This window comes from Ziziphus jujuba, chromosome 3 (assembly GCF_031755915.1).
Source record: "Ziziphus jujuba cultivar Dongzao chromosome 3, ASM3175591v1".
Lineage (NCBI taxonomy): Eukaryota > Viridiplantae > Streptophyta > Magnoliopsida > Rosales > Rhamnaceae > Ziziphus > Ziziphus jujuba.
In genome coordinates, this window is record NC_083381.1 from 1,936,094 (window position 1) to 2,080,272 (window position 144,179).

A 144,179-nucleotide genomic window follows, 5' to 3' on the forward strand; every position below is an offset into this window, starting at 1 on the left:
AATAATGAAAAAATAAACTAACCATCATATGTACAATGTAATCTCAAATACTTTTGAGATTTAATCTGTATTCTTTTCATTTTTGTTTCTTTCTTAGGCGGTATATCTATTATAAATCTTTAACTCAAAATAAATTTGACTGTTTTGACCAATGCAATTTCTAATTGGACCTTATGATAAGAAAAAAGGTATATGAAAAAACTAATTTACCTTAGAATAATTATCAAAATATCTAAAAAACCAAATAAGATAAATAATCAAATTTTTTTAAATAAACAAGTATTTTATCAGGTGAAAAATGAGTAAGAGAGAGTAAAAGCTATCTTCCCTGAAGAGGGTATATAAGTGAAAAGATGAAAGTGATTGGTTCTTAATTTTTGTGTGCATAGGTCAAACTCTACCCAAATTGTATGAGATTGAGAGCCAACTGATCTATATTAGCCAACTAAAGGCTTAGCTTTTTGACAGTTCTCTACGGTCATTTTCTTTGTCGTTAAATCCATTGACACTTAGCATTATATGTTGTAATTAAAGGTTTAAGAGAGTAAATTTCTATAGATGAGTAATAAATAAAAGGAAAAAAACTTTAAGTAGCTTTATTATTATTAACTCCAATTTAGTCATTTTTCGTAATGTAGTAGTAGTTTTTCAATTTTTTTAATTTTTTGTGAACCTTCTTTTTAAATAATAGACCATGTATAGAAAACAAAAAGTACCTATTCCATTCCTCTTCTAGCTTTTTGTTAACTAACAAGCCCAATAAAGAGAAAGTTTATTCTTCTATTATATTGGTTTAAAAATGAATCCTATTTCAGTTCATTCTTCTATTATATTGGTTTAAGAATAAGATCCTATTTCTCACTATTTTTTTTTTTTTTTGTCCTTTGCAACTTTTGTTTAATGACATTTTGTTTCAATGAAAAAATACACAGATCTATATCACTAAAATTGGTATAGAATTATATAATCAAGTTTTTTTTTTCCCCTTATCCTATTCGTTTCTCTATTCACTTAAACTCAAGGGCAGAACCAAGAAAAAACATTTGGTGGGCCAAATTAAATTTTTGCAATGATGCATTTTATATTCTAAATTTCATTATAATAATTTTTTTAAAAATAATATAATAACAATTGGTTATATATTATAATTAATGAACCAAACATTTATGTACTATTTTTATCAAACACAAATTGATTAAAAATAAAAGTGTGCCATTTATTACCTCCAAATAAATATGTAACACAAAAATATATAGAAAAAAAAGAAGCTAAAATAATTGTTGTTGAATGCTAATTTAATTACAAATTTCATGAAGCCTCAACAAAATTTAGCAAAACTGCTATTGTTAGTATTTTAACCACATCAAAAAATGTATGATAAAAAATAGAAAAATTGTTGCTTTTCATTTTTGTTTTATTTTAAAAATGATTGACCTTAGTTAAAAAATTTTGCAATCTAAAAATAAATAGTATCGGTATTTACAATGGATGGGGATCATGTGAGATGAAATCTAAGCAATATAAAAATAGAAATAAATAAATAAAATGGTTGCCTCATCCAAGCTAAGTTAAAACCTATATTTCTTGGTAATTTCTTCTAACTTTCTACCGTTTTAGGGTAGGTGTCGCATGCAAAAGGATATGTTTAGGTGTTTTAAACTCTAATCTTCTTAATAGTTTTCTTTATGCAAATGGGTAAAGAATAGAAGTTGATCTAAACCATTTTCTTCTTTACAGTTGGAGTGAATTTTTTTAATCAATGTAGAGCTTATTTGAATTTTTTTTTTTATGAATAAGAAAAATGAAGAGAAAGTTTTAACGTCCTAATTATTAAAGATGAAATAAATGAAATAAATAAATAAATATGGATATTCTCATAATAACCTATTATTAAGAAGAAGGAAGATGAAAATTCTCAATAGAAGATGAAAATTGAATGTCAATTATCTTTCAAGAATCTGCCTCATAAATTGAATATATATACATACTATTTTTTTTTTTTTTTACTATTCTCTCTTCCATGATGTGACAAAGTAGATACCTGTCCAATAAAACTATGCTGCAGCAAAATACAATATATTTTATTTAATGTATTTTATTTATGGTAATTATTATTTGTTAGTTTTTAAATTTAAATATTAATATTAATTAGGAAATCAGGAGATATTATCTTATTTATTTTAATTAATTATTGGTTAATGTAATAATGCAGTTAGAATATTAGAAAATTAGGAGGTTTTTTATTTTTTTTATTTTTGTTTAATTTATTTCTTTTATGTTTTGTGATTCTATAGATAAGTGTTTTTGGATTGTAAAAGGTACTTGATTATGCATAATAATATTTTGAGTTTTTCTCAATTCTATCAAATTTTTTTTTTATTTATATTTTACAGAATCAACTAGTCTTTAATTTTTAAATATAAATTTATTTATGGTTATATATATTTTACCTTGTAGGATAATTTATTATTTTACAATAAAAAAATACAGCAAAACAATAAAGATATTAATATATAGATTATACAAATAAGGAAATCAATCTCTGTATTAATTGCTTTACATAAAATATTATTATTTAACATTAAAATAAATATAACAAACCAATTAAGATATTAATATATTTAGATTACAAAATCTTCTTTTAAAGTTTTTATTCTAAATTTCTTTCTTTGTTTTTTTAGTCCTTACAAGTAAATAATTTTCCTATATTAAATCCTCATAATATAATTTAATTACATTTATTATTATTATTATTATTATTATTATTATTATTATTATTATTATTATTATTTACCCTATAAGATTTTTTTTTCTTGTAAAGTAATTTATTTATGGTTATATAAATTTTAAAGAAATAAATCTCATTATTGAAATCTATATATTATAATATTAAAATTCTATTTATTACATATCCATATACGAATATATATTAGTTTATGGTGTCTTTATGTGAAATATCTTTAATACTAAGAAGGAAAAAAAACATAATTGTTTCATGTAAGAATGGGTTATTTAGAATATTATTTAACCATATTAGTAGCGAGAAGAAGATTTTTTTTGTTTTTATGATGATTTTGATGACACATGACAATTTTATTTATTGATTATCTAAATTTTATATATTATATAAATTATTTATAAAGCCTCCAACATTATTCATTTATATCCATCATAACCAGCCAAGAACATAATAATGAAAAAAAAAAAAAAACAACAAATAAAAATCACTAAACTGCCATTACTAGTTAGGGTTCATTAGTAAGATATAAATTAAAATGTAATTAAAAATATATTAAACCATTTTATTCACAAAATTAACATAAATTGGTTGGTCCACTTATTTTTTCTCAGTTTAATTTGTGTGTGTGTGTGTGTGCGCACGCGCCCGCGCGTGTGCGCGCGTGCATATATACATATTTATCATAATTTTAAGATTATTTTTTATAAACAACTTTAAATATATATATATATATATGTATATATAAATACATTTTAAGCACTTTTGGAAACTATTAAAAAATGCATTTTACATTTTAAATTTTTTGATAAGGAGATCAATCTCATTATTAATTATCGTATATTAATTTTATTATTTTACAATAAAATTTTATTTATTATACATCCATATATGAATATGCATTAGTGTATAGAATTTTTGTGTATATTAATAATAAGAATATATTTTATTATATACACAGTTTTTTCCTTATTTTTTGAAAAATTCAAAAAGAATCCAAGTAAGAAGATAAATCTTATTATTAATTATCATATACAAAATCTTATTATTTTACAATATAATAAACCAACAAAGATATTAATATATAGATTATAAATATAATAAACTAATAAATATATACGTTTTTTTACTTTATCTTTTAAAAATTCAAAAAAAAAATCAAATAAGAAGATCAATTTCATTATTAATTATCATAAATGTATTTTTATTGTTTTACAATATAATCAATATAATAAACCATAAAAAGATATTAATATGTAGATTATAAAATCTTTCTTTAAATGTTTTTTACTTTAACTATCTTTTATTTTTATTTTTTACGAGTAATTACTTTTCCTGTAATAAATCCTCATAATATAATTTAATTATCTTTATTATTATTAATATTTACTTTATAAACATATTTTTACCTTATAAAGTAATTTATTTATGATTATATATATATATATATATATTGAACCTTATAAAGTAATTTATTATTTTAGGATAAAATAAATATAACAAAACAATAATGATATTAATATATAGATTGTACAAATAAGGAAATCAATTTCATTATTAAATACTTTATATAAAATCTTATTATTTAACATTAAAATAATATAATAAACCAATAAAGATATTAATATATAAATTATAAAATCTTTTTTTAAAGTTTTTTACTTTGACTATCTTTCTCTTTTTATTTTTATTTTTTACTAGTAATTAATTTTTCTATATTAAATTTTCATAATATAATTTAATTATATCTATTATTATTATTATTCACTCTATAAGTACATTTTTTCCTTAGAGTAATTTATTTATGGTTATATATATTTTAAGGAGATCAATCTCATTATTGAAATCTATATATTATAATATTAAAATTTTATTTATTATATATCCATATATAAATATGTATTAGTGTATGGAATTTTCGGATGAAATATCTTTAATAACAAGAAGGAAAAAAAAAATTTGTTTCATATACAAATGAGTTTTTTAAAATAGTATTTAACTTTATTAGTAGCCATAAATAATAAGGAGAATGATATATATATATATATATATATATATAGATTTTGATGATTTTAATGACACATGACAATTTTATTTATTGACTGTTTAACTTTTATATATTATATATAGATTATTTATAAAGCCTCACATTATACATTTATATCCATCATAACAAGCCTAGAACATAAATAATAATAAAATAAAAAACCAACAGATAAAAATCACTAAACTGCCATCTAATAATATAAGGTTCATAACTAAGATACATACTAAAATGTAATTGAAAATATATTAAATCATCTTATTTGCAAAATTAACATAAATTGGTTGGTCCAATCCACTAATTTTGCTCAGTTTACTATTACCAACTAGATTTGAAAAAATGCTTAAATCCTCCTCCACATGCGTTGTGCTGCAACCCCCGGCCCCTCTTCTGTCTTGGTAGAAATGCAATATATATATATTTTTTTCTCTTTGATTTTGTACAGATCTATATTTTTTTTTTGGGGGGTTTTGTGCTAAGTTTTTTTTTTTTTTTTTTTTTGGTTAATATATAACTCTAATTATATTCTATTGGGCCGATATCCCTAATGTAAGGTGGGCAACACGTGACCATCAAGCCAACTTTAGTAAGACAATCATATATTCTTCACTTAGGTATTGATGAAATGAGTTTGTTGCCAAGGATAAGCTGGACAAAATCATCCACTATCAACCACACATGCATCATCAAAATATACTTCATAAGTAATAATCAAAAAGATATTACTTAAATTAAGTGCTTTAACTGCAGAAATGGGAATGTTAGAAAGGAAAAACTGCCATGGTGTAAAAGGACTTTTTCTCAGCCACCAAAAAAAAAAAAAAAAAAAAGGTGTAAAAGGAGTTTTTGTTTGGTGGCGAGGCCATTGACATAAAACTTGATGAACATGCGTGGTTCACGCGATGCATATGCGTATCATAATAAAATAAAATCTTGATGAACATTGCTCTCTACTTGTTTTATTTTATTCTCTCTTCCACGATGTCACAAAGTAGATACCTGTCCAATGAAACTGATGTAGCAGCAAAATACAATATATTTGATTTAATGTATTTTATTTATAGTAATTATATTTGTTAGATTTTAAATTTAGATATTAATTTTAATTAGGAAACTAGGAAATATTATCTTTATTTTAATTAATTAATGGTTAATCTAATAATGAAGTTAGAATATTAGAAAATTAAGTGATATTTTCTTTATTTTATTATTTTTGTTTAATTTATTTCTTTTATGTTTTATGTTGCTATAGATAGATGGTTTTGGATTGTAAAAGCTAATTGATTATGAATAATAATATTTTGAGTTTTTTTCAATTGTCAGTTTTTTTGATATTTTGCTGAATCAACTACTCTTTAATTTTTAAATGTAAGTTATTCGTGATCAAATTAACATATTTAAATTATGAAGTATCTATTTACTTTAGTATTTTTCTCACGCTTCCACATTGCATCGAAAACCTAGCCATATCAATAATTTATGTAGAAAAAGGTCAAGCATAAACCACCACACCAAAATCCATGGAGAAGATACAAACCCGAAGTGGAAATGTTTATTTGGATTTTGGCCAAAAACTTTTTTATTAGGTATATATTCAATTTCATGACGCACGACTTTATTGTATACATTAAAAGTTTTCATTATAATAAAATCAGACCGGCTCAACCAATTTGGCGCCTAAGGCAAAAACTAAAATGGCAGGTGATAAAAAAAAATAATAATAATAATACATAAGTGTTCAAAATTTGTCTTGTTTTGTTTGTTTGTGTTTTTTTTATATTTTATATTTTTTAATTTGATAGAAAAAATTGCAAATAAGTAATAAGTAAGTAATAAGTAAATCTAGAAGATAACAATAGATGAAGGAAAGATAAATACAGCTGTTGTCGTGGAACGAACAAAGCGATAAGCTATGCATGAGGTAGATTGTTACTAGCTGCCTAGGCCTAGGGAAACGAATTTAAAACAATAAAACATGAGATAAAGAAATGTCAGTGAGTGGCATAGTATAATAGAAAAATAATAATTTATTTTTGAAAAATCTTTCTCTCAAGACCTCTCATTCCATTCTTTTGAATAGTTCCCCATTTAAAAATTATTTCACAAAATCCAAATTTGTACCCCAATTTAATATCACATAAACCGATGCTCAAAAGTATGAATGAACGATCATTGTAATATTATGAAATGTCTTAAATTAAGATATAAATATTTGAGCATAAAATATAATAAACACAGTTCCACCAAATAAATATGACAATGCAAAAATCACCAAAATATTTGTAAATCAACAATATATTCAAACGTATACAATGTACCATACGATATACCAATCTGTAAACCGTGAGATACACCCACCTCACGACCCTCAATATACAAACGGTGTCGTGGAAATAATAAATAACCGTCGGAACGTACCCAACCTCATGCTCTGTGACAATAATATCCTGTGGGTCAAGCCCAACCTCACGGTACCGGAGCAATAATAACCTGTGGGATAAACCCAACCTGACGGTCCGTGACAATAATATCCTATGGGCTGAGTCTAATCTCATGGAACCGTGGCAATAATAATAAACCATCGGATAAACCCAACCTCACAGTCCGTGGCAATAATATCCTGTGGGCTGAGCCAACCTCATGATACCGTGGTAAAAACCCAGTGCGCTGTAATATAATATAATATAATATTGATCCAAGATATTGGCATTACATGGTATATCAATTTAAAAATAACCGATACAGTATCCTTAAAACAATCTTGTAATGTCTCAAATACTTTTCCGAACAATATTGTATCATGAGTTCTTATTTAATTTCCAAATTTATCTACTTATTTGAATATTCCAAAAATTTCAAATCATCATTTGATATAAAACCAGAAATACGACAGTGAAACATATACACCATAAACCAATTTTAAGCATATAAAATTTTAAAATACTTGAACATGCTTAAAATCATATAATTTTCAATCTGATTTCTAAAATCAATTATTTTCCAAAGTGATTTAAAACCTCAATTTAAATACCAAAATATTTAAATACCACAAGTTCATTCATGACCTCATTAGAATTGCCAAATATTAAAAATATTGACAAAAGTCATATAAAATGATAACACATATATGTAAAAGCAGATCCTCATATATCCATAAAATGAACATTCAAATTAAACGATAGGTATAAGTAAAATACTCAAACCACATATATATTATACTATACACCCAAAATATTTTTAAAGCTATAACCACTCACAGTCCTGTAGATGCTCACGCTTGCTCCTCCACAGGATCATCTCCAAGCTTAATTCGAGTGCCTGTAATATAATAAAATATTTCTCAGGCTCCAAACAACTAAACCAGAGATACTTGTATAACCCAAATGTCTCAAAATAATTTATAGTACTACAAAATTGCATAAATTGGACACCGGACAGTCCAATTATACCGCGTGTCCTTAGGACCCAGTACCTAAAATTGGAGATTTTCACCCGAAGCCTAATATTTCAAAATTGAACCATCTAATGGGTCTTAATAATATCCAATTTCACTAATCCAACTCCATTTTTAACTAATTTGACCAATTTTGTCCAAACACAGTCCCAACTTATCCGAAAATTAACTAATTGACCCAAAAATGGAAAAATTATCAAACGACCTCCAAAATTCATAAACTTTATATTGACGGAAAGCCCAAGAGACAAGGAACCCATCAGTATGCTCACCTTATGCTCACCTTGGTCCAAAGTTTCCTCCGATGGCCGAAAAACTCAGTTGAAGCTTTGGCCGAACTTCCCGTCATCGGATCTCCTAAACGGTAAGGAATCTGGGCAAAATAACCATGGAAATGAGTTCAGAGGGGTTGAAAATAGTGTATGGATTGGCCTGAAAAAGGCCAAAAATTGAGAAAATCTGGCGACCCACCTCGCCGGCCGCTGTGGACTTCGCTAGCCCGATCTGGGTGCATTCGGCCTCCGATGGCCATGAAATTTCATGGCTGAGCTCGCCTTCAAGTGACCTTTCTACTTGGCTGGCATGTGTAAGTGGTGGTTGGTCGAAAATGGGCAGAACGGCGGTGACTCAGTTCGACAGTAAACGGGTCGAAATGACCCAGTTCAAACCCACGGGTCTGGGGGGAGAATATTTCAGGTTTTGGAGATCAAATGGGTATTTTGGGCTTTGCTTCCTATTTGGCGTGCTTACTGAGGATTATATAGAACCTAAGGTCACTAACAGACAAAAACCAAGGACTAGTTTGGATACTAATATAAAACTTATGCTTAAAACTTCTCAGAACCATAACTTTTTATCTGTAACTCGGAATTTGGTGTGCCACCAGTCTATGAACTCGTATCGACAAGATCTACACAATGGTATCTCATTCAAACAAAAAATATTGGCTATCAAAAAAAGTCAACTTGGACCCAGATATTGTTCACTTGGTCAAACTTAGTCAAGTTGGTTAAACTTGTTTAATTATGTATATTTTTGGTACGGGGTGTTACACCAGGAGTTTCACTTGGGAGTGGAAAAGGATACATTTTAGAGTAAATACAAAGTTGAGTTACACTGTTGAGTTTAGATTGATATGAGACTAATTTGATTTGATTGATTTGACACTAGTTTTTCACTTTTCCATAATTTAGTAATAAATAAATTAGCTATCCATTGTTGCATATATATATATATATTATATTAATTTTTTATCTTGTCATGGTTTTACACCATTCTTTTTAAATTTTTGTCTACTTTTTTAACTTGTTAAGTTTAATTTATTCTAATTTTTCAATTAAGTAGAAAATGTCAAATTCAAATTAACAATCTCAAGGAGATGGTAATGGGAAGAAAAAGACTAAAGCATATTAGAATGATTTTACTCTTGATTGATTTATCAAAATTTGTGTGAATGGACATTAGAGGGAAATCGACCAACAGGGCACTTTAATAAGACTGGATGGAAAAATGTCATTAGCAAATTCACTCAAGTAACTAGTAAGAATTAATATCTGATATAGGGTGGGATCCAGTGAAACAAACAATTTCTGCTAGAAACCAATGGTGGGAGAAAAAATTGAAGATAAGGTTTAAAAGTTTATTGTTTAGTTTTTAAATATGTTATAAGTTTAGGTTTAATTTATATCATGACATGTACATGATAATATTATTATAGGAAAATTCTGAAGCATCAAAATTCTGAACCAAAGGTTTGAAATTTGTTGACTAGTTGGATATATTGTTTAAAGATGTTGCTGCTACAGGAGAGGGAGCTTTGGCACCATGTTTAGGATATGTACCAAATGTTATTGATAAAGGATCATCTAGGGAAAGAGTAAATGATTTTGATAGAATTAATGGATCAGATGTGAACTTTACTGATGATCTAAATTTTACTCAAGGAATTAAGGATATCGGTTATGATTTTGACATATCAAATTCTATGTTTGGAGCTTCCACATGAGATAACGGAAAGAAAAGGAAAAAAAATAATGACATTAGAAGTGGAGTTGCAGCAAAATTGTCTAAACAATTAGATGACACATGTACTACAGTTGAGAATAGAAATAAAGATGATCTTGGTTATAGTATTCTTAAAGTAATTGACATGCTGCATAATATACTAGGAATTGAGAGAGGAAATAAACTTTTATGGCAGCCACAAAACTATTTCTTAGGAAAGAAAATAGGCAAATGTTTGTTGCCCTTAAGGATTTTGATCTTCAAATTGAAAGGTTTAAGCAAATGAAATGATGTTATGTCTTTATGTATTTTCTAAAAATTTATGTTATTTCCTTGATGTAATGTCTTTACTTTGGTTGCATATACATTTTAATTATTCTAGATTTACCTATTTAATTTTTATATTACTATCTTATAATGTTTTAAGTTTATAAATTCTAAATTTTTATCTTACATGTTTTAATATACTTGTTGATATAGATATGGCATCTTCTGGTAATGATTCTAATAATGATTCTAAATATAATAAGAAGTACTTTTGGATATGGTAGTTGCAAGAATAGCATTGACTATAGACTATTTTATTAAATATTATGCTAAAAAACCATGTAGGGCATCTCCTCATATGGGATGAAAGTTTGTGATGGAGATACTAAATGATCATGATGATACGTGTCACAAACAATTTAGAATGGAAAAACATGTATTTATGAAATTATGTAAATTTTTGAAACAGTGGAAAAAATATAAATTTAATAGAAACAGTAGCTATCTTTTAATAATTTTAGGCCATGGACTTGGTAATAGAATGCTTCAAGTTCATAAGACCTAGTGATCCACAATTTAGAGCAGTTTCAAAAAAAAACAAATTCAGGATGATAAAAGATATTGGCAATATTTTAAGAATTGTATTAGAGCAACTGAAGGGTGACACATACCAGTTGTGGTTCCTAGAGCAAAGCAAATACCATATATTGGAAGGAAAGGCACTCCTACACAAAATGTGATGGCCACGTGTGATTTTAATATGTGCTTTACATTTGCATGGGCTAGATGGAAGGACACTGCTCATTATAAACGTATTTGCTTGGAGGCTCTTCATACATTATATTTTCCTCATCCACCAAGAGGTTTTTGAATTAAAAAATTGTTATTTATATTTTGAATTATGTTTTCATATCTAATTTATTTATTTATTTATTATTATGTTTTGAAAAAATTATTTATTTTGATTGTTTTTCTTTAAGGTAGGTAAATATTATTTAGTAGATGTTGGATATCCTCATATGAATGGTTATTTAGGACCATATAAAGGTGAGCGATATTATCTTCCTGCTTTTAGACGTGCTGGTCTTTCAAGGGAAAAGAAAGAAGTATTTAATCATGCACATTCATTGTTAAGGTGCACGATTGAAAGAACTTTTGATGTTTGGAAAAATGGATGGAGAATATTGCATTAAATGCCAAGTTTTACTTTTGAAAAGCAAGTAAAAATTCTAATTGCTTTAGTGGTTCTACATAACTTTATAAGGATTCATTCTAGTAAAGATCATGAATTGAGCCTTTATGACAATGATGAGAAACTACTGCCTATAGGAGAATAAATGAATGGAGATGAAAAAGTTGTTGAAGCAAATAATTATAGTGTTCTATATGAACATAATATAAATGATGAGTGTGATCGTATAGCAAATTTTCTTATGTTTCGATATATATATATATATATATATATATATTCATTAGGTTGTATAACTTAAAGAATTTATGAAAAACTAATATGATACGCATTTATTTTGTTTCTCTTATTGCGCTCTTTAGATATGAAAGGGTCAAAATATGTTATATGATGATGAGTTAAAATATATTTTCAAAACCATATAAATAAAACCTAATCAATAAATTTAAAATAATACAAATCATAAACAACTCTTTTTACCAAATTAATTTTACCAATGTTAGGTTTTATAGATGATGCATTTTTCTAATATATATTGTTCACAAAAGAAAATTATGAGATTATTATAATAAAAAATAATGTTGTAAACTTTTAAGTCGAAAGCACTTTTAAGTTATGTTGCCAAACACTCAATTTAATATTCATAGCATTTTTTTAATTGTCAACCAAACAATTAACATCTTCTTCAAAAAAACTCTTTTTGAAAAAGATCTACTGATAAAAGCTTTACTTCAAAAGATCAATTCAAAACAGCTTTACCAAATAGACGCTGAAAATATCCTCTTAGTGTACTAACAAATGTTTATTATTTAGTTTCAGATAGATCTGGTAACCATAAGGAGTTTCTTTAGTGGTTTATGCTTTGAGTCAATCAAATCGCAATATTTATCTCGTTTTGATCTTATACCAACAATTTTTTCAAATCGTTTTTTCATTTTTACTTTTATTTTTTTTGCTAAACTATTTATCAAATCGTAAGTTTTGGGGTTTGCATCATTGATCTACCCATTTGACAAGTGAAAATTGGGTAGAAGTTTGAAATTCCTTGAAAAATTGGAATTTTATTGTGTTCGAATAATTTCAACAATATATAAATAGTGGGTCTCATATATATATATATATATATATATTGTTTTAATAGTAGGTGTCATATATATATATATATATATATTTAATCATTTGCAATAACTTCAACCATCAAGTGTCTCGAACTCATGATCTCCCAGTTATTGATGCCAGCAGCTTACCAATTAAGCTAAATTCACTTGATCATTGAAAATTAATTCTTATAATCTGTGAACGTATAGTGGAAAGTGATTTTCCCTATAATAATAAAAAAAAAACTGATTTTATTTATTTAAGATAATCTAACACCAAATTTTAAAACACAAATTAATTTAATTTGTCGTAAGTACTAATTTTCAATTAGTAACCAAACACTAAAAAAACATTGTTCTTGGTAGATGCAAATGAACATTAATGGTGATTAAATTGGAGGATTCATTTTGATTGGACATAAACCCATCTAATAGTGGGTAAATGGATGGTTAATGGGGATAGTAAAAGATTTTAACTGGTGAAATCAGTTACAAAAATGATAGGTAAATGAATAATTAATGGGTATGGTAAACGGTTTTCACGTTTTATGTAGTTTATTTTTAATATTTCTCTCTCAAAGTTTGGAACTATTGACTTCATGAGTTAATAACTTGATGTAATGTCATTATAGATACAATCGACACATATTTAAAGCATATAGCCCAATTTTAAAAAGTAAGGATCTCGACCTATAGTTGAGATTTATAGTTAAGATCTGAATCGTCTTTCACCTCCAAACATACTAGGTTTTCTAGATTTTCAATATTTTTCTTATTTAAACAATAGGGTTATTGGTATGGTTGCCCATCAACCTTTACCCTCATTTACATTTTGCCTCCCAACTTTTTTTGTTTTTTTGGCACTTTATCCTCTAACCTCTGATTCTGTTTGCACCATTGGGATAAAACCTATTTTTCATTCATAATCTATTAAAAATTCATGTGCATGTCACATGCAAGTCTTCTGAACCCTAATTTCATTGTCTTCAACCTTGTTTTCGCCTAAAAATTCCTTTTATATCATCTGCAATATAACTGGCCTTATGAATGGTTCCATATTATAGGAATTCAGTATACTTGGGTTCATATCTAGATCTTGACTTCATATTCATAAAAAAAGATCCAGAGACATAAGGAACAATAAAAGGAAATAACTTAAGTACAAGGTGGATGAAATTATGCAAAATTGCTTGGGTTTGGTGATCTTGGTGGACATCCTTGTTTGCTGTTGAAGAGTACTTAATTCATTCAAGCAGTGATGAAAATATTGATATCGATAAAAATATCAAGGGTATGATTTTACGGAAATGTCAATGGAAATGTCATGATTTTATGGAAATGTCAATGAGAATGTTGATATCAATGGAAATATCGATAAAATTACGGAAACTATAAATTTTTAATTTAGAATACAGATTTTGACGTATGAGATAATTAATATAGTAGTAAAATAATATAAAAATATAATAATTAGAATACAATAATAATAAAATAGTCCATAAATACTACAAATTATTATAAGTGAATAAAATATAATATTAGTTAGCACCAAAATATAGAATAATTTAACAGATAATACTAAGATACAAGAAATTCTCCAAATTCATAATATAGTATCGATACCAAAAAGAACTCCTTGGTTCTTTAAATTGATGATCATATCTTGATGTTTCGCGAGTATAACAATAGGCATTCCAACTGATTATATTAGAGAAATTTTCCATGTAATTGTGGATGTGCCAAGTATATCTCTCTCTATCAATTCCAATCAACTGTCCAAGTCGAGGATAATGTGGATTTACCCAATGAGGGATATAGCATTCATTTTGAGACATGGGATGATTAGAGATACCAACATCGTAATCATTGTGAGGATTATGTGATCTCATTTGACCAATTGGATATTGAGAACTAACATGTGTATTTAAAGTCATTTCATCCAAAGAGTTAGAAAGATAATCTTCATCAAGTTGATTCATCACAGAAGTTCCATAGTGCCTTATTGAACTAGTGCTTGCTATTCGATCCCCATGATCAAAATCCTGTGTTGCATGTGTATATTAATGTAACACCCCGTCCCGAACCATGTCGGAATTTTTGCACGTTGACCGAGGTTGACTGTTGACCGTTGACCGAAGGGGTCAAAAGTTGACTTTTTGATCCGGTTGGAATTCTAGGTTGACTGAGGTATTGTTACAAAGTACACGTTGGCACGAGTTCGTAGACTGGTAGCACGTTGAAAACGGAGCTACGGTTTGAAAGTTTTGAGTAAAACAAGTTGAGGTCCAAACTGTCCAAGGGGTGCCGGAGTTGACTTTTTATTCATGCAAGGTTGAGCATTGACTCATGCATGGTTGTGAAGTGCTCATCGATACGAGTCCGTAGACTAGCGGCACGTCCGATTTGGACATGTGGTTTGAAAGTTATGGACCTATAAAGTTTTTCAAATACCGTATTATTTTAATATTATTTTTGAACGTATAACGATGTGCCACGTGTGATTTACTGAAGGTGACCATGTGTCATCATGTTGAGAAGCCACATGTCAACCAGGTGTAAAAATCAAATTATTTTAATTATTATTTTAAATAATAATATTTTTATTTAATTATTTAATTATTTTTATTTTCTTTTTCTTTTTCTTTTTCTTTTTCTTTTCCTTTTTCTTTTTCTTTTTCTTTTCTTTTCCCCACGTGGGAAAACACCTTTTTCTTTCTTTTTTTTTTTCTTTTTTTCTTTCTTTTCCTTTCCTTCTTCTTCCCCGAGTCGAGAGACAAAAACAAGCAGGAATTTTTTTCTCTCTTTCTCTCTCCTTTGACTCTCTCCCAGCCAGCCGACGCCGGACACGCCCAAATCGGGCTGGCGAAGTCGCGGCGGCGAGGTGAAATTTTTCCGGCGATTCTCACCGTTTTCGACCAAACCAGCCCGTCCCATACCTCTATCCCACCATTTTCGACCCCTCTGAGTCCATTTCCGGGGTTAGTTTGCCCAAAATCCCCACCGTTTGAAAGATCCCTCAAGTTTAAAACCGGCCGAAGCTTCCCGACCAAATTCCGGCCACCTCCGGAGGAATTGGGGTCGATGGAGACCGGATTTGTGATCCTCGTTCCACGAGCTTCGATTCGGTATATAATTTGTCAATTTTGGTTAACGTTTGTGTTTGACCCCCCTGGTACCGGGTATTATTTACCCGATTAAAATATTAATTTATTTGACTGTCTGTGAATTTTGTTCTAGGAGCACCGGTGAGTCGTGAAATTGATCCTGTGGTGGATCGTAGGTTAATTGCGTGCTCCAGGTGAGTGACCCACCTTCAAAAATTATTTTGGGCAATTAATTATATTTAATTGGTATTTAATTTGGTATTTAAATTATGCTCATGTGGTGTGATTTAATTATGGTTTTATTGTGGTTTAATTTATTTATTATGCATGAGCAAAGTGTATTTCGGTGGTATTTGTACGTGGTTTTCAGTATTGATTTTCCGGACATAATTGGGTTAAATATTTTACGAAAATATTGGTTTAAATTTTATAAATTTTGCCCGCGGTATTTTTATGGTTGCATCTCGTACTTCGAGAAAGTTGTGGTTTGTTGTTATCGCTGTTTCGTACCGGTTTGGTTAAATAAAAATATGTGGGATGGTGTTTTGTGAAAATTTGATATACTTCCCACGGTAATTTTGGAAAACGGTACGGTTGGTTATTAATGTTTATTTTTAGACGCACTCATATAGTATTGGTGTTCTGGTGTATGGTGTATGGACACGTGGTAGTGCGCGGTTATTATGTGGTTTAGCACACGGTTATTACTTCACCCGTGAGTTGCCATTGGACCGTGGGCAGGCAATGTTATTGTTGTGCACAGCCGCCCCCCTCCTTGGCCGGGTGATGGTTTCAGCAGCGGTACTGTCGGGACGCCGAAGTACTGGTTGCAGGTTTCTCTCTTTAACCCCCCCGCCAGTCGGTGCTCAGGACGCTGGGTATCGGAGGGCATCACCGGTATATGATGTGGTGCGTCGGTGTAAATTGCAAATAATGTTTTAAACCCCAAAGGTGTTCTAAAATTATTTATTATAATTTATTGCAGTTTATTTATATTTGGGGTATTTATTTATTTATTTGTTGTTTGTTAAATTATTTGGTCCCTTGGTTTTCGGAAAGTACGAATATCGGGTTTTGTGAAAATGTTTTAAAAGGGGAACATTTCCAACGGAGTGAATAGTGAGGGTTTTGAGAGAAAGTATTACTTCAATTGTTTATTATTTATTTATTTAATTATTCGGTAGTGATTTATTAAATCCTTTTTTTTGATATATTATTATTATTAAAGGTGTATAGTAGATAGGGTCACTCACTGAGATGATTAGCATCTCACACTCTGAAATTCCGTTCCCCTAGGTCCAGATTGGAGACGTTGATTGTCCGGGGCGAGCCCAACGTCTCAGTTCGTTGCCGAAGGTTCAAGAAGTTTTCTTCCCTTTTTCCTCTCTCTCTTGTATTACTTCTTATCTGTCATTGTATAAATTTCACATGTTTCTGCTTAATGCTCTGTATACTGTTTTGGACGTGTAGTTGTTCTTTATTTATACACTGAGTTGCTGCTGTCGTTATTTGAAGTGCTAAAAATTTATGGTAAGTAAATCCCTTAGGGGAGGCTCTGCCGGATTTTCCGTTGGAGGGTCCGGTAGGGTTTCCCTGGGATCAGGGCTTGTCTAGGGTTCCGGGGAAGGAATTCTGTACAGGTCCTGACAATTAATCTTCACCAATAAATGTGTTTAATGGTTGTTGGCTTAGTTCTCAATAATATGTTCTACCCCCACCTCCACCTATATTATATTCTTCTCCTCCATTGCCACCATAACCATTACCTCCATCATCAGCATCATCATCATCATCAAGTTCATCGAAATCATCATCATCATCATTTTCGTCCTCATACTCATTTAGTTAAGCATAACCGCCACCACATATTTCTACATGAGGACCGATTCGCCTAGTTGAAAGCCTTGTCACTACTTCAAATGAATTATTTCCTCCACTATCACTGCTCATAACTTTTTCAGTAATAACATTGTCAACATTTATCCCTAATTGTGAAGCATGCATTGCAACCTCGAGGATCTGGATAGCCTTCATCATCATCTAAGTGTGAATTCTTAACCCATTGGATAATAAGATTATCTTCATCTTCACCAGGGTCAGCTCCAATTTTAAGAAGATCCAAATAAGCTGAATCTAATTGCAGTTGATTTGTTAATTTCATATCACGAATCCGCAATTTCATATTATAGTAGCAGAAAAATAGTTTCTAAAGTTTTTCATATGCAAGCCTGTTTCGTTGTTTTTTGTGTATTAAAGCAAATGGGGTCCAATTACGCTCGTATATAGATGATGGTCCAGTTTGTGACAAAATACACATTGCTAAGTTTCTAAGTGTTGGAGTGCTATTCCCATACATTATCCACCATTCAGCTGTATATTTCAATGTTATAAATCAAAATATATTAAATTTTAATAAATTTTTAAATATTAATAAAATTTTTAATATTTTGCACATGATTTTTTATAGTAATTAATTCAAATGCACATACCAGGTATCATTTCTGCTTGGATCGCAACTAATGCACGATCACTAAACCCTTTTCATGCATCTTTAAAGCATATTATCTATATATAATAATGAAAAAAAAATTAAGAAACTTTATTAATTTGTTAGTTTGAAAAAAAAAAACAAAATCTTACTTCATTTCCAGATTGAGATGTACAATCCGAGTTTGGATCTAATACTGTAAAAACATTATGAACAGCTTAGACAAGATCTGAATCAGTGTCAATTACTTCTTTATACTGAAATCGTGGATTCAGAAAGTATGCTACAAGATAATAATAAAAATTAAATCTAATATAGAAATTATAAGACAAAATAATAATTAATAATAAGTAATTGACATAAAATTACCAGCTATAAGGAGAGGATGAAAAAGTGTATTGTTCCATCGAGCATCTATAATGTCCATAACCCACTGAGTTCCTTTTTGGTTGTTGATTGCATATCTCATTTTTGAAAATAATCATACAATATTGGCATCATAGGTATGAACTCAGCATCAATAATTCGCAAAATATTATATATATTAACAACGTGAGAAATAGAATCCCAAAAATGATTATCAAGGATAAGTTTCTCTACTTCTTTACCTGCTTTTGTTTGACTCAATTGATGCTCACTCCATGCATCCCTAGTAAAGACTTGTTTTAGAGAAGTTTTCTTTTTAAGGAGACTATTTAAAGCAATATAGTTTGTTGCAAACCTTGTTGTTCCTAGTCAAACTATGTCTCCTTTACATATATCTCGCATTAAAGAAAGTAACCAATTATGACAATAAATATAATTGGTTATCATTCTTGCACGCTGAATAATCCTTGCAATACTTTCGTGCTTTTCTATATCCTTAAATATAAGATCAATACAGTGTGCAACACATGGTGTCCAGTACAAGTTATATTGTATCATCAATTTTTTACCAGCCTTTACGAATGCAGAGTCATTATCTATGACTACTTGCATAACATTGTTCTTGCCCACTTCATGGATAACATCCTCCAAAAGTTTATATATATATTTATGTTTTTTGATTTTACTGAAGCATCAACTGACTTAAGAAACATTGATGACCATTACAATAGACCATAAAATTCAATATGGATAGTTTAGTTGGTCATATCCATCCAACGCACATAATTGTACAATCATATATCTCTCAGTTTTCTTTGAACTTTTCAATATATTTTTGCATCTCTTTATAATCCATATCTAGAAAAAAATTTTAATTTCATATGAAGATGGAATATCAACTCCCATACCTGTCTGTTGAGTACAAACGATCATGTTTTTAAAATGATTTAATTTTGCCTTTGCAGGTGGAACATTATTATAAATAAAAATTTTGCTACTAGTCTTTTCAATGTTTCTTTAACAGCACCTTTTGTGAACACATCTTTTTTTATTTTTTTGTTTTGCACCGAATGACTTATATAATGAAGGTGTAGCTGGAAAAAATTGTTGAGATTGTTGTCTATGAATGAGCTTCCTTACACTTGTCACACGACGGAACTGAGTTTATGCACCAGTTACAAATAACATTTTTAGGAAATATATATAAGACTTGTCACATTTGACCAATGTTGAAAGCTTGTTGGGTTTCTTCCATAAAAGCCATATCATCCTTTCCAAATTGATTGATATTGGCTACATCAGCAAGGCCAAAACTTGAGAACTTATCATGGATTTTAAAATATTTTTTGGCATGTCAGTCGTATTGACGCCGCTACTATCTTGAGCAATTTCACTGACCGACTAACAGCAATCTGGATGCCATGATATAATTTATGTTACTATAGAAAAAAATCTAGTGGATCTGTTACTTGAAGAGGTATTCGACCAATATTATCTTTGACATCAGCTGCATGCGAATTATCGTGGACTTTATAGAAAAATAGTTTTGTACTCAATATCTTTAGTAAAAATTATTTGATAATTTAAGATCGATAAAAATATAAAATAGAAATATAATATATTAGTAATAAAAAAATAATGTTATATTTAGAAGTAGAAAACAAGCCAGGTTTAGAGAAGCACAACTAAAGACGCTATTTTAAATCCTTTATAGCCTTCCCTCGTGCAAGTTATGGCGGTCAACAAACACTTCAAGTTACGATCCCAAAACTCATAACCAAATCCATTCTGAACGCAATCACAGTTGCATAATAAACTAAGTCGCAATTACATGTTGTGTAAAGACTCAAGAAAACAAAACTAAAAAATCTGAAGGTAGAGATAATTTCGTAAAAATGGAATATTTTATGTATATTAGAATGCTAGAATATGTAGCCTTATATAGGCTTTCACATTTGTAACCTATGGTCATATATCAATTTGACAAATTAAACCAAAACAAAACCGGCCAATTAATATAATAATAAATTTTCAGTCATAAAATTTAAATTTAAATTTTAAAAATCTTTTAATTCCTACAATCTCCACAAAGAATTTTAAAATTAAAATGTATATATATATATATATATAAAATTTCGGACAATTTTCTACTATGCCATAGATGTAGATGCCTTCCGTGCTTGAACCTTCACTTAGTGATGATAGTCTTCATTTGAAGAACCTGAGTGAACTATGTCTTAAACTCAGTCCTTTTGATCAAACTTCTTACTATATTACATAGTATTAATATATAGGACTTGGTTTAGCCGGGTTAGCACAACTAATGGCCATTTGCTCATCTCTTGATTTTTCCATAAGAGTTTTAGATAACAACCCAATTCTCATGGTTGTGGCCTCATGATGGCTCTCACATAGGTGAATCTTCCAAGGGTATATGTGACTTATACCTAGCAAGAGTTTTCTTGCCTTGAGCTAATTCAAGGTTTATACATTTCTTTACATCATATTGTCAAAGCACTACCCACAGGGGTGAGTAGGATTATCACCTTTAGGATATCTCCTCAAAAGTAGTACTTAACAAGTGATGGAATCTTGATTATTCCTACACATTGAAACTTATTCATGGGATCTCCAATCACAGAGGTTGGGTTACTTTCCTAAGTTTCTTATAGGCTTAGGTTCATCCCCTTCGATAATTTAACAATTTTCCCTGTAGAAAGACCTTTGGTCAATTGATTTGCTGTATTCTCCTGAGATTTTACATATTCCAATGAGATAATGCTTCTACTCAAAAGACATTTCACTGATTTGTATTTTACTCTTATATATCTGTTCATTTTCTTATTAATATGAGATTGTCTAATTAAATCAATTATAAATTTGCAACCACAATGAATCGATATAGGAGGTATTAGTTTATCTACTTCTAATAAATTTGAAGATGCATTCTAGACACGGTAGATCTAGACGTCAACAGGAGTTAGTACAGGGTGTGGGTGAGGCCACCTTGGGGGTTGAGCATATTGAGCAATTGTATAAGGCTATGGTGATTGGTATGCATACCAACCCTTCGAGCCCTACAATTAAATAAGCTAGGGAGTTAGGTATGATAACAATATAGGGCACCACTGACTTTATAGTAGCTTTGTCTTGGTAAGTTGAGATTATGAAGAACCATAAGGAGGGTATGCGATGTCCTAATAAGGACAAGGTTAGGATTGATGGTTTTCTCTTAGAGGATAATGCTCGCACTTGGTGGATTGGTGAGCAAGAAGTGTGAGATTACATTTAGGAGTAGTTCAATGAGGCTTTTGATGTAAAGTTATGTCTTCTAGCCTATAGAAAGTCTAAGAGATTGTAGTTTGAGAAGTCAACTCTATTATTGCGTATGAGAAGAAATTCAGGGAGTTATCATAATTTGGCCATTTTATGATTCCAGATGACAAGCAAAGGTTTTTGAATGGGTTGAGTGAGCATATCATCACAGGTATTTTACGAGCTCATCATCTTACCTATCAGACTTTGTAAGAGACAGCCTTATAGTTTGAGGCACAAATGGATTTAAGTGGGCCCCAACGACGACCTCTAAAAGGTACATTTTCAAGCATCTTTCCCAGGGGTTGTTTAAGAAAGGCAGTTTCAACTCAGGGACATCAGGTAGTAGAGGATTCAAAAGAGGCAGCCATAGTCTCAAAGAAGGTACATCTTAGAAAGGTGGCCACACTTAAGGTTCTAGACAATAGAGAGTGGATAGTGGCACTGGTCATGATTAGAAAGGTGATGACACTCAGCACTCTGGACAGTAAACAATGGGCATTGGAGATGGTCATTACTACAAACCTTCAGGCCAAGAAAGTTTTCGTACCAACAGCAGACTTTGAGGTCAATATCATATTGGACATTGTCAATGAGATAGAGTATGCTTCCTTTGTACATAGTGGAGACACTTTAGGAGGATTGTCTCTATCTAGGACAAATTGAGGTAGGAGCCTCTTGACCTAATGCTTAGCTTCAACAGGTTAATGGTTACAAGGGACAAAATGCATAGGCAAATTAAATTATAGGAGGATCCAACACTAGATAACAATCGTCCAACAGGCAAAGGTGGAGTGTTTGTTATGATCCAATAAAAGGCTTGGGCCACCCCGATATTGTGACAAGTATATGCGAGTTTCAAAGATAAAATTTTTATATGGGGGTAGATTTTAACAACCCATCTTGGAGTATGGTCAAGAATTTTTGTTTGACAAGCAAACAATAGCATAAAGCTTGTCAATATAAGTTCATAGATTGGCGGTACGCCTAATTTTGAGTTGTGGTTAAAATGTAATGGTTCTAATAAGTTTTAAGTATTAGTATTATATCAGTGTCAAGATTACTTTTGATTTTTGTCTGTTGGTGGACCCAAAAAGCCTATGTATACCCAGGAGTTGATGCCTTACGAACCTAATATTTTAAAAAGATCTAAATTGTCTCTGGAAACTCTCAAGTGCTGCACACCAACCCCCCCCCCCCCCCCTATTGAACCTGGTTGACCCATTTCCAGCACTCCTTTTCTAATTTGATCTTTGCCGATTGACCTATTTTCAAGCAATTTGTTGCCAGACATACCCATATTGGGTTGGGAAGTTGGTGGCTGTGACCCATGGGTTTTCCAACTGGTTAGGCATTTTCTAGCCATTTCATGCTGACCCACACCCCTTCCTGCTTATTTGGATCCTTTGGCCTCAAATTTAACCTCCATTTGTCAAAAGTTTTCACCGTTTAAGAGATTAATCAACATCAAGTTTGGCAAAAAATTTCCTTACATTTTTCAGCCACCGTTAATGTTTTTGGACCAAGATGATCTTACCATCTTGTTACCCATTCCGCAAGCCTTCTATTGACATATAATTTGGACCAAGATGAATAGCTTTTTTATACCGATATGTATTATTATTTCATATAACCTTTGACAATATTCTAAATGATTTTAAATTTTAATGAGTTCATATTGTACTTGTATATCTTTATATTTAAATATCTTGATATTTGAATTGATATTTTAATATTTTTGGAAAATAATTTATTTTCCAGGAAGTGGATTGGAAATTATTTATTTTTAAGTATGTTTAAGTGCTTTATATTTTAAAGTTTTTAAAAATTATTTATGACGATATATATTTCACTGTTGATATTTATGTTTGGGTATGAAATGATGATGTGGAATCTTTGGCATATTTAAATAAATGGTTTAATTTCTTGGTATGGAAGTCCAACTCATAGTACAGTTTTGGTTTGAAAATGGAAAAGTATGTTTATGAATATACTGGTAATGGATACTGTACTGTTAGGTTTTGAGTAATAAACCATATAGTATCAATGGTTCTATTCTATGTTATTATTAGCAAATGTTTAATAATCATATATATAGTCGCGATACGAAAAAAAAATAATGATTAAGTTTTTGGTCATTCTCTTAAAGTGATAATTGGATTGTATGCCACTCTTTCGTGACCATAGGATGATATATTCTCACAATATAAGAGAGTAATGATTAGATATTATGCCATTCTTTTGGAATAGTGATTGGGCTGTGTCCCACTCCTTTGTATCGCTGGTTTCTTTGTACTCTTTATTGCCTGTGGTGTTTTGGGAGGCCATACACCATTTGACAACACTAGTATATCGTATAGTACATTGTCGATTTTCTAATGTATTTATGGTTTTACTACATTTTTCATAATTATTTTATAAATTTATATTGATATTATGTTATATCCAATAGTTCAAGCATATTAGTTTGAATTATTCTATATTATGACGTGTTGATTTATGATATTAATTTGGGGTACAATTTGAGTTTTATGAAATGACTTTAAAAATAGAAATTTTTCCAAAGAATAGAATGAGAGATCTCGAGAGATAGATTTACAGAAATAAACTATAATTCTTGCTATATTATACCTCTCACTGAAATATCTTTATCTCATGTTTTATTTGTTTTTAATTTATTGAGATATTCTTCAATTTAAATAAGAAACAAACCCAACTACTAAAAAACAAAAAAACAAACTCACATTATTAATTGTCAAGATTAATAAATAATTTTTTTATTATAAATAATCAAAAGAACACATTTAGATAAGAACTTAAGCTTCTGAAAAAATTGTTACTAGGAGATAATATATTGAGGATAACATGTACCAATTTCATCTCTATTTTAAGATGAATATGTTTTCATACTTTGCTGACTCTCACTGCTCATTTTGTTAGCAAAATTATATATGAAAAATAATGTATATATATATATATATAGATATATAAAGCAAGGATATGGTACATAAAAATAATACATAAATATAAATACAAAATAATAACAAGAAGCTTAATTTATAATAAACTTTTAAAAAATTACGCAAAAAGGTTTGAATGATATAATATGGAAAATAAATAACAAACATGAATATTAATATAGAAAATTGGTATCAACAATGAGACTTGGATGAAGGATTTAAAATTAAGGTTCAAGACTAGTGTTTTACATAGTGTCCTAAGATAGATTTTACCTCATTGTGGTTAGTGAAATCTCGAAATGTCTATCTTTAGGATACAACAGACTAACACAAGCTTCAAAATCTTACACATTCGAAGCTTCTCTTTGGTGAACTTGAAATTATCTTTCCTCTATCACACTAATACCTATAGCTTGCTAAGAGTATTCTGGATAGATGAGGAATAGAATTATCGATAGCTATTGTCGAAAAACCCACACTTGAAAATTAAGAATGGATGCCAATTTATACTCATCCATTTAGGAGTTTTCAACTGGTTAGTTAATTTTGTAATATCTCAATTAATTTCATAACGATCAATCAAATTAAAAGTTGTTACTCAATTAATTCTTCATAATGGTCAAATTAATCTGCCATTAATTCATAATGGTCAAATTAGTCTACCATTAATCTAATTTATTTAACCTTATATATGCTAACACCATTATTAATTTCATTCAGTGTTTGATATAGTATAAAAAAATACAATATTTTTCCAGCAATTTTCCCCATACGAATGAAATCGATATATTGACACAAAACAAAGCCACAAAAAGAAAGATTGACTTTTGTGATAGAGTTCTACGGGGTAGACCTACATAGGATAGGTATGTGTTACCTTTTAAATCATTCCTCACAAGAATATATTTACTTTATTGACTAAAAATTTGATGTGATGTCTTTAAACCTTTCTGTTATTTGTGTAAATGATGATATATCTCACACATGAATCTTTCTTATACATTTCAATTCTCACTATTATGTTCATTTTGGCGATGAACATCTATGTAATTCTACTAGAGTTTCTAAAGAATTAAGCCATTTACAATCTTCCTTTGAGGTGACCTTGCTTTTTTCTCACATAGGTGATTTCTTATTTAGGAATAACCCACATTACTCCATTTGAATTCCCTTGAAATATGAAAATCATTAAAATTCTAGGTTAACCTTTTCCAATGGGGATCACTATTTCATTATAGGAATTGTCAAGAGGATAACTGCCATAATGGATAACCGCCATAGTGATCTAACTCAATCTTTGTAATTTAGTTGTTCCATCGAATGTAGAATATGGGATCTGCAGTCAACTAGGTTGTGTATCCATTTTATCAAGTTTTTTTTCATGGGCTTTAGTCCATTCCCCTCGATGATATCCCAACTAAATCTCTATTCAACTTTTTGATTTGTAGATATGCAATATTATCTCTTGACTTTACACAATCAATAAAATAACTTGCTTGAGATTAGTTGTCCAATGATACTGTGTTTATGACATATATGTCTAAACTTACCATTCAACTTCTTTACCATAATGATCTATAACAATGAACTCATTGTAGATAGGTCTTATCATGCAAATACCTAAGTACTCTTAAGCTTCCTTTTCCATGATTATCATTGTGCAGTCTACATAGTTTGACTATGTCTAAACTTGTAGATCAGACTTCTAATCAACTGGAATATTTTATTTTAGATAGTTTCTCATATTTATCGTGTTTTTGTATATGTTTAGGATTTTATGTACATGTGGAAGAAACTAATAAATACTACTATTATATGCATATTCAATAAAGATGCAATTGATGGTTTCTGTACCTGTTTTCATCTTTTTGGAGTAGTTATGACCATTCAGGCAAGACATAACCACATTTTAAGAATTTCTAGGAAGACTCTTCTTTTCATAGTTTATATGAGGTTCTTTACCTTTTTTTTGGGGCACCTTAAATGGTAGCTTACTAATCAAATGGCTTTACCCCCACATCACATTTGCATCCATCATTTTTTCCATGTACTTGCTTTTAGCAAAAATACATAATAATAATCACCACAACAATTCTACAAATGAATTATTCAAAATCCAACAATTCTAAAACAATTGCAAGCATTATAAAATAATAAATAATATAGGCTATTATACTATCATACTTACCTTTCTTTAAGACAAACGCATAAAATAAAATTTATTTATCCACATTTGCCCCCCAAAATAGAATATTATACTTTTCAAGATATGGCATAACTTGCTACATGGTCCTAATATCAGGATCCACCTTCTCATTAAAATCCATGCTATTGCAAATACTTGTTTCCCTGACCATGGAACTTTGAAGCACTTTGTGCCCATTTCTCTTACATTCCTCAAATTCGGATGAATTAACAATGTTGTAATTCACCATACTCTCCCAATTATGTATTGTTATTCCTCCCGTTTGGTAAGGAATCCATAAAACCTTGAATTTTTTACCTTAAGGCACATTTGGTATGCAAAATCGATGTAGAAATAAATTAAGTATTTCATAGGATTAACTATTACTGTATTTGATATATTTTAAATTTGAAGAATATATATTTCATAGGAATACTTATTCGTTCCTTTCAAGGAATAATTATTCCTTTTAAAAAGCTCACAATTGTTATTCCTTCATTTGAAAGATAAATATTCTTACTATATTTAAAATATATACAAATCGAGATTGATTATTCTGAACTAAAAATACACAACTAATTGTAAATTTTGACTTTTAATTAATTTATACCAAATTTGATACTCATAGGGGAAAAAATTTGTAAAGACTAAACATTGAATTTAATTCAAGATAATAACCAAATATATAAATAAGAATATCTATTCCTTTTTTCCTTTTTTTCCTTTTTCAATTTTATGAATAGATATTCTTATTTAATTAGGAATCAATATTCCATATACCATATGTGACCTACTTTAATGTTAAAGGACATAACTCCAATATAAATTTGCACATTGTGCTTATTTTCCTCCTTATAATTCATATGCTTTGGAATAAGCACATCCAATATTCAATAATTGTTGCTTAATTAAAAATTGCAATAAAATAAAATACAAAATGGTGAATAAAATAAGTTCACCCTGATGATGCCATCATGCTAACATCAAATCATAACTTGGTCATGACCCATTTCAAAACGACATTGTTTCACATTTGCACCCAATAGCCTGAAGGTTCAAACCATTTACCTGTGAACCCAAAACTCAATCCATCTTAAAACAATGCTGTTCCAAGCTTCTTCAACCTCCAACTAGGTTGATTTTTACTTAGCTTTCTGCAAATGAGTTAGACTTTGCTAGCTGACCCGATCGAATCTCACGATTTCGGTGGCTATTTTTGATGGGATTGGTGTCAGGAACCGTATAAAATTCCTCACCGGAACCCTAGACAAGCCCTGATCCCAGGAAAACAGCATCGAACCTTTCAACAGAAAATCCGGCAGCATCTCCCCTAAGGGTAGGACTTACCACAAAATTCCCTGCACAAAAAATACACTCCAATAAACACCACCTTATTCCTCTCACCTTACTACAATTTATTTCCACAAATTTACAGCACTCCAAAATAATAACACGGAATCAGTAAGCAATTAAACAAATATCTGTCCAATTCGTATACAGAGCATTATACAAATAAATATGAAATTAATACAATGACAGATGAAGCAATACAAGATGGAGAGGAAAAAGGGAGGCAAAGCTTCTCTTGGACTTTCGGCAATGAACTGAGACGTCAGGCTCGTCCTGGATGATCAACGTCTACCAATCTAGGCCGAGGAGAATGGAATTTAAAAACATGAGATGCTAAGCATCTAAGTGAGTAACCCAATCTAATATACAATTATAATAGTAATAATAATTATAGTACACTTGATTAATTAAGAATAAATAAGTAAATAAATAATAATTAACTGAAAATAATATTTTCTCTCAAAATCCTCACCATTCATTCGATTGGAAAAGTTCCATTTTTAAAACATTTTCGCAAAACCCAATATTTTATGCCCCAAAAATCAAGGAATAATTAATTAGATAAATTATATATAAAATACATTAAATTAAAGATCTAGAATGTATAATAAGAAACAAGAATAATTTTAATAACAATTATTAAATTATACACAAAATGTCATAAATAAAATAAGCAAAATCACAATAAAATTTACATAAAAAAATAATCGAGGAAATATCAAATTAAACGGAATGCAATAATTTAGAATGCACATAAATAAAAATATTAATTTAGAACTCAATATATACATTGAAAATATTTTAAAAATCCAATAATTAAATTTAGAATAAACATCACTAGATAAAATAAATAAAATTGTTAATAAACTTGTATTAAAGAAATTTGGCATAAAACAAAAATAAACTCAGCATATAAATTATAAAATTTATTGTTTAAATCAATGAATTAATCAAAGGAACATTTTAATAGATTTTAAACCTCAATTTAAAATAGATAAAAGAATACAATAAAATTCATGTTAAAATCTCAAAATCTAAATAAATAATATCAATATGGTAAAATAAAATTCTAAAACATCAATTTAAAATAATTGATAAAAACATGAATAAATACATTTTAGAAAATATTAGTTTGAAATAAGCAATAAAACAAAATTAAATATGTTTAAATTTAAATACGATTTTAAAGCATCTTGGTTTGAAATTCGTATCGAGAAAATAACTTGACGTACTACACTATATACCAGTGATGCCTTATGATAACCAGCGTCCCGAGCACCATCTGGCGGGAGGTTAAAGAGCGAAACTTGCATACGGTCGCTTCGGCGTCCCGACAGAGCCGCTGCTTAAACCGTCAACCCGGCCATAGAGGGGGGCGGCTTATGGCCAATATCAAACTTGCCTGCCATCGGTCCGATGGCAACTCACGGAAGACATTATAACTTGCGCACTCATCCACATACACAATATAGAACACCAGTACTGTATGAGTGCATCTATAACAAATAACCATATTATTTTTAAAAAATAACCATTTTTCCAAAACTCACCGCGAGAATCATACCATTTTTCAAATTCATCATCCCACATTTTTTCTTTAGTCCTCATCATAAATCCATCACTTTAAAATCCATCAATTTCACCATAAAGAAATCAATTCCATAATATTTAAATGCATAAAAATATTTTTGAAGCATAATACTTTTAAAACAAATATTTTTCTTCAAATCCTTAAAATCAAGCTCGACCAAAAAAGATATTAAAAACTATATCAAATCCGAATGCAATTAAATTCATATAAATCACCATCATAATGCCAACATTAAACTTAACAATAATCTAAATCAAACTTTAAACCATGAATCTTAAGTCCCAAAATATATTTTTGCACCAAAACACATTAAAAAAATTATCATAAATTGGCAATATAATTCTATATAGAAATTCTTTTAATCGAATACATAAAACCTATTTCTCAAATATTTAATTATGAAATACTCCAACAATGAAATTTAATAATAATTAACAAAATCCCAAATGCATATAATCCTTAAAACCAAAATATTTTATAATGCACATATATTCAATTCCAGTCAATTTTGGCATCGAAATTCCAAATATAAATTTACTAAATATTCAACACATAAAACATATTCTTCAAATAACCAATTAACACAAAATATATATACTTTAACATCCCAAAATAATTTTGAAGGTGGGTCACTCACCTCGAGCACACAATCTAACCAAGATCCTCCATAGGATCAATTCTACGGCTCACACGTGCTTTTAAAATAACAATATTACACAGGGTCAAATAAATTAATATTTTATTTGGATAAATAATATATGGTATCCGGGGGGCCGAACACAAACAACAACCAAAATTTACGAGTAATATACCGAATTGAAGCTTGTGAAATGAGGATTATGAATCTGGTCTTACTTTCCGGAGATCGGACCCGAGGTGGCCGGAATCTCGCCGGAAAGCTCTCGGATTTTAGGCCTTCGATTCTCACAATCCGTTAAGAATTGAGGAAAGTGGACACTGGATTTGGGTTCAGGGAGTCAAAATTAGTGGGAAAGGATAGGTGGGGTGATCGGAAACTCACCGGAAACTCACCAGAATTGGATTTTCCGGTGAGCCGCCGTGGTCATCGGAATCCGCCACCGCCGGGGGCACGTCCGATGGCCACTGGCCATGAAACTTGATGAAGTGGTAGATCCGGTGATGGATAACTTAACGGGATTGTCAGTGAGGCAAACGGAGGTCGAAATAGGGAGAAATCTGGGTTTGAAGAAATCGATACTGCTACCGGAAAAAGTCTCGATCCAGGTACGTCGGCTGTCGGTTGGCCGTGATTTTTGGTTTGTCGGCCTGTTTATAAGTGGGCTTCAAGGTGGAGTGGTGCGTGTATGGAAAGGGTGGCCAGAAAATGGCAAATCGGTGGTGGCCGGTTGGGTTTCTCTCTCTAGCTCTCTCTCTCTCTCTTTCCTTCCTTCTTTCTCTCTCTTCCCCCCGGCTCACGTGTTTTGGCAAAAATAAAAGCCACCCATGGGTGACACTGTTCACTCACGGGATTGGTTTAAAATATGACACGTGGCACACACTGTTCACTCAAGTCAAAATATATTAAAATATTATGGTATTCGGAAAACTTTGCATTTCCATAACTTTCAAACCACATGTCCAAATTGGATATACCGCTAGTCTATGAACTCGTATCGACGAGTACTTCATAACCATGCATGAGTCAAAGCTCAACTTTGCATGAACAAAAAGTCAACTCCAGCATCCCTTGCACAGTTTTGACCTCAACTTGTTTTGCTCATAACTTTCAATCTGTAACTCCGTTTTCAACGTGCTACTAGTCTATGGACTCGTGACAACGAGTACTTTTTAACGGTACCTCGGTCAATGTGAAATTCCATCAGGAGCAAAAAGTCAACATTTGACACCTTCTCGATCAACGACTGTCAAACCCGATCAACCTTGGTCAAATTTTAGAAATTTCCGATGTACTTCGGGACGGGATATTATAATTGGTCTCTTGTCATGGGCGACCTGAAAATGAGCTCAATTTGACCGATAAACATAAAAAAATTCAACATCTAAATCCAAAAAGATTTGGCATGAGTTTGCCAAATTCGCCAAGTTCGTTGTCTTAAACTCCAGTGATCTCAATAGTGGTCATTTCTTCTTTGCATGGGTAACACCATAAAAATATCAATACCTACTTAACACTCTAGTCAAGTTCCAATTGAATCAAACCAACCAAATATGTGAACAATCTGTTTTAAAAAACTCATGCCCAAAAATTAGGCTAAAAGATCTTGGATTTCAACATGGTATTTGACCAAATTAAAAGACCAAAATTGTTCCAATCCATTTGATAAACCAAATACAAGTAAGTTGAAAACCAATTTAGACCAAAATCGAATTTCAAAAAGTAGTTGCACTATTTGGATTTCGTGGTTATACAACAAACCGAATGTCAAAGCTATGTCCAATCATTTGGCAATCCATGTATAACAAAGTTCAGGTTCTAAAAACAATCTTAAGATAAAATTTCCTCAAACAACCATTGATTTCAAACAAATAGCAAAGGACATAGATCAAAATATAAATTTCTAGGAAATAAAACTTTTATTAACCACCTATTCATTCTAAAATTGAGAAAAATATTGTTAAACAAAAATTAGAACTAGAAGATGAACAGAAGCACATATGTATATAAAGCCTAGAAAAATATTTTCCACGAAGGCCATCATACTAGATAACTTTTTTGAAAAATCATTGTAACAATAGATTTTCTTGTCTGTCCAGAAACTAATTCAAACTTTATCCAAAAAGCATTGTCCAAATAGAAAATATATAATTCCAAAACCACACCTAGCTTTCTATATCAAACACACAAGAAAATAAGGATACGTATGCAGTGTGTTCTCTAGCATCCGTACACCTTACTTAATAAGTCTGTCTTAAGATTGTTAGAAAATATATATATATATATATATACATATAAAATATAATATATATTTAAAGTAAAGATATGAGGCACAAAAATAATATATTAGTATAAGTACAAAATAATAACAAGAAGCTTAGTTTAAAATAAGCTTGTAAAAAATTACATATAAAAAGCTTAGAATAGTATAATCTGGAAAATATATAAAAATATTAATCTAGAAAATCTGGTACCAAGTATCATATTTGAACAAAATATTTGAAATTAAAGTCCGAGATTTTTGTTTCACACAGGTTCTTAAGATAGATTTACCCTTTATCGATGCTAGTAAATCTAAACACATTTGCCTCTTAAGATAAAATAGACTAACAAAAGCTTCAAAATCTCACACTTCAGAGCTTCTTTCTAGTGAATTTGAAATTGTCTTTCCTCTATCATACTAAAACCTATGACTTGTTAGAAGTATTTTGGATAGACGATCAATAGAGTTCCGATAGCTATTCTTGAAAAATCCACACTAGAAAATGGATGTCAATTTATACTCATCAATCTATGGGTATTCAACTAGCTAATTAATTCTATTAATTAATTTTGTAACGTCTCAATTAATTTTATAATGTTCCAATTCATTTCATAACAATTAATTAAATTAAAAAATCATTATGCAATTAATTTTTTATAATGTTTAAATTAATCTACCATTAATTCATAATGGTCAAATTAATATGTCAAATTTATTTGGCCTTATAGAAACCATCACCACTACAATTTCATTCGCCATTTAATATGGTATTAAAATACCATATTTTTCCAACAAATTCATCATCTTTTATTAGATATACAATTTGAAATTCCTAAAGTTGGTATTATAGGAAAATTTTAGGTCTTGGGGTTTCTCTTGAGTAAGAAAGGTTTATGATCTAAGTATTAAAGAAGGAAGAAAAAAAAAAAAGTTAAGAAAAACGCAGGAAAAATTAAACCCCATTAAAGCAGGCAAGATTTGATAGTCTTCAAAATCAAGATTAATCTATAAGCACCTATAATCCCTACTTAACACAAACATAATGTAACCATGCTTGATAATAACCATAATTTAACTAAATACAAGTAGACCCTTTAGCCCCTTTTCTCCGTCATTATTCAATAGCCCCTGCGCTCCCATTTCTCCCTCTCATATATATATATATATATATACAGTCCGTCTATGGTGCAGACGGTCCTCATGCTGACCACAGTATTGGTGATGGTTTTTCATAGTATTGGTGACGATTTTCTAAAAAACCGTCGTTAATACTATGAAAAACCGTCACTAATATTGCGGTTCTCATACGGACCCTTCTCACCATAGAATTTTCGTATATATATATATATATATTTGGCCTTTTTTAACCGGGACAAGGAAGGGATCCCTTAGCTAAGGGCGGGGCTAGGATTCCCCTTTTTCCCATTAAAAATAATAATAATAATAATAATAATAATAATATTTTTAAAATTATATTATATATTCATAAAATTTATTCACAATTATTAATATAATGTATAAAAAAATATAAAATATAAATATGAAAGTTATTTTTATTAATAATATATATATATATAATATAATCCCTGCTTCCACCCCTACCCTGATCCTGGGGTTTTTGCCCCATCCCTATCCTGATTTCCCATTTAATTGAGGATTCCCTGCCCTGTTAGGGATGGATCCCCTTGAATGTAGGGTAAATTGTCATCCTACTTTCGCTTTCTGGACGGATCCGAGTGGCTCTTTTGAAACTGGGATCCTTCGATGGAATAGTTCTTCGATGTTCTTGAAATTTGAGTGGTTTATCAAATAGTTCTAATAAAAGGAGACAGAGAAATACAGAGGATGATTTTTTTTTATTTTATTTTTTTATTTTGCGAAAAGCTTTCTTCAATGGAAGTCCATGGATTTCTTAATAGGGATTAAATTCAGATCGCAGGTACATATGAAATGTTGAAGAATCGACTTTTACATTGAGAGGGGAGTAGTAATGCGTAAATATACCCCCCTGGATTTTAGCTTCAGTCAACTACCAAATCTAGTAGGGAATTAACGGAAGAAAAAATAAATAAATAAATAAACAGACTAATGCTGTAACAATTATACAAATTCAAGGAGCAAAATGCCCCCCAAAATAAAAAATAAAAAATTGTTCAGGACCTAAATGCCAAATTTAGTATAATTCAAGAGGCGTTCATGCTAATTATCCGAGAAGTATTGATGGTTTACCGTTATATCAACAGGATATGGGTGAGTTTGACCAAAAAAGTTTTGCTACAGTGGACTTTTTATTGTAAGCTTCAAATGTTTATTCTTGTCATTTATCTCAGAAAAAAAAAAATGATATCTCTTTTATTTTTCTTTGCATTTTCTTTATTTTGCTTTAATATTTTTGTTCATCTTTCATTAAATAAAAAAAATCAATATTTAATATGAAAAAAAATATATACCGATCAATTCATAAACCAAAATCTATAAATTTTTAATGCTGAAGGTTGTTTTCATGTTGAATGAAAGATCAACATGAATATTAGCTTTAGATTAGAAAATACATATGGAAAAACACTAGAGAATTAATGTTTTTTATTTTTTATTTTTTGTGTTAAATAACAAGTGTTGCTCAGGATGGTCACCATGAGAAGCTCATTATAGTAAAATTCATATACTCTTTTCTTTTTGGTTTGTTGTCGTCGTTGTTGTTGTTGTTGTTGTTGTTGTGACGATCAATTAAACAAATTAACAAAGTATGAAAATGGGCTGAAAAAGAAAGGTTGAAGGGCTTTAGGCCGTAAACCTAAAGTACCTTGACAAACTCAAAGCCCAACACAAATCTCCAGAGGCAAATGGGTGAGATGTGGGGTCCAAATCCAGCCATGAAACGGACGTGGAAGGCAAACGCAAATCTGTATTGGACGGAGCCATACCCTGCAAAACCCTGCAAATCCTATCCACCAACAGGCAACAACACTTTGTTGAGCAAGCTTCCTTCGAAGCAAAACAACCCAACCCACCATCTTCTTCTTCGTTTTCTTCTCTCTCTCTCTCTCTCTCTGTGAAAACAGTTTGCAATGGAGTCTCTTTCTTCTTGTATGCTCAGAAATCAGCCTCTCATTCGACCAGTCAACTTTTCCTCTAGTGGGTCGGTCTCAGTTCTTGGGTTTTCTTCATCATCCCCCAAAGCTCCATTCTTTACGAGTTATGGTAGGAAACAGAATATTGGGTTTATAAGGGCCTCCGTAGCAGTTGAGCAACCGACCCAGAAGACCAAAGTTGATGCCTTAATCAAAATTGGTACCAGGGGAAGGTCGGATTTTGTATTTTGCAATGAGTTTTTCCTTCTGATTTTTGTGCTTCCTTTGCTAATGTAGCTTGAATTTCGCTCAATTACCTGATTCATTGGTGATGGTTGTGTCTGAATTGAAATGGGATTTTGCCAATTTCTTACGCATTTAGTCAGTGTAGTTTGGTTAGTGAAACAGGAAAAGAAAAGCCATGGTTTTAGTGAAGTAATTAGCATCTTTTTGAATTTTTAGCTTCTTTGGTTTTGTTTTTGTCCGAATTTCTTCAGTTGTTTATCGTATTGCTTGGATCCTTTATTTGGAATTTTGTTATTCTGCTGAGGAAAAAAAGTTTCATGTTGTTAGTTTTTCTTATGTATTTAATATTGGATTTTGTTGTCAATTCTTTCTTCGAGTAACATTCCAATTATGAATTTTTATTTTTATTTTTAAATATATCTTTATATGCGGTCAAATAAGTCTGCCATTGATACTTGTCTGCTGTAGACTTAGGTAGGTTCAGAAATTATTTTATTTCTGCGTTTGGTATGTGAGAAAACTGATCAAATAAGTCTGCCATTAATATATTTGTTGTATCCTGATTCCTGGTAGTTGTCCTTTGAAGATTTTCCTCAGTAAAAAAGTAAATAAAATCACCATAAAAACATTCTTCAGTTGTTTGATTGTACTGTTTGCACATCAATTTTGGTCCTTTTCAAAAATTTTTGAGCCAGATTTTTAAATTGTTCTTCCTTTGTCTCCTAGTTATATATATATATATATATATATGTATATATTATTTTGTGTGAATTATTCATACTGTTTCTGAATATAGGATAGCCCACTAGCACTTGCCCAAGCTTATGAAACTAGAGAAAAACTCATAGCAATACATCCAGAGCTTGCTGAAGAGGGGGCTATTCATATTGAGATAATAAAAACAACTGGAGATAAAATACTTAGTCAACCACTTGCAGATATAGGTGGGAAGGGCCTGTTCACTAAAGAAATAGATGAAGCACTGATAAATGGTGACATAGACATTGCTGTTCATTCAATGAAAGATGTTCCAACATACTTACCAGACAAGACAATACTGCCATGCAATCTTCAGCGTGAGGATGTCCGCGATGCATTTATATCCTTAAGTGCAGCTTCATTAGCAGATCTCCCAGCTGGGAGCGTTGTTGGTACTGCTTCGCTCAGAAGGAAGTCACAGATACTCCATAGATATCCATCACTCAAGGTAATCTACTGTTTAGGAACATATGTTGTGAACAATTTTTTGCTAGGACGATCACATTGTTGTTTAGCTTGAGAGAGACTGTCTTTATTTACAGTTACATAATTCATGTGTAGTTCCGGTATAATAATACTTTTAATATTGACTTTAAAGTTGAATTAACTATGTGAATTACAAATCATAAACCTTCTGAAATTATTCTGCATCTAAAAATACTTCATTTTGTTGCAACCTTGATAGATCAGTCCGTCAGTAGTAGGTTCAGCGAAGTTGAATACTACAGCTGCATTTGCAATTTGGTGAAAACTCTATCAGAGATGTTTGGATTTGATTTTTTGTACGTAAACTAGCATCTTCTTTCATTTCTGGTGTTGAAAAATAAATCCTTGTACTTCTCTTGAAAATTTGTTCAACTTTGAGAATCCATGAAATGATTCCAACAAAAGTTCTAGACCCTATGTTTAGTTTAAGTTTTTATTCTATGTTCTATAAACCTGTTCTGGTAGTCAGATTATAAGAGTATCAGATTATGTCCCTATGTTTGGTGAGATTATGAGGATTGTTGGCTTTGAGTAGGCTTCTGTTTTCAGAGTTCAAATGGTTTCTGACATGTTGATCCCCCCCTATAAAGATAGAACTGAAGAGATAATTATTATTTCTTTAGTTTCAGGTTTGTTACCTTATTAAATTTAAGAGCTCAAGAAAACAGAAAAGTTTACTCTGTTTCTGAAGGATGTCTTGAAGAATGATCTATTTTTCAAAAGAAATAATGCCTGGAAATTTTGTTATATCCTATAATTGTTGGTTAGAAAGATTATTATTGCAAGTCATCTGAATTCGATGTTGATTTTTGAAATGTCCCAGATTTTACTTTATGTTGGACATTCAATGTATTTTCCAACCTTGATGAATGTTACAAGTTGCTGGTTTGTTGATATCACACCATGTGCCTTATTTTTTTTTTTTTTTTTGGGGGTTCATCTCATATGCTGCTGGAGAGTCTAGCTGACTGAACTATAGTTAGCAGTTAATCAGGATATAGAATGGAAGGTCCTTTTTGTGTATAGTATAATATGGGTATATCTGAGGACATTCAAGGGAGACCCCAGTCAGACCTGGTTGAAATGATTCTCATGTTCCCTTTTTTTGTTGAGTAGTGTCATTGTCTAATGCAAATTTTTTAGGAATTAGCATAGAAGATGTTAAGGCCCAAAGGGAGTATATCCTTCAATTTGTCTTGGCAGATAAATAGTATAAATTGAAAACATGGTTGCTTTTCATTTTTCCCTAGATTCATAGAAGTGGAGACATGTTTAAATTCTGTTTTTTAATAACTTTCTTCTAGATTCCATCTTTGACGACTTTGACATGTTCTGTTGCTTCTTGTTTATGCTTTTGGTTAACATAATTTTGCAGGTGGAGGAGAATTTTCGGGGCAATGTCCAGACACGGTTGAGAAAACTTAATGAAGGTGTTGTCAAAGCAACTTTATTGGCATTAGCTGGACTCAAACGCTTAAGCATGACAGAAAATGTAACGTCAGTTCTCTCAATAGATGAAATGCTTCCAGCAGTTGCTCAAGGTGCAATTGGAATTGCCTGCCGCAGTGATGATGATAAAATGGTGCATTTTTAACTTTACCTCTCTCATCCTGGCAGTATCATGTTGAATTACTTTTTTCTTTGTACCTTGCTGATCTAGATGCTTATGTTAGATAGCAATGCTTATGTGTTTCTGTTTATACTATGTGTAATTTGTTTTGGTTGAAAATGTGTTGGTGATCAAAATTTACTGTTGGTTTTTGAGCTCTGAACCATGTTTCCTGAGAAGAGGTGAATATAGATGTCAAATTGACTTGTTGCCTAATGGGCATTTGTATGAGGTAACTATTCGTGGAAGTGACATCTTAGCACATACTTCTCAGTGTAGTGCTAAATGCATATGACCAAACTCTATGAATTTACCCATTTAATAGTGTTTGCTTCCAAGGGGATTATGGTTTTGGCACATATAAGAGATCTCTATGGATGATCTCAATGAACATGTAACTGCTATTGTTGTAGTTGGTGGTTTGATAGGTTGCTTTGCTCATAATATATATAAATAATTCCCCTGTGATTAGACTTCATATATCGAGGCTGTAGTTTGTTCACACCTAGATTCCTTTTTGCTTCATTGGGTTCAAGAGGTCCATGCAGCTGACATTAGCATTTCTCTTTTCTTGGGTGCAAAGCTAGCAAATGGTGATGATCAGTCTTAAGTTATTTTCTCTGGCATATTAGATACCTCAGACTTTAACAATGTTATTTATTTATTTTTTTTTTTTTTTCTCTTTCTAATTATAGTCTCAGGAGTAAAAGTTGTATGGATCAATTTTATCCAACATTCTATTTCTCCTGAAATAGTCATAATTTGTAAACAAAATTTGAATTTGCAGGAATTTCTAGTGAGAAATCTAATGAGTTTTATTCTTGTTATAGATGTAGATTTTCTCTAAACATTGAGTTTTTAACCATTTTCTCGAGAACATTGCAGCAGCAATTGTATGTAACTTTCGCCTCTTCAAACTTATTTTTGTCTTATTTGCTTTATTGGTTCTCTTCTTGCAGGCTAATTATCTTGCTTCATTGAATCATGAAGAAACAAGACTTGCAGTTGCATGTGAGAGAGCCTTTCTTGAGACATTAGATGGATCTTGCCGCACTCCTATAGCTGGATATGCTAGCAAAGACGAGGATGGTAATTGCATATTTAAAGGGTTGGTGGCTTCCCCTGACGGAACACGTGGTATGCTTCATCTTGAGAGAAGAAAGCTAACCGAGCTTCCTACTATACTGAAATATTTGGCATAACTATTTCTTCCTATGCAAATTAATTTGATTCTTCGTGTCATTTCAGTGCTTGAAACTTCAAGAAAAGGCCCATATCTGTTTGAAGACATGATCAAGATGGGAAAGGATGCTGGGAAGGAGCTTCTTTCACAGGCAGGTCCTGGCTTTTTCGATTATTAAGTAACTCGACAATAGAGGTAGAAGAGATCACTTATTTATGCATTTTTAGGTGATAGCCACGAATCAATTTCCTTGAGCTGTTTTCTTGTTGGAATTTGTAATAATGATGATGATAATTTGATTAATTGTAATTTAGATGAGAAATCAATTGTAGTAGGGTTAGGCTATTTTTTCCGTGAATTAGAATGTCAAATTTTTGTAATGCGGTTCTCTATGTTGCACCTTATTTTTTATTTTTTTTGTTTCTCCACCCCCCGGCAAAATGTGTGCCCATCTTTAGGAGTTTGGTCATTGTCAAGGTTTTACATTTTGTAGGTACGGCTGATGCAGTTTCTTGCTCTATGGGAAGAGTACTTCAAGTGTTTTCCTCTTCTAAATCTAGTTTGAAATTTGCTGATATGGTTTAGTAATGGTTTTGGGGTTTGGTTTAAAATTTGACCAGCATGTTCAGGTGCCTGTTTAATGGGGTCGATTGTTGAAAATTTAAGTGTTAATTGCAATTTTGTGTCATATAATTTTGGGAAACTTGCACTGTAAGCCCTCCAGTCCAGACTATTGTTATTTGGGTCTCAAAATTCAATTTATAGTATCGTTTCCACTCTAAAGCATAATCATTCAATAGTTCCTATTATAAAAACAAGATGCTTTAGTAAGTTTGTAAACAAAGCAATTTTTTTCCCCCCTATTATGTTCTTTGAAAAATTATTCTACAAATTTGAAAGATCAAACACCTTGATTACAGTTGAAAGAATAATAAAACCAAACAATTTGATTCGTGTTGAAATCAGTTCAAGAATCACTAGACTATCCTATTTATTGGCGAAACTAGGAAATCAGATAAAAAATTAAAAAAAAGTTCAAAATGGTTTAGATGGTAAATTCCTATTTGCCAAGAAATGCTCAATGAGCAAGAGAGCCTGCCTTGGTGCAAATACAGGAACTTCATGACCAGCCCCTCTGATTGTCACAAACACAAGTCCATCGTACACAACTATCCACCCTCCAACCTATGAACTCAAAACGCAACTTTTAGTCCTTTTCAATATAACTTCACAAAAAATGTTTAATAAAAGATAAGTAGCAAAAAATTCTTATTGATTTTTCAATAATGACACATCATGTTGCTAAAACATATCTTTGTTCATATATATATATATATATATATTTAGAAAAAAATATATATATTATATAGGGTGTGTCCAATGCATTATATAGTGCATATAAATTTCTTCATAAATATAATTTTAAAAATTAACTAGGTAGTTAAATATGAGAGTGCTTAACTAAATACTTCAGCACATCCACATTATACATAGTATTTTAAAAAATTAATTTTATTATTAAAAATTGGTGTGATTATAGCACTTTACAGTGCTAATATGTATAATTAGTCTTCTATCATATCAACGTCATAATGTTATAGTACAACTTTCTTTGAAAACCGAACCAACAAAAAAAAATATATATATATATTTTAAATTTAATTTTAAAGATAGGTGCACCATAATTAAACAAATTCAAAAAAATCCAACCATTATTTTAAGGGACATTGGTTTAATATTAATAAATCAATCTAGTAAAAATTATAGTTATATACGGATGGTCCTCATGCGGATCACAATATTAGTGACAGTTTTTTATAATATTGGTGATGATTTTCTAAAAAAACCGTCGTTAATACTATAAAAAACCGTCACTAATACTGCGGTTTTCATGCAGACCATCCTCACCATAGAATTTCTATATATATATATATATATATATATATTCACACCCCCTTCACAATTGAGCATCTCTCGATAGATAATATATTGTGGGACAAAAGCAACATATTGCTTGACAGAAGATACACACTTATGAAGGGGGCACATGCACTTTTTATATAGCAAAAGTCTATATTTGTATATATATATATATATATATATACATATTCAAAAGAATATGTACCTGTCTATAGTTGTACCAAGGCGTCCAGTCTTGAAGTATATTCAAGCCAAGCTTTTTGAGTGTGTATCTAGTTCCAGTAACTGGGATTCTTCCATCAGTATCTCCACTGTAACGGAAGAAGGAAAAATGGCAAAATGAACGTAATCACTAATTTAATTTGATCAAATTAACTCAAATATTAATTTATTGATAATTAGATTTGAAAACGAATATTTCTTTACCTATAAACCCATACTCGGAGACCGCCAGCTATAAGCTTTCTAAGAACAGGAAGCATAGATGATGGTGCATCTTTCCAGAATGTGATGTTATCGCTATAAAATTTGCAGTAAAATAAAGATCAATTTCCTTAATTTCAAAGAATTTCCTAACGGTGTTTTATTATATATAAAAATATATCTACATTTTAATGCATTTGAACGAGATTATGAGAGTGAAAATATTGTTATACTTGCAATGAGACCATCGATAGGGAATGTGGGTGACATTGGCATGCAATGCTTTCTGAACATGAGGCCTATTCAAATAGGTACTTGTATAATCTGATGCACAGGGATCATATCCTGCTGGTCTTCTGTGCCATCCCCGCTGCAAAAACAAATTCTTAATTTGTCCTTTTTTTTAACTTACTTAATGTTTGTGATATTAGATGGTTCATAATAGATGGTTCATAATGATGAAGATGATATATATGAACTTGGATTTGGACATCTTCTCCAATTGAAATATTCATTTTGGAGAAGATAGTGATGCAAAGATTTGATGAAAATAGGAGAATTTTTATTTTTATTTTATTTTTTCAAAGAAAGGTAATAGATGAAGGGGTAAAATTGAAGGGGAAAAAAAGAGAGAAATAGAGCAATAAATATTTCGTTTTGAATTTCAGCCGTGAAATTTCAATGAATCACAAAGAATGAAGTAGTAACGAAGAAAATTTGACGAAAAACCATTAATTGCTGTTCTTCCAGTTAATTATTGCCATGGTGAGTTTAAGCAGAAGAGATGAACATATTTGCAATAGCTTCTTTACTTTTGCTTATATGCAATATTACATATGAAAAAAGTAAGGCAATGTTTAGACCAATTTGAAATTCATAAGGAAAAAGGAAAAAAATAAATTATAAAGAATTTTGGAACGTGGATGCAAGATATCTATGAGGGGTTTTAATTTTTTTATTTTTTGTATCTTTATCTTCTTAAGAAAAACAAAAGGGGGAAATGCATAAAAATAAAAATGAAAATAAAAAATAAAACATTGGTCATGTAGGGACTCACAACATTGGGATTGCGACGAGTAAGAGGGAATAGCTGCCTTGTTCTACTAGAATTGGTTTCCACACACGTAGGAGTGTATAAACTGTACATGTCAATGATGTCGTAGACGTCAAAGTAATCATCAAGAAGCTCGTTGCATTCATGTGAAGGTTGAACTTCACTGAAGTTGCAATTCTTCTTGATCCCTTCGTACAACTTATCTGATATCACCGCATGATCCCATGCGTAATCAATCATGCCCTTCTGATCCGTTTCATCGTCTAACGCTGCATTCCCAACCTGCATTTTATAGCCATGTGAGGAAGGAGCATGTTAGCTATGCTAAATAAGCTTAGAATGAAAAATTGTGTAGAAATGCTCACCATCAAGCCTTTGAGATTTATATAGTCTTCCTTGGATGCTTCTTTGTTTTGGTCAAAGATGAGCTCGGATAGTTGTGGAACATAATGTCCTGAGAAAAAATTTATGATCATGTATGTACAATTATAGAGTTAGATTCATATCAAATAGATAATGGTCTATGACCGAGTGAACTATAAAAATTCATCGTATTATATATTAAAATTCATCGTGTGTTGTATATATATATATATATATACAGTCTGTCTATGGTGCAGACCACAGTATTGGTGACAGTTTTTTATAGTATTGGTGATGATTTTCTAAAAAACCGTCGTTAATACTATAAAAAATCATTACTAATACTGTGTTTCTCATGCGGACCGTCCTCACTATAGAATTTCCGTATATATATATATATATATATATAAAGCTTTACATATGTATGAAGTTAGTTATATTCTAACTTACCTGCATAGCTTTCTCCAGCAATGTAGAACTCATGGGACTTGTATTGTGGAAATCTTCGAAACCAGTTGATTAAGAAAGTGTGTGAATCCTTTGCTAACATATGCAAATTATGGCCAGTATAAGAAACTCCAAAATTTAGGCATGCATAATTAACACTATATATACATAGTTTTTATCCCATTTAGAAAAGTTATTATATGCATAGTTTTTCTCCCACTTAGAAAAGTTATCCGTTTCATGATTATTTAGGACAATGTGACGCAATATTATTGTATGATACAAAATTATCCACAACATGCTATGGTCCAAATAATTTCAAAATTCTCTCAAATGAAAGAATGATTATATATGCACACATGTACACAGATAAAATGACCTAAAACTTTTTAAATGAGGATTTCTTTTTCCTTTTTTCATAGTTTTTGGATCTTCTTTTAAAAAAAAGAAGAGTTCTAGTCAAATTTAGCAAATCCAAAACCATAAAATAATGACAAATTTGTCATTGGTTTAAAATCCTCAAGGTGTCCTAATATGACATTTATTATATATAATGGATTAGCATCCTCTGTTTTTGTTTTTTCCATCATAATTGCCTATACTTATTTTTAAATCCTTATTAGTGCCATTAATCCAATAGATGATATAAAACTATTTTATCAACAAAAGATTTTAAAAAATAATTAATTCAAATAAAAAAATGTACAAAAACAAGCAGACATAAAGACAGAAAAAAAGAAGAAAAACCAAGGAGTGTAAAAAAAAAAAAAAAATATATATATATATATATATAGATATTGAAGATTTGGAATTTAATTTATTAGGTACCTGTGATTGTGTCTCCTAGTTCCTTGATGTCTTGACTAGTATTGGTATAGGAAAATCCAACCCCAACAGGAGACTCCAAAAACAATAAATTGGCAGCTGAGAAACCAAGAAAACATCATAATATTAGTTTAAAGAAAAAAGATAAAATAGATAAAAGAAAAATTAAGGAAAAAAAAAATAAAAATATATATATATATATAATAAATGCAAATTTAATTAACCATGGTTCCATGTATAAGGATTGATCTTTAATAGTGGGTTGCTGCCCCTTTGAGGGGAGAAAGGGCCAAGCTCTTCTAATGCTCCAAACCCAATTGAGGAACATCCAGGACCTGCAGTTTTCAAGATTTTATTAAAAAAATTAAATTTATTTCGATACAATTATTTATATAAAATAAAGAAAATTAAACTAATCTAACAATTTTTTATATGCTGCAAGTTTTTAAAGATAGATACCTTTGTTTTTCAGAAATTATATATTATCCATTTTATAATTAATTTCTAGAATTTTCACATTTCAATATTAATTTTTTGAACATTACAAATTGAAATGGTCATATATATAGATTATATAAAATCTTCTTCGGACTTAATATACTCAAACAAATTTTCATCAGAATTTGAATATATGTATGTATATATATATATATATATATACTAATTACCATATATTTCGATTGAAGTTGTATTCCAGCTGGAGCCACGTTTGGATTGTTACCATACGATGTTATGTAGAAAACATAAATTAATTGCTTAGCAAAATGATAATTTCTTTCCCATCAGAATGATGAAAATTGAAGATAAAAGCTTTTGAAAATCACTTTTTTCTTTTCCACAAACACTTTTTGGAAAAATTGCTGCACGAATTATGATAGATAATAATAGTGCTCAAAGCTTTTAAGACTTCGAATAAAGGGAGAAAATAAGGATTATTAGGCTAAGTTTTGTTTTGCTTTTGTTTTGTTTATTTTTATTTTTATTTTTATTAAGTTTTAAAAATCATGTTCTGTTTCAAACAAATTGGGCCACGACGGGCTCATCAGGCCTAGTTAAGGTACAGCCCAAATAAAACAACATTTGAGATGAAATTAATAAAACAAAATTAAAGAACCTTGAGATTTGACCCTGAATAAAATTTAAAAAAGTAAAAACAAAATTTGTTTTAAAATAAAATTTCTACATTTTATTGTTACCTACAAGGATACTCGAAGACTTGAAGTAATTCTTACATGCATGCACTCGTCTTCCACAATATATTTTTAACATTTTAATTGTAAAATAAACTTCTAGAATTTTTTTTTTTTTGGTTCCACTTTACAATATATTTTAATTTTTTAATTGTAAAATAAAGATCTAGAAATTTTTTAATTCCACAAAAAAAAGGTTAAAAAAAATAAGGATGTCAATGCTAACTTTAAAATATGGGTAGCTTCAATTTCAATGCTAACTTTAAATTTCTCAAGAAACAACTAGGCACTGAATTGTGTTTGTAACAAAAATTTGTGGCAAAACCAATTGAAAAGCTTAGGATTCAACTTTTCCCTCACATTGAAAGTTTTGTAACATATTGGAGAGTAATATTTTAGATACAAAAAATAATATATATATATATATATATACATATAGTCTTTCAATAATGTGGATGTTCGTAAATATATCTGCACGTTGTGTATATATATATATATATATTATAACAAAATAAGGGATTAGGATAATTCAAAACAAAAAAAAAAAGGGGGATTAGGATTTTTTTATTTCATTTTTCAGTCCCCACTCATATATAATTTAAAAACGAAAATGGCAAAAAGAAAGACAAGAAAAAAAAATAAGCAGATATATATTAGATAAAGATGGCATTGAGTGAAGACACCAAAAAGGATAGAAGATCTCGATCCTAAAATAAATTTTATTTCAAAAGATATTTAATTAAATTAGTTTATATATATTTGACTTTTTTTAAAAAATAAATTAGCCAATTCAGACACCAAATAAAATATCAATAAGAAATAAAACGGAGTTAAAAATCAGCTACAATCATACAATCTTTAAATTTATTTACCATTGAATTACATCATTTTGGATTAGACGGTCAAATACGTTGATTAAAGATGTTGATATAGAACCCTTCTTCTCCTATAAATAAGTATATATATATATATATAATTGCATTATAGTTCTTATATATATATATATGTATGATAGTTCTTATAGTCATAAATTCTAATATTTGTTAATATTAATATTTATTTAGTTAGATAGCTTCAGGATATTAAACAAAAGGTTAGACAGACTTAAATGAAAAGATTAAAGATTATTGCAAATTATACCCAAAGACTAATGATTTGTTATTGCTTAATTTTAAAAAAAATTAAAAAATTAAACAATTAAATAAAAATGGAAAAAAACAAAATGATGGCAATAATTGCAAATTGGAAATGGTCCAATGATATTTTCAAAGATATCGTCACCATAGACTTTGACTAGGTTCTATTAGGGAAGTTACAACCACATATTCCATATATCCTTATAAACCATGCGATTTAATTATTTATATATTGTTAATATTAATTATTATAAAAAAGAGAAATGCTTAAACATTTTAAATGATTGGATACCAGAAGAAACAAAAATGTAGAATCAATAGAAGATGATGATGATAACAAAAAGAAATTAACAATATAGAAAATGCCAAAAGAATTTTTTAACAAAATATAGAGAGGCAGTTTACTAAGCCAAATAATTAAGAATTTGAATTCCTAAACTTTAATATCAGAAAAAGAAAATAAAAAAACAAAACAAAAAAGTTAGTTTATATATATATATGTAGATATAGAATTGATTGAGGCGCTAATTATTTAAATATTTGGTAATATATGTATATGTATAGAAGTGCTGGTAAATTTTTATCCATCTCGCTCTCGAATGAGCGTGATGTATTCAATTCGCATTTGTGTTCCCAATTTCATCTTTGCAATGAAGAAGAAAATAAAACACGAATGAAAAATGATGAATAGTAGACTTAATATATGTATAATATAATTTTCAAATATATCTATATACACACATATATATGATATGATAATGTAGATGTGGATGAACTTGGAAAAAACAAAAAATTAAATAAAATAAAAAGGAAAAGGAAAAAGGGAAGAAAATATACATAGAGAATTAAAGAAGTACCTCCATTGAGCCAAAGGATAAGAGGTTTATCTTGAGGTTGGTTAATGGCTTCAAAGAACCAATAGAAGAGTGCTCTTCCATGGGTTTGATTGACTGTCACATAGCCTGCATAGTGCTTGAAGTTCACAGGAGGCTGCCCTGGTAATCCAACCACTCTATCTGCTTCCTGTTCTGCTATTATTTGTTCTGCAATTTTTTCAGGGCTGAGTTGTGCAATTCCGAGACCCACCAGGCCCCATATTGTAATTATCAGAAGATATTGTAAACCAACATTCAACCAAGATGATGAAGAAGAAGAATGACTCATTTTCTCCAAATTTCTCTCTCTCTCTCTCTCTCTCTCTCTCTCTCTCTCTCGCTCTCTCTCTCTCTCTCTCTGTTTGGAAGAGAATGAATATCAATAATAAAATGTCTGACCAGCTAAGGCTGAAAACCGAGATAAGAACAATCCCTGTTTTTTCTGTTTATCGAAATTGTTGTTGAGAAAAAAACGAAATATGAATCAATGCACTTTGTGTATGAGGTTGGCATTTGATTTGCTACACTTGGCCAATCAAATAATGCCATGCTTACCATTAAATTACAACCCCTGCATAAATAAGCAATTGATGGAAATCTTGTCTCTTATTTTTATCGTCCGGTTAATAATAGAATTTCACCTTATCCAAAAAAATAATTACTCTTTATCCAATTTTTTTCCTATATTATTACCCTTTTAAATGATAATGTTATATCAATTGTAAAATAGATAAAAGAATAACAAAATAATAATAAGATATAAAATATGGATCTATTAAAAATTTTATTATTGAAAGAATTTTACTATTTACTATTATAGGTAATCATCATTAACAAATTTTTATTTGAGATATTTATTTTATTATTTTTTATATTAAAATTTTGAATCCGTAATAATTTAAATTACCATATACAATATAAAAATGGTGATCATTCACCAATAATAATCACCAATAATAATGAATAATATTTTTTGTATTGAAAATTTTAATCTCAATGTAATGTACCAAATGAGCTTCCACCTTCATATACAAGATGTAGTTATAACAATTTCTCCTAGAAAAGAAATCATTTTCCGTCTTTCTATTCTCTAATGTGTATACACACCTTTCCTTACGGAAATATGTTGTTTTAATTTTTTAATTTTTAATTTTTCTGTTGGTGAAACCCTTTTGGAAATATGCTTGAGAAAATAGGTGTGTGTATACATATATAGTAACGTACAATTGATTTTTTGGTATTTTTGTTTGCTTTGAAATGAGCCACGGTTGAGTTTGGACATTTCAAAAAGCCTCACCATGGAAAAGGTCATAACTTTTTTTAAAAGATTTCTGGCTGTATATGCCACTATATATAAGGAGCAGAATTGGACCTAATTGTATATCTTAAGTATATCAATTAATGACCCATTTTTGTAATAAATGGATACATGGAGTTAAGGGATCAGATTTGATGTCCAGTCAATTGCTTTAGATTGAAACCTTTGAAAATCTGCAAGGAGCTCAATGTGTAACTTGAATGTTGTGATTGAGTAATTTTAATCTCTCTCTCTCTCTCTCTCTCTATATATATATATATATATATATACACACACACATAAACAGATTCTTGTTAATAAATTAATTTAAACTGAATATGTAACAAAAATGTGCATGTGCATGAGGCATTTATTTCATAAAATAATTGTTTTCTTATAAGAAAAATAAATAAAATAATAATGACAATACATGTACATATATATATATATATATATGTATGTTTCTTAAATTTGAAAAATCCAGCTAAATTCTGGCTTGAAAAACTTAAAGATGAAAACATTTGTGGAAAGCATATCTAAGCATGAGTGAAAATCCCTTTTAGATGGTTTCAACCTAGAGAGAGAGAGAGAGAGAGAGAGAGAGAGAGAGTTCTTTATATGAGAGATTTCCATCTATACAAGGTCTACGTTATACGGGTAGAAAAAAAGTTTAAAATAGAAAAAACTTACTTTTAAAGACAAAAATTAATCTTTTATTTATTGTCTGGACTAGTAAATATAAATATAATATTAAGAACCAACTATGCATAAGTTATTTGTATAAATATGCAAGCAAAGGTTGCAGCCAATTGCCGAATCAATTAATAATTGAGCTTAATGCTCGGCTGTATGAATCTTCTCTTTATATTTTATTAATAATTCAAACAAAACATTTGCTACAAACTCAATTAGTTATTATACATATGTGTATATATATATATATATATTCCTTTATAAATTATAGTAGTAGATTGATTCTGTGAAAGGCAGGCTAGCTTGTCTATGGACCCAGTATATATAATATTGGGTAAAATTTCTTTGCAATCTTTTATCAGCTAAGAAAATATCATGAATTTTTATGCAATTTTTCTGTAAACTTAAACTAGGTAATGCTAATTTTGCCGCTCTCCATCTTCTAATGGCTTAATTTTGTTTCACAGTTTTCTATATGTTGCATGTTTTTGTCAGGCAGCTGTACATATGCGCATCCAGTTGTTCCACCAAAATTTGGGGTCCTCATTCTCCACGCATGCAATATGAGTTTGGTCCCCTCTACATCCAATTCTCTAAAGAAGGTACGCCAAATTCCTTTTATCCGTTATTGTTGTCCCCAATATTACACTATCTTTCATCATAAGCACATGAAAGTCCCAAAAGGAAAAATAACAAAATAAATAAAGGTTGAAAAATTATAAAATGTTCTTTATGGATGCATACCCAATATTCGTCCAAAACTTTACTTCCACTTTACAACTTTGATATACAAATATTCCTCCATAGTGGGATATTGGGTGAAGATGCTGAAGCAAACATTGCGAATCCACGGTTGAGTTTTTTTTTTTTTTTTTTTTTTGGGATTAATTACAATTTTAGTGGTTCTATTTAAGATAATTATATTAATTTGAACCGTCAAATTTAAAATGTTATAATTTAAAACCGATTTTATATTTTAAAAGAATCAGAAAGAATCAGTTGGAAACCGGTGTTTCAAAAGTGCTGTAGGTTTAAAATCAACAATAAAACGTTTAATAAATAATGATGTTTATTTTTTTAATTATATAAAATGAGTAAAAGGATATTGACTATTTCTTTTAGCATAAATATTGATTATTATTCTTATATTGTTAATAGTGTTATTATAATAATATTGTAAATTTTTTTCTTATTTTAACTACTATATTATTAAACATAATAATTTTTTATTCGCCACAATTATATAAAAGGGAAAAATATTTAATGTATCAAATCTCATTTATTATAAAATTAGAAATTGAAAAAATAAATATTAGCTTTATTAACAACGATTAAAATTTCTATTTTTCGCAATAGTTAGTAGGAGAAGCTAAAATCAGAAGCCACTCTCTCGCGGCTTCTCAAAATCATAAGATTCTAGAGCAATCCTGAACGCAACCTTAGACTTTGACATTTCAATTTAATTTGATTCAACCAAGTTTTTGGCAAATGATCAATGGAGCTAAGTTAGCAATACTATGCTTGATTTGATGTTGTTGTATATTATGAAAGATTTAGGAAAAGCATTATTGAAGAAGCAATCACTTTTTTTGTTAGTTTAATAAGCATTTGTTAAATTATCATTTGAAAATTACAAAAAATTATAAAATTAGAATATGAACATTTGGTAAATTCGACTTTATTTACTTTTATATTTGTACTTTTAATATTATTAAAATTTTGACTCTGCATCTAGCATAATTTCACTAGCTACCCCAATTGCTTCTCAAATTCTCGCTCATGGGATAAATTGATTATTGAAGTATTTAAAATTTATAAATTTACAAAACAATTTTTTTATTAAAAAAAAATTTCTTTTATTAACTATTTTAGTTGTCTAAAAGCAACCCTAGCATACATTATAATTCAAATATCTCAAATTAGAGGCTTTAAGTTGCATCAATAAAACTAAAATGTATAAATTCGATTGGTGACGGGGCCATTAAACATATATCATTAGTAAAATAAAAAAAAGTAAAAAAATCAATTGGATTAAAATGAAAAATCAAAATTTGAAGACCTAAATTGAAATTTTTTAAATCTAAGAATCCAAAATGCCACTTATCCCAAATTTTTTTCAAATAAAAAATAAAGCAAGCATTGGAATTAACACCTTTTTTTTGTTTTTTGTTCCTTTTTTTATTTTTTATTTTTGATATATCTTAACTTAAATGAGTAGAAAAAATTTTAATTAGGCGTGAACATAATCCAATCAAAATCTTTGGGAAAATCATAATTATATAAACCACTTATTTGAGGATGATAACTAAGTTAGTGTAGATAAAACCGAATAGAAGATACCCGTACATATATAAGACATTATACTTTTTCAAATTATAGTGCATAATGCTTGTATAGAACAGTAACTTTACCGTTCAACTATTAAAAGATTTTGGGTTGAAAACTATGTATTGATACACATCTGTATTTATGCATAAAGTCATAAATTTACTTCATTATATTTTTAAAAATTAGGCAAAATAAATTGTTGCATTCCTTTAGAGAATAGAAATTGTTAATTTTCACAATTTTTTTTTTTTAAAGAAAGTTTTTACAATATTATTTTTTATTTTTTTGGGCCCTATATAATAAGCTAAGTGGATATCAAAATGCGATAGTCGGCAGCTTCTTATTGCCAAGAAATGCTCAATGATTTGGAGCACATGTAGGAACTTGGTGGCCAGCGCTCACGGTTAGAAAAGTCAACTCTCCGATGTTACGGTCCAACGACCAACGATATTAATTAATTTAAGCAAAGTTATTATTCGTCATGGAAATTAAAAACAAAGCTGAATTTGATATTTTGGATTTAGAAGAATAATTATGAATTACATCAAATAGTTAGACAACTTCTTGTATAATTTCAATTTATTAACAAAACATGCAATTAAGTATATATGTATACGAAAATTCTATGGTGATGATGGTCCGCATGAGGACTACAGTATTAGTAACGATTTTTCATAGTATTAACGACGATTTTTTAGAAAATCGTCATCAATACTATAAAAAACCGTCACCAGTACTGTGGTCCGCATGAAAACCGTCCACACCATAAACGGATTGTATATGTATATACATATAAGAAGCTCTGGAATGAGATAAAAATGACGGCTTCTTAATGCCCAAGGTATGCTCAATCATTTTGAAGAGAACAATTTGGAGCATTATTATTACTACTACTATTATTGTTATTATTACATTTTTTTAATTTAAGGTAGGGATTCATTTTTGTTATTATGACTACTATTATTCATTTATGTACTGACATCGTTTGATGATAACCAAAAAGTTAATAAAGCAAATGGTGGTCTTATTCTTTCTAAAATCTCATTCCTCAAAAGACTTTATTTTGTTCTATAAGTATGTTATGATTACATGGAGAATAGTAATCCCCCATTATGGGCGAGTTTCTATTTCAATCATGAAAAAAAAAATCCATTTCAAAAATTTTGAAATATTTTTTCCAAATAAAAATTTTGAACTGAATTTAAAAGGTAATTTTAGCAGTTAATAAAATTGTCTATACCTCTCTAGTTATACCATGAAGTCCAATCTTTAGTAATCCTTAGCCCAAGCTTATTGAGTGAGTACCTTGTTGAGATCACTGAATCCTTGTATCTTTATCTCCACTAAATATGAAAATTACAAAATTACAACATTAATATTATGAATTATTTAGAAAAATATAATTTAACACACAAATCCTATTTTTTTTTAACATTATTTAATTAAGTGAATCTTTCACACATTGTGTGGATATGGTTTATTCCAATAATAAATCCCACTTTCGAGCTGAGGTAAATTGTCCACCTAATAAGCCTTTAGATGACGGGCTAAGACTGAGATAGATGTCTTGAGAAAAGTAAATGTCCAAGAAGAGAAGATATTGAGATGAGCTGTGAGAAGTGACCAAGAAGAGATGATATTGAGACGGGCCGGGATAGATTTCCAGGACCATCTTCATCATAGATCATCTGACAAAGATATTGGAGTACCATGGAGATCAACAAGCAGAATAGACCTGAGAAAGACCAGGTCCAAGTCAAGTCCAACCTGTGTTAGAAATAATTTTATCTTCCAAGCCTAAATGGTTTATTTCCTGCATCTATCCAAAGGCTTGGGTTCCACCCTAAAAGTTTAACCCAATAGAGTCACCCTCTCAAACTCAGGACCACCTACCTTTTTCTTTTTCTATTTTTTTATTTTATTTTCTTTCTTGGCCGACACCCCTCAAACCAACAACCCAATTTCATCTCTTCCTGTCAAAATATCTCCACATCTCTGGGCTCATCTGGCTCAACATGTGTCATGGTATGGCCTACATTTGTGGCAGCTAGCATAGATACCAAGACCTTCACAGAGCCCTGGATAGGAGAAAGCTCTCATAGGAAATTTTATAGAAAATCGCAACATAGCCTTAGGGATTAAACTTACCTCAAAATTCTTTGCATAGAAAATGCATTTCAAAATATACAACCGTTTTATTCTCTCTCTTTTACTACAAAATTTCTATAAAATTACAGTACTCTAAAAAAAATAAAGGAATGAAGCATAAAACAATAATTAATAAACACAAATAGCAATATATAGTCTAACAAATCTACAATCCAATACCAGAGCATTCCAAATAGCAATATATAGTCTAACAAATCTACAATCCAATACCAAAAAATTAAAGGAACAAAGCATAAAACAATAATTAATAAACACAAATAGTAATATATGGGCTAACAAATCTACAATTCAGTATCAGAGTATTCTAAGGTTATTTTAAGAAACACAAATATTACAAAAAGAGGAGATATGATAATAAAAATAATATAGAGAAATAGAAAGAGGGTTTCTCTTGAATGCAGCAATGGAAGCAGATAGTCAGAGGAACTTGCAGTCGGGCAGTCAATCCACTATTTACTTTGACCCAGAGAAAAAGGTTGGGGTGCTAATCATCCCAATGAATGATACCCATCTAATTTCTAATAGTAATACTAAATAAACACAAACAAAAATAATAAATAAATAATTAATTAAATAGGAAATTAAAAAATTAATAATGATAAAGGTAATTTAAGAAATTTAAGTAGATATTTATAAAAATGGTTTTCTCTCAAAATCATCACTAATTCACTCCACTTGAAAATTTTATTTATTTAAAATGATTTTTCACAAAAATTAATAATTTTGTCTTCCCAAATATTTAAATATTATTATGAAAAATAAAAAATAAAAAAGATAAAATGAAATAAAATAAAATTTGAATAAGATTAAAATGAAACAAAATATTATTTAGATAAATATTCCAAAAATATTCGTTTAAAATAAATAGGTAAAATTAAGGTGAAAATAGTATGATATAATAAATATTATATACAAACAATTAAATAATTTGAAAGTGATTAATTGAACAACTTAAAATAACTTCAATAGACCAATGAGCTAGTTTTGCTATCATTCAAGTTTTGCACAAAAGCTTTGCATCCTTTCAAAGCAGACACGCAGCCATCCTTCCTCCAAAGCTAGCAGAACCACTTTATTGATAGCACATGCTTTAGCAGCTTCGAAATATTCAATGGTGTCACGAGCCAGAGACTTTAAGCACAAAACCTCTATGATCTCTAGCAACTGCACTAAAAAAACTGACATTATTCTTGGTGGAAGCACCAATGTTGATCTTGATAGCTCCACGAGAAGGGCTTTATCAAAGGGAGACGAAAACCACAAGGCCCTCGCAACAGGGCTATAGAAGAACAGATGATCCTCACTCTCCAGCTCAATACAACCATGCAAACACTTAAGATTCAAAACAGGGAGCTGTCGATCTATAAGAGTGGATTTAATAGGGAGGCTTAGGTTTAGAGTTTTACACGAAAGGAATTTCAACCTCTTATGGATAGTGCTTTTCCATATAATCTTGTACTAAGAAGACACAACAAAGCGACCATGATCAAAAGAATTAAAAATTAATTTGACACTAAAAGCTCCAAACTTACTCCCTAGTCAAATGGCCTTGTCCCTGTTACCCCTATTAAGCCAAAACATGTTTTTAATGCAACGCATAGTAAGATAATCAAGCAGAGCATTCAGTAACTCCCCTTACAACTACCGTCCAAATTCATGTAGGAATCAACCATACGAAACTAGTTATAGTCCACAACATGGTCTTGCAAATTTTTTCATCTTTTTGTAAAAGAAGAAAATAATGAGTATATATATATATATATATATGTTGTGTAATGCCAAAAAATGTTATAGCATGAGGACAAGAATTAACCATATCACAAAGCACTAAATTAAGACTATGGCAATCACATGGTGTATAAAAAGCTCTAGAATTTATATCTAAAAATCTCTTTTGTATGCCTTGTTTTTTACCTTTCATATCAGACCTATTATCATATACTTGTTCCCTTATATCAAATATATCAAGTTCAAAAATTTTTTTTTGTTATACTTGTAAGCATATCAAAAAAACCTTTCCCTCATGTATCATCTACTTTAAAAAATTATATAAAATACTCTTCTTTTTTAATTGGACCTGTTGATATATCTATACATCTTAATATAAAAGACATTTGTTCTTTATGGCTTACATTACAGTGACGTATGACTAAAAGGTACTTTTGCTTCTTTTATGTTTTTTAGTTATAGTACTTTTTATTTCTAATCTTAACATATTTATTAACTCATTTTGTATGTTATGGCTAAGATAATAAATATGAATTTTACCATGTTGAATATGTTTAAGGTGTTCTTACATGATCAAATTCTGCAATCATTTCAATTAAACCTAAAAAATTTCTGTTATTATCTTAATTAATCTTCTCATTTGTACCATAACTGCCAAATTATTTTTTGCAAGATTTTTAACTACGTCAATAATTTTTATTAATATGTTCCTTCAATGCTCTTTTTCCTTATATATATTTTATAGTAAATTTTGATCAATGGTTTTATTTTTAAGTAATTTCATTTCAACATCATATATTCATATTTATAATATGTTCACTGCTTGTTTCATGACAAGCTTCATGACTTTTGATTTTTTTAAGCTTGGCTTGTTTCATGACTTTTGATTTTTTTAAGCTTGGCTTATTTCATGACTTTTAAGCTTCACCCTAAGATTTTTCAAATCTCGACATCCTTGGTTTGTGAAATGAATTCTAATTGATTTTTGTCTAAATAATTTACAACAAAAGCAAAATACTTTATCTAATTCTTTTGAATATACTAGCTGTCTACTACCATGTTTTTCTCCTTTTGGTAATTTTCGAATGTAATGAACCATAGAAAGTGTTTAGAATTTTCATCATTTGGAGAAAAATAAATTGGTTTACCTAATTGGACATTTTTCAACTAATAAATCTATTAAATTTGTATTTATATTTTTCCTTTGTGCTGAATCATTTATATTTTTAACAATTGTTTAATCAATATATTATTAAAATTTTTATCTTCCTGATCAATTAATTCATCTTCTTCTAAATTATTATTATCTTCTTTGTTAATATTAATATTTGGTGAAGTAGATTTGGAATCATTAGAAAGTTCTCGACAAGTTTCTTTTTGTCCTAATAATGTATCATATTGTAGTGAAAATTCAATTGTTTTTCATTTAAATTTTCAATTAGTTTTTCTTTTGGTTTTTAGTACTTGTAACAAACCTATCAATTGTACCTTTTTGAGATTGAATAAATTCTTCTATTTTTCTTTTTTGCATATCCAAAATCATATTTTATAGTAGACATATTTATATTCAAAAAATAAAAAATACAGGTCACTAATATTTTACCAAAATAAAAATGCTTAGAAATAAAAATAATAATAAAACCTAATTTATGGCTTGTACTTTTAATTTGATGATACTTTAAAGTTTGACATTATTACCTGCATGAAAATAATAAAATAACAAACAAATATTAACTCAGATTAATTAGAATAAGCATCTAGAAGAATAATTGGCCCAGATTACAAAACCATGTAAGGATTAAAATCTAATCAATTTAGTTGAATAAAAGATATAAAGAAAAAATGAAAACACAAACTAGAGAAACATGAAGTATATGTGTATATATATACATATATATTTTTATGAACAACAAAAATAATTAGCAAATAACTACAGAATTCATATAAAATAATATGTATATATATATATATATTAGGAGAATGAATATAAATTTATTAAAATAAATAACAATTGACAAGTTTACTTTTTATTTTAGAGTCCTGAATTAGAATTGCAAATTGTATAGGATGAGTATCAAAGATTAAACAAATATGAAAAATAAATGAATGAGAAGAGAAAAAAAAAAAAAGTGAGCAAGAGAAAAAACACATAAATTGATGAATAAAGAAGAGTATTTAACATGAGTTTTCTCTTTTTCTACCGTTAAAATCTAGTTGATTTTAGAAATAGAATAAAAAAAGTTTTACTTAAGACTTGATTGGTGTTTTTTTTTTTTTTTTTTTTCTAAAGATAAAAATAATTAAAGATAACTATGGTAATAAATGATCAATTAGAGATACTTCAGAATTATACCAAAGTCAACTAATCATGTTTCTAAAATCACTTAATAATTATATTATATTTAATAATTACACATGTATATATAATATAGAGGAAAAATATTTTGGGGGAGACCCCAATAAAATGGGGGCCTTAAGCCGGCCCTGTAGCCAGGAAGCGCTTTGATAAGATTGGCCTCTTGAAGTGCAACAACCTCAGGGTTGAGTTCTGATGGAGAGACACCTAAGGAGAGTGTCATAATACAGATGGAAAGGCACAAGGCAAAGTTCGAGAGGACCATCATGCATGGCATGTTACACAAAAATGTGTTCCATTTTATGTAGAGATAATTATTGTGACAAGAACGCCATTTCCATAATTCTTAGTTAGCTACTAGCTTTATATGTCTATTGGATCTCTCCTAAAAATACAAGTCAAGTTGCTTTTGAAAACCAAAATCCAAAATCACATAATACCTATCGATATAGTACATAAGCAACGCAAGACTCTACAATCTACCATGCTACACTAAAAAATATGGAAACGGTATAGGCGTAAAAGTGAGGAAGATCCTTCTCCTATTCCTTTTTTTTTTTTTTTTTTTTTTTGGTCCAACTGAAAAAGGGAGGATTGGACAAAATTCATGAAACATATAAAAGATCCAAGTGAATGGAAAGGTAAATTAGGAGAGAGAAAGAAGCAGAACTCCCTTCAAAGAAGAAAGGACGAAAAGTAAAAGAACAAATGGGAAATAATCAATTGCAAACGAAACAAGGAAGAGAATACAAAACAATAAAAACCAAGCCATTGATTTTCATAGAGAGCCATTATTGTTGATTATGATTGATTGTTGTCATACAACTCTTTAACATTTTTTATTTTTTTCTGACAGAGTAATGTACCCCATAGAATAGCAGCCAAGTTGGAACAAACATGTTTCATTGTCTTAAGTCTCGTCGTTTGGTGTTGATGTTCCAAAATCTGAGGCTAATTTGGATGATAAATGTGCGGCAGTTATTATAACTATCATGGATAATTTGCATCAAATTAATATACAATTTTCTGGTCTTTGCAAAGCTCGTTTCCTTGTGTCCTATTAACCCAATAAGCAATAGCCACCTGTAAGCTGTTTCTACCAATCACCTTTCACCAACAACTGTTAGTCAAGTTGCCCCAAGTGAAAAGGCAAAGCCGATAGGACAGGTGGACTAATTAGTGGAAACAGAATGTAAGGCTTTTGTTTAATTTTTTAAAATACAAAAGCTATAGCCGCAAAACTTCGCAAAGTAAAGGCATTTGTGTCATTTTCCCAAGTAACTACTACATAACTCAAGATTGCAAAACAAAAAATACAAAGTTTAACAAAATCAAACACCTTTGAAGTTGCTACCCCTTGGCAGAAAAACTGTGTGTGTATAAATTAGTGATTAGTATTCTTTATGGCTCTGGAAATATGTCCGGGTTAGAAGCCTTTTAGCGGTCAAAACAGGGAATATAAAAAAAATTAAAAAAAAAAAAAGAAGAAAGAAAAAGGTGCAAGGGCTTACCCTAACTGGAAAAATTCCCATGCAGAAAATGCTAGAAATGTAACAAAAACACCAGCCTTTCACATGTTTAGCTCCACCTCCTTTTATCCTCCTCCTCATCCACAGGAGTATACCATTCTGGCCGACGCTTCAGGTTGCTCAACCTGTAGTTCAGAAGCAATTCCTCATCACAAAGTTCTCTTGTAGCCACCAGAACAAGAGTCTTCAGAATAGGGACATCTGAGCCACCATTTCTTGAACTCCCAGATTTGAACCAAAAGCTGCCGAATCTCCTCATATTTGCATCTTCTGCTCTCCCAAAAATCACATTTGGAATATAAGCTCGCATGTCCTTTTCAGTTAATGGGAAGTCATACGGGCAAATCATAACATTTGGGGTCATGCCCTTTGCAGGGTGGTTGGCATAATGAGCCAAAGCTAATGGGTTTCTCCGTTCTAGTATGTTGCTACCATATCCCACTCGTGTCCCCTCCAATGGCTTACTGAGAAGTCTCCACAATCGGTCTGAACCTTTCTCATTACCTTGCACATTACGTTTCATCTCCGGCATAATGAAGCCATCCCACACTTCACGGGTTTCACCCCCAAAACCCCAAGGTTGGGCATTAATAACAGTTCCATCATACCTTGTGATCAAATATGGATTCTGTGCATCAACTCTTGGGTATCCAGGAATATAGCGGTAATAAGCTGGGGAATATATTATGCCAGGGTAAATGGCTACGACAGTGCCAATATCAGCATTACCATTTAAGAATAAACCTAGTCCTGCTTCCTTGTGGGGTATCTGAGAAGGTCTGGTATCAAGTGTGAAGCCGATAAGATCCTTTAATCTCTGAGAGAGCTCGGTCCGATTAAAAGGCCTTGTCTCAGGTACATCTGCACTGAAAAGACATTAATTGTTCAACCTCCACCCAGTAATCAGAAGAAGGAAAATAAATAAATAAATAATAAAATAAAATAAAAATAAAAGGTGCTTATCATGATCATGATGGTATTAATGCCCTATGGCACCTTTTCCTATGAGCTGCCGTATGGATCAAGTATGATGGCTTCAATATTTCAGCATATCACAATTTCAAATGAACATCAACTTATAATTTCAAAACAATTGCTTCATTATCCAATGCAAATTGTTAATATTGTTATTCACCGAAAAAAAAAAAAAAAATCATAATATTGTTAGAAAGGGGTCCATTCCAAATGAACTTGATGAATCCGTCATTACCCATTCAAGAGGTAAAGGGTGACATAGTGTAGATGTTGCTGCATCAGTCATACAACCAAATAAGTTGTACAACTGATGCAGTTAAAATAATTTGGTTGCTAAAATTATTCTGACTAGACAAGTAAACTTCTACTGACACCATAATTAAGTTAACATATTTAGGTTGATAACTCAAGAACCCATGGATAGGATTTCAAAATAACAAAGTTAGGTCATGTTTAAGTTACCATCAAGAGATGTAGAATAGGAACACAATTATTTTTTAGAACTGTTATCTAGCATAGGAGTTTGATAGTTTCCTAGTTGAACTAGTTTCCAGTTTACTTTAGGTATCCTTTTTCAAATGGTTGTTTTACTTTTATTAGAAATGGGACACTCCACTAGAACCTTATTAGATGCACTCATTGAGATTATGAATTCTCAAATAAAGTTATTTTGGGATTTCCCCTACTCTTCCCGGTTGTTGAATTTGCTCTCTAATCTGCCCACTCTGTCCATTTTCTCCCACTTTCTTCAAGTTTTCTCCCCTCTATTTCAAATTCTGTATTCTTCATCTCTCTTCAGTTCATCCTATATCAATTTCATAAATGCACTTTCATGTCCTTCATGACCAAGTCAACAAAACAAGCACTAAGACTCTTCCTCACATGTACTCTGTCCAACATAATGGGGTAGCAAGTGGGTCTTTACACATACAAAACACTACTACCAGAAACAGAGGTCAAAAGGATTCAAAGACGGGCACAGAAAGGAAATTAGTGCTGTGATACCATGTTAGTTACCATTCAGAACTTTACGTTATTAGAAAGTGAGCTTAGTTATGCACATCAAGTCAACAAAAAAGGGCTTAACATGTTAAATGCAGTAAAATTGGTAGATAGCATGACAGAATATTGTAGATGAGAATTCAAACTCACTAAAAAACAATACAAAGTTTTCTCAGAAAAATATCAAACAGAAACTCACCAGGATGGTTTGTAGGTGATCTATTTTTGCCAACAGCAAAACTAAGGCCACTTCGACGAGAACTGGCATTAGATTGTTCAGGTGATTCAATTGGCTCATTTTTTATCTTTGCATCAGGAAGAAGAATTTCATCCATAGATGTACAGAAGCTTTTAATTTGCAAATGGACATTTTCTTGGACCTGTTTCTCTTGATCAGCAACAGAGAATTTACTTGCCATGTCTATGATCTCCTCAGCATCTGCTTCCTCAGCATTCCTTCCCAAAAACTTATAGCTGGAGATCCAAATTTTAATTAGCGTAAACTGAAAACACCCTAAGGAACAAGAAGGGGTATTTCAAGAGCATGAAAGCTGATAAAAGGCAGAAGAAAATCTACATAAACCCAATTCCCATGGAATAGAAAACAAGAAGGCAATAGATTACACCTGCAAAAATAAACTAAAAGATGCCCTTACATTCACTTCTATTGGATTTATTAAGACCTTTCTATGAATTAGTGCAGTCATGATGCTAGCTTTTGAAGATCTAAGGATCCAATTGTATTGTCAATTAACATGCAATGTAAATTGCTTTTTAAGCCATCAAAATCGAATAAATTAAAATGGTCCACAATTTTGAGATGATCAACATAAGATGCTTAAGTGCCTCAATTATACTATTGGCTTGCTTGTATCCAGCGAAAACCATGTATGTCAAAACTACATAATAGTATGTATATTTAACCTGATAATACGACACATCAGTCACAATAGCTAGATCAAATGGAAAAAAATATTCTTTTGCAAAACTCAGGCAAGATATGTTTTATATTGGAAGCTATACTTTTAGTCCAGAAATTGTTTTCAAAGAATCCCTACAAATTTCTAACATAAATAGCAGAAATTCCATTTAACACCGTTTAATAAGAAAGAAATTAAAAAACCACAATTAATTTCATGGTAAAAATAATCTAATTATAAATTAGAACCTTTTTATGATAAGAAAACATTCAAATCACATCAAATTTCATGGTACAATCTATTTAAATATTTTATATTAGACTGCTAAAACAGAAAACTACTGGAACTAGAGGGCCCACAAGTATGTTTAATCCAACTTTCTATTTTTCAAAAAGTTAAGATGGTATTCATCCAATAAAACAATGCCAAGGATAGGATCGTAACAATATAATTAGTACTTTGAAAGAAAAACTTAATAAATGATGTTAAGTCATCAACAAACCCAAAAGTTTTAACTTAACAGTGGACCCAACGATAAATGTCAAATTAAAACATGTAGGCCTGAACAATCACCGGACACAACTTCATTTCTTTCCACATGCAAAAGGATAATTTACTAGAAATAGCAGTCAATATAAATCCAACATAAGACAAAGCAGATGGCAAGATATGATACCATACCATATCAAAGTTACCATCAAACCCAAAAACTTAAATTATTGGCCTACTAGGTAGTAGTCTCAACTCTGTGTTGACAAGATTGACAGACCATAAACTACAAATGTTTTAAGCACAAGTAAAGTTGAAACAACAACAGTTTTAAGTTACTGTACACAAATATAAAAAACTAGCATCCCCTCTCATTGACTCAAGTTAGAAATTTGAAGGGGAAACCATAAAAATAGGGTTTGATCGCATCAAGAAAAATAAAGGAAAATAATAAAAAGCGTATCCAATAGCATAAATTCGTAAAGATATTTTTATAGATATGTGAAATTATGGTTAAATGCTATAGAGATATTTAAATAAATGGACTTATTTACACTGTAACTAAGTTGAATGTCAAGGGATATAAAAAGCTGCCATCATAAGTATTACATAGGCTTAACCACATGCAAAAAGCAGTAAGAATTATTTTTGCATATGGTAATAGTAAAAGAAAAAACAAGACCTTCAAAGTGTTTCTATGTAACACTTCGCCTCCACTAGCAGACCTATCACTCTGTGATATTGTCCTCAATTTAACTATAATATGAAGCTTTTTTTTTTTTTCCAAAGCTTCCCATGAGATCACCCATCTTAAAATTGTTTTCGATTGAGCACACTTAACTTTGGAATTTTTTCAAATCCTAAAGCCAACTATTTTGAAAAAGCTACAACATTATAAGAGCAACTATTGTTACATTTGAATCATCTACTGATCTACATTAAAACATACCCCACACCCGCTCACATTGGTTGTTACAATCCACCCCCTTTGAAATCCAATAGCATCCTCACTAGCACATTTCTGACCGAACACAAGCTCTGATACCATTTGTAACGCCCCACCTCCACTGGCAAACCTGTCAATTGTTCCCAATTTAACCACCGCATTCAATATGGGTTTTTTTTCAGAGCTTCCTAGGAGATTACCCATTCTAAGATTGCTATCGCCTAAACACACTTAACTTCTGAGTTCTTTCGAACTCTAAAACCAACTACTCTAAAAAGACCTCGGCATTATAAAAGTGAATATTATTACATTTGAATTATCTCCCGATCTACACCCAAACAATATAGGATTGGACACCAAGTAGCCTACCAATGCCCTGAACCCACCCACACTGGTCATCAAATTCTAGGTCTTCGGGGATGTCAATTGGAAAGCTTAAATGCAATTCTAATCTCCCATTACTTACTCGCAGGCAAATTATGGTTCCCACATTGTGGCTCACATACATCATCATTTCTTTTACACAATTCCACTTGCTTCGCATTTTGAAATTGTTTCAATTAGTAAAGATAAAGTACAGTTCTTCCATTACAAAATGACCCTCCAATAGGATGGAATAGGACTGTGTACTGCCACTTGTTATATGTTTAAGAAGCTAAATATTGCATTACCGCTGCTGAACAATCGGTGAGGTACTAGGTGAAAGTGGCAGTATTTTTTCCAGCCAAGTATGCTTATGGCAACACAAAGGATAATTCATCATAGGAAAGGGTGGCCGAGAAAAAGGTATGGGTAAGAGGCTCTTAAACCATATGGATGACTTAGAAGAGCATGTACACTTCGGGTTCATATCTTTCAGACTGATAATTGTATTACTGAGATAAGTTTATATTGTTCAGGAAATCTTGGTTATGCACAGATTCCCTCACCACTTGCTATAAAGTTGACAAGAAATTTTGCTAAAAGATAAACATTTCAAAGAACAGCCTTGTAATGTACATTGTGGTTCCAATCATTGAAGAGGACACTAGGATGTTTAATAGCGTGGAACATTGTTAAATATCAATGTCAAATTCTTTTCAACTACTTTCTACTTGTATGTGAATTTCCCTCTTTGCTTCAGCTCTTAATCCCGTGGATCTTCCTTTATTGGGTTTGGTTTTCTTTAAAAGATTGCTCACAGAAAGCTCACGAGTTTGTTGGAAACCACTCGTATAGTAAGAGAAAAAAACCAAACTTCCCTTATTGGAAAAGAAAAATTGACCCAAAGAGTGAGACAAGTTGAGAATGCAAACTCGCCAAATAGTGAAAGTGAGAGCAAAAAATAAAAAAAAAAAAAACATTGCATTACAGTTTTGTATTTCTATTAGCTGCAATCATTTGGAAACCCTGTGCCAGATATCCAAAGGCTCTCAATTCTCTGGTCTCGATAGCTAAAGAAGAATGTGCTCCGAAAGTGATGGAAAAAAACCTAGCAGCAGATCAAAGGAATATATTCTTTATCTTTGTGATGTATCATTTGGTAAGGCGTTCATAGATAATACTGAATAGTTGTCAAATTTCTACGCACCCAAAGAAAGTGAATTCTCAACTACTCTTAACACCATTACACATGGCAAAGGGTAATAACAAAATGGTTTTTGAAACAAGAACATAATATTTAGATGACAGGTGTCAAATTTCTGTGCCAAAGTTCTGTTATGAAAGTTCAGTGGAGCAGTAACAAAGAAGTTCATGGCAATGTTTCTTTAGCGGAGAAGATGGTTGTTGCATACTGCTCTTAATTCAAATTGCTACTTGTAATTCTGTCGCTCGCTATTTTACTAACTGCTCTCATTTTATCGAATTTATTATAATTAGATATTGGAGTTTGTTATGCAAAACAGTACCTCATATATTTCCCTAAGCCTCGAAGAAAACCAGTCCAGTTTTTCATCATTCTTGAATTGTAATGCTTTTGAGCTTGTTCTCTAATTAATGGAAAACACCCCTAGGTTTCTCAGATCTGCTATCTGATTCTTCTAAAGAGTTTATTACTCTTTGAGAAACTATCTATGTTGATTATGGAGGAATACTACAACTGTAATGAGGCATACACGATATATTTTAAGTTTATATTACTTCATTGAAGAATTCCTCCCTCATGGATCACAAGAACAAGGTCAGCCATTTCCAACCCAATGAGCTCACCTTCTTTTACATGGCACATCTTATCAAATACATTAAATAATTTCCACCTTCATGACTAGAGTTCATGCATATTTACAGCATTACACTCTTATCCTCATTATAATGTCCACATAAGTACTCAAAAAGAAGTAGCTAGAACATAAGTTGGTCTTGATGCTTATAAAGTTTGGAAGTTATATAAGCAATACATTTTGGTTAAGTCACAGAATATGATTAATTAGGATACGGTTATAGTTAATTCATTTAGCTATGAAATATGAATACAAAAGTACTTACAGAATAGAATGTACAATGAAAATCAACCACGTATTAGCAAGGAAGTGTAGCATTTTCATGTATTAAATGGTGTTAGAAGAGAGAAGAAATAGACCTAAAGGGGTATTAATTGAAGCCACGAGAACAAACATGATGGCATGGCATATAATTCAATAGAAGATGGCGCTTTTGAATAATCATAATCACAAAACAAGAATCACATAGAAGTTCAGAAATGATTAGCATATAAACATTGTTGATACTATTAGATCTCTGGAAACGCTTGAGCACAATCATAAATTTAAACCCGGTGAAAGAAATCCATCAATAAAAGCATAGAAATTAGTCATAGAGCTCATCAACTAATTTGGTACTATGAACTGATATTTCGTCTATCAAGCTTACTGTACAACAACGAATTGCAGCATAATAACCATGGACAAGCAAATTCATCTTTAAAAGGGACAAGTTGTATCTTCAATGAAAAATAATGTTACACTGACCTTGTGTAAAGGAACAAGCGATTAATGTCTGCCTCATATTGCTGTTTCCTTGGATCCCTAGCAAACATGGGATTTTTTGCAAGAGTTTTCACAGCCTGAAAATCAAATGCTTAAAAATTACATTACCAAACATAAGAAGAGATAAGAATATTATAGCATAGTCTTACAATTTCATCAAGTTTTTTTAATGGACCCATTAAATACCAATATGCAAAATCATCTGAAACATTTTATGAAGAAACCTACAGCGAAGTAACACTTTTTTTGAAAAAAAACATTACATAAGATGATCAATGGTTACGGAAGTTTCACTAGACTTAGTTCTTCAACATGTGCATTATATAGTTCATTAGAATTATTTATAATTTTAAGTTTTACCATTTCAGCATAATTATTTTAACATTCTGCCTTAGCATGCCTAATATCATAAAGCATGAACTGATGATGCACTAACTATTTAACATTAGGGGGAAAAAAAAATTTGTTGAAAGAATAGCCAAAAAAGAAGTATCTGATCAAACATGCAAGAAAATGAAATGTAATGCTTTAGGCTTACTTCGTTTTTTTCTATTTTTTCTACCTAAAGGACCATTGGAATTCTGATCATTACGAACTTAGACACTAAGATTTACTTTATCCTTATCCTTTATATGATCCAGCATCTTGGCATCCTTAATTTATGCATGAACCCAATATATAAATCTTATCAAATAAACTAATTACTTCAATATAATACCCAAAACTCAAAGAAGTAGTCCAATTTTTTTCATAATATTTTGCGAAACCCATATATGCATTTTCTGTAGAAGTCATTAATCTCACTGAAATCCCCAGTACCCTCCTTACATTTTCCATTCAAAACGCCCACCCAAAAGATTAATTTTCCCAAAAAGGAAAACTTAAAAACAATACAAAGCACTCAACTTCAATGCGAAAACGAAATGATAAAAAAAATAAATAAAACAAACATTTGTCTAACCGTGACCTCTCTGTTTGACAGCTGAGAAAAATGGAAGGAAAAACAAAATAAACGAAACGAAATAAACAGAAAATGGAAAAGTGGTGGAGAAGGAGTGACAAACCTCTTGAAATTTTTGAAAAAGAAAAGCCATTAGGAAGAACCCAATCCAGTACAGGAGGAAGCTGCTAACTCAAAGCACAAAGCTGAAGCTCACCAAAATCCCCTCCAAACGCGTACAGTACGGCTTCTTTTATTTACCCTCCGTTTGGATCCGTCAGGCAAAAATAAATAAGTAAATAAATAAAGCATTAGGTAATTTCAATTTTGCTTTTTATTTATTTAGGTTAGAGCAAGATTATTTGAGAAAATAAAGATAAGGAAAAATAAAACTAGTCATCAATCTATAAGAGGAAGCCTGATCAAATTACTGGGATTTTACTTAAAACAAGGAAGAATATGGAGAGGAAAAGAAAAAAAAGAATATGGACTTCTCCAAAACCCATTTTTTAAGCTTCCCCTGTTTTTTTTTTTTTTTTTGGGGGGGGTGGGGGGGGAGGGGGTGAATAATAATATTAATGTTTTGCCTTTAAAGATGCTATAACTTTTTAGAGTATAAATATTATAACTTGGAATCACATATTTATTTTCCTAATAAATATTAAATGAGAAAATTACTTTATTAAAATACATTAATTTGAATTCATACATCACTCTTGATAAAAAAAAATAATAATTTTTTATTCTTAAAATATTATACCACTTTGAATGATTTTATTCTCACAATAATAACATATACATTAACCATAATATTCATAATCAACTTTTTTTTTTTGGGGTCATTTTGATAAAAATAAAATTTTGGAAAATAATTTATAGTGAAAATATAACTTTACAGATTTCTTATACACAGAGCACCATAAGTTGTAGAAAATTAAGTATTTGTTTGAGAGTGATTATAAAATGATTAGAATCACATTCAAAGAGATATATAAAAGAGCTTTTTATAATGTTAGCAATTATGCGATATCTTGGTTTTATGCCAAATCTCCATGTTAGCAGCAGCATAATCCATCCGATCAAAGAGACTCACAATCAAGTCTAACGAAGAAACACCCATAAACACCTCCACATAGGCAACTCTCTCATACATGGCCTTTATAATAGCGCACCAACTATAACCAAGCTCTCGTACCAAATGTCATAGGGGTTAATTTCAATTTTAAATTTATTGCAAGGTTTAAAAGATGCCTTCTTAGCCTCTCAAATGAGATCCATACAATAGAGAAACGAGTATCAAAAAGCAAATATAATCATAAATAGGGGTAGACATTCGATTGGTTTGTTCAATTTTTGATTAGTTTTTTATCGAACCAACCAGTTCAATTTGGATTAGATTTCAAATGAAACCAAATTGATTTAGCACTCTAATAGAATCCTATTTGAGCTTTTGAATTCATTGCTTAGTTTGAGAATTGAGATTTAAATACTAAGAAGATAATTAGATTTCAAGCAAAGTGCCAGATCAAAGCTGTTATGTGTCTGTTTGACAGAGATTTTTTTTGAGACCAAATACTCTATTTAAAGATCAAAAGTTGTTTTATTAAAAAATAACGGTGTTTCACAAGAGTCAACAAGGATTTATTGATTAAAAAAATATATATTTTTAGAAAAGTCCAAATTTTGTATTTCTCTATAAAAGTTCTTTTTTTTTAATTTATATGGAAATTCAATTAGTATTTAATGTATATTTTTTATTTACAATTAAATATTTATTAGTTTTTTAATAAAAATTCATTTTCAAAAAATCTATTATACAAAAATTTATAAATTAAAATTTTATTTATATCAACTATACAAAATAAAATGGATCCTAAATATATGGCAGGAGTGTTCATGTTGCATAGATATCTAGTGGTAAAGGGGCTGTCATCGTTGTTGGCAACAAAATTGGGTGGTGAGATTGAGCTTCCTTTTTTGTCTCCAAAGGTGACGAAATCTGAAGCCACCTCTTTTGTTACGTCAACATTAGTAGCCGGTATGGTAAGGGGCTGATGTTACTATTATGGGCTAGTGAAGATATATATGGTAAAACATTTATAAATAATCACGACAATTGAATCTATAAGATTATCAAAAAATATTTATTAATATAAAAATAAGTTTAAATTATTTTTGTGAAATAGTTTTACTAAATATCTATATAATATATGAAAAAATATATATATATATATACGCCATGTGTTAGTATATCTTTTTTTCAAATTCTTTCCAAAAATATTTTTTATTTTTATTTTATTTATATTACTTATTATTTAATATTCATTATCTTACTTTTTATGGATATAACCAAATATATATAAAATTAATTTTTGATATAAATATCCATAACTATCAAACAATTGATAAAATTACATATGATAATAATTTTGAAATAAATTGAAAATAAATAAAATATTTAATTTTATTATAACACAATTATACATATATATGACCTAATATATATACATATATTATAATGAAATTATATATATATATATATATATATATCTATGGCTTGATATTAGATGGCCTAATATATATATGGCCTAATATGTATTATAACGGAATTATAGCCTAAATATATACATCTATATAATATATAAAGTAAAGAGTCAGCAAAATTTTTTACTACGTATATTCTCATGCTCATTCTGTTCCCTCCAAAAATATTTAAAAAATTAAAATTCAAAAATAAAATTATCTTAAAAATTCTACAGTCTTAAAATCATTGTCATATATTTCCTTCCGAAGGCATTATAAATAATTAAAATCCAAAAATAAAATTCTTTAAAAAATTTCACAATCTTAATAAAACTTGAAAAGAATAATTTGATCTTGATTTTTTGAAAATTTCCATAATGTATGGGCATTATCAAGATTCGGCTATAAACCTTTGTAGTAATATGTACAATGGTTTTAGAATAATTTATATAAATAATATTTTTACAAATAATTTATATAAATAATATTTTCAAAAATAAAAATTATACGATCTTTGTAAAACTTGAATAAAAAATTTGATCTTAATTTTTAAAAATTTCCATAATATGTGGGTATGAAAATTTTATTTTTGGGGATAGAATAAAACTTGGCAAGAGAAATTTTTCTCTCTCCTTATTTGGTTATTTTTTGAATTTTTTGAAGATTAGATAAAATATATATATATATATAATAAAATATATTTTTATTATTAAATATATTTCACACAAAAACTCTATACATTAATACATATTTATATATAGATATACAATAAATGAAAATATATTATAAAATAATATTATTAATATATGGTAATTACTAATGAAATGACCTTTTTATCATAAATTTAAAATAGATAATGTACTTTTTTTTTCAATATTTTCCAAAAAAATGCTCAAAACATGCATATATATATATATATATATATATATATATGTACACATATGATAGGATTTAATTAATATGGATCAATATAAAATCAATTTTACATAAAGGTGGATTTTGTATTTAAAAGTATAACTGAATGCTTACAATGTAATGAAAATTATACAAGACTAATAACCATTAATTTGACTTGTGATTATAACTGAATTGATATTTGTGATCTTGTTCAATCTTGAATCTTAATTGCTATTCTGTGCTGTTTTTATTTTATTAACAAGAAAGATAATATTATTAAATAATTATTCTACTATTTACTTATTTTTTGCAATTATATTATTATGTTCTTGAATATAAAAAATGGATCAATTCGATCTGGAATGATAATTATTAAATTTAAATTTAAATTGAAAAATTAATAATTATTTATAATTTTAACATTTAATATTCAATATTAAATTATATAATATCTAAATTTAATATAAAACAAAATTAAAATTTTTTCAGAAATATGTCAAAGTATGATTTTTATTAATCATAAATATACATAATTGTACAGAGTTTGACTAATATTTTGCAAGATAAAATATTTTATATATGGTATAAATAATTGTAAATAGAAACAATGAGTTATAAAATTTAATAAAAATAATTATTTTATAAAAAAATAATATATATATATATATATATGAAAGGAAAGATCCCTTAAATTAATATATATATATACATATATATATATATATATATATATTAGATAATTGAAAGAGATATAGAGGATGCTATTATTTCATTTAAGTTGAATTCTTTTATCTAATCAAATTAAATATAAGGATTTAAATTAATTATTTAACATAGAAAAATTAATTATTTACAAAGAATCAAAAAATATATTTTAATTTTAATTTTAATCCTATAGATGGAAAATATTATATAAATACATTTGGATTTGAATTTTAATTTTATTGATGGAAAAAAAAAACTAAATAGGTAAATATTTTTTAATTGAATTCCATAAATAATTTATCTTATAAAGTAAAAATATATTTATAGGATAAATAAAAATTATAACGATGATAAATAATTAAATTACATTATAAATATTTAGTATATAGAAATGAATTATTTGCAAGAAACCAAAAAATACATTTAAATTGAAATTTGAATTCTATTGATGAAAAATATTATTTAAATACATTTAAATTTAAATTGAATTATATAAACATATTTGAATTTAAATTTAAATTCCATAGATGGAAAAATTAAACAGGAAAATTTTATAGATAAAAAAAATTATATAGGTAATTTATATAGGTAAATTTTGAATTTGAATTTCATAATTGAATAGTATTATATATAGAAGTTAAATTTATAATTTTTTAACAAACTTTTATAGTATAGATTGAAAAAAAATATATATCCAATATACTTATTAGCAATAAAAATTTTAAATAAATTTTCAAATATAATTAATTGTTATAGGTTATATTTAACATCATCTATTATGGTTATATATACCATGCATCATATGGGATGAATGCTAGTATAATATATATTAATAAAGAAAAAGATCAATCAAGTTTAATCAAATTTACAATCAAGAATTGATCACCATTCAATAAATAATTAAAAACTAATAATTAATATAGAGAATTTCACCATATAAAGAAGTATACTAAAAAAAGGAATATTATTGATAACTAATTGTTGACTCCACACTTACGGAAAATTGTGGATCAATTACTCAATTCTTATTTCCTTTTCTTACACATCTTGGAAAAAGCAAAAAACTTTAAATGCATATTTTAAAAATAAATAAATAAATAAATAAAACCTAAATTGAAAATAAAAAAGATATTAAGTAAAATTTTCTTATTATATATGATAAATGTTTGTATATATTATTTATTGTTACAAGTTTAATTAATTGTTAATTTATATATGCAATGGATCCTAAAGGATGTTTCAAAAAATTATTATCGTATACATTTATCAAACTTATTTATTTAGTACCCTATCGGAAAACTTTATGTATTTAGCAAGATTATTCATTCATCAAACATTATTTATCGAGGGTTTTACTGAAGTTTTTAATACTATTGATAGTGGCATGGTATGGTACGCCCCTGGATGAATGGTTGGGTGGTTTCAAGCTTGAATAGATAGGGCAAGGTTTTGGGTTTTATTTTAAAATTTCATAAAATTACATTTGAAAATTTAGGAGATATGGGAAATCACATGTTGATATGCCAAATATGGGGAACGATTGTATTTTTTTTTTTTTTTTAATGGTAAAGTTATAGAATGCGATAAAGATTACGATATTAGAGCATTCCAACCATTTATAAGCTTTCACGTACATATTATAATATATATATATATTTATATATATATAAATATATAATATATACAATAAAAATTATATAATATTTAGTTTGAGTTGAGTTCCAATTTGTAAAACAAACTAAATAAATATCCTTCCTTTTTTAATTATTAAATGTAACTAAATCAAATTGATGAGCTATAAAAACTAATGAAAATCGAACCCAATAGTTTGGTTCAATTGGGTTTGTTGTTGTGGTTTGGTTTTGCCCTCCTTACTCATAAGTCTAGACCTGGTAATTCGTGTTCATGGGTCGTGTTCGTGTTAATCCGTTTAATAATCGTGTTAAAAATACCTAATCTAAACACGATGCATTTATTAATCTTGTCAGGTACCTAAAACACTAACTCAACCTGTTTATAAACAGGTCAACACGACACGACCCATTTAACATGATTACTTTAACTGGTCATGTTGACCTATTAACCTGTTAATCTGAAATCGACTCGTTAATCTGAAAATTAACCTATTTATTTTTGTTTTATTAAAAATTTATTTTTTGTCTTTAAAAAATTAATAATAGAAAATTTTTTTTATAAAGTTTTTAATTTATAATATTTTTTAGTTATTAAATATTATATTATGGATAAAATTATAATTGAAAAATAAATTTAAATGGGTTGTAATACATATATAATCGTGTCGAGTTGAAATTGACATGTTTAATAAATGGGTCATAATGGGTCAATTTCGAATTAAATGAGTCAACCCGAAAATGACACGATTAATAATTGTATTAAACGAGTTGACCCTATTATGATCCGAATTCATTTATGATAAATCTAAATCTATTTATTCTATATCGTTTTCGAGTCATGTCATCGTGTCATGACCTAGATTGCCACCTCTACATAAGCCCGTAAAGCACACTAATATTTACAGGCACTCCCCCAACATTATTCTTTATTGACTCAAATATATATGCTAATATTACATTGTTAACAAAATTCTACTATATGGGTTGTAAAATATTAAATGATTAAATATTACACAACACATGTTCAATGAATATTGTTAAAAAACTCGTTTGACAACACTCTTTCTTGAATGTTGTTATCACATATTGTTAAATCATTTTTATTTTATTTTATTTTTTGTAGTCTGTGTACATATATATATATATATATATATATATATATGGGGTAAAGAGTACCAACTTTTCTACCACATAGTGGTTTTGCTGCCAGTTGGCTGTCTCCAAGGAGATTATTATCTAAGCGTTAAAATCTCACGCTAATAAAATATTGAATAAAGAGAGTAGACAACGATAAAAGATTTTTTATTAAAACATATTCAGTTAAGAAAACTAAATTATGAATAAAAGGAATTGATTATATTTCTTGACGATCACAAATTGATTATAGCCTTTGTATTTATTGAGTACATGACTAACAGAAAGATACAAAAGTAATACAAATAGATAAGTTAAATTCAAAATACAAAATTCAAGTTACAAAATAGAAATATTTCAAATAAGGATAAGATATTATGGCTAGTATCTTTATCTGTAACATCCCCACAAGCTAAAAAGGGATTCGAACACTGTGAGCTTGGAATGCAAAAACTTAAAACAAGGAGCTGAAAGAGGCTTTGTAAAAATATCTGCAACCTGATCCATAAATGGGACATACTGGACAACTAAGCACCGATGTGCTACTTTTTCTCGAATGAAGTGGATATCAATCTTAATATGTTTTGTTTTATTATGAAGAAGGGATTGTGTGCCAAAGCTACAGCATTTTAATTGTCACAACATAACAAAGGAACTTTAATAATTGGAACACCAAGCTCAAATATCATAGAACAAAGCCATAACCTTTTTGACATAGCATTAGCTAAGCTATGATACTCAAATTCAGTAGATGAATAAGAGATTGTATTTTGATTCTTAGCACTCCAAGTAACAATATTGCTTCCAAGATAAAGATAATATCCTATGGTAGAATGACGATCATCTGGACTAGAGGCCCAGTTAGCATCACAATAAGTAACAATATTTAAAATTCTTAAACCGCTTAAGATGAAGGCCAAATCATGAAGTGCCTTTTAAATATTTCAAAATTTTTTTTATAGCCTTCTAATAAGCATCAAGAGGATTTTGCACATATTGACATACTCGATTAACGAACAAAGATAATTCAGGACATGTAATTATGACATATTGTAAAGCATACCAATACTTTGATAGAGACAAGGATCAGAAAAAGAACCTCCAAATGAAGCTAAAAGTTGAAAACCACCCACCATAGGCATTGGGAATGGTTTGGCATGTTGCATGGCTACCTTAACAAGTAAATCATTAATATACTTCTGTTGTTACAAAAACATACCATCAACAATTGGAACTACCTTAATTCTAAGAAAAAAATTTAACGAACCTAGATCTTTGAGAGCAAACTTTTGATGAAGCTGATTAACCATAAATTGCAATTCATGCCCATTACTACCAATCAAGATAATATCATCAATATAAGCTAATAAATAAATAACCGAAGTCAAGGAACACCAAATGAAGAGAGAATGATCAGACAGTGATTGTTTAAACCCAAAAACTTTGAGTACAAAACCATGTTTCCCAAACCAGGCTCTTAGGGCATGCTTAAAGCTATACAACAACTGTTGAAGCTTATAGACAAGATTAGAATTAGAGGAGAAAATATACCCTAAAGGTTAAGTCATATATATTTTTTCTGTGAGATTGCCATTTAAAAAGGCGTTATTAAAATCTAGTTGTTGCATAGGCTAGTTGTGGGCAAAGGCTATAGTGAGTAAAAATCAAATAGTAATATGTTTAATCATAGGGCTGATGTAACAGCCCAGACCACCCGCATGTGATATTGTCCGCTTTGGGCCCAGCCTGCACGGTTTTGTCAAAACGCGTCGCAAGGGAAAGGTATCCATACCCTCTTTTAAGGCATGCTTCCTTCCCCTTTCCAACCGATGTGGGATCTCACAATCCTCCCCCTTTGGGGCCCAACATCCTCGTTGGCACATCGATCCGGGTACTGGCTCTGATACCATCTGTAACGGCCCAGACCATCTGCATGCGATATTGTCCGCTTTGGGTCTAGCCCGCACGGTTTTGTCAAAACGCATCGCAAGGGAAAGATATCTACACCCTCTTTTAAGGCATGCTTCGTTTCCCTTTCCAACCGATGTGGAATCTCACAGCTGAACATCTCTTTATAATCAAAACTGGAACCTGATGAAATCCTTTGGTAACAAGACGTGCCTTACGACATTGAACTATACCATCCAAATTTTTCCCATTTACAACTGATAACCTTTTTATTTGGTGGAGAGGGAACCACTGACCAAGTTTTATTAACTATGAGAGCTTCATACTATTCATCCATAGCTTTACACCACTGATGACTAGCAAAAGCATCCTTCCAAACTTTGGTTTAGATATTTCTGAATCAGCAAGGAAAACCTGTGGCTTTAAAGAGCCTATTTATGATCGAGTGACCATAGAATGCCATACTAGAGTAAAAGATGGAAGTGTTGTAGGAGTAGATAATTGCATTGCAGGATTTATAGATTAGGTAGATTCACCATACTGTAGTGGAATATTAGTAGGACTAGAAATTATAGGTAGTGGTGGAATTGAATGAAAAGTCTTTATCACTTGAAGATAAGGCACAAAAGTTGCAATCCTAGTGGGAACAAACTCTTGAGTAGATAGAGAAGAATCATTAAAAGTAAAAGGAGCCGTATCTTATCAAATATCACATTTCTAGCAATATAAATTATGCTGTTAGATGCCAAACATTTATATCCCTTATATATTATGATAACCAATAAATGTGCAAGGTGTTGAACAAAACATCAATTTATGTTTATTATATGGATGAAGATTAGGAAAACAACAACATCCAAACACCTTGAGCATGGCATAATCAGGTCAGGTTCCATAAAACTGTTCCCATGATTTTATATTATGAAAAACAGGAAAAGGTAATTTATTAATTATATAAATAACAGCTAAAAAAGATTCACCCTAATATTTCAAAGAAAGTGATGCATGAGCAAGTAAAGTCAAACCTGTCTAAACAATATGACGATGCTTGCATTCCACAATGCATTTTGTTCATGAGTATGAGGACAAGAATGTCATAAGACAATTCCATAAGCTATTAAGCAAGAAACAAACAGTTTAAACTCACCGCCACCATCAGTTTGTACCATTTTAATATGCTTACTACTCTGTAACTCTACTTGTTTCTAAAAAAGAATGAATGCATTTAAAGCCTTAGATTTAGCTTTCAACAAAACAATCCGAGAAAATCTTGTACAATGATCAACAAAATTAATATAATATGTGAAACCGTTTGAGATAAACATGGTGCCGAAACCCATAAATCAATACTAATAAAGTGAAGAGATTCATCACAAACTGTCAAAGACATAGAAAAGGGTGAACGTTTGCTTTTGCCCAATTGACTGGTAGTGCAAATAAAACTTTTATTATTGGAAATAGAAACATTACAACTATTCATGACTGATTTGGTGACATCATAAGTGAGATAGCCCAAGTGGTCATGCCATAACTTAACTAATTCGTATCAGCAAGTAAAACTTAAGGACCAACAAGATTAGTCTGTTTATTGATTGAAAAGTTGAAGATGAAGAAGATCATTCTTTATTATAGCAGCTACTTGACCAAAAATTTTTCAAAATCCTTACATCAAACTTATAAAGACCATTCCTAAACATGTCGTACAAAAGTATTGTTCCCGGTAGCTCGATCCTTTACAAAACAAATTCAAAGGTGAAACTCAAAGTAAACACTATTATCATGTGTAAATTTGGAACACTCAATAAATTCTCAGTAAAATGAGGCGCATGCAAAATATTGTTGAGATGAAATGGACTTGAAGATAGATGTGATGAAATAGACGAAAAGCCAATGTGAGAAATTTTCAAACCTTCACCATTGCCTATGTAAATTTTCTCAAAACCATAATACTTTGTTTGTCGGTTAGATTGTTGATATCTGGACTACATTGATTCATTGCATCAGAATTAGGATACCGAATAGGATCAATCAGAGAATTTGGTAGTGTAGCGATAGTAATCATTAGATTGGTAGATTGGGAAGAAGGCATAAAAGGACTCTAATAACCTTGATCAAACATATGATAACATTGAAGAGCTATATCTCCAAACCTGCGACAAATTTGACATTATGGTTTACCATGAGAGGGAGGATTGAGAAAAACACCACAATTACCTTGACCATGTCATGAAGAAATGACCATTAGAGTTGGATCGACCATTTGCCATATTACGTGATGTATGGGTCGAAAAATTATTAGAATTTCGAGGATTAGTAGTCTTACTTGCTGAATTTACTTGCATGACATCATCACTAATGGAGTTGTGATAATCAATATGGCATTCATTAGCCAATAGCTAACACAAACATCTTGAAGTCTAGTTGGTTCAATTCTAGTGGCAATAGTGGTAACAAATGCATCATACACAGTGCCTAAGCCACTTAAGAAGTGAAGAATATGATCATCCTTAGAAACTATGTATCTTGTATAAGCCAAAGCATCAACAATGCTTTAATTTTAAGCAAACACTCAGCCATTGAAGAACCACCCTTTTTAATGGTTGGAAGTTATGGCTTATATTGCATGGTTCTTACCATAGATTTGGAAGAGAACAAATGTTCAACTATTTCCCATGCTTTAAAAGCCGTGTTATAGCAAAGCATCTGAGTTTGCACAAAATTGATCATGGATTTAAGAAGCCAATACATAAGAATTTGATCAAGTTAACACAACGTAATATATTCTTCATTAAATTTGCCTTCCTCTCTGTTTGCATCCATGAGAAATTCTTGAGGAGCAATTTTACTATGAACATAGGAAAGCATATCCTGTTTCTTTTAATCGCAACAAGAGCCTATTGATGCCATTGCAAATAATTAGTGGAATGAAGTTTTGTGGATAACGGATGAGAGAACATACTAGAAACTTGAACTCCTTAAGCAGGAACACAATGGAAGTGGACATCTTAAAGAAAAAATCATTAAGTGCTCTGATACCAAGTTAAGAAAACTAAATAATAAATAAAAGGAATTGATTATATTTTTTGACAATGTCAAGTTGATTACAGCCTCTATATTTATAGAGTACATGACTAATAGAAAGATACAAAAGTGATACAGATAGATAAGCTAAATTTAAAATAAAAAATTCAAGTTACAAAATAGAAATATTTGAAATAAGGATAAGATACTATGGTTAGTATCTTTATGGATAACATATTCAATTGTTGTTTGATTCATTAATGTTGGGCCCCAGATACTGGCTAGATTGGCTACTACTTGTGGCCTCCTTTGCTGAGTTGCTGCTATTAGACATCATATTTGATTTCATCATATCTGATTGATGAAGCTTGAAATTGCGATTAGATGCTGGAGGCATGTCATATTTACTACTACCATGTATAAAAAGTGGAGGATGCGAGGGTGGTGAGAGAGTGAGAGAGTGGCTGGTAAGCATCGCAACAACTGAATTCATGGTGAGTCTATCAACATGATTTTCTTGCACGCACAGTAATGCAATGTGGATGCATCTCATTATCTCGCTTGCTGAGCCATCTCTCAATGTAGGATCCACAATATTTAAAGTTGTGCCTTCCTTCCAATTCATCCATGCCTACATTAAAATACATGTAACTCTTTTGGTCATCTAGTTTTAATATGTTACAATTTAGGCCCTTTATAACAATAATAATAATAATAATAATAATAATAATAATAATAAAAATTGTATTTCAATACCTCAAACGGTCAACTGTCATTTGATAAAAATTCTAATTGGACCAAAGTATAATAAATTGAAACTTAATGGTCTAAACTAAAACAATTTAAATTTGAAATCTAAAAGTGTAACTTTTTCAAACTAAAAGATACTAAAGTGCAATTAACCATTTATTTTATACAAGAAAAATGTTTATAATTTAACCTCTTAAATTTATAATATTATACACAAATAAAAATGAATATTTAATTTAAGTTTAGAAATATTATATATATATAAGGAAAAAAATATTATATATGCACGAAATTGATATGATATAATATAATATTATATATAAATATATATTAAATGGAGACAAAAATGAAAATGTAAAATAAATTTCATTTCCTTTTAAGAAAAATCTAGTTAAATCTACCTGATATGTGACAATTTAATTGATTATCATTAAAATGATTATTTTTTCATATTAATTCTTTTAAAATTAAAAAAATAAAAACAAAAAATATTGTAAATTAATATTGTCACCCATAATTTATGGATTCTACCCTATAGCCAAATATAAGGTAGGTATGTAACCTATAAGATTATAATTGACTACCTATATATAGGATAATTTTCAAGTACGTCTGCAACTTATTTATGCTGTGGACCAAAGTTTTTTTAGCTAAAAAACTAATTACTTCTTTAATTCACTCTGTCACATTGCTAATATATATTTTAAGGAAGTTTGACCGCATTAAAAGTATTTTTACACACTTTTCAAACATTTCCATAGTAAGTAGTGATTTTTAACAAAAACAGTGAAAAATTGTTTTTCTTTTTAATTCCTAATATAAAGTAAAAATTGTTTTCAAACACTCAAATTTATACCAAAAATTAGTTTTTAGATATAAAATTAGATTTAAATCTCAACTATTGCTTTCTATCAATGTTTACAAGCCTAAAACATGGTCTACAATTTAATTAGTTGCAGGCAATCCTCATTTTGAATAAGACTACATATATATATATATATATAGTCAGGCTCACATCAAGACGATTCAATAGTTTTAATATCAGATCTTCTTGTAATCCAATGGCTAGGATTTAAAATTCAAAAGAAGTCAAATATGTGTTTAGTGACATATTAAAACCCTATTAAGGAAAAATGAACAATGTCAGAACTCGACCATTAATAAATGTAATTTTAAATATCAATCTTTGATGTAATCAAAGGACTAAAAAAAATAATCTTGATGTTAGTTTTGATATTAAAAATCTAATTTAAACATGACTGTATAGATACCCATATATGATTTTTATATTTAAATTCAAACAACAATTGTCGATGCATCAAATAGATCAACATTCATAGCATAAGTATCTCTAATTTGGATAAATAAAAGATCTATAACAAGAGATTTATTATATATATAACCAAATAATATAATAATCTATTGGGAAAATGTTTACAATATAAGCTAGTAATGCATTGAACTATCAAGTATTGAAAATATCACATCAATTAATGACTTAAAATTAAAACCTCCTATGCTGAAAGTGCCACATTAGTTGTTGATTCAAAACTAAAATCCTAATTTATCAATTGCCATGTCAATAAGTATCCAATATAAAGGTGAAACTATATTCCTGATTGATCAAAACTATATAACCATATACATATATATAAGAGATAATCTGTTAGAAATAATTCTCTAACATAAGATGAGAACATAGTGACATTTTAAATATAATGATTTAACACAAAAATCTAATTAGGCAAGTAAAAACCCTCAACAATTATCATGTTAATAAGTGTCTACCATAAAATGAAAAATGTATTCCCATCAAATCAAAACTGTGTATATGAATATGTTTGCACTTACATGGTTTAGAAGATCCTCTACGTTATCCTCTTCATCTAAAGAAGTATTTTTCTGCCCACTTATTATCTCCAAGAGTAACACTCCAAAACTATAGACATCTGATTTAATTGAAAATTGTCCGTGCATTGCATACTCAGGTGCCATATATCCGCTGCCAAGAGAGTAGGTTTTAAGTAATTTACATGGAAGCGGCTTTCATTAAGTAATTAGTGTATCAAATGTAATGTATTTTAGAGACTTCAAATCATTTCTTAGAATATTCATTAAACAAAGTTCAAAATTATATTTGAAATAAATGTGAAATTATTTTATAGACAAATTTTATAAGGATATATATAACAAAACACAATCACTATCAAATACACTGCATTTTGTAAGGAAAAAGGAAAAAAAAAAAAAAAAAAAGAGATTTGGAAAAGTGAAGGAGTTCTGCTATTTTTCTATACTCAAGAAGAATTTATGTTGAAATAAAAATTTAATTTGACTAATTCTTTTAAGATAAGGAAAACATCAATTAGATTGGAGACAAAATATACTAACTTCACAAAACAAGACATTAATCTGAGCTCCATTAATTGGTATGCACTTACTATGTTCCCACAATTCGACTTGTTCTTTCTTGAGCTTGATCAACTTTAGATAACCTTGCCATTCCAAAATCAGCAATTTTAGGGTTCATTTCTTCATCTAACAAAATATTACTTAATTTAAGATCACGGTGAATAATTTTAAGGCGAGAATCTTCATGAAGATAAAGGAGTCCTCGAGCAATGCCTCCTATAATTTTATAACGTTTACTCCAGTCTAAATCTCTTCGTTTGATTGGATCTGCATCAATAAATGAATAAGTTATATATAGATTGAATACATTCAGGCCGAGCAAATTAATGCAGAAATAAAGTACTATACCAAATATAAATTGATTAAGACTTGCGTTGGGGACAAACTCATAGACAAGAAGCCTTTCACTTTCTCTTTCATCCAAAGAAAAACCAAAGAGCCTAACAAGATTCCGATGTTGGAGCTTGGCGACTAACTTAACCTCATTCTTAAACTCAAGATCACCCTGTTGGGATGTCTTAGAGAGCCTTTTCACGGCTATATACTGCCCATTAGATAGCCTTCCCTGAAAGTAAATGGAAAGATAAGTTCTAAGAAAATATATATACTTTTTTTTCTGGCAAAAGAGTTAAGAAGTTGCGACAGTTCAGATGAAATGATATTATAAGATAACCCATAGTTTTTCGTAGTTCCACTAGTTAAACATTTTTGAATTTAATTTATTTCCTTTATTGTATTATTTTGTTCCTGAGATTGATCAGTACTTACTTTGTAAACAGCTCCAAATCCACCTTCACCAAGCTTATTTGCATCAGAAAAATCATCCGTTGCTGCTTTTATGGCCCCAAAGTCGAATTGCACACATTCCAACCCATCAATGTCCTCGGGAGCTTTAAATTAAGTGAAAAAAAATGAAAAGTTAAATTAACGTAAAAGACAATACAGAAAAGGTTTTTGGGTTTTTTCTTAAATTGATTAAAAGAAAAAGAGAGAGGGGAAAAAAAAGAAGAAGAAGAAAGAAATAAGGAAATTAGCACCGCCTTATCGTAGCCGATCTAAACAGGAGGATGGAAATTTAAGGAAATGATTAACTTTCAAGTTTGTCACTAATGATGATGATCTGTATTAGTTTGATATATATTAGTTTGTACATTTAATTATTTTTTAAACTAAAACCTTAATTTGTAAAAGTTAACTCAACTCAAAAGGTAGTTTATTGAATTAACATGTTAACCCCTAAGGTCATGATCCATCACGAAAAAGACAAATATTATTTTTCTAAACTTCTAAAATTAAATATATGAAAAAAATTAAAAGGGGCCACATAAATTTGAAAGAAAAAAATTTACACAATTAAAAATCATTTTAAATTGTGTTTATTTTGGTAATATTTGCATCTTTTTAGGATTAAATATTGAAAAAATAGAAATTAACAATATAAAAACATCAGGAGTATACAAACCGAAGCCTTAGATTTACATACTCTGAAGCTTTTTCTTCGCTTTCCTCCTTTTGAAGAAAATGCATATGCCGAGTACAATGATGATAACGGCAGTCAAGACAACAACAATGATCACAACAGTTCGTTTTGTGTCACTCTTTCCTGAAAATTCACAAATATAAATTTTCTTAATTATAATTACAAAAAGAATCACAAATATATTTTTATATGATCAGTAAAATTACGATCCACAAAATAAATTAAAAAAAAAAAAAAGTCTTTTACATACCTTCTGGTGGTGGTAGACCGCCGTATGCGGACACATTGTAGAAAGCACCATACTCATACCTGAGAGTACAGCTGGGTTTAAGAACTCTTCCTCCACTTTTTCCAGCACAACAACCTGGAATTTGCAAAGTAGAATTCACCAAGCAATCGTTACAATCTTGCTCGCTCAAATCTGGGGTGCACTGTACAAGTGCATATATGTCTTCAGCGTCTGGGACCTTTGTATTACCATATGCAAACTTTCTAAGAGAATCTCCCGATGAAGCTTTCCTTATTAGGTTTTCTAGCAAAGGATCGAGAGTCTTCTTGTACGCTTCCGCGCTGGCCGCTGATGGATTGGGGCTGGGCAGCAACCTGAATGGTGCCTCTTTCTTCATATAAAATATGGAGCTGTTGGAGTAGCGCACCAAACAGCGCTCGCCCCAAATGATCGCTTCCTTTCGGTTGGGACAATTCGTTAAAAGCCTTGTTGTCGTCTCGTTTATACAATCACGACACTCGTTTGGCACAACGTCTCCTCTGCAGAGCGCGATTGCGTTAACTTTGTCTGGGTTTTGTCCCAAGGAAGAATTGTAGAACCCATAATTGTTATTGGTTTCTGATATGAAGGAGGTGAGGAGGCTGTTGAGGTTTTGTTTGTAGATGGTGCTTGCATCGGTGAGATTGCCGTCTTCGGAAGTACAGTTCCAGCAGTACTCAGCTCTCTCTGTACAGCTATCTAATTGCGCAAAGTTGGCGGTGAATAAAAGGGGCATCAGAATTATTATAGGAAAAATGAAGCAAAAGAGTTTTGAAGAACAATCCATTATCTGAGAGAATGAGTGAGCGACCTTGAATTACAGCGGAAATAAAACTTGCACAATCCCTTTTTTCATTTTATTTTTTTATTTTTTTTATTTTTTTAATAATTGATGAAATTTGTCAGTCAAATAAAACTTGGAAATATGTCAAACACGTAAAATAGGTGTTCGAAAATCCAAAACCACGTTCTAATTAGGGAAAATTTCTAGTAATCCTGGAGTACTGAAGGTTTTTGACATTTGGACATTTGTTACACATCATTTAACCGCTAAATGTGAAGTGTTATTCCTTCATTCACTTCCGTCCTTAGCCACCTGTCCCTTTCAAACGACAGAACAACTTCATCGCACCAATCTTTTGAAAACTGTTAAAACGGTGAAGAACTTGCTTAAGTACTCTTCTGGCATCAGATAGCAAACCCATTAAAATCTTCCAATTTTTTTTATTTTTGTCAATTGAATCTTCCAATAAAAATCCCCCAAAAACCGAAATTTAAAATAATTTTGAAATGGGGATTACAAGCTATCATTCATACAAAAATATCCAAAGATGTTTCCATGTTTGTACAAATAAAACACGAAGAAAAACAATTTCACCAAAAATCGCAACCCAGAAAACCCAAAATAACAGAAAAAAGAACAAACCCGGTTGAGGAAGGATTCCGGCAGTGATTTGGTCTGTATGACCATATTTTCGTCCAAGCTCTGTAGTGTTAGAATCATACTTTGATATTTTTGTGCTTTACAATTAACTTAAGGTTCTTTCTGTGATTTTAGATTGACCCAAAAAAAAAAAAAAAAACAAAAAACAAAAAACAGAGTTAGATCTGTCTTTTGAAAGAAGAGGAATTAGGGCTGGGAAGGGAAGGCAGCAAAAATACTTCACGGCGTTTATTTTTATTTAGATGATGTGGTACGGATGTCCAAATGTCGAAAAGCTATAGGCAGGAGTACCCAATTTTCAGAACTCCGGGAGTATTAGAAAATTTTCCCATAATTAGATACTTGGACTTTTCCTCCCACTCACGAATAGTGGGCACCACCAAATGCCATGAAAATGAAGGCTCCCTAACAAGCCAGTGATATCTCGAACTTTCTGTCAAAAAAATAAAAATAAAAATAATAAATGATTTTGTTGAAAAAAAAAAATAATGTTTATAAAATAATTTTTAAAAAATTTAATTTTTGTAATTTTACTGTATTATTTTGGGAAGACCACTTAATCTCCACTAATAAGTAATATCTAGAAAAAAAAATATTATTTTTTCAATAGGACTGCCACAGAAATAACCCTTTTTTTTTTTTTTTTGTGGGATTACACATCCAGTTTGTCAAATTCCATCATAATTTGGTCAATTCATAACCCTATTATATAGTATTAGCAAAAAAAAAAAAAAAAAGGGAGAAAAAAGGGGTGATTCTGTTCACAATATCAAACTCACTAATTGCACTACATTTTTAGTTATATTTTAATATTTCAAAAATATTCTTTAATAAAAGATTACAGATACTCATAAATTCATAAGCACAATTAAAAATAAAGTAATATGTGTACTATAATAGAGTTTTAAAAAAATAATAAACCTTAATAGAGGCCATAATGAAGTTTAGGTTTGAAAATGTAAGTATTATTCTTTTTTTAAAAATTTATTTGTTTACTCTCTATGTGTGTGTTCTGTTCTTTTTTTTTTTTTTTTTTTAACTTTCGTTCTATTTACTATTCACACTAATTTTTTAATTTTCATCATGTAAATTTTGAATTTGTTGGATATACGTAATCAAAATGATTTAAACTCATCTAAATTATACATAAGGGAGAAAATAATTGCTTTTGAATCCGAATGAAAATTTAATGATATGTGAAGTCGTTCGATATGTATAACTAAGCCAAAAAATTTGAATCCATTTGAGTTTTGTAAACCAAACGACTTTAATTCTATTCGTATTAAATAAAACTAATAAAAATACAAAGATATAAAAAGTTGATCTCATATATATAGTCTAGACAATTTGAATATTTCCAATTTATGTATACCATACAACTCTAATTCTATCCGGATCAGTTTATGTATACCCTATCTAAATTATATAAACCAAATGGAAAATTGATGATATGTGAATTGGTTTGTCTATATACATATTTTTATTCTTATATGGTATATAAAACCTAGATCATCTTAGAAGTTCTTATGAGATTGCCAATAGGAGCAAAGCTTGTCTCATATCTTGAGATTTCATTGCTATTTTAAATAAATTAGTTTGGATCCGAGATGTTACTCTGTTTACAAAGGTTGAAGATCAAGCCAAACGGATTTGAGAATTAGTGTAGTTGGTGGCCATCTTTTAATTTAAAAGGGAATTAGGGATAAAGATATATACTATATTTATTTAATTGCTTTTAAGGGTAAACTACGTATAATTAATTGTTGTAATTAGTAAAAATTGGATTAAAAGTAGGTGTGTGTAAAAAGTTTAGCTGTTAGATTTTGGTAGTATAAATATAACAAACAAAAATTATATAGGATTAAATTACACAAAAACCCCTTGATTTATTTGACTATTACAAGTAACCCTTTGACATATGAAAATCCGTTCAAATTATTGAAAACCTAGAAGTCAATGAAAAAATATAGATGAAAATAAAATTACCCTCATAAAATGATCTAAAATTTTAAAGCACCCAAATTCTAAAAATAGATAAATTAATTTAATTAATATTAGTATTATTTTTAATATTTTATTTTGAAGCAAATATTATTTTTTATATTTTATGTTTTTGAAGAATTTTACCTATTTACTATTTTTTTTGAAGAAACTATTATTTATTTAATATATTTTAAATAAAACATTAATTTTGATTTTTAATATTTTTTGAGGAAAATATTATTTTAATATCTTCCAAAACATATTAATTTTAAAATTTGTTTTGAAGAAAATATTATTCCAAATGTTTTTTTTGAAGAAACTATTATTTTTAATATTAAGATAATAAAAGAATGGATTAAATTATTTAAAAAAATGGTATAAAGAAAATGCCAAATGAGTATTTTTTGTCAAATTAAAATAATTTTTCTTGTTTTATCAATGGACAATTCTATTCACACTACAAAAACTATTAGACACACTACATTCTCCATACATCCATACTAAATTTTGTTATTTCTTCTAGCACTAATAAAATATGTTAACACTACCCGAAAATTGATATCTAGCGATAGTTATTTAGTGACATTATAAAACAAATGCATCTGAAAAAATAAAATCGCGACTTTAAGGTTAATACGTTGGTAAAAATTCAATAAATATACGACGCATCCCAAAACAATCGATGTCAAACGGTCGCTAAAAACAACAATAAGTGACATATCCGTTAAGAGTCGCTGAATATGCGCCTGAACAGAGTCGCTTTTAATATTGTTCGTATATTTTATCTGAATTGTATTGTTTAAATGCTAGACTTATGAAAAATGACTAACCATCCACTTATCTATATTTACATTATAACAAAATTTAATTATACGAGGTTGCTGTTCAATTATATAATTTTTCATTTACAATTTGTTTTTGCAAATCTCTTAAATAGTATTCTTTTTTTATTTTTTTTTATTTATTTTAAGATATTGGTAATAGGCGACGCATAAAAAGCATTCCGAGATGCCTATTCCCCCTTCTTTTTTTTTTTTTTTTTTTTCAAATCAACCTGATTTCCTTTAAAACTTCAAATAATCAGTGAAAATATTAGAGCAACATAACTGAGCTGGTTTTCTTTTCCTTTTTATTTTTATTTTTTTATTTTAGATTTTGGTAACAGGCGATGCACAATGAAGATTGTGCATCGACTGTTCTCTTTTATTTGTTTTTTTAGTCAATCTAATTTTATTTCAACTATAAATAGCCAGTGAAAATATTATAGTAACATAATTGACCTGTTTTTTTATTTTATTTTTATTTTTTAGATTTTGGTAACAGGTGACACACAATGAAGATTGTGAATCGCCTATTCTCCTTCTTTTTTTTTTTTTTTCTTTTTATCAATCTAATTTTTTTTCAACTACAAATAACCAGTAAAAATATTAGAGCAACATAACTGAACTCCTTTTTTTTTTTTTTTTTTTTTAAATATTGGTAACTGGTGACTTACACTGTTCCCCAATTAGGCGACGCACATTGTGCGTCTCCAATTAGTAATAGGCGACGCACATTATGCATCTCCAATTAGTAATAGGAGACGCACATTGTGTGTCTCCAATTAGGCGATGCACATTGTGTGTCTCCAATTAGGCGACGCACATCTCCTATTAGTACTAGGTGACGCACATTGTGCGTATCCAGTTACCAATATATTGCAAAAAAAAAAAAAAAAAAAAGGAGCTCAGTTATGTTGCTTTAATATTTTCACTAGTTATTTGTAGTTGAAATAAAATTAGATCGGTAAAAAGAACAAAAAAACAAAAAAAAGGAGATCAAGTGACACACAATCTTCTTTGTGTGTTGCTTGTTACCAAAATCTAAAAAAAATAAAAATAAAAAATAAACCAGTTCAGCTATATTGCTCTAATATTTTCACTGGTTATTATTTGTAGTCAAAATAAAATTATATTGATAAAAAGAACAAAAAAAAAAAAAAAAAAACAGAACAGGCGACTCACAATCTTCATTGTGCATCGCCTGTTACCAAAATCTAAAAATAAAAAATAAAAAAAAGAGCTCAGTTATGTTGCTCTAATATTTTCACTGGTTATTTGTAGTTGAAATAAAATTAAATTGATAAAAAGAACAAAAAAAAAAAAGTAGAATAGGCGACACACAATTTTCATTGTGTGTCGCCTGTTACCAAAATGTAAAAAATTAAAATACAAAATAAACCAGCTCAGTTATGTTTCTCTAATACTTTCACGGGTTATTTATAGTTGAAAGAAAATTATATTGATAAAAGAAACCAAAAAAAAAAAGCAGCTCAGGTGTGTTTCTCTAATATTTTTACTGGTTATTTGTAGTTGAAATAAAATTAGATTAAAAAAAGAACCAAAAACAAAAAAGGAGAACAGGTGATGCACAATCTTCATTGTGCGTTGCCTGTTACCAAAATTTAAAAATAAAAAAATAAAAAAAAAGAGTTCAGTTATGTTGCTCTAATATTTTCACTGGTTATTTGTAGTTGAAATAAAATTAGGTTGATAAAAAAAAAAAGAAGAAGAACAGGCGACGCACAATCGTCATTATGCATCGCCTGTTACCAAAATCTAAAAATAAAAAATAAGAAAAAGAAGCTCAGTTATATTACTCTAATATTTTCACTGGTTATTTGTAGTTGAAATAAAATCAGATTGTTAAAAGAACAAAAAAGACCAAAAAAAGGAGAACAGGCAATGCACAATCTTCATTGTGCGTCGCTTGTTACCAAAATCTAAAAAAATAAATAAATAAATAAACCAGCTCAGTTATGTTACTCTAATATTTTCACTAGTTATTTGTAGTAAAACTAAATTATATTGATAAAAAAAAGAAAAAAAAAAAGTAGAACAGGCGGCGTACAATTTTCATTATGCATCGCCAGTTACCAATATCTTAAAAAAAAACAAAAAGTAGCTCAGTTATGTTGCTCTAATATTTTCACTGGTTATTTGTAGTTGAAATAAAATTAGATTAATAAAAATAACCAAAAAAAAAAAGAGAACAGGCAACGCACAATCTTCATTGTGCGTTGCCTGCTACCAAAATCTAAAAATAAAAAATAAAAAGAAGAGTTCAGCTATGTTGCTCTAATATTTTTACTGTTTATTTATAGTTGAAATAAAATTATATTGATAAAAAGAACAAAAAAAAAAAAAAAAAGAAGAATAGGTGACCCACAATCTTCATTGTGTGTTGCCTGTTACCAAAATCTAAAAGCTAAAAATAAAAAAATAAACCAGCTCAGTTATGTTCCTCTAATATTTTCACTGGTTATTTGTAGTTGAAATAAAATTAGATTGGTTAAAAAAAAAAAAAGAAACAGGTGACGCATAAAGAACTGTGGGTCGCCTGTTACCTATATTTAAGAAAAAAAAAAATCTAGCTCAATTATGTTGCTTAAATATTTTTACTGGTTATTTGAAATTGAAATAAAATTAGATTGATTAAAGATTTAAAAAAAAAATAATAAAACATGGAATAGGCGATGAGTTTTCTTGGAATTGCATCTCCTGCTCTTTCAATTTGTTTTTTTTTTTTTAAGAAAAAACAATTTAATATACTTTCAATTTTTAAAAACAAGTAAGCTATCATTGACCACAAACACATGAAAGTTAAGCTCATTGAACATACTTATATAGATAAATTGGTCAATAAATGTTTGTTGAATTAGAATTCTATATTCGGTACCCTATCTCAAATTAGGTCTTGAGATATTTTGTATCTTGTCTAAACACATATATGTGAATCATGAGAAGAACATTGACAAAGCTATTTTCTGTTTTTAGATCACTGGAATTTATGTTCATTGGATTGCTACATGAATATATTTGTAGATGAACAATTAAAAAACTATTTAAAGATTATAAAGAAAATATAAAAATTGGAACAGGTGACTCTTTTTGACCATAATGTGTAGTTTGATCCCACAATTCAAGAACAAGCGACCCTTCTTAAAGAGAATGCGTCGCCTGTTCTCTCAATTAAAAAAAAATAAAAATTTTAAAAGATATACAAATTTTATCAAGAATAAAGGTGTAATTGCAAAACAGAAAAATAAACAGTAATCTTTGATATTTTGCTTCACATTTTTAAAAAATATTTTCAGCTTTTATTTGTAGATGAAAACTTAAAAATTAATAAAAAAAAATGAAATTGAGAGAAAATGCGCCTTTTTGCCATTTTTTGAAAATTTTTGGCGTGTTTTAAAATTTTTACGCATGCCTTTAAATCCTTTTTTTTTTTAAACTACATCAAATACACTATTTAATAGATATTAGATTTAGAAGCAATCTAAGAGAGACTTGAAGAGTGGGATATTTCGGGTTTCATTTTTTATTTGCCAATGTTGTCGTCGACCGAGAAGCTGGATTTCTCTTTGTTGCATGATTTCTAGGTTTCTTCTTTTTTCGTCTCCATCGTTTAGGTGAGTTTCTTTTTTCTTTGTGGTTGGCGGAGACATGTGGTGGGTTAGTTTTTTTTTTTTTTTTTTTTTTTTTTTTTTTTTCATTTTAACCACAGATTCGGTTCGTTGGGTTTTATTAATCTTGCTTTTGTAGAAATTTTGTTTGTGATATTGCTTGACATTGTTTGGCTAAGTTCAACAAGTATTTTATGTTGAAGATCAACTTGATTCGAGATGGTCTATTATTTTAACTTCACCACAACTTTGTACTTTTGTTGAAGAAGATGTTTTTGGAGATACTACAATGGCTCACAATCCATTTGTCATATAGTTGCCAAGTATTGATGAAAATGATAATTAGGATGAATGTGAGAGTGAATATGTTTGTAATGATTGTAAGGGGACATGGATAAACAATATCTTCTAAATAAATTGGTATGTATATTTATTAACTTATGTTTTAAGTAATATTTATAATATTTATCATTATTCATTTAATTATTTTTTTGATCCACTTCATTATGTGTTTTCCATTTTTAATTAGGAGAAATGCATCTCGTCAAATATTAAGTCAAATATTAAGAACAATGGTAATATTTTTAAATTTTCATTTACTAAATTACAAATTTAATAATGATTAATATTTCATTTATTTTGCATAAGTGTTAATAACTTTTTTAATTTTTCCATATACAATATGAGGGTGTAATATCATCAACAAGAGGACATCAACTTCCATATCAATGAGTGTACATTCATGGAAGTTTAATTAATATTAAATTTGTTATGAAAAAATACGATAGTTTACAAATTATGTAAAAATATATCAATAAGATTATATTTAATTTATTTGATAATTAATTTGTTATGAAAAATATTTATTTTAAATTTTTGTATTCTAATTATTTTGGATGAAGCTAGTTTTAGTTTTTTTTTTGTATTTTAATTATTTTTATATTTTTACTAATTTAATCACTTTTCACAAAAATTTTTTTTTAAAAAAAAGAAGGGACGACGCATTAACAAATAATAACGTCGTTTAACATATTTGGCGACCTTCCTATTTTTAGCGACAAATATATTTAACGATGCTTTAAAATAAGTCGCTAATAGCTTTTTTAGCGACTCTCCCTGAATAGTGTCATTAAATAATACGTCGCTATAAGTGGACCATCAAATGGGTCGCTAAAAGCGTCGATGTGCCGCTAAATAGGTGACTCTATTAATGCATCACTAAATAGGCGACTTATTAGCGATAAATATATTTAACGATATTATATGAAACAGTCACTAATATATTTTTAGCGACATTATAATGAAGTGTCGCTAAATAATGCATCGCTAAAAACTCAAATATAGGCGATTTTCATACTCCGTCACTTGTTGTTTTATGGATTTAGCGACAGGATGTTAGGCGATACCGTGCGATATGTCGTTATTTATTTTGTACGACGCATTTATTGCATCATTTATCAATGCGATTCTAATAGTGTAATTTTATTTTTAAAAGTGTGGTATACATAAATCGAACCATATAGATTCATTTGGCATATTTATGCTAGAGTGAATACATTACTCCAATTTTTATAATTAGAGTTTATGTTTTCATTTACTGTTAAGAATGCGGTATATGTAATTTGGACGATATTGGTCCCCCTGATATATATATCGTAGTGCATACATTCCTCCCATTTATATAGCCTGAAGTTATGTTTTTCTCTACTTATTAAGAGTACAGTATACATAACTTGGATCAATGGTCTATCTGGTATACTTAACGTGGACGATATTTAGTAAGTGCTTAAGGATATTTCTGACATTTTATCAATTGGTACTTTTGAAACATAGGAAAAATTATTAAAAATATAGTGTATTTAGCATTGAAATATATAAAAAAAATTATTGAAAATAATGTGCTTAACAAATTTTGTAGTATGAATAGATATGTGTTATATATGATCATAGTTGAAGGATTTATGTTATTTCAATAGTTAAAAAAAGACCATGTGGGTTAGCTTAAGTGGTTGGGCACTTCTATCTGTGCCTAAAAAAAATTATTTTAGTCAAAAAGAAGAAAATATTAACTACTCCAAATAAAGTAATCTTTATGATAATAAAATGGTTTAAATTGGAGTACGAGTTTGCTTACAGCGGGGTACTCCTGCAAGGGTACTTTACACTTACTATGGTGTTATTTTTGTAATGCTTCTGTAGTTACTATGTACCTCCTCTGGGGCTCTCATCCTTTGCTCCGGATTCAATTTCTCCCTATCTCGATCTCTTTCTTCTCCTGCTGCTGCTCCCTTCTTCCTTTTGTTAGCATCCATGCTTTTCCAGGGAAAAAAAAAACAAAAAAATTTAACTTTATTACAAAAGTTAATAAATGATTTTATTAGAAAATTTTACATATCATTTTTAAATGTTTTTCGTTTATTTTTTAAAAAATATTATATAAATCTTAGGAAAAAGTAAGTTACCAATAACTTTTTAAACTTATTAGTTTCCAAAAATTAAAGCTTATCATGTCCAGAAAGAACAAAAAAATTAAAGCTTATTTTGTAAGGAAGATTATATTAGAAAAATAATTGCTGCGTGTTCCAAACGGATGCTAGTAGCTGTAGTTGTAATTGCAGCGTGTACCAAACGGATGCTAATAACTGTAGTTGTCACTTCCTGTTATATAACTAGGGCTCCGCGTTTCAAGTTCGTTATCCTAACCGTCTTCTCTGCTCCACCGGGAGCCTGGCCATCCATTCTTCATGAAGAAGTGGTGCGTGGCCCGGTGCATACTCCAAAAAAGAAGGAAGCATCCTCTTATCTTATCCAATCGGATAGAAGCTTATTGAAACTAAGAAGATCAAAACTTTTTGGGAGGAGGCAAGAGCCCGACCGGAAGAGCAGGATCAAGATCTGGTGTCGAAGAATCAAGTAGGTCTGGTCTCACTTTCTTTTCGCTTTGGGGTCGTTTCTCCGTGGACAATGCCACCTTAAATCGTTTTTTTAGTCTTCATCATTTACTCCCCTTTATTTTAGTAGGCGCCAGTCTTCTTCATCTGGCGGCATTGCATCAATATGGATCAAATAATCCGACTTTGTAGCAATAGAGCCCCTTATTCGTTATGAAGGCCTTGTGTATCTGCCACCTTTCTTTGATTGGTTCCACATGACCCGCCCATAAACGAGAGTACCTCATACCAAATTGTGGAGTCAACCATCATCTCCGTTATGGGAAAAATCATCTTTAGGACACGCCTTATTGTTGTCCCGGAAATCAACGCAGATGAACTCTTCCTCCACTTTTTCGAGCACAACAGCCCGGAATTAGTAAAGTAGAATTCACTAAGCAATCGCTGCAATATTGCTGGCTCAAATCTGGTGTGCACTGTACAAGTGCATATATGTCTTCAGCATCTGGGACCTTTGTATTACCATATGCAAACTTTCTAAGAGAATCTCCCGATGAAGCTTTCCTTATTAGGCTTTCTCGTAAAGGATCGAGAGTCTTCTTGTACCGTTCCGCGCTGGCCTTTGATGGATTGGGGCTGGGCACCAAGTTGAATGGGGCCTCTTTCTTCATATAAAATATGGAGCTGTTGGAGTAGTGCACCAAACAGCGCTCGCCCCAGATGATCGCTTCCTTTCGGTTGGGACAATTCATTAAAGGCCTTTTACTGGGCTCGTTTATGCAATCCCGACATTCGTTTGGCACAACGTCTCCTCTGCAGAGCGCGATTGCATTAACTTTGTCTGTATTTTTTCCCGAGGAAGAATTGTAGAACACGTAATTTTTATTGGTTTCTGATACGAAGGAGCTGAGGAGGCTGTGGAGGTTCTGTTTGTAGATGGTGCTTGCATTGGTGAGATTGCCATCTTCGGAGATACAGTTCCAGCGGTACTCAGCTCTCTGGGCTCGTTTGGTAGAGTGTATTACGATGTATTACATTGTAGTGTATTATGTAGTAGGGTGTATTACCTGTACAACTATGTGATTTCGCAACGCTGGGGGTTGAATAAAAGGGGCATAAGAATTATTAAAGGTAAAATGAAGCGAAAGAGTTTTGAGGAACAATTCATATCTGATAGAATGAGTGAGCGATCTTGAATTACAGCGGAAATGAACAATGGGCCCCCACCACCAAATGTCTTGAACATGAAGGCTTTCTAACAAGCCAGTGATATCTTGAACTTTCAGTCCCAAAAAAAAAAAAAAAAAATAATAATAATAATAATAAATGATTTTATAAGGAAAAAATAAAACAAATTTTAATGTTTATAAAATAATTTTTAAAAAGATTTAATGTTCGTAATTTTACTGTATTATTTTGGGAAGACCACTTAATCTCCACCAATAAGTAATAACCAGAAAAAAATATTATTTTTTTCAATAGAACTGCCGCAGAACTTAAACTTTTTTTTTTTGGCTCGGATTACACATACACTTCGTCAAATTCCGTCATAATTTTGTCAATTCATAACCCTATTATACAGTATTCGCAAAAATAAGCCCCCAAAAAAAAAAAAAAAGAAGAGAAAAAAGGGGTGATTCTATTCACAATGTCAAATTTACTAATTGCATTACATTTTTAGTTATATTTTAATATTTCAAAAATATTCTTTAATAAAAGATTACAAATACCCATAAATTCATAAGCAGAATTAAAGATAAGATATTATGTGTACTATAATAGAGTTTTAAAAATATATTAAACCTTAATAGAGGCGATAATGAAGTTTAGGATTTAGAGAAAAAGATAAATGATTAGCAAATTATTTATTTCAACTTTGAAAATGTAAGTGTTACTCTTTCGTTCAAAATTTATTTGTTTTTTGTTTTGTTTTTTTTTTTTTTTTAACTTTGGTTCTATCTACTATTCACACAAAGTGTTTTAGTTTCCGTCATATATATTTTGAATTTGTTGGATATACGTAATCAAAATGACTTAAACTCATTCAAATTATGTATAACGGAAAAAATAATTGCTTTTGAATCTGAATGAAAATACAATGATATGTAAAGTTACTCAATATATATAACCAAACCAAAAAATTGAACTCATTTGAGTTTTGTATATCAGACGACTTTAATTCTATTCAATTTATATAAAACAAATAAAAATACAATAATAGATAAGGTCATCTCATATACACAATCTAGACAACTTGAATCTCTCCAGATTATGCTATAATTCTATCCGAATTATATAAACTGTACAAAAGTATAACGGTGTAAAATCATCCAATATATAGCTCGAATGATTTGAACCCCTTCAGTTTATATAAACCCTATCTAAATTATATAAACCAAATGGAAAATTGATGATATGTGACCTGGTTTGTTTATATAGTATTTTTTTTCTTATATGGTATACAAAACCCAGATCATCTTAGAAGTTCTTATGAGATTGCCAACACGAGCAAAAACTTGTCTCATATCTTGAAATTTAGTTTCTATTTTAGATAAACTAGTTTGGATCTAGGATGTTATTCTGCTTGAAAAGGTTGAAGATGATGCCAAACGAATTTGAGAATTAGGGTCGTTGGAGGCCATCTTTTCATTTAAGAGGGAATCAGGGATAAAAATATATACTGTTTTTATTTAATTACTTTTAAGGGTAAATTATGTATAATTAATTGTTGTAAGTAGTAAAAATTGAATTAAAAATAGGTGTGCATAAAAAGTATGGTTGTTAAATTTTGGTAGTATAAATATAACCCTTAAAAAAAAAAATATTATATAGGATTAAATTACACTAAAACCACTGAATTAGTGACTATTACAAGTAACTGATGCGAATCCGCTCAACCGACAACCCGCTGGGGTGCCAACCCGATACGAATGAACACTGGGCCGATCACTAGAGCTCAAGCTAAGAAGTTTAAGGACAATTTTGCTGCCTTTATCCAGGGGGTAATTCATATTCAAAAGGGCTTGTCCATACTTGAAGATCTGATACCTATCTTGAGCATACAAGTGGTGGATGCCAGTACGGACCTGGGTAGCGGTTTTGGTGCAATTATGGAGGCCGGGAAGCATGAAATGGTTCCAATGTTTCATGGATTCAATACATATGTCTAAGAGGACATGGAATCAAGTGAAAGCAGCTTCAAAGTCATCCAAAAAGGGGTTGTATAGACAGTTAGTAAATTTGGCCTGTTTTTGCTGTATTTTGTGCTAGCTTTACTTTATTGAGCTGAGTTGGCTTTTTCTCTTTCCCCCAAGCAAGCACAACATGTGGGACTCCATAATAAGCTTATTTGGCATCCTAAAAAGCATATATAAGTTGATTTAGAGCTCAAAGAGGTCAAAGATTGGTCAAAGTCAACTTAGTCAAAAAGCTAGTATTTTAGTTTTCTAATCTGTTTCTACTTTTTCTTTTAGGAAACTACCATTACTTTTTGGTTTTTATTTATTTATTTGCTGGAAAAATAAGTTTAGGAAATTTATTATTTTATTATTTTCATTGTAAATTAATTAATTCAAATTAGACTAGGAAAGGAGTGAGAATTTTGGCCACCATAGGAAACTACTTTGTATGGCCGGTTTTTCCTTTGTTTTTAGGGTTTATTTCATGAATTTGTAGCCTATTTGAAGGCTTATTTTTCAATAATAATTAAGCTTGAATTTTATAGAGAAAATTATTTGTGAGATTGAATTCTCTTTATTCATTTGAACACCTAAAACACCATTAGTGAATAAGTGTTTTAGTTTGACTTATCAATAAGCCTTCCATCACCTATTGTGGCGTCTTCGATATATCAAGGTTTCTAATCACAGGTTGGTTAGGGGTTGAGGTGACCATTAGGACTTGTACATAATTAGATCTGGACAAATATAACATGGGTTTAGGAGCAGATCATCCTAGGTTCGTATCATTTGGTATCAGAGCCAAATTTTGTTCAGGTTTGATCTATCTTTATTTGCTTTAATTTTTTTTTTTTGTGTTATTCTGAAATTTTAGCATTAGGTTAAGGTTGCATCCATCCCATACACGTTCTGCATCTTAAAAAAAAAAAAAAATCATTCCTAGTTGAATGAGGATTTCCTAGTTTTATCGTATTTTTGTTTCCTAATTTGTTGGTTGTTTTTCATCATTGTTCTTGTTAATTTTGGTTTTTGTTGATTTTTATTTGCTGTTTTAGTCTTAAATATTTGCATTCATATATTCAAAAAAAAAAAAAATAAAAAATAAAAAGAAGAAGAAGAAGGGTTTGCGGCAACATATAAAAAAAAAAAAATGCACTTTTGTTTTTGTTGGAGGCCACGGGTTTGGTGGATTTTGGTGTGGAATTGCAATTTTTATGTTGATCTTTGCTACCGCAGTTATTTTATGATCTGTGAGTGAAAAAGAAAAAAAAAAAAGAAGAAGAAGAAGAAAGAGCCGAATAAAAAAAAAATTCAGTTTGTTGGAGTTTGATTTGTTTGCTGAAAATTTGTTGGAGCTGCTGGTTTGTTGATTCTTGTTTGAGTTTGAAATTCTTTTTCCTAAATTTTATTCTTGAATCCTTAATCTCTTACCATCTGGTCCAGTTCTTAAAAATTCCAAAATTTTCTCATTGATTTGCCTTATTTTGCCTGGAAAAGCCGAAAACTAGGATTTGTCAATTCATTCAGTATTGCTTATATTTTTCTACTATTTTGTTGATAAGTTTAATTAAAACATACTTGTGATCTAATTGCTGTTTTGTGAGTGTTTTAATTAGAACTTTGAGATAATTCATTGAGTGGAAAAAGGCAAGAGTGTGTGAGCTTAAAAGAGGGTAAAAACCGAAACTAGTGTGAAAACACGAATATAAATCAAAGGATGGACAAGTTAGAAACATCCCAAGGAGTGCTGAATATAAGGCTAGATGCTCATGGAGGACAAGGTCGAGGTCGAGGAGGCCGAGGGCGACCAAGAGAGGAATTTGAGGGAAGTAACTATGGAGATAACTTGGATGAGGGGTTTGATGAAATTTCTGAACCTCAAGAAAGGCCAATCTATGGGAGACCAACAAGGAATGAAGATGATGATTTAGGAAATATCAAGGTAAACATTCCACCTTTCATGGGAAAAAGTGATCCAGAGGCATATTTGGAATGGGAGGAGAGAATGTAGATGATTTTTGATTGCCATAATTATTCGAAGGCTAAGAAGGTGAAGTTGGCAGCAATGGAATTTGGTCATTATGCACTCCAATGGTGGACCAATAAGCAAAACACCCGAAGGAGAGTTGGTGATGACTTGATCACTACATGGCGACAAATGAAAGGAGCCATGTAGAAGTGATTCGTACCATTACATTATCATAGGTTGCTGCATCAAAGGCTTCAATCCCTATCTCAAGGAAGTAGGTCCATGGAGGATTATTACAAGGAGATGGAGATGCTTATGATGAGGTTAAACATTAATGAGGATAGAAAAGCAACCATGGCAAGGTTCCTTGGTGGTTTGAATCGTGAGATAGCCAATCAACTAGAATTGCAACAATATGTGGAATTGGAGGAGATGTTGCATGTGGCTATTAAATTGGAGCATTAATTCAAGAGGAGGGGTGTAGGCTCACGGTTTGGAGGAGTTTCCAACAGCGGAAGATCAATTCCAATTGGTTGGAGAAATAATCCAACCTATGAAAGCAAGCCAAAGCCGAAGGTGGGAGAAGTAAGCACCAATCGGCCAAGAAAGAAGCTTAAAGCCGAATCTGTCCAAGCACATAAAAATGAGGTAAAATCTGATCCTAAACTGTCAAGATCAAGAGAAATTGTTTGCTTTAAGTGCCAGAGTCGAGGACATATTGCCAACCAATGCCCAAACCGAAGAATGGTGTTGAAGGACAATGGTGAGTTGGAGTCCGATAGTGATGAAGTTGAAATTGAGACCGGACATGAAGAGGAAGGAATTGAGGATGAAGCTGACACCCTAAAGGTTTCAAATTCTAAATTGAGCTTAGTGGGAAGGAGAATGTTGAGTGTTTACAAGGATGAGGATCAAGTTCAAAGAGAAAACATCTTCCATACCCGATGTAAGATTTAAGGTAATGTATATAGTATGATAATTGATAATGGAAGTTGTGGTAATGTAATTAGTAATGTGGTCGTTGATAAATTAGGATTAACAAACATTAAACATCCCAAACCATATAGATTACAATGGCTTAATGATAGTGGTAAGATAAAAGTAAACAAACAAGCCAAAGTAAAATTCAGCATTGATACATATGTGGATGTTGTATTGTGTGATGTTGTTCCTATGCATGTGGGTCATATTTTGTTGGGTAGGCCATGGAAATTTGATAAAGATGCTATCCATTATGGTAGAGAGAATAGCATTGTATTTAAATTTAAAGGGAAAAAGTTTAATCTGGAGCCATTAACTCCAAAGGAAGTATTTAACGATCAACTTCAAATGCAACAAAAGAGGGAAACCGATAGGCTCAAAGAGAAGGCTAGTATGGCACCAACGGTTTCACCATCCATCCAAAAGGTGAAAGGTGAGCTTGCTGTCCAAGGTAAGTCCTCTAAAACCTAGGTTGAGTGGAAAAATTTTAACAAACCCGAGAGACAGAAAGTGAGAGACAAAGCCGAGTATGAGAGAAAACAAATGCAAACTGAATGGGAAAGAAAAAGAAAGGAAAGAGAAGAAAAATAAAATTTTTTATCTTAGCTTTGGTGATGTTAATAAAGTAATTATGAATAAGAAATCATTGCTGATCATGAATTTTAAAGATACTTATTTACAACTGTTTTTGTTGCATACAACTTTATCTGCATTATTGAAAGCTTTACTTAGTGGAAATTTGAAAATTTGGGAGATATTATTTGTTAATATTAAAAAGTATGATGAACTTGTATTCTTAGTATTTTTTGTGATAGTGTTTGACCTAGGAGATTGGTTTTGGTATCAACCAAGGAAGGAGAGGATTCCCGAACAAAGAAATTCCAAGCTTATGCCACGAGGAGATGGATATTTTCAAGTTTTGGAAAGGATTAATGAAAACGCCTACAAGCTTGATTTACCGGGTGAGTATAATATAAGTGCTACATTTAATGTTGTCGACTTGTCTCCTTTTGATGTAGGCTATGACTCTGATTTGAGGGCAAATCCTTTTCAAGAGGACGGGAATGATGCGAATCCGCTCGAACCCACTCAACCGACAACCTGCTGGGGTGCCGACCTGATACAGATGAAGACCAGGCCAATCACTAGGGCTCAAGCTAAGAAGTTTAAGGAAAATATTGCTGCCCTTATCCAGGGAGTAATTCATATTCAAAAGGGCTTGTCCATACTCGAAGATCCGAGACCTATCTTAAGCATATAAGATGTGGAAGCCGGTACGGACCCAGGTAGCGGTTTTGGTGCAATTATGAAGGCCAGGAAGCATGAAATGGTTCCAATGTTTGATGGATTCAATACATATGTATAAGAGGACATGGAATCAAGTCAAAGTCATCTAAAAAGGGGTTGTACAGATAGTTAGTAAATTGGGCCTGTTTTTGCTGTAGTTTGTGCTGGCTTTACTGTATTGTGCTGAGTTAGACTTTTCTCTTTCCTCCAAGCAAGGGCAACGTGTGAGACTCCATAATAAGCTTATTTGGCATCCTAAAAAGCATATATAATTTGATTTTGAGCTCAAAGAGGTCAAAGATTGGTTAAAGTCAACTTAGTCAAAAAACTAATATTTTAGTTTCCTAGTTCGTTTCTACTTTTTGTTTTAGGAAACTACCATTACTTTTTGGTTTTTATTTATTTATTTTCTGGAAAAATAAGTTTAGGAAAGTTATTATTTTATTATTTCCATTGTAAATTAATTAATCAAATTATATTAGGAAAGGAGTGAGAATTTTGGCCACCATAAGAAACTACTTTGTATGGCCGGTTTTCCCTTTGTTTTTAAAGTTTATTTTGTAACTTTGTAGCCTATTTAAATGCTTATTTTTCAATAAGAATTAATCTTGAATTTTATACAGAAAATTATTTTTGAGATTGAATTTTTATTCTTTTGAACACCTAAAACACCATTAGTGAATGAGTATTTTAGTTTGACTTATCAATAGGCCATCCATCACCTATTGTGTCGTCTTTGATATACCAAGGTTTATAATCACGGGTTGGTTAGGGGTTGAGGTGACTATTAGAACTTAAACATAATTAGATCCGGGCTAATATAATATAGGTTTATGAGCAGGTCGTCCTAGGTTCGTATCATTGGATACGAATCCGCCCGAACCCACTCAACCGACAACCCGTTGGGGTGCCGATCCAATACGGATGAAGATTAGGCCGATCACTAGGGCTCAAGCTAAGAAGTTTAAGGACAACCTTGCTGCCTTTATCCAGGGAGTAATTCATATTCAAAAGGGCTTGTCCATACCCAAAGATCCGAGACCTATCTTGAGCATACAAGTGGTGGAAGCCGGTAGGGACACGGGAAGCGGTTTTGGTGCAATTTATGGAGGCCAGGAAGCATGAAATGCTTCCAATGTTTCATAGATACAATACATATGTCTAAGAGGACATGGAATCAAGTCAAAGCAGCTTCAAAGTCATCCAAAAAGGGGTTGTACAGACAATTAGTAAATTTGGCCTATTTTTGCTGTAGTTTGTGCTAGCTTTACTATATTGTGCTAAGTTGGCTTTTTGTCTTTCCTCCAAGCAAGGGAAACATGTGTGAAAGGATTAGGGCAAGGTTAAGCTAAAGAGAACAAGGTTTTATATTTGGAAACTGATTTGGAGTTTTAGGTATTCTTGGCTTGCTTTGGTTAAGCTGCTGGAAAATTTTCCAGTTTTGGCCGATTTTGTTTCTCTTGGTTTCAAAGTGGAAACTAAGGTATTTTCTCCAAAATTCAATAGTTTTCATTCATTGAAATGTAATACATATTTATAGCATACAAAATAGGTGTGAAAGCACACCATGACCGGTTTTAAGAACCAATACAAACAAGTCCTTCATGGTGAAGCAAAACCACATGTGTAAAGTAACTTTGCCACATGCATCATGGTTGGTTGACAAGTGTTGCTGCCTCATTAGTTGCTTCATGGTGAAGTAGTCCTCATGCATGATGACACATATCCTTCCATGCATTGGTTGAGAGAGAGACTGAATGGTGAAGCTCCATGTCACCAAGTAGCTTCTATGTCACCATCATTGTCACTAAGGTGCTTTCCATTTCGTCAAGGTGCTTAGTTTTTCTTAAATCCTAATTTGGCTAGCACACTTTAAACAACATATTTTGGTGTCTTTGTGCACCAACTTATCTAGCCTAGATTACATACTTTGCTAGAATTAAAATACAAGCCAAATATGAAATAAACTAGGTTTATGATTTCGACCAAGGCATTTCAGCTTTTACCTTGCCTTGGTCTCGGGTTTGCATGTTTCATGGCTAAACTTACCATGATTCTCTAACACTCCTCCTTGGTAATGTTACGTATGATGTGAAGAAGACCCCTAAGCATTTGAAGTCTTTCTTTTGGCGATGATTTTGTAAGAATGTCAGCTAGCTGGTCTTGTGTTGAACAATGCATCAAACTAATTTCTTTGTTTCTTTCAGCCTCACGGATGCTATGGTACTTCACAGGGATGTGCTTAGTTCTTCTGTGTTGTACTAGATTTTTGGTGATGGCTATGGCTGAAGTATTGTCACAATACATGGTGGTCGCATTTGTTTGCTTGCAACCTAAGTCATCAAGCAATTTCCTTAGCCAAATTGCTTGGTTTGATGCAGCGGCTGACGAGATGTATTCAGCTTCTGCTGTTGATTGTGCCGTGGTTCCTTGCTTGTGTGAGCTCCATGAAAATGGACCTGAATAAAACATAAATAAGTATCCAGAGGTGCTCTTCATGTCTTCCAATCTGCTTTCCCAATCAATATCACCATAGCCAACCAACTCACACATGTTGCCATGCTTGTATAGAATTCCAAGGTTGGCCGTGCCCTTTACATACCGTAGGACTCTTTTTGCAGCTTGGTAATGATTTTATGATGGTGCACTCATGTACCTTGATAGCACACTTACAGCATACATAATGTCAGGTCTTGAAGTGCACAAATAATGCAAGCTTCCAATTAAGCTTCTATAAACCGAAGCATTCACTTTCTCACTTCTGTCCTCACGTTCGAACTTGGCATTTTGTATCATTGGTGTATCAAAAATCTTTGCATTTTCCAGTTGGAACTTATCAAGCAAATTCAAAGCATATTTTTCTTGAGATAAAATTATACCTTTACTTGTTTGCTTGATCTCCAATCCTAGAAAGTAATTCATCAAACCAAGGTCGGACATTTCAAAGGTTTCCTTCACTTTGTCTTTGAATTCTTGAATGCCTTCGGTATTGCAACCTGTTATGAGCAAATCATCTATATAAGGAGAGATTACCATTGCATCTTCATGTGTGTTAGCTTTGATGTAGAGGGTAGGCTCATTATCACTTCTAGAAAAGCTTTCATGAGTGAGGTAGTCATCAATTCTTGTATACCAAGCTTTTGGAGCTTGTTTGAGCCCGTACAAAGCTTTATGAAGCTTGTACACTTTCTCCTCCTCTCCTTCTATGACAAATCCTTCAGGTTGCTCAACATATACCTCTTCTTCTAATATACCATTTACAAAAGCTGATTTTACATCTAAATGGTATATTTTCCAAGATTTGTTGGCTGCATATGCAAGTAGAAGCCGAATGGTTTCATGTCTTGCCACTGGTGCAAAAGTCTCCATATAGTCTACACCATATTGTTAAATGTAGCCTTTGACAACCAACTTTGCTTTGTATTTGTTCAAGGTGCCATTAGGGTTTAGATGGGTTCTAAAAACCCATTTGACACCTATCACATGTCCTTTCCTTGGTCTCGACACCAAACTCCAAGTTTTGTTCTTGTCAATCATGTGAAGCTCCTCCTCCATTGCAGCTTGCCATTCTTTGTGTTGTGAAGCATCACTATATGTTGTAGGATCAGGTGTTGCCATCCTTGCACTTGCATAAAGTTCTTCAATTGATTTTGTGCCTCTCTTGCCCACATAATCTTCATTGGCTGGGTTATCATCATCTCCATCATTATTTTCAACATCAAAATCACTTTGATCGGTGGAAGGAGTTCTTAATTGAATATAAGTGTTTGCTTCCACTTTATGCTCCCTCCATCTCCAATGTGAGTTTTCATCTATAATAACATCTCTAGAGACAACAACCTGCATCTTAGATACATCAAAGATTCTATAGCCTTTTGAAACCGAGCTATAGCCTACAAGAACACCAATACTTGCTTTCTTATCAAGTTTGGTTCTTTTGGAGTCATGGACATGCATGTAACAAATACTTCCAAAGAATTTTAAGTGAGGAATTGAAGGTTTAAAGCCATACCATAATTCATTTGGTGTTTTGGATTCAATTGCCTTACTTGGAAGTCGGTTTAGGAGGTATACACTTATATTAGCTGCTTCGGCCCAAAATTTCTTTGGCAAGAACTTCTCAAACAGCAAGCATCTTGACATCTCCATGATTGTTCTATTCTTCCTTTCACTCACTCCATTTTGTTATGGTGTGTATTGTAACACCCCGTCCCAAATCGCACCGGAATTCGTGCACGTTGACCGAGGTTGACTGTTGACCGTTGACCAAAGGGGTCAAAAGTTGACTTTTTGACTCGGTGAGAATTTTGAGTTGACTAGGGTACCGTGGCGAAGTGTACGATGCCACGAGTTCGTAGACTGGTAGCACGTCGAAAATGGAGCTACGGTTTGAAAGTTATGGACGAAACAAGTTGCGGTCCAAACTGTCCAAGGGGTGTCGGAGTTGACTTTTTGTTTATGGGGAATTGAGCTTTGACTCATGCATGGTTGTGAAGTGCTCGTCGATACGAGTTCACAGACTAGCGGCACGCTCAAAACGGACATCCGGTTAAAAAGTTATGGACGTTTGAAGTTTACCGGATACCGTATTATTTTAATGTTTTTGGGTCGTGAACAGTGAAATGCCACGTGTCAGCTTCTGAGTGGTCCACGTGGCATGAACAGTGTCATGCAGGGTTTTAATTTTGAAAAACTCTCGGGGAAGAGAGAGAAAGAGAGAGAAGAGAGAGAAAGAGAGAGAGGAGAGAGAAAGAGAGAGAGAGAGGACCCGCCGGTCGCCGGTCATTTTCACGTTTTTCCGGCCTAGTTACTGTACACGCGCCGGCCAGCCAGATTGCCCACCTCATTTCCGGCAAAACCTCCAAATTTCACGGCGAACGGCCGCCGGACGCGCCCGGATCGGACGTCCGAAGTTTGGCGGCGATTTTTCCCCTCCACCGCCGGCCACCGCGAATCGGCACTGTTCCGGCCATTTTCCGGCCACACGCGCCTGACAGCCTTGATCCTCTCCTCAAGTCCGGCCTACCCACCAAAAATCACGGCCATCGGACCACCGACGCGCCGGGATCGGAGCGTTTTCCGGCGAGGGGTCAAAAATCTTCAAACGGTGATTTCTCCGCCGTCCGACCTCCGTTTTGCTCACCGTCGGTCCCGTTGGATTGCTCTCCTCACGATCTACAAATCTGCAAAATTTCACAGCAAACGGCCACCGTCGGAAATTACTGTTCCGGCGACGGTTGCCGGTGACGTGGCGGCCCGCCGGAAATTACTGTTCCGGCGAGTACCCCGAAAATTCCGGCCAGCTCCAGTCTGCAGTGTTCGACCTCCTGAACCCAAATCCGACTTCCGTTTCCACCAATTCGCGACGGTTTGGGAGAATTGCGGAGCCGAAACCCGAAAAGCTTCCCGATAAAATTCAAACCCCGTCGGGTACGATCATCGAAAATTAAGACCGGATCTGTGATTAGCATCACTCGAGCTTCGATTCGGTATATGATTCGTAAATTTTAGTTATCGTTTGTGTTTTGACCCCCCGGGTACCGGGTATTATTTACCCGAATAAAATATTAATTTATTTGACTGTCTGTGAATTTTGTTCTAGGAGCACCGGTGAGTCGTAGAATTGATCCCGTAGTGGATCATGGGTTAATTGCGTGCTCCAGGTGAGTGACGCACCTTCAAATTAATTTTGGGAAATTGAATTTGTGAATATAATATGTGTGTGATTTAAATATTTGGAATTTAAATTCTATGTGCCAAATATTTATTCAATTTATTGTGGAATTATTTATGAATTTATTGGATTTAAGAAAATGCGTATTTTACAAAATTACGCCATGTGAAATTATTTTATGGATTTGAGGATTTTGAAATTGGTGTGGTTTTAATGGTAAATTGGGCACGATTTGATTTTCAAATAATTCAAGGAAAATATTTGGTTATGTTGGTAATTTCAATTTTTATGAAATATGCCCATAAAATATTATGGGATTTGATTATGATATTTCGAGAAATTATTTATGCTTGGAAAAAAATGTGGATATTTGAATTGATGGATTTGGGAGTTGGTGGATTTGAAAATCATGGAATTTTTGGTATGGATTATAAGGAAATTGTGGAGAATTTCCCGGTTCAAGCGGATGGATTATGCCCGCTATGCTTATGAAAAATGTGAAATTTGTTTTATGATTTAAATTTATGGATTTTATAATTTTTAGATGCACCGTGCACGTACTGGTGTTCTGATTATGTGATATGATATATGTGATATGGTTAGTGTGCACACGGTTGTGATTAGCGCGCAGGTGGGTGTGATTAGCGCGCAGGTGAGGTGATTAGCGCGCAGGTGGGTGTGAGTAGCGCGCGGTTGATATTATGAGGGTGTCCTGTGGATGCCATCGGAGAGGGCGGCCACCCCCCTTTGGCCGGGACACCAGGTTAGCAGCGGTGCAGTGGGACGCCACGCGACCGTATGCCGGTTTCTTTCTATAACCTCCTGTCTGGCGGTACCTTGGGACGCTGGGTACTGTTGGCGCCACTGGTATATAGTGGGTGCATCAAATGATTTTCAGAACTGTGTTTTAAAAATAAAATGTTTGGAAACTGAATTGGAATTAAAGATATAATTGTTACCGCTTCTGGTATTTAATTGATGTCTTGGTTTCGGGGAATATGGATAAAGGGTTTTGTGAAATTGTTTTAAAAGGGGAACCTTTCCAACTGAGAGAATTGTAAGGGTTTTGAGAGAAAATATTATTTCCAAATAATTATTATTTATACTTATTACTGTGATAATATATGGTATAGTAGTAGGGTCGCTCACTGAGATGATTAGCATCTCACACTCTTAAATTCCGTTCCTCTAGGTACCAGGTTGTCGGTGTTCACTCGGAGCGGACTTGATCTTCCTCGCTGTTTTAGTTCGGCAGTACCCTGTTATTCTTTTATTGCAGTTGTAATATTTCTTTCACTCTTGTTGTATTTATTTTGCACTGGATTACTGTATTTATTTTTTTTTTAAGTGCTACAATTTGTGGAATCAATTTGTAGTACTGTGGGAGGAATAAGGGGATAATTTTAGAAGTGTGTTTTCAGTGCAGGGAATTTTGTGGTAAGTAAATCCCTTAGGGGAGGCTCTGCCGGATTTTCCGTTGGAAGGTTCGGTAGGGTTTCCCTGGGATCAGGGCTGTCTAGGGTTCCGGGGAAGGAATTCCGGACGGGTCCTGACAGTATGGAGTGGTGGGTTGATGTATGATGCCATTTGTCTTGCAAATATCTTGGAAAGTTTTGGATATGTACTCTCCACCATTGTCGGTTCTAATTACCTTGATGGTTGTTTGTGCTTGATTTTCAACAAGTGTTTTGAACTCCTCAATGTGGCTGCTACTTCTGACTTTTGTTTGAGGAAGTAGATCCAGCACTTCCTTGAATAATCATCACTAAAGATGATAAAATACCTCCTCCCAGCATGTGTTGCTTCATTCATAGGTCTACACAAATCCAAATGCACCAATTGTAATTTTTCCTTTGCCTTGCCGATTGTAGTCAAAGGAAATGGTTGTCTTTTGGTTTGGCAAGTTGACATGTTTGGCAAATAGCATCATCTCCACGGATTTGTGGTAAATCCTCAACAATTTGCTGAGTATGCATCTGCTTCATGGTGGCATAGTTGTAATGGGCGAACCTTCTATGCCATAACTTTGATTCTTCATGGATTTTGGTATTCATAGCCATTTGATTTTGTTGATTAAAATCAATTACAAGGCTATTGTCTTTCATATGGACAAGTAATACAATTTCTTCATCCTTAGATATTTCACAACATTTATCTAAGAACTTCAAAGTACATCCTTTTTTCATAAGTTGAGGCAAACTAAGTAAATTTTCGAACAGATTTGGTACAAATAAAACATTGGTAATTTGAATTGTACATTTTGGTGTTTTAATGACCAAATCTCCTTTTCCTTGTCCCTCCATGATTTGTCCATTCGCTGCCCTGATTTTTGTTGCAATTCTTGGGTTAAACTTGACAAACAAGTCACGGTTGTTGCACATGTGATTTGTGCACCTGCTGTCCAAGATCCATGAGTCTTTGATTGAGCTTCCAAGGTTACAAGTTGCCGTGAAGGTATGTGCATGATCACCACTTGCCTCTTCAGGTTCATGAGCATGTCTAGCTTCTTACCTTTGGTTCCTTTGCCTGCAAAGTCTTTCCATGTGATCGAATTGCTTGCAAATTTTGCATTGAGCATTCGGTCTCCACTAGCATATCTTAGCCGTGTGTCCTTGCTTTTTGCAAATTATGTAAGGACTATATGTCATCTTGTTCTCTCTTTGGTTTGTTGTCTCCTTGCCTCTATTTTGCCTTTGGAAAGGCCTTGGTTACTGGATTGATTTACCTTTGTTATTTGCTGCAAGGGCTGCTTCACCTAAGCTTGATTCACCTTGTAGCCGAAGACTCATCCTTTATTCCGTGGCTTGCAAGGCATTTATCAATTCAGCAACTGTGAGTTGTGTAAGGTCTCTTGTCTCCTCCAAAGTTGAGATCTTTGCTTCATACTTCTCTGGAAGGCATATAAGGATCCTTTCAACAATTCTTTGATCTGGAAGAAACTCACCATGCAACCGGATTTGGTTGACACTCTTCTTAAGTTTGTTGGAAAACTCCTTCATGGTTTCATGCTCCAACATCTTTAAATTTTCAAATTCTCTTCTAAGGTTAAGTAGCTACATCTATCTTGATCTTGTACTTCCTTGGAACTCCTCTTGAAATTTTTCCCATGCTTGTCTAGGAGTTGTACAAGTTATAACTCTAGTGAAGATGTCATCGGTCACAGCAGCTTGTATTGCTGTAAGAGTTTTGTAAGGTCTTGCATTTTCTTCACTATGAAGTTTGATTTTATTCACAGTAGCACCTGCTCTCAATGGTTCTACCTCATAATCAACTTCAACAAGCTCCCAAAAGTCATAATCTTGAAGATAAGATCTCATTTTGATTGCCCAAACAGGATAGTTGTGGCCATCAAACATGGGAGGTGAAGGTGCTGAAAAATGTGAGCAAGCCATTTAAACCGGTTGGTGTTTTGTGAGTTTTGAATCAGTTTTTGTTGAGGGATTGATGAAAGAAGGCTTTGATACCAATTTGAAAGGATTAGGGCAAGGTTAAGCTAAAGAGAACAAGGTTTTATGTTTGGAAATTGATTTGGAGTTCTAGGTATTCTCGGCTTGCTTTGGTTAAGCTATTGGAAAATTTTCCAGTTTTGGCCGGTTTTGATTCTCTTGGTTTCAAAGTGGAAACTCAGGTATTTTCTCCAAAATTCAATACTTTTCATTCATTGAAATGTAATAAATATTTATAGCATACAAAATAGGTGTGAAAGCACACCATGACCGGTTTTAAGGACCAATACAAACAAGTCCTTCATGGTGAAGCAAAACCACATATGTAAAGTAACTTTGCCACATGCATCATGGTTGGCTGACAAGTGTTGCTGCCTCATTAGTTGTTTCATGGTGAAGTAGACCTCATGCATGATGACACATGTCCTTCCATACATTGGTTGAGAGAGAGACCAAATGGTGAAGCTCCATGTCACAAGTAGCTTATATGTCACCATCCTTGTCACCAAGTTGCTTTCTATTTCATCTAGGTGCTTGGTTTTTCTTAAACCTTAATTTGGCTAGTATACTTTAAACAACATATTTTGGTGCCTTTGTGCACCAAATTATCTAGCCTAGATTATATACTTTGCTAGAATCAAAATACAAGCCAAATATGAAACAAACAAGATTAATGATTTTGGCCAAGGCATTTCAGCTTTTAACTTGCCTTGGTCTTGGGTTTGCATGTTTCATGGCTAACACTTGCCATGATTCTCTAATAGTGTGAGACTCCATAATAAGCTTATTTGGCATCCTACAAAGCATATATAAGTTGATTTGGAGCTTAAAGAGGTCAAAGATTGGTCAAAGTCAACTTAATCAAAAAGATAGTATTTTAGTTTCCTAATTTGTTTCTACTTTTTGCTTTAGGAAACTACCATTACTTTTTGGTTTTTATTTATTTATTTGCTGGAAAAATAAGTTTACGAAAGTTATTATTTTATATTTTCATTGTAAATGAATTAATTCCTAATTCAAAATAAAGGAATTAATTAATCCAAATTAGATTAGGAAAGGAGTGAGAATTTCGGCCACCATAGGAAACTACTTTGTATGGCCGGCTTTTCCTTTGTTTGTAAGTTTATTTCATAAATTTGTAGCCTATTTAAAGATTTATTTTTCAATAAGAATTAAGGTTAAATTTTATACAGAAAATTATTTGTGAGATTGAATTCTCTTTGTTCTTTTGAACACCTAAAACACCATTAGTGAATGAGTGTTTTAGTTTGACTTATCAATAGGCCTTTCATCACATATTGTGGCGTCTTTGATATATTAAAGTTTCTAATCATAGGTTGGTTAGTGGTTGAGGTGACTATGAGAACTTGAACATAATTAGATCCGGACTAATATAATATGGATTTAGGCACAGGTCGTCCTAGGTTCGTATCAGTAACCCTTTGACACTCAAACATCCGTTCAAATTATTGAAAACGTAGAAGTCAAAGAAAAAATAGAGATGAAACTAAAATTACTCTTACAAAATGATCTAAAATTTGAAAGTACTCAAATTCTAAAAATAGATAAATTAATTTAATTAAAATTAGTATTATTTTTAATATTTTATTTTTTGAAGCAAATATAACTTTTATATTTTGTTTTTGAAGAATTTTACTTATTTACTTTTTTTTTAAGAAACTATAATTTATTTAATATATTTTAAACAAAATATTATTTTTGATTTTTAATTTATTTGAGTAAAATATTATTTTAATATCTTTTCAAAACATACTAATTTTAATATTTGTTCTGAAGAAAATATTATTCCAATTTTTTTTTGAAGAAATTATTATTTTTAATATTATTATCAATATTAAGATAATAAAAGAAAGGATTAAATTATTTTAAAAAATTGGTATAAAGAAAATGCCAAGTGGGTATTTTTTTAATCAAGTTAAAGTAATTTTTATCATTTTATCAGTGGACAATTCTATTCATACAATAAAAACTATTAGACACACTACATTGTCCATGCATCCATACAAATTTTTTTTTTTCTTTCTGTACTAATAAAATATGTTAATTTTATTCTTAAAAGTGTGGTATATATATATATATATATATTGGACGATATATATTCATTCGGCACATGTATATTGGAGTGCATACATTTCTCCAATTGATACATTTAGATTTTATGTTTTCATTTATTGTTAAGAAACAATATATGTAATTTGGACTATATTGGTCCCTCCGGTATATCATAGTGTGTATATTCCTCCAATTTATACATAATCTAGACCATATTGATCTATCTGGTATACTGAACCTGGATCATATTTTTCTCTATTGTTAAGAGTACGGTATACATAATCTGAACCATATTGATCTATCTGGTATACTTAACCTGGACCATATTTAGTAAGTACTTAAGGATATTTTGACCTTTTATCAATTAGTACTTTTCAAATATAGAAAAAGTTATTAAAAATATATTGTACTTAGAATTGAAATATATATATATATATATAAAATTATTGAAACTACAATGTGCTTAACAAGTTTTGTAGTATGAATAGATATTGTTTATATATGATCATAGTTGAAGGATTTATTGTTGTTTCAATAGTTTAAAAAGTTATTTTAGTCAAAAAGAAGGAGAAATTAACTACTCCAAATAAAGTAATTTTTATGATAATAAAAATGCTTTAAATTGGAGTACGCTCTCCTTACAGCAGGGCTATTCCTCCAAAGGTGCTTTATACTTTGGTGTTATTTTGTAATACTTCCATAGTTACTTTATACCTCCTCCAGGGCACTCATCCTTCGCTCCATATTCAATTTCTCCCTCTCTCGATCTCTTTCTTCTCCTGCTGCTCGCTTCTTCCTTTTGTTAGCTTCCTTGCTTTTCCAAGGGAAAAAAAAAAAAAAACCACTTTATCACAAAAGTTAATAAATGACTAAATGACTTTATTAGAAAATTTTACACATCATTTTTAAAAATCTAATACTTTATTTGTTTATTTTTTTAACTGGTTAATTTGTATTAACCTGTATTCTTTGCTTGTTTATTTTTTCATTCTCTGCTAATACAAGCTTATTTTCCTAACATTCAAAATTTATTTCAACGAATATTACTTAGGATCATTTCAAATCTTTTTATTGATAAAATGATTTTATATTAACCATTGGTTTCTATTGGAATATTTTTCCAACAGGTATGCCACCTTTTAGATTAAAGGAAAGGAAACTAAAAGTATTAATAATAATTATGTAAAATAAAAAATTAACTATCAAATGATTAAACAAACAAATAAAAAAAATATTCTAATACCTTATTGATAAAAGACTTTAATTAATTAAAAATAACTAAGAAATAATGCAGAAAAATAAACAACTAGAGATAGTAAAAATATGCAGCAACATTAAATTAAAAAGCTAAATAATAAGTGATCAGAAAGCTTGGTTTATGTTAAAAATTAGAATTTTAAATGAGTGAAATATTCCATGTGAAAGATATGTGTTTTCAAAATGAAAATGAGGCTTCAATATATAATAGAGGAGCCATATATAAATCCTTTGCTATTATGATGTGAGATAAATACTAATACTTTTAAATATCAATTATTTTTCCTTCTAATCCATGTGTAATAAATGTAATTTTCCATCTTTATATTCCCTAATTTTCTGGGCCGAAAATATTGGCATATATATTGCCCCTTCCCCCCCATGTTTTATTAGATTAGAATAATTTGATGACATCGTATAGTTAATTTTTTGGCCTTAGCTCTCCTTACCAATAGAATATGATAGCCATTGGCATGATGATGTTTATCCTCAATAATCTTCTTTTCGGATCACGCTTCATTACAGAATGACCAGTCATCTTCATAATGATGTCTTTAGCAGCTCCTAGATCCATGTCGAAGCTTTTTGTTCATTCTCATAAGGACCTTTGGCCCTCTAAATTTTTTGGTTGGCCTAAAGTTCATGGTGCCTATTCTTCAATCCTAGGCCATTTTAGTTGGCCAAATATGGTTGAGGGGTGTAACTTTGGCCATTCATCCAAATCTAGTGTTGGTGTGTAATCTGTTGCCTTCTGGCCAAAATTTGATTCTTGATCGATGGAGGAACATATGATTAAACTTTTTGTCTCAAGCTTTCAACTTGTCTCATCTTAGTTGATGCAGCCACAATGGGTTGCACTCTAGTAGATGCAACATAAGGTTTCATCATTGTGCCAGATATAGCTTGAGGGCTAATATTGTAGTAGATGAAACCAAATGGGCTGGAAATGAGGTGAATCTAACCTTAAGTGTTGAATATCCACCCGTACCCGCACAACCAACAATCCGCTGGGGTGCTGACTCGATATGGATGAAGACCAGGCCAATCACTAGAGCTCAAGCCAAGAGATTTAAGTGCAACTTAGATGCATTTATATAGGAAGTAATTAATTCTCAAAAGGGCTTGTCAATACCCAAAGATACAAGACCCATTTTAAGCATCCAAGTGGTGGATGCCGTTACAGACCCGGATGGCTGTTTTCATGCAAATATGGATTCTGAGTAGTAACGAATGGATACAACACTTCATGGATTCAATGGATGTCACCAAGAGACCATGGAATCATATGAAGGTAGAATAAAAAACACCTAAAACTAGCTTGTACGGACAACACCTCAATTTGGCCAAAAATGTGATGTTTAGTCTTTGGCTTTGACTTTTCTTCTTGTTCAAGGAAGTTTGACTTATTCCAATCAAGGGAAAATGTGTGGAAATCATTATTAATCATATTTGTATCCTAAATGGCATATGGAAGCTAATTTGGAGGCCAAAAAAGCTGGAGATTGGTTAAAGTTAATTTAGTTATCAAACTAGTTAACTAGTTTCCTAATTTGAACATTGTCTTTTGTTTTAGGAAACTAGCTTTTATTTTAGTTTTTATTTATTTATTTTCTGGACAAGTCAACTTAAGAAAGTTATTATTTTATTATTTTCATTATAAATTAATTAATTCCTAATTCAAAATAAAAGAATTAATTAATACAAATTAGTTAGGAAAGTAGTGTGAGAATCGACCAACATGTTTCCTTTTCTCTTTGGTGGCTGGTTTTACTTAAAATTTTTAGGGTTTATTGCTTTGTGACTTTTGTCAATTTAAGGGCTTATTTTCAATGAGTAATCAACCTTCAATATTATTCAGAAAATTAATTGTGAGATAGAATTCTCTTAGTTCTCTTTGAACACCTAAAACACCACTAGAGAGTGAGTGTTTTAGTTTTGACTTATCAATAGGGCTTCCATAACCTATTGTGACATCTTCATTATACCAAGGTTTCTAATCATAGGTTGGTTAGGGGTTAAGATTTTCCACAAAAACTTGAACTTAATTGAGATCCGAGCTAATATAATACGGGTTTATGCATGAATTGATCTAGGTTCATATCATTAAAGGTCATCACAAGGGTGGATGTTGCCTTATGGGCTAGTATTAGGGTGGATATGGCTTTGGAGGCTAGCACTCCAATAATATCCTTCTAATTCTACACACACACACACACAAGTTTATAATAAAAATTTAAGGCACTGAAGCATTTAACCAAAAAAAAAAAAAAAAAAAAAAGAAACCGTATAAATAATATCCTTTTCATTCGACAACAAATAATTTAACATTTAATTATGCCAAAATTACTTTAAGAAGAAAACAAAAGCTTTTTCAATCCAATCTCATAGAATATTCACTCTATAAATATTCTTAATTAATATGACACAAATTCCATCAATGCACTTTAATAATCCAGCAAGAAAAACATAACATATTAAATACTTTTCAGACATTATAAATCCCTTAAGTCTATAAATCCACATATAAGCAAATACTTGGATAAACTTAAAGAAGCATAAACCAATAATATAAAATGCACAAAGCCATATATTAGTATTTAAAACAAATATATCAATAATGAAAATATTTTAATTAAATATAAGCATCTAAACCTTTTGGAATTTTATAAAATATCCAAATAATAAAAATTTGTTAAATAACACATTAAGTCCTAATTTAATAGTAAATAAATACATGTATAATTATTTTACCCCAAAATATAGTTTAGAAATTATACATCACTCACAGTATTGACTTTGCTTATCGTTACTCTATTGCGGGGTCTATTTCAAGTTCCTCGAGTGAGTAACACATACCATAAATATTATTTAGATATCACATACATTATCCAAGGATATTGAAATGTGCTACAAGTTTTCAAATTTACTTTTACTATCTCAGGTTCCTTAAATTGGACTTCGAGGGAGTCAAGCTATATTGTAACCCTTAATGACCTATTACCTAAAAAATAGGGATTTTCCTATTTACGCTCAATTTCATGAAACTGAATATTTCAATAACCTCTATTAGCTACTAGGAACCCATATGCAGTAAGAATTTCAAGGAAAAATCTTCAAAACAGATCAAATTTTACAGTAATTACTAAAATTAGCTCAAAATGGTAAATTTTAAATACTCAACCATAATTAGCAAATGATATACCAAGTGAAAGCTTTTAAATAAGGATTAAAAAAAAAAAAAATACTTAACTCATATTTTCTTATCTTATTGGTAGTGGCTGAAAAATGGTAGGAAAGTCTCTTCTAAACACCAACTCTTTATATCTTTAAAATAGCAGAGAATTGAGATGAATGGAGTTCAAAGTCAAGCTCACGAGGTCTAAAAGCGGTGCAAAAGGGGTATGGTTGCTATAAATGATCAAAATCTAGTGAAATCACTAGAAAATGGAAACCTGCCACTCTCGGGTTTGACAGACCAGTCCCTATGCGTCCGGTGGGGGCTTGGCTTGAAACTTTTGGGTTGATATGGGCTCTTCGATTGGCTGGTGAGTGTGACTAACTTATCGAAAATGGGGGCCAATTTGGCCCAAGTTGAGAGAGGAAGAGAGAAGGAAAAGCTGGCCATCATGGAGGAGGATAGAGAGAGAGAGAGAGGAAAAGAAAAGAAAAAGAAATTGACACGTAGCCTTGTAAGATTGTGACACATGGCACTTGTCAATTTGCGACATGGGACACTTGTAAGAGATATTTTCAAGCATCCCTTTATGCATCTTTTAATAAAAACTACCCAATAAAGTTAGTCTTAGAAAAAGAAGTACAAATTTACTGATCCACAACAGTTCAATTGTATGTCCAAATTAAGTGTGCTACTAGTCTACAGATTCGTATCGATGAACTCTATATGATGCTATAGAAGTTAAAACCATAATCCATATAAAAAAAAAAAGTCAACCTCAGCCTCAATCGATTAGTTCAGATTGTACTTTATTTTGATCTCAACTTTCTAATTTCAGCTTCGATTTTGGCATGTTACTAGTCTACAAACTCAGAAAAATGCGTACTTCACAATGGTACCTTGCTTAAAGAAAATTTTCTCTCATAATGAAAAGTCAACTATGGAACCCCATTAGTCAATCCCAATCAACTTCGGCCAAATTTGGTCGAAGCTCAAAAATTTCTTATGCACTTTGGTACGGGGTATTACATTAGACCTCATTTCAATAATAATAAATTTTCTTATTTTGAACAATGTTTAGTTTATTTCTAGTTTCGTAGGAATTTGATTTTAGTTTCTAGATTATTTGAAAAATTAGTTCAAGTTTCTTTCAATGGTAATTCAGTTATTATTTATAGAAATGGTTTAAATATTTGTGATGAAATTTTGGACCTTAGCCTCTATTTGGTAGACTAAAGTCTAAGTCAATGCCTAATGCTAAAATATTCAAAGTTGAACAACCAAAACATAAAAAAACAATAGATTTATCATGCTGATGAGACATACCTATGACATCTTAGACTAGGTTATATAAATTTGAAAAAGATTGAAAGACTAATAAAAGATGATCATTTAATAGAACTAAAGGTTGGTACTCTTCAAGTTTGTTTATCAATCTTGCTTGGAAGGTTAAATTACTAAAATACCCTTTATAGTAAAACATCAAAGAGCCAAACAAACCGTTTTAATTAGTGCACTTAGATTTTTGAAATCGTATGATTGTACAAATAAAAGGTTGTTATGTATGTTTTATTCCATTTATTGATGATTAGTCAAGGTATGATTATGTGTACCTAATGCAAAGGAAATTTAAGACTTTTGGAAAGTTTAAAATTCTTTAGTGAAATTGAAAAACAATAGGTAAATCATTGAAAACTTATCAATCATATCATGCAGGGGAATACTTTGATAATGAATTCAATGATTTTCTAGTTGAGCATGGAATTTTGTCCCAACTCATGGTGGCTAGAACAACATAACAAAATGGTGTTATGGAACAAACAAATCGAACACTACTAAACATGATGAAATCTTTGTTTATTTACTCATCATTACCCATTTCTTTCTGGGGATATGCATTAAAATCTACAATGTATATTCTCATTCTAATTCTATCTAAGTTTGTTTTTAAAACACCTTTAGAATTGTCAAAAAGGCGTAAACCTAGTTTATATCATATTCACATATAAGGGTGTCTAACACATATACTAAAAGGAAAGATTAGGAAGTTAGAACTGTATTCTGAACTATGTCTATCATAGGCTATCCTAAAAAAACAAGAGGGGGATTGTTTAGTAGCTGTCAAGAGAAAAGGTATTTGTATCGACAAATGCCAGTTTTCTTGAAAATAATTATATGATGAATTACAAACCTCGAAGTAAAGTAGTTATAGAGTAGTTACTTTCTAATGAAATCAAACCACAAATGACAATTGTTGTTGAATGATAAAATGTATGGACAAGATCTTTAGGTTACGATCCATTATCATCTCTTTGTTGTGGGAGGGTTATTAGACCACTCATTCGCTACAGAGAAGATAAAGAAGCACTACTTTTTGTTTTTGATAATTATCCATTAATTATAAAAGTGCAATGGAAGATCGTAATAAAGAGAAATGGTAAAAGGTGATGAATCTTGAAATAGAGTCCATGTACTCCAGTTTAATTTGGGAACTTGTAGAACTACCCGATGAAATTAAACTCATAGATTGAAAATGAATTTATAAGAGAAAAAAAAGGGTGGATGGGAAAGTATAGACTTTCAAAGCTAGACTAGTGGCAAATTGTTGTACCAAAAAACAATGGAGTCAATTGTGAAGAGAATTTTTCATCAATGGTCGTGTTAAAGTCCATTCGCATACTCTTATCTATTGCTGCATTTTTTGATAATGAGATGTATAATTTTTAAATGGCTATCTTGAAGAAAACATTTAATGGTGCAACCAGAAGGTTTTATTGTTAAAGGACAAGTGAAAAAAGTTTGCAAAATCAAAGATCCATATATAGACTTATGCAATTCTCTAGATCATAGCGCATAAGAATTGATGAAGTTGTCAAGTTTTATGAATTTGATTAAAATGTTGATGAGCCGATTTGGGAGAAGTGGACAATGTTCTTGAAATTCAACCCATTTGAAATCACAAAAATAGGCTATTAGTGTTATCTCAAGCCTTTTATATCGATAAAGTAGTAACAAAATTTGGGTTGCAAAACTCCAAGAAAGGTTACTTAACTTGTCACCATGGAATTAATATTTCCAAAGAGCAATGTCCAAAAACACATCAAAAAGAAGAAGAAATGAGCCAAGTGCCTTATACATCTGTAGTTCAAAGCTTGATGAATGCATGTTGTGTACAAGGTCATATTCTACTATGTGATTATAGAAATTGAGAGGTTTAAGACTGAGGGACATGTCTCATCTCCTTAAGGGCAAGTGGGAGATTGTTGGGGATAGTGCCCTACAAGCATATTTATTGTAAATTTATTGCTAATTAATCAATAAAGTTATATTTGATTTTGCTTGCATGTGTTATTTGTAATACTATAAAAATATCATGAACATTTCAAAATTATTAATGTGACCTTAAACTAAATATATAATATTTATGTATGTGAGCATTATGGTTAAAGTTATCATCGAAAATGTGACTGCTAATGTAGTGATATTTAAATAGAGGTATTTTATATAATAAAGTTATATAGCACTAGACCAAATAAATAATAAATCTTTGATAATTTTTGTTATGTATAATGCATTCATATTTATTGATTTAATGATCAGGTTGATAGTTGAGAAAAAACCTCACTTATTTAATGCTTAAGAGCTTGATTATTTATGGAAAACTCAAGCATTTGGTGGTTGTTTGATATGGTTTTTAGTGACTGTATATGTTGGCTTTTATTTGGAAATCAATGTAAAATCTTGGCTTTTGGAAGCTTTTAAAACTAACCTTGGAATAAGGTTTAAGCTTGAAAGCAACATTTGGTCATAGCATTTAGGCTAAACACCAAAGTGTGCAAAAAAGGTGCCAATATGGCCAATAACTAGACTAACATGCCAATGCAAGGCATCCCATGCCACAAATGGTGCAACTCCATGCCAACATGAGCATTCCATGCTATTTCCTCGTTTTCAAGCTCATATGTTAACTTTCAAGTGTCTTTCTCTAATTTTGACTTCTTTTAACTTTAATCAAAATGAAGCTTTAAGTGAGTTCCTGTGCAAGGCATGTTCTTGGGCTTTAATGACATCATGTGAATCTTATGTGAGCTTTAGTGTGGAGATTTGCATGTGCAAATATGACCTCATTTAAAATAGGCATGTGAGAGTCATGTGGCACATCTACGACCTTTTGATCTTGATTTAAAGATTGAATTTAACCAAAAAGAATAGGATTTTAGAGATCATTTTAGGAGGTTTTATTTGGGTGGCCTATACATGTTAAGAAGGGGGAAGGAAGGAGTAACCATTGTAGATAGCTTGGAGAAGAATTAGAAAGTAGCACATTCAATTTAGAGAGAAAGAGAAAGACAAAGAGCTAAATCTAGAGAGAGATAGCTTGGGTTTAGAAAAAGGTTGATGATTAAAGTGATTCCTCTACATGATTCCTCCCTCTTTGAGTACCTCTATCTTTTATCACTCCGTAAATTATGTTTGAATATATATATATATATATCTATAGTGTTTCACATATTTAATATTATATATATATTCTATTTTAGATTCGGTTTATATTTTGTGCATGAATTGCTTTATTTATTATTTAGGGTATTGATGAAACTTTTGTTTGGATTAAAATTGAATGTTGGATTAATTAATATTGAGAAATTCTATTTTTTCTTATTTATTTCTTGGATTTATTATTACAATATGCTTATAATATGCTCAATTAAATTGAGATATCAATTAGGTATTGGGCAGATGTATGAACTTCTCTTTGGGAAAAAGGGTTATTTAATGGATTTATCACTAGATTACACAACCCATGTTTTAATTAGAGTTGGGAAGTTTGATTAGGAAGTAAGTAACCTAGAAAAGGGGATTGAACGCATGGATTTTTAGGTTAACTTAAGAAGGGATTCTTGAATTCCCACTAATTATTCTGATAATTTTTCTAGGGATAAGGAATCAGATGTAATTGGTTAGAATTAAGGATAGAAATCCATTAGTAATCACCCAAGTTAATTTTAACTATAAGAAGAATAAAAGGCAAATCAATATCCTAGAATTTTAGCTCATAATTTTTATCATTTCATTTACTTGTGTGTGTTGTTTCTCTTGATCTCTAGTTATACTACTTTAGTTTAGTGTTAATATTAATTCTAATTTACGTTTTCACTAGTTTTAGTTGAATAGGTTGCCTAAATAACAAGAATTAATTAATAGTTTTAGTAGTTAGCAAAGTTTCAAACATCAATCCTCAGAGAAATGATACTTTTCATATTACTTTATTACTTTTATGACTCGTATACTTGAAAAAATAATGCACCACGTTTTTGGGCTATTGCTGTGGATTGAACTGAGTCGTCCGAATGATAATTAAGGGCCAAATATGTATGGAAAGACCTTAATCATGAGTATTTAATAGATTCCTATCTATGACATCATGTATTTTAATTTGCTCGGAAAAAGTTTATTATTTTTGATAAACTAAAATTGTTAGAAAATATTATATAAAAATATAATAAAATAATAGCAAGGAAAGAAACATAAATATATTACAAATATTAAGCTTAATTACAATAAGCTTAATTTATATAAAATACATAAAGCTTAAAGAAAGAATAAAGCACACTAAAAAAATGTTGTATTTATAATAGCTTGTATAATCTAGACAAACAAAAATAAAAAAATATGTTAATAAAAACAATATTGATATAAGAACCTGATATAAGATAGGAATTCATGTTTTGGGTTTGAGACCTTCACATAGTATCCTTAAGATAGATTTTTTTTTCACTGATACTAATGAATCAAGATGTTTCTGTCTGTTAGGATACAAAGGACAAAAAAAGGCTTCAAATGTTGTAATTTTTTGAGCTCCTCTTGGCAAGTTTGAAATTGCCTTCCTTCTACAACACTGAAGAATCTTAAACAATTGTAAGAACAATTTCATAAGGGTACAAGAACAAAGCTATTGGACTCCTCTTACTCTCTGTTCTGTCTCAAACCCACACTAAATTAAAAAGAAGGTTAGGCTATTTATAGGTCTTAAACAAGTAGGGGATCAAATAGTGCTTGCAATTAAATTCTTGCATTTAATTTGCTGTAACAAGCATTCTAAAATTAAATTTTTGTAATTTAAATGTTCATTACATATTCATTCGAAACTTGAAATTCCCATATTAAAAAATCAATTAACAAGCCTTAAATTGATTGTTACGACTATTAAATTAATTTTTAATATCAAAATTTTCTAACAATCCCCTACATGAATGAATTGACAAAATAACTTAAAAAGCTTAAGACCTAAAAACAAAAGTAGTTTATTGGTATAATTCTACAGTTGAAACCTGCATAGCATGCGTAGGTGTCATCCTTTGAACCATTCCTTATGAAAAAATATTTACTTTTTCCACTAAAGGCAGATGTGATGTGTTTGAACCTTCTGCCATTTGTATAAATGATGATATACCTTAACCAGAACCCTTCCTCATCCATTTTAATTCTCACTGTTAAATTTATTTTGGCCATGGACATCTTCCTGGTTCTATAAGAGTTTTTAAAGAATTGAACCCCCACAATTTCTCTTTTGAAGTGCCCACTCTACTCTCTCATAGAAGATTTCTTATGAAAGAGTAATTTGTATTATTATGATCGGATTCTTCCTATGCATAAGAATCATTAAAAGCATATAGTTTAACACTTCCTAATAAGCATCATTGTCTTATCACAAGAATGGATGAGAGGATAACACTCTTAATGGACTTACTCAATCTTTATAATTTAGTTGTCCCATTGAACCTAGATCTTAGGATCTCCAGTCATCTAGGTTGGTTATCTATTGTATAGATTATCAATTTCATGGATTAAGTCCATTCCCCCTAATGATATCTTAACGAATCTCAAACTTTTGTTAGCTAGCAAATTTGCATTGTTATCCTTTGACTTTATAGAGTCCAGAAAGATAAGTCCAATTAAGATTAGTTGTTAATGTTTTGTCAGTTTAATTCCCATATTGCTTAATCAAATTCTATAGTATTCAAATTAATTCTTAAATGTTCTAATTACTATTATAATCTCAATTAAATTTAAAAATCGTTACTTTATTAATTCTTAATGACAATCAAATTAATCTATCATTAATTCACAATGGTCAAATTAATAATGTTGTTAATCCAACTCATCTAGAATACTTCATCTAAGATACTCCCTCATCTTTATTGTGTTTCTATGTATGTTTGAGATTTTAGACACATATAAAAGAAACCAATCAACATTACAATTATGTGCATATCCAATGATGATGCAATCAATAGTTTCAAAATTTATATTTACCTTTTGTGGTGTAGGAAAAACCAGCTAGGCAAGACACCCCATATTCATAAGAATTTCTCAAAATATTATCTTCCTTTCCATAGTTCATATGGAGCTTTATACCTTTCCTTTAAGGGTATTTTAAAAGGTAATTTGCCAATAAAATGACTTCACATTCACATCACCTTTGCATCCATCATTTCTTTCATATTCCATATTTACTTTTAGCATATATACATAACAATGATAATAAAAGAAGTCCTAGAAATGAGTTATTCGAATTTCGACAATTCTAGAATAAATTACAAGCACCATAAAATAAAAAATAACATGGATTTAAAGGCAAATACATAAAACAAAATTTGTTTACCCTCATTTGTCTCTTAAAACAAACTATTATAATTTTCAAAATATGACATAGTTTGTTTCATGGTCCTAATATTAGGATCCAATTTCTCATTGTAATCCCATGTTTTTGCAAGTGCTTGCTTCCCCAACCACAAACCTTTGAAGCACTTTGAGCCTATTTGTCTTACGCTCCCCAAGACAATGTTGCAGGTCACCATACTTCTCTAATTATGTGTCATTCTTTTACTAGCCTCATCTGACTTGTGAAGCTAGAAAATATATCTGCTTGCATGAGTTGACTTTCTCATTACCATCTTTTAAAAGATCATGATACTTTGGCAACGAATCAATAAAACCTTGAATTCCTCACCTCACTGTCAAGAGATTATGAATCAAAAGATAATTGTACATCTTTAACATAATTTCAATGTGAGTTTTCATATTGTACTTCCTTCTCATTTTATAGTTCATATAATATTCATGGGTTAATGTTATTGGAAAATGAGCGGGCTATCCATCTTTCAACATGTCTCCTAAGCCTAGGTCTTGAAAATTTCAAAACAATATAAGTTAGTATACACATTCTTACCAAAACATGTAGGTGACTGACTTTCCATAAGGCAAAACTTTTAAGTAAATTATCTGCAATCACCGCACTCGATATAGGGTTTTTTTTATTTAGAGCTTCCCATGAGATCATACATTCTAGGATTGTATATGAGCATGCTTAAATTCAGAGTCAATCGCTCTGAAAAGGCCTTCATGTTATGTGAGTGATTATTATTACATTTGAACCATCCTCAGATATACATCAGAGCAATATGAGATTGGATGCCAGGTAGCTTGCCGATGCCTTTTGCACTACCCACTCTACTTGTTGGCACACTTCCGATTGAGTACATGCTTTAATAGCACACTTTTGCTGGGTGCAGACTTTGATACCATTTGTAGCACCCCACCTCCATTGGCAGACGTACCACTCTCTACTGATATTCTCTATTGATATTGTCCTAAATTTATTCATTGCACTTGGTATGGAGTTTTTTATTTAGAGTTTTCCAGGAGGTCACCCATCCTAGGATTGCTCTCGCATGAGCACACTTAACTTCGAAGTTTTTCTCGAATGCTGAAGCCAACAGCTTTGAAAAGGCCTCGGCATTATTAGAGTAATTATCATTATACTTGAATCATTCTCTAATATGCACTCAAACGATATGGATTAAACATTAGTTAGCCTGCCAGTGCCTCTTGTACCTACCCACACTGGTCGTCAAATAAATATATTACAAATATTAAGTTTAATTAGAATAAGCTAAATTTATGTAAAATACGAAAAACTATTTTAGAAAGAATAAAACAAATTTTAAAAAATGCCATATTTACAATAGCTTGCATAATCTGGACAATATATATATATATATATATATATGTATATATATTAATAAAAACAATATTAATATAAGAACCTAATATAATGTAGGAATTCATATTTTGGGTATGAGGCTTGCATTTCACATAGTGTCCTTGACATATATTTGCTACTCATTGGTGCTAGTGAATCCATATGCATTTTTCTTCGAGGATACAATGAACAACAGAAGCTTCAAAAGTTGCATTTTTGAGTTTCTCTCAGCGAACTTGAAATTGTCTTCCTTCTGCCACACTGAATGATTCTAAACAATTCTAAATCAATTTCAAAAAGATACAACAAGAAAGCTAAGGAGCTCCTTCTTTACTCTCCCTTTATTCTATCTCAAATCCACTCCAAACTAAAAAGGAAGTTAGGCTATTGTAAGCCTTAACCAATTAGGGGAATGAATACGATGTTTAATATGGTTTTTAATATGCATAATAATGTTTGCCATTAAATTCTCATATTTAATTGGCCTTTACAAACATTTTACAATTTAATTCTTGTAACTTAATTAGTTGTTACATGTTCATTCAAAACTTATAATTTTCATATTAAAAAATCAATTAATAAGCCATCAAAATGGCAGTTACAATGATTAAATTAGCTTTTAATATCAAAATTTTTCGACAAAACCTTGTATATTAGAGACATGGTGAAATAGATAACTGAGAATGATAAATACAAAAATGGAATCCATGCTTTCTAAATGGAGGTTAGAGAAATAGTTCTCTTAAAGTACTCAATTCATAATAAAATTGTGAATTATAAAGTACTTGCAGGGGATCGATCTATATGTAATTATTAAACCAATGAACTATTCAATATTTCTTTGAAGTAATTATATAATTTGGGAGTGCAGTTCTAGTTTTTTAGTGAAGTAATACTGAAATTAATAAATTAGATAGCTTAATTAAAGAGTTTAGTTAATTATCAAATTTATTGGAGCTTGAATTATAGGTGCATTTGTCGCCATGTCATTTCCATAAATACCTATATTGAACATAAAGAATATAAAATGATGATTAACTTAAAATTATAGAATTTTAAATTAATTATTTTCTAGGTCACATATTTGTGTCACTACGAATGTTATAGAATTAAACATGATTAATTAATTATGAATTGATTTATTACTTAATAATATGATTATTTAATTATGAGATATTTGTTTAATTTATTTAGAAAAATTAAGGTGGTTAATTTTACTTAATTAAAAAAATTGTCATTACTTAAGATTATTTTACGTAGTATAGTTTTCAAAATGATTAGTTTTAATTTATTAATATTTATCTAATCTAATATAAACTTTTGGAAATTCAAAATGATTAGGATGATTAATGCAAAATGTTTTTAATTAATTAAATTTATCTTATTAGGTATGATTATTATTATTTTTTTGGTTAGTTAAATAAGATTTTAATTAATTAAGATAAAATTTGAATAAGAAAGGTTCAATTCATGTAGAAGACTATCTATGGTTTTATATGTGTGACATAAAAAAGAAAAAGAAAAAAATAAAAAACCACAAACATAAAGTTTTTTTGGTCTTCTTATGTACTAAGAACAAGATAGAAATGAAAAATAATAAGGGTGAAAATTTGATCTGGGATTCTTTTGAAACACCCATTTGTCCATGCATTAGTAAGAGTTTTGACAAATAGATCTCTAATGTAAGATGGCTTGACAAAGAAGATCTCTAGCCTAAAGAAAATATTATATTTTCTTTTCTAATAGCAACAAAGCTTTTCTTTCTTCTTTTTTTTCCTCCTATTACTATTATTGATATTATATATATTTATAATAAATGCTAGCCATAAAAAAGACTTATAAATTTTTTTAAATTCATTTGGTTTTTATTCGATAATTTTTGGATCTCCGTATCCTTTCATCTACTACCTACAAGAACATGTTCATGGTCCTTGGATGCGATACTCTAGGGATTTTAGTTGGTGGGACTCTGAATTTGAACTATGGCACTGGATGTATATCAATTTGTACTAGAATTGAGGAAGTCACAAATTGACTCCTGCGATGGCTTTGGCTATTGTCAGATGTCTCTCCATGATGGTGTATTGTAGTGTTATACTAATGTCGAAAGTGTTGTTGACAACTACACTTCTTTCTTTCTAGCATGTTTGTTATGGCCTCACTCTTTCATGAGGGAGGAAATATCTCCTTTGTCATAGGCTACGGGGGGTGAATTACATTGTTTCAATCCTTGTGGTTATTCTTTCATAGCAGAAGCACACTACTTTTCCTCTTTAGATTTTGCTAACATCCATAGCAGAAACACCGTTCCATTGGTGCTCGATTAGGGTGTCAAAAACCAAACATGCCAAAATGGTAAGTAGAATCTTAGATGCATATGCATGCCAAGCCATGTATAGTGAATGTGTTGATTCAAGAAATGTTAATGGACCTAGATGTCATTGCAAATGCTCCGATAGTTTTGCCGGAAATCCATATCTCCTCTATGGTTGCCATGGTATATATAAAATATAGTATGCTACAGAGTCTTTTCCTTTTCTTTGTTTAGTTTATGGGATGGATATATAAAAGTGTTGTGCTTTGATTTAGATGTTAACGAGTGAGAGAGTTCCAAGCCATGCAATAACAAGGCAACCTGCAAAAACTTGGTTTGGAGCTTTAAATGTATATGTCCCAGGGGACATTCAAGGGATAAGAAGAGAAATGGAACAGGGTACAAACCTAAAGATCATTGGAAACTAATTGCATTATTTATTTCGTGGGTAAGTCTATTGGTTGTTGGATCCTGTGTTGGAAAATAAGGAAAATAAAAACAAATATCATAACCTGTTTGTGTGTAATGGGTTGATCTGTCTGAGGCCTATATGACACCACAATGTCCTTAAAACGATTTTTGCTCCACCGATGCAGATGGATTTGTAACAGTTGTCTTTCAGGATACAACATATACAAAGACTTGGATACGGCACCACCAAAGCCTTTCTCTGCAAACCTTCAATACCTTTGCTTTACCACACACACAACAATGCAAAAACTCTTTTTCTCTACCTTTCCAAAGAATGCTCTAAAGAACGTGTGTTTTTGTTCTTTTAAAAAATTATTTTGTTAAAAACCCAAGAATCCTCTAAACCCAAAACATAAGGAAGATTCAAAGGTGTGCAATCAAATCCCTTCAAAGCCCATTAATGAAAATCACTCACAACATTATTTGACAAAACAATCTTGGACAAAACAATCAAATCCCTTTAAAACCCATAAATAAACATTCTATACTTAGACAAAACAATCTTATCTGACTCAAACACCATTTAAAAACCATCCTTGCTTAGAAGTGATCTAGATACCAGATTCTCGTAATCATCTAGAATATACAGCATATTGTTCATAGTCACCTCCTTTTCAGAGGTCATCTTCAAGACTACCTTGCCCTCCCCTTGGATTTCTGATGTGGTGGGATTTTCCATGAACAACTTCTCACCATTTTTACTTGGTTTGAAGGAAGTGAACAAGTTCTTGTTTGAACATACATGGCGGGTCACACTAGTATCAATCTACCATTCTTTAGGTTTTGATTCCACCAAGTTCACTTCAGAGACAATATCACTAAGGTCAATATCATCAACCTCTTGAGTGATTTGTTCCATCATTTATGCCTTTATGTTCTTCTTCCTTTTCAGCAGCCTACATTCCATCACTCTGTCTTGTCATAATTAAAGCATTTGCTTTGAAACTTAGCCTTCTTAGAGATCCCTCCTTTAGGCCCCAACTTGGAATCTCTTAGAGTCTTCTTCTTATTCTTGGAGCTTTGACTATGCTCCACAATATTTACCTTAACCTCAGCATTCAATGATCTTTTATTAGATCTCTTATTGTCATCTTCAATACAAAGCTTGTCAACAAGAGACTCCATATCCATTTCCTTCCTCTTATTTTTAAGATAATTCTTAAATTTTTTTTCAACTAGGAGGTAGCTTTTCAATCATAGCAGCTACTTAAAACGCTTCATCAATTCTCACCCTTCAGTAAGAAGTTCTCGAATGAGCACTTGCAATTCATGTACTTGACTTATCAAAGGCTTTGAATCCATCATAATGAATTCCAAGAATAAACCTACAACAAACTTTTCGGAACCAGCATTCTCAGTTTTGCATTTTGTGGTCCAAAGTTTTCCACAACTTTTTTGCTATTTTCATGCTACAATACACTCCGTACAAAACATCTGATAGGCCATTTAAGACATAATTCCAACATGAATAATCAGAATGCTTCTATGCATCCATTGCCATGAGTGTCTCTTTGTCATTCTCATAATTACTGTGAGGTGCAACTTCAGTTAAGAACCTTGCAAAGTTCAAGATGGTCAAGTAAAATAACATTTTTTATTGCCATCTCTTAAAATGTGCTCTATTAAACTTCTCTACTCACTCTGCATGACTTGCAGGAGGAGGCATTTGAACCATATGAGTTGGTGTTAGCACATGTACAGTAGGCACATTTGACCTCGTATTAAGAATCACATTCTCTAATCCATGTGCCATTTTGTAAAATTACAAAATAAAATCAATTAATTGTTATTTTAAACCCCAACAAATTAATTAAACCAATTTCCATTAGGAAATTACAACAATATATTTTTTTAGGATTTTTGTACACTCTACAAAAGTTCTATATATGCCTACAAAATTTCTGTATGGACCACACCACAAAATTGCTATATACACACACAAAATTGCTTAATACATCTACCAAACTGACATCATGATGACATCATTGCCAATACCATGTTGATGTGGGACCTGCTGATGTGGCAATTAGCTAATGTGGCACCTGACATTTGGCACCCTATGCTGACATGTGGCAACCATCGTTGACATGGGACCCAACATGTGGCATAATTACTAATGTGGCATCGACTGATGTGTCAATCAAGATGATGCGTCACATTGGCTTGTCACGCTAACATCATGACCTAGCAACCACATGGCCTTACCTTAGCTCAACACGTGTCTCCACCGTTGGCCGACATGTGGTAATGCCTAAACTTAACACGTGGCCTCACCACTACACGAAATGTGGCCTGCAATTGTGTATCACGTGGCATCCCAATTCTTTGGGCCAATATACTCACGGGCCAGGTTCTAATTTAGGTCTCTACTCTGGGCCTTTCCTCTAGGTTAACATCTGGGCTAAATAGTAGCTTTAATACACATGGGTTGGGCTTTCACTTGGCCAAATCCAACATAAATCTAGGCTTTAGGCTGTTGTATCAAAACCAACCTGTTTACCCAACTTTTAACTTGTCAATCCGAACTTTGACTTGTTTTCAACCTCCAACTGGGATGATTTTGACTTATTTTTCTGATAAACGGGTCGATCAACCCAGTTCAACTTTTTCTTCACTTTTTCCAACATTCCAACCCAAACAAAGAAAATCATACACCGAAACAAAATAATATGCATGGGTGAAAGAAAAAAATTAATATTTTTTTTTTCCTTTCTGAAACAAACAAATATATATTTACTCAAATATATAACAACAAAAATCACAAAAAGTTATATAAACAAATAACAATAAACTCGTCTGAAGCTTGTTGGAAAATAAGGAAAATTAAAACAAATATCAGAACCTGTTTGTGTGATACTACAGTGTCCTTAAGATGATTTCTGCCCTGCTGATGCAGATGAATTTATGACAATCGTCTCTCAGGATACAACGGATACAAAGACTTGGACACGATACCACCAAAGTCTTTCTCTATGAACCTTCAGTACATTTGCTTTACCACACACACCAATGCAAAAACTCTTTTTGTCTATTTTTCTAAAGAATGCTCTAAGAACGTGTGTTTTTGTTCTTTTAAAAAACTATTTTGTTAAAAAAAAAAACCCAATAATCCTATAAACCCAAACCGTAAGGAAGATTCAAAGGTATGCAATCAAATCCCTTTAAAGCCCATTAATGAAAATCATTCAGACCATTATTATTACAAAACCGTTACATCCTTGTAATATGTCAATTGCTTAAAATAATCGAAGGTTGCATAAACTAAATTAATGATGGTTAGGCAGATTGTTTGTTCTCTTGATTAATTCTATTTTTGCATCTCCCAATAAAATAAACTAAAGGACTAAACAGACCTTCTAGTTTTCTCAAGGTCACTATTTTCTAAAGATTTGTTTTGTTTTAAGAGGTTACCAAGAAAAGGGGGAAAAAAAAAAAGAACTGTAAATCACTTTAATTGATTAATTATGATTCTATTTTATATATATAAGGCTGGTTTCATGTGTCAATTAATTTGACAAATATTTGTTACAACTACTAAATTTATATGTAGGCATCTATGTCGCCAGGTACCTATGTCGCCCTACTGATACTGCTTATGGGGGGTTGATGGATTTACTAGGGATTGAAAAAAAAAAAAAAAAAAGAGAAAGCTCATCAATCTTAATGAAAACTTATTTTGGCAAAATGGGGGTTTACTGCTACAACAACAACATTCTCAATTCAAAGGATCTGTAAAAGGCGTTGGAACTGTTTACAATGGAGTTTTAACGAACAATAAAAGGGTTTCCACTAAGAAGTCCAAAATTTGTGATCATAACCAAATCGAGCAATTCATCAACTAAATGATTGTGCTTTCATAGATTAATCAGGAAAAAATGGTAAAACTAATATGATGCAGCTTGGAAACAAAGGTTCCTTTACAAGTTTATGAATTTATGACATAGCAAATCCAAATTCTCATCACTATCCTGGGAATTACATCTGAAAGCTTGCATATATACCCATTCCACAGTTTCAATGCCAATCATGCACAAAGCTGTTAAGACTGCTAACAAACTTTAGGAATGACAAAAATCACTGATTTCGGATTTCGCTAGTTTCGAAGCTTTGAGGCTGGTTCCTTTCGATCAAACCAAAATAACTACTTTAGTACAAGGAACAATGGGATACTTGGATCCAAAATACTTCCATGCTAGCCAACTGATAGAAAAAAGTGATGTGTATAGTTTATGTGTAGTTTTGGAGCTGAGTGGGCAGAGTAACTAATAGGGCAAAATGAGCTTTCCATTGAGAGCCCAGAAGGTGATAGAAATCTAGCAATGTACTTCACTTTGGCGATGTTACAAAAGAATGGCAGCTATTCAAAAGCTAAAAGTGATTGCTAATGTTACAAAAGAATGCTTGTGTGTAAGAGGTGAAGAAAGGCCTAGTATGAAGGAAGTAGAAGGAAATGGCAGCAGAGCTAGAAAGACTAGTTGGCTAGGAAAAGCAACCTTGTGAACAAGATAATTTAGTGTTGGAACAAACTGAACAGTCGTTTAATCCTTTCGACCCTTATTGCTTGGTTGAAAATCATGACAATGACGCTAGTTGTAGGCACAACACAACTGAAAGGATCAAAAGCATGAATATTCAACTCCAATTGTCATATGATGATGGACGATAACATACTATGAAATGGCATGACGTGTGCTATATATATTGTGCAAATTTCTTTTATTTTATTTTTTTGTGATTTTTTCTTATAGAAAAAGTTAAAAGAATTATAATAACATGTAGTAAGAAGATAAACAAAAAAAGGAAACCTGAGAAAAAATTGTAGTCGTAACTATTGTTGGAATCATACTGATACGAATCTAGTTAACTCATGCCTAAACTCATATTATATTAGCCCAAATCTCAATTAAGTTCAAGTTATTATGGGAAAACCTTGACCCTTAACCAACCTGTGATTGAAACATTGGTATAATGAAGATACCACAATAGGTTATGGATGTCCTATTGAATTCTATCTCACAAATAATTTTCTAAATGAATTGAAGGTGCATTCTCATTAAAAAATAACCCTTAAATAGGTTTAAGTCAAAAAGAAATAAATCCTAAAAATCTAAGACAAAACCGGCCAAGCAACGTCAATTTCCTAATGTGGCCAAAATTCCATTCCTTTTCTAATTCTAATTTTGATTAATTAATTTCTTTATTTTGAAGTAGGAATTAATTAATTTACACTGAAAATAATAAAATAATAAATTTCCTAAGTTGATTTTTCCAGAAAATAAATAAATAGAAACCAAATAAAAGACTAATTTCCTAAAGCAAAAAGTCAAAATCAAATTAGGAAACTAATTAACAATCTTTCAAACTAAACTGTCTTTAATCAATCATTGACTACTTTAAGCTCCAAATCAGCTCCCATATGCCATTTAAGATGCCAAATAGATTATTATTGAGTCCCATACGTTGCCTTTGATTGGACCAAAGAGAAAATGCCAACTCAGCAAAATACAGTAAAGCTAGCAACAAAATCTAGCCAAACCTGCCAAATTTTTCCCCTATGCGCACAAGCCCTTTTTGATTGCTTTTGATTCTATCTTAGCTTGATTCCATGACCCCTTATTGATATTCATTGATTTCATGGAGTATTGGAACCATTTCTTGCTATTCGGGATCCATATTTGTAATAAAACAGCTTTTCGGGTCCGTAACGGCTTCCACCACTTGGTTGCTTAATATAGGCTTTGTATCTTCAGGTATGGACAAGCCCTTTTAAGAATTGATAACTCCCCAAATAAAGGCATTCAGTTTGTCCTTAAATATCTTAACTTGAGCTCTACTAATTGGCCTGGTCTTCATCCATAATGGATCATCACCTCAGCGGGTTGTCAGTTATGTTGATTCGGGTGGATTCTCATCATTCCCCTCCTTTTGAAAAGGATTTGCTCTCAAATCAAAATCATCACCTGCAGCAAAAGGAGATAAGTCAACAACATTAAATATAGCACTAACATTATACTCACCCAGTAAATCAAGTTTGTAAGCATTTTCATTAATTCGCTCAAAAAGTTGGAAAGGTCCATTGCCATGAGGCATAAACTTCGACTTTCTTTGCTCGGGAAACCTCTCATTTCTTAAGTGCAACCAAACCCAATCGCCAAGTTCAAAGAAAACCTATTTCTATCCTTGAATAGCATTCCTTGCATATTGCTTGATCCTCCTTTTAATATATGCCTTAGTCCTTTCATGAATCTGCTTCACAAAATCAGCTTTTTGTTTTCCATCTAGATTAGCACATTCATTTAAAGGTAAAGGTGTTAAATCTAATAGAGTCAAAGGATTAAAAAACCATAAAAAATTTCAAATTGTGTCTATTTAGTAGCTAAGTCCAAAGATCTAGTATAAGTAAATTCAACATGTGGTAAACATTCCTCCCATGTTCTTAAATGCCTACTAATTAAAGGCAGTAACAATGCAGATAAAATCATATTTACTACTTTAGTTTGTCCATCGGTTTGTGGATAACAAGTAGTTGAAAATAAAATTTTAGTTCCTAATTTAGCCCACAAAGGCTTCTAAAATTAACTTAAGAACTTAGCATCCCTATTTGAAACAATTGTTAGGCATTCCATGCAATCTTACAATTTCCTAAAATAATAAGTTAACAATATTAGATGCATCATCAGTTTTATTACATACAATAAAATGTGCCATCTTAGAAAATCTATCCACAACAACAGAAACTAAATCCGTACCTGTCCTAAACCTAGGTAAACCAAGAACAAAATCCATAGACAAATCCATCCAAGGAAAGGAAGGAATCGGCAATGGGAGGTCCAAATCGTGCAGCTTCAACTTGGACTTGAATTTTCAGCACTTCAAGCATTTTTCACATATTCTCTCCACATTTCTCTTCATTTTAGGCTAACAAAAAGGTACTTGCAGCAAGGATAAAGTCTTTAAAACACCAAAATCACCCATTAAACCACCGCCATGACCTTCCCTCACTAACAATTCCCTAACATTACAATTAGGCACACAAAATTTATTTTACCTAAATAAATACCCCTCAAAGATGTAAAATTTATTAAAACCATGTTTCGTACAGGTTCTAAATATTTCTCCAAAGTCACCACCATGCTCATAAATTTCTTTCAACTGTTCAAATCCAAGCAGTCTAGCATCTAAGGTAGAAAACAATACATACCTTCTGGATAATGCATCAGCAACTACATTTTCCTTACCTTTCTTATAGTGAATGACATAAGAAAAAGTTTCACTAAACTCAATCCACTTAGCAACACTTCGGTTGAGCTTCCCTTGACCTTTAATGTGCTTGAAAGATTTATGATCCGTATGAATCACAAACTCCTTCAGCATTAGATAATATTGTCACGTTTCCAAAGCTCTCATCAAAGCATACATCTCTTTGGCATATATCGGGTCGTTTAGTGCAGCCCTATTCAACTTTTTACTAAAATATGTTATGGGTCTTCCTTCTTGCATCAAAAGAGTCCCAATACCTACACCCGAAACATTACATTCAATTTCAAAAAATTTTATCAAAATTAGGCAAAACTAGAAAAGGTGCATTGATTAATTTTTCTTTTAACATATTGAAAGATTTATCTTATATTTCCCTCCATTTGAAGCCAACATTCTTCTTTACAAATTCAACCAAAGGTGCTGTGATGGTACTAAAATCTTTGACAAATCTTTGGTAAAAACTAGCCAAACCATGAAAGCTCCTCACTTGGGTAATGAAAGTGGGTTTTGGCCACTCTTGGATTGCTTTTACCTTGGATTGATCAACTTTAATTCCTACAGCAGTAACAACAAATCCTAGAAAAACAAGCTCATCTTCATAAAAATAACACTTTTTCATGTTAGCAAATAACCTTTCATTTCTAAGAATATTTAAAACTTACCTAAGATGTTCGACAAGCTATCTAAATGCCTACTATATATAAGAATAGCATCAAAATAAACAACCACAAATTTTCCAATGAATGGACACATAACATGGTTCATTAATCTCATAAAAGTGCTAGGTGCATTAGTTAATCCAAAAGGCATTACTAACCACTCATACAAACCATATTTAATTTTAAATGCGGTTTTCCATTCATTTCCCTCTTTCATCCTAATTTGATGATACCCACTCCTAAGATCAATTTTAGAAAAACATGCAAGCACCATGCAATTCATCAAGCATATCATCTAATCTAGCACTTGGATGCCTATATTTCATGGTAATATTATTTACAGCCTTACAATCTATACATATGTGTGATGAACCATCTTTTTTTAGAACTAACAAAACAGGAAAAGCACATGGACTCATACTCTTATGAATATACCTTTTATCGAGTAATTGACTTACCTGCCTTTGTAGCTCCTTCGTCTCCTCAGGATTACTTCTATATGCAGGCTTATTAGGAATTGTAGCTCCCAACACAAAGTCAATTTGATGTTCAATCTCTCGAATAGGTGGTAAATCTTCAGGAATTTCCTGTGGAAAGACATCATCAAATTCCTAGAAAAGATAAGAAGTAGAACTTGGCAATTCAAGTTCTTCAGGATTAGCTTGATCATTTAAAAATACATCTTTATAAATCATGACCAGCAATGGTCTTTTACTCAAGATGGCTTTATAAACATCCCCAAAACTGAGATAGAAATTTTTATTTTTCATCTCTTTCCTTTCCTTTCCTTTCTCTCTCTCGGGTATGGTTTTTCTTTCTTTCACTCTAGGGTTTCTCACTATGCCTCTTGGGTTTCTTAGGTTTCTTCTCACTCTAGGGTTTGCCTTGGTCTTTCCACTCAATTTGGGTTCTAGAAATCTTACCTGGTCAGTCTTGCATGGCATTGCCCCCTTGAATTGGTGTTGTTGCTGTGGGTGCCACACCAGTCCTTTCTTTGAGACTTTCGACCTCCCTCCTTTGTTGCATTTGAAATTGATCTCTAAATACCTCCTTTAGAGTTAATCGTTCCAGCTTAACCTTTTTCCCTTTAAACTTAAAAATAATGGAATTCTCTCTTCCATAATGTATGGCATCCTTATCAAATTGCCATGGCTTACCCAATAAAATATGACCCCCATGCATAGGAACAACATCACACAATACAACATCCACATATTTATCAATGTTGAATTTTACTTTAGCTTGTTTATTTACTGTCATCTCATCACTATCATTAAGTCATTGTAATCTATATAGTTCTAGATATTTAATGGTTACTAACCCTAATTTATCAACTACCAAATTACTAATTACATTTGTACAACTTCCACTATCAACTATCATACTACAAATGTTACCTTGAATTTCACATCGGGTGTGGAAGATGTTCTCTTTTTGAATTTGGTCCTCATCTTTGTACATGGTTAGAAACCTCCTTGCCACCAAACTTAATTCAGCCCTAGATGCTTTGAATGTTTAAGATTCATCATGCCCTTCATCTCCGACTTCTTCATCATCAAATTTGATTTCTCCCTCACTTTCTTCACTTTTGGATTCTAATTCACCATTATCTTTCAGCACCATTATCCTCTTATTTGGCCATTGACTAGCAATGTGTCCTCGTGCCTAGCACTAAAATACACAATATCATGAGTTCTAGAAGTTTTAGGATCAGATTTACCTTCATTCTTTGGTGCTTGGATAGATTTGATTTTGGCCTCCCTTTTTGGCTGATTGGTGCTTTCCTCACCTAGTTTCGATTTTGGCTTGTTGTCATATGTGGGATTGTTTCTCCAAACACTTGGATTTAACCTCCCACTACTTGTAACACCTCCAAACTATGTACTTATGCCCCTCCTCTTGAATTGATTCTCGAGTTTGATAGCCACATGCAACATCTCTTCCAATTCCACATATTGTTGTAACTCCAATTGATTGGCTATCTCACGATTCAACCCACCTAAAAACCGTGCCATAGTTGCTTCTCTATCTTCATTCATGCTCAATCTCATCATAAGCATCTCCATCTCCTTGTAATAATCCTCCACCGTCCTACTACCTTGTGATAGTGATTAGAGTCTTTGATGTAGCAACCTATGGTAATGACTTGGGACAAACCTCTTTCTCATGGCTCCTTTCATTTGTCATTAAGTAGTGATGGGTTCATCTACAACTCTCCTTCGAGTACTTGCTCATTTGTCCACCATTGGAGTGCATAACGACCAAATTCTAAGGCTACCAACTTAACTTTCTTAGCCTCCAAATAGTTATGACAGTCGAAGATCATCTCCACACGCTCCTCCCACTCTAGGTATGCCTCTGGATCACTTTTCCCCATGAAAGGTGGTATGTTGACCTTAATATTTCCAAGATCATCATCCTCTTCTGTTGCTGGTCTCCCATGATTTTGCCTTGCTTGGAGGGTATAGATGTCTTCAAAATCCTCCTCTAAGTTATTTCCATAATTACCTCCTTCAAAATCCTCCCTATGGTGTTTGCGACCTCCTCGACCATGACCTCAATCAGCATGAAATTCTTGACTCAAATTCAGTCCACCTTATGAAGTCTCTAACCTATCCATCCTTTGATTCCTATGGTCAAAATGAGCATTCATCTGCTGTAATTGCTCAAGACCGCCATCACGTCTGTTTGCTCACCTCCACTCCTTGTAGCTCAGGAGTCACCCTTGAATCCTATGGATTCTTCTTCATTTATCTTAAAGAGCCATCCACTCTCCTCATTCTTGAATCTACCATGCTAGTAAAAATATTGCAAAATAAAATAAATTCTCACCAAAATTCACTCCCTCATGTATTTCATCCAAATAAGGTCTCGACACTTGTGTTTGCACACTAATTTCGGCTTTTTAACCCTCTGTTGAGCTCACACTCTCATGCCTTTTTTTTTTCTTTTTTGTTTACTCAAAGAATTAACTCAAAGTTTTAATTGAAACACCCTTAAGCAACCACTAGATCACAAGTGTACCTTAATTTAAACTTATCAACAAAACAATAAACAAAAAAATCAAATACCGAGCGGAATGAAAACACCTATTCTTGGCTTTTCTAAGCTAAAACAAGGTAAGTCAACAAGCAAATTCTTGGAATGAAATAAAAGCTGTCCAAAATATGAATGAACCAATAATTCAAGGATAAAATATAAAGAAATTCCAAACACAAACAAGAATCAAATTGAACAAAAATATAGAATAGTTGTTGGTTGTTGTTCTTTGTAATCCAAGTTTTTGTATCAAATCCTTTAACTAATTTTAATCCAAATAATTTTAGCACTCAAAAATTCAAATTTTGAGCAGCTATATAAAATTTTAGCAACTCCAAGTATCACAAATTTCCAACAAAATAAAGCAAATAAGATAGTTAAACATGAACAAAATTTTGCCTCTGATACAAAATGATACGAACCTAGGTCGACTCATGCCTAAATCCGTATTATATTAGCCCAGATTTCAATTAAGTTCAAATTCTTATGAGAAAACCTTAACTCCTAACCAACCTGTGATTAGAAATCTTGGTATAATGAAAACCCTAAAACAGGTTATGGATGTCCTATTGATAAGTCAAAACTAAAACACTTACTCTCTAATGGCGTTTTAGGTGTTCAAAAAGAACTAAGAGAATTATATCTCATAAATAATTTTCTAAATGAATTGAAGGTGCATTCTCCTTCATTTATATCTCTAAATGAATTTACCTGCACTGAAAACACACTTCTAAAATCACCCCCTTATTCCTCCCACAAACTACAAATTGTTCCACAAATTTCAGCACTTCTCAAAAACAACAACAGTCCAGTGCATAAATAAAACATAAGTATCCCAATAGTATACAGAGCTTTAAGAAGTGCTAATCAACAGAAATACAACAAGGCTGAAAGAAACAATACACTGAAATGAATGAGTACAGAAGTATTTCTCGAAACACAACAATAGCGGAAAACTTGGTTCGCTCCGGAAGAACGTCTACCACCACTTGCACCTAAGGGAACGGAATTTAAGAGTGTGAGATGCTAATCATCTCAGTGAGTGACCCTAACTACTAAACACTTTTTAATGATAATAAAATAATAATAATAATAACAATTAAGGGAATTGAATAAATACCAACAATAAATAAATAAATAATAATAACTGTTGGAAAATAATAATTTCCCTCAAAACCCTTACCAATCGCTCCGTTTGAAATGTTCCCTTTTTAAAACCTTTTCGCAAAACCCAGTGTACATACCTCCCGAAAACCAAGGGATTAAACCATTTGATAAACAATAATTAAATAAATATATACCCCAATATATAATTAAAATGTAATAAATTATAGTAAATAATCTTGAACACCTTTGGGGTTTAAAACATTATTCGCAATTTACACCAACGCACCACACCATATACCGGTGATGCCCTCCAATATCCAGCGTCCCGAGCACCGACTGGCGGGGGGTTAAAGAGAGAAACCTATAATGGCACTTCGGCGTCCCGACAGTACCGCTGCTGAAACCATCACCTGTTAAGGAGGGGGGCGGTTGTGCACAACAACAAACTTGCGTGCCCACGGTCCAACGGCAACTCACGGGTGAAGTAATAACCGCGCGCTAAACCACATAATACCTGCGCGCTACCACGTGTCCATACACCATACACCAGAACACCAATACTGTATGAGTGCGTCTAAAAATAAACATTATTAACCAACCGTACCGTTTTCCAAAATTACCATGGGAAATACATTAAATTCTCACACTTACCATCCCACATATTTTTATTTAATAAACCGATACGAAACATTGATAACCAACAAACCACAATTTTCTCGAAATACGAGATGCAACCATAAAAATACCGCGGGCATAATTTATAAAATTT

General features: G+C 31.1%; 4 protein-coding genes across 10 annotated transcripts; 1 reads left to right on the plus strand and 3 right to left on the minus strand.

Moving 5' to 3' along the window:
• The first annotated feature begins 35,958 nt into the window (after nucleotides 1–35,958).
• LOC107405622 (porphobilinogen deaminase, chloroplastic) lies at nucleotides 35,959–40,785 on the plus strand. The gene is made up of 5 exons (XM_048477599.2): nucleotides 35,959–36,355; nucleotides 37,170–37,575; nucleotides 38,989–39,195; nucleotides 40,182–40,359; nucleotides 40,471–40,785. The coding sequence occupies exons 1-5, from the start codon at nucleotides 36,120–36,122 to the stop codon at nucleotides 40,581–40,583; spliced, it is 1,140 nt and encodes a 379-aa protein (XP_048333556.2). The 5' UTR covers nucleotides 35,959–36,119; the 3' UTR covers nucleotides 40,584–40,785.
• A 538-nt stretch (nucleotides 40,786–41,323) lies between these two features.
• LOC107405621 (serine carboxypeptidase-like 34) lies at nucleotides 41,324–49,107 on the minus strand. The gene is made up of 10 exons (XM_016012695.4): nucleotides 48,621–49,107; nucleotides 45,662–45,772; nucleotides 45,441–45,536; nucleotides 44,616–44,708; nucleotides 44,168–44,256; nucleotides 43,806–44,084; nucleotides 42,982–43,118; nucleotides 42,752–42,844; nucleotides 42,531–42,636; nucleotides 41,324–41,590 (listed from the first exon to the last, which is right to left on the minus strand). Exons 1-10 carry the CDS (start codon nucleotides 48,925–48,927, stop codon nucleotides 41,441–41,443), a joined length of 1,461 nt encoding a protein of 486 aa, XP_015868181.3. The 5' UTR covers nucleotides 48,928–49,107; the 3' UTR covers nucleotides 41,324–41,440.
• A 6,914-nt stretch (nucleotides 49,108–56,021) lies between these two features.
• Nucleotides 56,022–69,515, minus strand: LOC107405620 (uncharacterized). Of its 6 annotated transcripts, none has more exons than XR_009638467.1 (5): nucleotides 69,101–69,513; nucleotides 68,019–68,113; nucleotides 62,915–63,189; nucleotides 60,721–61,599; nucleotides 56,022–56,289 (listed from the first exon to the last, which is right to left on the minus strand). XR_009638467.1 is itself a non-coding variant. In XM_025069148.3 (4 exons), the coding sequence occupies exons 2-4, from the start codon at nucleotides 68,053–68,055 to the stop codon at nucleotides 60,788–60,790; spliced, it is 1,164 nt and encodes a 387-aa protein (XP_024924916.3). In that variant the 5' UTR covers nucleotides 68,056–68,113; nucleotides 69,101–69,515; the 3' UTR covers nucleotides 60,390–60,787. The 6 variants fall into 6 exon arrangements, 2 of the variants coding, with proteins under 2 accessions (XP_024924916.3, XP_015868179.3); XR_009638466.1 differs by lacking the exon at nucleotides 56,022–56,289 and adding an exon at nucleotides 56,336–56,457; XR_009638464.1 differs by lacking the exon at nucleotides 56,022–56,289 and adding an exon at nucleotides 56,340–56,478.
• An 11,325-nt stretch (nucleotides 69,516–80,840) lies between these two features.
• LOC107405619 (cysteine-rich receptor-like protein kinase 26) lies at nucleotides 80,841–87,514 on the minus strand. Of its 2 annotated transcripts, XM_016012692.4 has the most exons (7): nucleotides 85,691–87,508; nucleotides 85,444–85,563; nucleotides 84,729–84,850; nucleotides 84,309–84,525; nucleotides 83,990–84,227; nucleotides 83,400–83,550; nucleotides 80,841–81,429 (listed from the first exon to the last, which is right to left on the minus strand). In XM_016012692.4, exons 1-7 carry the CDS (start codon nucleotides 86,493–86,495, stop codon nucleotides 81,037–81,039), a joined length of 2,046 nt encoding a protein of 681 aa, XP_015868178.3. In that variant the 5' UTR covers nucleotides 86,496–87,508; the 3' UTR covers nucleotides 80,841–81,036. The 2 variants fall into 2 exon arrangements, with proteins under 2 accessions (XP_015868178.3, XP_048333000.2); XM_048477043.2 differs by having other exon boundaries at nucleotides 83,990–84,525; nucleotides 85,691–87,514.
• Nucleotides 87,515–144,179: the final 56,665 nt, after the last annotated feature.

Excerpts from the sequence above, each read along its gene's own strand:
- LOC107405622 (XM_048477599.2), top strand. The coding sequence starts at position 36,120 with ATGGAGTCTCTTTCTTCTTGTATGCTCAGAAATCAGCCTCTCATTCGA. Across the intron at positions 36,356-37,169 it reads AAAATTGGTACCAGGGGAAG|CCCACTAGCACTTGCCCAAG; the intron begins GTCGGATTTTGT and ends AATATAGGATAG. Across the intron at positions 37,576-38,988 it reads ATAGATATCCATCACTCAAG|GTGGAGGAGAATTTTCGGGG; the intron begins GTAATCTACTGT and ends ATAATTTTGCAG.
- LOC107405621 (XM_016012695.4), bottom strand. The coding sequence starts at position 48,927 with ATGAGTCATTCTTCTTCTTCATCATCTTGGTTGAATGTTGGTTTACAA. Across the intron at positions 44,709-45,440 it reads ACTAGGAGACACAATCACAG|CAAAGGATTCACACACTTTC; the intron begins GTACCTAATAAA and ends TGCATATGTTAG. Across the intron at positions 42,845-42,981 it reads TATCGATGGTCTCATTGCAA|CGATAACATCACATTCTGGA; the intron begins GTATAACAATAT and ends CAAATTTTATAG.
- LOC107405620 (XM_016012693.4), bottom strand. The coding sequence starts at position 69,130 with ATGGCTTTTCTTTTTCAAAAATTTCAAGAG. Across the intron at positions 68,114-69,100 it reads TTTTTCAAAAATTTCAAGAG|GCTGTGAAAACTCTTGCAAA; the intron begins GTTTGTCACTCC and ends TTTGATTTTCAG. Across the intron at positions 63,190-68,018 it reads CGCTTGTTCCTTTACACAAG|CTATAAGTTTTTGGGAAGGA; the intron begins GTCAGTGTAACA and ends TTGGATCTCCAG.
- LOC107405619 (XM_048477043.2), bottom strand. The coding sequence starts at position 86,495 with ATGGATTGTTCTTCAAAACTCTTTTGCTTCATTTTTCCTATAATAATT. Across the intron at positions 85,564-85,690 it reads CGGTCTACCACCACCAGAAG|GAAAGAGTGACACAAAACGA; the intron begins GTATGTAAAAGA and ends GTGAATTTTCAG. Across the intron at positions 81,430-83,399 it reads TAGAGGATCTTCTAAACCAT|GCATGGATGAATTGGAAGGA; the intron begins GTAAGTGCAAAC and ends ATTTTAATGTAG.